This window comes from Pempheris klunzingeri, chromosome 6, assembly GCF_042242105.1.
Source record: "Pempheris klunzingeri isolate RE-2024b chromosome 6, fPemKlu1.hap1, whole genome shotgun sequence".
Classification (NCBI taxonomy): Eukaryota; Metazoa; Chordata; class Actinopteri; order Acropomatiformes; family Pempheridae; genus Pempheris; species Pempheris klunzingeri.
In genome coordinates this window covers 4,576,701-4,719,972 of record NC_092017.1, presented here as the reverse complement: position 1 = coordinate 4,719,972, position 143,272 = coordinate 4,576,701, and the positions used below count along the sequence as shown (strand labels likewise).

The 143,272-nt window shown below is 43.2% G+C and overlaps 3 protein-coding genes across 7 annotated transcripts; 1 reads left to right on the top strand and 2 right to left on the bottom strand.

Annotated features, from left to right (window-relative positions):
- The first annotated feature begins 47,883 nt into the window (after nt 1-47,883).
- Nucleotides 47,884-100,197, top strand: pbx1b (pre-B-cell leukemia homeobox 1b). Of its 3 annotated transcripts, XM_070831928.1 has the most exons (9): nt 47,884-48,200; nt 49,124-49,197; nt 88,044-88,288; nt 90,208-90,398; nt 92,519-92,654; nt 94,062-94,221; nt 95,674-95,786; nt 96,990-97,079; nt 99,354-100,197. In XM_070831928.1, exons 1-9 carry the CDS (start codon nt 48,013-48,015, stop codon nt 99,444-99,446), a joined length of 1,290 nt encoding a protein of 429 aa, XP_070688029.1. In that variant the 5' UTR covers nt 47,884-48,012; the 3' UTR covers nt 99,447-100,197. The 3 variants fall into 3 exon arrangements, with proteins under 3 accessions (XP_070688029.1, XP_070688031.1, XP_070688030.1); XM_070831930.1 differs by lacking the exon at nt 95,674-95,786 and having other exon boundaries at nt 94,062-94,110; XM_070831929.1 differs by lacking the exon at nt 95,674-95,786.
- A 9,637-nt stretch (nt 100,198-109,834) lies between these two features.
- On the bottom strand, nt 109,835-112,542 carry med8 (mediator complex subunit 8). Of its 3 annotated transcripts, none has more exons than XM_070832574.1 (7): nt 112,478-112,542; nt 112,032-112,153; nt 111,345-111,489; nt 111,107-111,247; nt 110,869-110,956; nt 110,526-110,786; nt 109,835-109,951 (listed from the first exon to the last, which is right to left on the bottom strand). In XM_070832574.1, the coding sequence occupies exons 1-7, from the start codon at nt 112,481-112,483 to the stop codon at nt 109,881-109,883; spliced, it is 834 nt and encodes a 277-aa protein (XP_070688675.1). In that variant the 5' UTR covers nt 112,484-112,542; the 3' UTR covers nt 109,835-109,880. The 3 variants fall into 3 exon arrangements, with proteins under 3 accessions (XP_070688675.1, XP_070688676.1, XP_070688677.1); XM_070832575.1 differs by having other exon boundaries at nt 109,841-109,951; nt 110,547-110,786; XM_070832576.1 differs by having other exon boundaries at nt 109,841-109,951; nt 110,589-110,786.
- Nucleotides 112,543-112,860: 318 nt separating this feature from the next.
- On the bottom strand, nt 112,861-117,168 carry LOC139203011 (4-trimethylaminobutyraldehyde dehydrogenase). Its single transcript, XM_070832642.1, has 12 exons — nt 117,036-117,168; nt 116,690-116,848; nt 116,245-116,390; nt 115,769-115,898; nt 115,539-115,673; nt 115,229-115,425; nt 114,825-114,965; nt 114,535-114,723; nt 114,256-114,343; nt 113,948-114,089; nt 113,540-113,652; nt 112,861-113,387 (listed from the first exon to the last, which is right to left on the bottom strand). The coding sequence occupies exons 2-12, from the start codon at nt 116,829-116,831 to the stop codon at nt 113,293-113,295; spliced, it is 1,518 nt and encodes a 505-aa protein (XP_070688743.1). The 5' UTR covers nt 116,832-116,848; nt 117,036-117,168; the 3' UTR covers nt 112,861-113,292.
- Between the last annotated feature and the right edge of the window lie 26,104 nt (nt 117,169-143,272).

The following is a 143,272-nucleotide window of genomic DNA, read 5'->3' as shown; positions in this document are numbered from 1 at the left end:
GCACATCGGCAGCTGCTGCGAGAAAGAGAGCAGACAGGGATGGAGGGTTACAGTGTGATGCCGAAAGGTGAGACAAAAACACAAAAGCAGTTCAGGGCAACAGCAGCGTTTCATGTGTGCTTTGTTTGTCCGATGTTGTTTTGGTTGATGGATTTCTCACTGCACCCTCTTGTTTTTTTTCTTAAATCATCATCTTTCCCTTTCACATATAGGGCAGTGCTCAGTATAATAATCTGGGGAGACTACTGCCTATTGTTTGATATTGTTAACTGTAAAATACAAGCCTGTTGAAGCGATTAAACAACAAAGACACTAGAAAAATATAATTTGATTGAATGAATTATTTTGATAAATTACATTTTCCTTCCACAACCCTGAAACTGGATCAATCAAAGCCAATATTTACTGCCATCTGCCCACTCTGGCCTCTTTCACGCCTGCTCTCGTCACCCATGGTGTCCCTCATAGATCAATCTAAGGTCCTCCTTAATTTTCCATTTATTGATACAAACTGTATGAGTTCCCTACAGTTCCTCTATAATCTAAACGTCTCTGTCTATCGTCTAATATAAAAGGAGTTTACTGGCAATTAGGCTGTTATATTTGACTCCAACCTATCACATGACAACCATGGACCTACAGTAATTCAATCAACCTTCTTTCAGCTGAGGACACAAAAATAAGACAATCTTTAATAGTTGCAAAACTAGAGAAAGTAGACCATGCCTTCATTTCCACTCATTTGGACTGCTGTAATTCTCTTTACAGCCTGTACATAATTCATGTGCTCGCCTGTAGCTCACTCAAAATGCTGTCACAAACTTTTACTAAATTCTTGGAAATCTCAAAACATCACTCCCATTCTTGTCTCTTTGTACTGGTTTCCTGGGAGATTTAGAATTAATTTCTAGATTTTGCTAATAGCTTTTAAGATTTTAGTTATACAATTCTCTTTTATCATAAAGTTTTTAGTCTACTCCTTTTTAGCCTCTCTCAATTTTCTGCTTTAAAATAATTCTCCTTCTTTTTCTTTTTCTTCTCACTGTTGTTATTATTATTATTATCAGTCCATATTCATTTAGGATGGGATTTCCCTTCATGTATTTGAGACCTCTGTCACTGAGTAAGTCTGGGCTCTTCATACTCAAAACTGATCTGATTATTTCTGCCTATAATCTTTTGATAAAATCAGACTTTAAGTGAAACCTACAATTGTTTTAGTGTATAAATATATTATAATGTAATTGGAGACTTACTGTTACATCTATTTTGCTACGATTAATAATTTAATGACAAGTTTGATGGGAATATTATTTTGTCAGATGCCAGTTTGCCAAAGGCACAAATATTCGGAAAGTGTTAGGTGTCAAAAAATGAATACAATTTGAGAAGCAGAGTGTCCTATATACAGTATATCTCATATAGTTTAATTAAATGACATCCAGAGATTGAAAAAGATATAGTTTCAATTAAAGAGCTTTAATTGAAAAAGGTCATTTCAAAAACTAAATGTTCTATTAGAAATTCAATTACCTCCCAGAGAAAAGGAATATAATATAATTCTTCATAATGGACTCTGGAATGTAATAAGTCGGCCAATTAACTATTTTTTATTTGATTTAGGTAGATTTTATGATCTTTGTTCACAATATCAATTACATGGAGAGCTTTGTGTAGGCAATGTTCATAATGGCTGCAAATGGCAGAGGAGGAAAGAACCCTTGACTAATTAATGCATCCCTAACCAGCTTTCAATTATAACACAAATCATGCACTAACACACATCTAGGTCAGGATTCTCAGCCTTTGTTCGACTTGGAGTTTTATTACAGAAAACTTGTCTTTTTCAAACTAAAGCTGACATTTATGTAGAAAGAGCACCATTATAAGAAAATATATTGTCAGAAGTTATAATATGCATGTGTTACTTGTGTTATGTTGAGTTAGTTTTCAGAGGCTGGGGGGGGGGGGATTTAAACATTGTCAGGTGAATCTTAGCTCCTTCTGGCTGCTTGTACATTTTTGACAGATATCAATCAATCCAACGCATGAGGTCAGCTGTTTTAATTTGCTCACGCTGCGTCCTGGGAAATGAATATTCAGCACTTTGATGATAAAGCTTTGCTGTTTATGCACACTGAAGACATTAATTTGCTGGCACCATTACTTTTCTTTCCTCAGCACGTTTACTACAGCACACTGTACAGACCCGAACGGGCTAAGTTTTGCTGGGAACATTTTTAAAAAAGCAGAAAATATGAATGTTTAGAGGTGCCTTCCCTATTTACCTGGAATGATCTGCTCTTTTTCAACAACGCTCTGTTCCATGCTCAGTCTGGTGGAAAAAAAAGAGAAGAATTCAATAATCTGACTGTCTCATTGTCTTTACATAAAAGACAATGAAACCCATATGAACAGGTCACACTGAAATAGATTTTTCTTAAAAACTGCTAATTTGCCAGAAAGAATGTATGAAAGAAATCTGCTGAAATAGTGTGTTAATGTGATGAAACATAACAAAGTACATTTACTTAGTAAGCATGCGACTTTAAACTTCTGCTCTGCCATATTTTACATTTCAGACGGAGATACTATCGTCAGTTTTATTTAACATCTGCAGTTACTGATTAATTTTCAGAATACATGAATTAAATTCTTAATATTGTATCATGTGTACAACTATGCCCAGCCCACCTCACAAGACACCATAAATTCATATAAGCCAGAACCAGTTCAAATGAACTCATACCTCAACCTAAACCAATACAATATACGTGATAATCAGGGTCAGGGATTTTAAAAGCACATGAAAACACCCCTTCCCCCAAGTTTGTAAATGTTTTCTTGCATTTTTTCTACAGTTTTTCCAAAGATTAAATTCTAAATGCATTTTCAAAGGACAGAATTCTGGTGGACAAATAATGAATATTCAAAAATCCCTACTGACCTCAGAGATTATAATTAAAACCTCCAGGACAACATGACCTGAGTGCTCTCTGTGGTTGCTTTGGATATTTTTCTGCATGGCTGCTTTTACTTTTGATGCATTCTACTCTTAATACTTCCATTGTATGCTCATTTTGAACGCAGGACTTCAACTTGAAAGCGAGAGTATTTTTATAGTGTGGTGTTACTACTCTGACTTAAGTAGGTAAATCAACTTCCACCACTGGTGTGTCATGACAAAAAAAAACCATTTTCACTATGAGGAAACAGGGCATGCTAAAGACATCCTCTGTGGCTGAGTTGATAAACGTGACATAAGAGCGATTAACAGCTTTTGCTTCAAGGCAACAGCATATCATCTGTAACGCTGCTGTCAGAAAATAATTAATTACAAGGATGGCAGAGAAAAATAGATTTTAAAATTCAAGAATTTGATCAGAGGCTTGCCTCTCCTTTTCCTCCTGTGTCTCTCATAAATTCAGTCCCAGAACAGTCAGTTATATGAAGGTGACAAGTTAATAATTAGAGCTGAAATGACCAGAAGATTTGTCGATCGAGAGAAAATGAACTGACTATTCTGATACTCAGGTTTTTTGAAGTCAGAATGTCAAAAGAAATCCCTTATTACAGCTTATCAAATGAAGATTTATTGCTGTTGGACATTTGTTTAACAATTTTCAGAAATTTTTGGGACTTAACGATTTGCTGGTTAATCCGCACATTAACTGATAATGTAAAATATGACCAAACTACAGTGTTGCAGTGAGAGGATGGCAACATCATTTGTTTTCCAGCAGGGGGCAATATTAACTAGGGAGGGAGGAGTTCAAATGAACAAACCAAAACAGTGGAATGGAATTATATGTTTGCATTATGGCAATTAAACACCAGCAAAGGGAAGAAATAAAGTATGACATGTTAAGTTGACAAATAGCCAACGAGCAGAACTGCCCCCTCTTTACAACACGCAGAAATGATAAACAGGATGCAATAAACTGCTGCTTAACGCTGAGGATCCATCTTAAATGTACGAGTGCTGCTGCGGAGGGAGGAGAGCTTTCCATCATCTTATTTGTGAAAATGCACAAAGTAAACACGAACCTGCTTCACAGGTGAGCGACACTTTGATACCAGATCAGCTGATAGATGCTGCACACTGACTAACTGTATTACACGTTTAGTTTCAAATCCACCATGTGAACATTTATGTTGGTTGGAAGACTTGTTCCACACACACACACACACACACACACACACACACACGTACAGTGTATCACTACAGGCTGCATAATTTCATAGCGCTTCCTTCCTGAGGCAAGGAGCAGTGAGACTACCACACGAGCTGCGGATTATTATCACTGCATAATGTATTTTCACCTTCGTAGGTGAAGCGAACGTGTCATGCAATTATCTGAATGATTTCCAAAACCAGGAATCCAAAACAGTACCTGCAAATCAGCACAGGCTGATCACACAGACATAACTGTGCTGTACAGAAAGTACACATATTTATCGGTGTAATGGTCTTTAGCTTTGCCTCTGATATACTGTAAATGCTGTCTAGACAGTTATGGAAGGTGAAAACTTATCAGATTTGCTGTACTGTACTACTGTACTTCAACACAATGTTGTGCTACTTCATACTTTCACTCTGCTACAACGCGGAGGAATATATTGCACTTTATATCCTGCTACATTTATTTGAGTGCAACAATTATTAGCAGTTATTTTAGGGGTAAAACTGTAACACAAAACACATCATCTATAAGTTACGATGTATTTTTTTTGGGAGGAAGATTTATGGCTCCAGTTTAACCAGCTACAAAATGAAAATGTTACTTAAACATTACCATTAATAATAATGGCAATCCATAACATAATATATAGAATAATAACATGCTATCCATTCTGCATAAAGAAGACTTCAATACCATGAGTGTATTTTGCTAATAATACCTCTTCATTTGTTTAAGTAAACATATTAAACACGGAACTTTTACTTGTAATAGTGTACTAGTGTATTTTTGAATGGTGATATTGCTACCTTTAGTTATGTAAAGGATAATTTCACTTTTTTCACAAACATATTGCGCGATACAAGTATACATAACATAAAAAGTGCAAATTGGACAAAAATGATTAATGAAATTGTAAAAAATCTTATAACATCTGTCATCAGAATCACATTTTATTTTTCCTTCTTCTCCTTTGTTCTGCCTCTGAAGCATCTATGTCTCAGCCAGGCCACGGGTGTCTATCAGAGTTAAGTTGTGGAGGGAGATTAAGCCTCCATGTGTCTGTCTGTGTGTGTGTGTCTGTGAACACTGTGTGTTTATGCAGCCCTATGTCTGTGTCTGTGTGTGTGTGTGTGTGTGTGTGTGTGTGTGCACGTGTGTGTGAGTGAAGGGTTGGGGCGGCAGCTGGCCGAGGCTTTTTTCAGTGCACCCGCCTTGGGGAGCCCCCACTCCAGCTGTGATTGATGCGCTCCTGTTGCTGACCGTGCAGAGGCCAGAGCACAGGGACCCGCTGAGGCTGATGTTTATTTGTGGTCAGAAACCGCCTCGGTCAGGGGGCCCTGGTCGTCAAACATCTTAATCCTCACAAACATAGCTCTGGGTCTGATTTTCTCCTCAGAAAGGACACATCAAGTCCCCTTTTTGTTGTTGACTGTAGCTCACCGCGCTAAATCTCTGCTGATTGTTCATGCTGTTTTTCACTACAATGTGAAATGAGAAAGATGTATAAGCCACACAAGAAGGCTTAGAACATTAGCACAACATTGAAATAATGAAACAAAGAAATGATCTGTACTTAATATTCTTATCACGAGAAAAAAGACTGTGTGAAGATGTTTTGAGAAAGCTTGTGTGTTTTTTCTCTGACACAGCCAAATATAGTAGTAGACAGAGGAGTCTAAACACTCAGGACTTATGTTTCTGTGGGAGAGTGGGAGAGTGCCAAGTACGCTCATGTCTCTTTGATCACAGTGGACACTGGGATCTCGGCACTGGATGAAGAATGCTTTTTGTATGTGACATTCTGGAGCACTTAAAGGAAATGATCGGTCAAAGTGCAATCAACAGGCGAGGCCAGAGCTTCATACCTAACTCCCTGCGGGGCTATAAGGGTAAAAGACGAGCTCGCCCGTTTGTTTTTCTTTGAGTCCAGTTGTGGTCAGATGGAGGGAACGGCTCTCACCATTATTACTGTGTTTGCATAGAGCTGATAGTTCACAATTGTAATTATTGAGCTTATAATGCAAAATGATTACATTTTAATCTCAGAGATTGAAAGACTTTATAGTTCAGAGCACATGAAGTTACATGAAGTAAGCACATTTACGCAATATTATAAAACTTTACTTGAGTATTTCCTTTTTATAATACGTCACATTGTTATATGCTTTATAATTCTACTCTACTAGTTTTAAAAGAGAAATAAAGAGAACAATTGAGAAACAGAAATTGTATTTATTTTTTACTCTTCTAGTCAGTGGCAGAGGAAGTATTCAGATCCTTTACTTTACTTCAGTAAAAGTATCAATTCTGCGATATAGAAATACTCCATTACAAAGTGCCACCATGCAGGACTAATGCAGACACTGTGGCCCCTGAGAGCGTTATGCCAATGATATCAGTGGATTCATATCAGTGATGCGTTAATGTGTACGTAGCATTATACTGATGGAGCTAAGTTTGAATATTTATATACCGTTGTTCAGAATATAACATTTATTTTGTCATTTTAATATGTACAGAAACTTATTAATAAAGCTGTTAAACAATGTTGTGCAGTAGGAGTATAAAGCATCAGGGAATGGACATCCAGTCTGAGTATCTCAGTAAATCTCAGAGTAAATTGAATTAGTTACATTTCATGCAAAATGTATGATAACAGATACATTGTTAGATTAAACTACCCAGCAGTAGACGGACAACATTCAAATGCATCTTATACTCAAAGACATTATTAGATAATAGAGAAAGACAAAGCATAATAAACACCTGGACTGCAGGATATTTTTAATTGTGGTATTTCTACTTTCACTTGAGTTTACCTTCCACCACTGCTGTGGGGCACGTAGAGCGCCTCTGTCTCCTTGCAGTGTGTCTGCATGGGGGTTTGTTTTTATAGAGACCTGCCCTACCTCCCTCATTCCACATTACACCACAGGTTAATGGTTGACTTTTAAAATTAACGACCCCTGAAGATATACAAGCCCCTGAGGTTAAAGGCATGATGTGTAATTTCTTGTCATCATTACTATTGGCCACAATGTTCAATCTAATCCCAAAGCCAAAGAGAAAAATGTTATCTGTTGTATTTTTGCTGGGTCAGTGTTATAGTGCAACACAGGGACTCTAATTATTGTGCACAGTTTGTGCTTAAAAGTGAAGATGAATCCACTTGCGTTTTGTCTTTGATTGCTACAAGTGTTATGTAAACTGACTAGATTCCTTAGAAATGAGGGTCCGGTGTGATGTAAAATAAATGCAAAGTGATTTCAGCAGTGTTTTATTGATTAAGATCACAGTGGGCCTCAATGCTGCTTGGTGACAGCAGATGCTATACATCCTTCCAGGTTCAAATTAAGCCTCCTCCACTTGGCATGCCAGAGTGTGACAGCGACGCTCTCGCTACAGAGTCTAAAACATTCAGTGGATTACCAGGAATAATAAAACCAACACCCGGCACTTTAAACTGGATGTGCCTATCTGATGCAAGGGGGGTGATTGATCTCCCATAATGCTTTGTCTTGATGAGACAATGAAAAATGGCCCTAGCTGGAGACATGTCAATATCAGGGCTGGAGATGCACCCACGGTCCTAGGTTCTTATTTAATCCGGTTTTCTTTAAGATGATAGCTCTTGTTACATTTTCACTGCCTGTCTGTCAGCTTGACATCGCAATATTCCCCCTCTCCTCACTTTCCTGCTCGGTTTCATTTATTTTAAAACACCATTTCACACACGGCTGACTTTAACAAGGCATTATACAGCACTGAGGGAAGGTCTGGGAGATAGAATTGTGACAGATACAACATTTTTTATGGTGCAAAGACAGAATATTGTAAACAGCGAAGTGTATAAACGTGGCAGAGTTCAGAGAGGAAAGCTGCTCGTGCATGTATAGATGTCATCCAGTCCCCTCTTTCCTGTGGAAATGATGTCCACTGTCAATACTCCATTCATTTGGAGTTTATAGGCAATAGCTCTATGAGTGGTTCAGGCTTCATTTATCAAAATGCAAATATTATAATTCAGATCTCATGGATTACTGTGTATTGATTATGTGTCTTTCTGTTACAATCTGTTATTGGAAAAATGTAAACTATGTCACACAGGCAAATATATGCAAATAGGCAATTTCACCGGCAAATCCTCTATGACATGCAGTATTTTTATAGCCAATATACAGCCCATGTGCTCTGATCAAAAAGATATTGAGACCTGGTGTGCGTGCGTGCAATCCTTTCCCAATGCAAGGTATTTCACATTGACCCTGCTAAGACAGGCCAATAATGTAGCAGGTCACGGTATGAAATTCCCAGGAGTGAGCTCCACCCTGGTATTAACGGTTTAGTATTTTCTCCTGTCTGGTCTGCATGTAACCACTATGGCGTTTTACTGTGAGAGTGCAGTGACAGTAGGGGTGCAGTTGCTCACTGCACCCTCCACGACGCAGCTGTGGGTGAAACATGCCGTAGCTGACATATCAGTGATGTTTATTAAGAGACGAGTCTATCAGGTCTCATAAGCCAGTTCTCGCAGGCGGCAGATCTTTTGTTTCTTCCGGAGGGTGTCATCAATCTTGCGCGGCTGCGCTCTCCTGAGCGCTTGATGGGAGATCACGGATTCCTCTCCCTCCCATTGCAATGGGTTCAGTGGTGGAGGCAGGTAGACTGCACACACACACACACACACACGCGCACACATACACACACACACACACACACACAGTGAAGCCTACATGCTCTGAAGAGCACCTCCATTCTGGGATGAAAAACACTGAGGGAGGCTCCATTGTAGACATGACACTATAATTCTCCCTGTGCTACGGAGAGGAATAACCTTGCCGATAACAAACAGTAAAGAAAAAAAGCGTACACACCGGTAGGACTTTCAATATCTGCTCTTATTATATATTCAAAAGGCATCCAGTATGTGTTTCACTGTCAGTGCTGTAAAATATATTAGACATTTTATACTAAATATATGACTTTCATTTTTGTTGGCTGCTGTCTATCTGCATGATTTCCCACAGCTACCTTTCCAAGCTCCTAGAATGTTTTTATGGTTGCCAGTTTAAACAAATATCTTCAACTGATCTCAATCCCTCTGGACCTGTGGAGCTCAGTTATAACTGTGGGAATTTTATCAGGTCCTAGCTCAAATGTTTTTGTCCTAAACACCTTTTATTAGCATTAGTAACACAGCTGTACATAACAGGAGTTGATTCTTGAAGAGCAACACTCAGCACATAATGAACACACCAGCACACATCACTGGACTGTGCAATTAAACAATTAAAAAAGGGGAATGTTGCAGAGCTGCAGAATTCATTCATGACCTTCTAAACATTACATCAACTCAATGTCCTCCATGCAGCTGTTCTGGAGCTCTCTACCATATGACATGATCTTCGTCATCTTCTGTTGTACAGTTGTTTAAAATGCCCTGAAAAAAATGGAAGTTTTAACGTCTATCATTTCCACGGCCACATGGAGGTGAGAGTGTTTAATCAGCCATTTGCTTGTGTAATGAACCAGCTTACAGGAGATTTAGTTAAGTTAAGCCATGAATTGAAAATAATTCTTGAAAATTTAAACATCACACAACTTCGTCAGGTCACACATGTTTGTTAGCACTGCAGAGATCCGGAGGAAACAGAAACTCTAAATATGAAAGCAAACAGCAGAGGATTCAGGCTAAAATAACCTCTGTAATGCTACGCTGTAAGTGTACTTAGGGATCTGATTGTATATTGATTACGCTTGGCTCGTGCTTTGAGAGAACAGTACCTAAACTAGGATACACTTCATGACTGGGGAATGAGATGAAAAATTATTTATTGATAAACGTTTTGGTGCAGCCCTCCTGGTCCAAGGCCATCACATCCTCGTCATGTGACCTGCAGGAGCACGTTTGAGCCTGCCCAGGACTGCAAACAAATGCATGTTAAACCACCTTTTGAAGCCTAAGGTAGGGATGCTCTTGTCTTCCTGATGGCTCTTACACTAATAGGAACAGATGGAACCCTAAAGTAGAGAGCCTGATAAAGGCTAATAAGATAATAATGTATAAATGTCATATATAATCCTGTGTATATTACAGCAATGAGAACTGAGCCCACAGCACATTAACAGGGGTACAGAACATGTTAAAATAAGAAGTATAATGTTTAAGTACCAGTAAAATAAAAGTACATCCGACCAAGGTAAGTACCAATGAAATGTTTTTATGTTGGGGCCCTGCAGCCGGGGGCCTCCCCTGTAATATGAAATTGATAGACTTGGAGTGTAAAAACTCGGATGCCCTGTGCACCAGCGAAAACCAAATGAAAGTAGATAACAGCATCGACTCTGAGCCGTCTGCAGTGTCATAGCTTGTATGTAAATCTCCGTGGCCGGGATGGTAGACCTTCATTAAGTGCGCTTTAGTAGATTTATGAAGTGATCTGTGCAGAAGTCGTTTGTAGACGCTGTTCGCTTTAGACCTGGACATGATGAATATACTCCACTTGGCTCTGGCTGGACTGCTGAATCTGAAATTGGTGCTGTCCTGAGAATGCTGCTTGTTTCCAGAGCTGGATGGAGCACTCCTGTTTATTCTCTGACTCTACTCTACCGTGTTGACCTTTAACAAAATATGCCACCATTCTCACAAAGGGCATTCATTCCTTTAAGTATTTTTTTGCCATTATGATTCTTTTACAGTCTCTGCTGCTACAACATGGTTACCTTTGTCAAGAACATCAACTGTGTAACATTAAGCAGCTCTCAGTGCTTCAGTTTGAATACAAATGGTATTCAAACCACATGGAAGGGTTAACGTGTTCACCCCTGATTCTCCTCTCTCCCAATACTGCTGAATTGAAGGGATCATTTCATACTAATTGCTTTTTCAGGATGATAATCCACGCAATAAACTGCAAAGAGGCATTGCTTGTCTACAGGGAAATATGCCCAAATGAAATAAACACCAGTTCACTTTTGATTTGAATCTGTTCAGGCTGAGAACAGACTACACGCCGGAGCCTGGACAGACGGAAGGCAAGGAAGTTTGAATCAATATTTCCTATTAGAGACGCTGATGCCTAAACCAACAATGACCTGCGCTGAATGAGGTCCAAAGCATTGTGTGTTCAGGTGTGTGGAGTAATTGAATTCTCTATTGAAAAGGCTCCTCTGATTAAACTAAAGAATAAAAGGAAAATGCAATCAAAGTCATGGTTGCTTGGGACAAAGAGTTACCTTCAAGGTTTGTCATCAAAGTTATTTTGATTAATGTGGGATTCAGTTCCTCCAGTGGAGCTATGAGAGGAACATATTATTTTTGCAGGCATGGTGCTTTTTTTTTTTTTTTTTCCACAAAATACATTTTTTTCCAAAAGTGTATTTTGCACAACACGCGTGCATGCGGTATGTTCTTAGTCATGTGTGTTTATAGCTGCCAGGTGGTGTATTGTGTTAATAGACGGATAAAAATCAGCGCGGAAATGGCCCTCCCTGCACTGACCCTTCCACCACCCCGGCTCTATCTGTCAAGCTGTCCTCCCTCTGACTTTTCACCCTCTGATCCCCATCTCCTGCTCTGGAGTAAGAGAAAACAGACCAGCACTCCCAGAGCACATTGCAAGCCAGTTTAAGAATCCTGCAGAAATGCCTTGAAATGTAGGCTCACTTGGAACACGTACTGTACAGCCTGCTCACGCACACGCAGAGGAATACTCTCATTCAGAAGCAGATAGATGATAGATGCTTTTTTTTGGTGAAAGACAAGGCTTTTGCATCTTTCAAAACGAGGCTGACCCTCTTCGGACATATTTGTGGAAATTGTATCTAAAATTCGAGCGTCTGGTTGTGCGTCTCCACACATCTGTGACTGATTGACATGTAAAAACCAACGTTGCTAGGGGACACGCTGTCAGCTACCACCACCTCATAGCCACGTGCAGCCCACAAACGTTATTACAAGACACTTAAACCCACAAAGAGTTGGTTATAGCTGCTGATTTAGGACGACTTTGCTTTTACAACATTCAGCATTTGGGAGTCTATCTTGCTAAAGTTAACACTGATTCACACTAGTTTTCAAACTATAGTGATATTAAGCGTGTCCTCGTGCTGAAAACAACAACAGTTGTTTTTTCAAGGGGGTTAAAACCACTAGTGTTCACGTCGCTGATCTCTAGTGTCCATATACACTACTCACAAAAAGTTTGGGATATTCGACTTTCAGGTGAAATATATAATATATATATAATATATGTTAAAAGTGAATGCTACAGTGATATTATATCATGAAAGTAGGGCATTTAAGTAGAAGCATGCAATGGTAGTTTTATTAATCTTAAGCAATTTATTGAAGAAAATCTAACAACAGTGGTAGGTATACCACAACAAAACATTTTCAGTGTCTCAATAAATTGGGATGTGGCCAAAGGACGTCCACTCCTCTCCTTTCTGTGACTCTTCCAGTCTCTGTATCACTGTTACAACCTCCTGATGACACTCTGTGACCCTCTAAGCTCAGTGAACACCTCCGTCTGAGGACTTCCTGTTTGAAGCCTCCAGTGTTGAGGTGCTGCTGATCAACTGTTAGGTGTCGTCTTGGTCTCGTGATGTCAGAATGTGAACAGCACGATGAGGAGGACTGTTTAAATACCAATTCTAACTGAACCAGGAAATGTATTGGTGGATTCATGGATCAAACCTGTTGTGAATGTTGCTGTTAAGCTTCTTGTTGTTAAGTACTGAAACACTGAACAGTTGGACATGTGCATTCAAAAGTTTAGAGAAGGTCACATTAAGTTCACCTGGACCTGAATTTCACCTGAAAGCCGAATATCCCTAACTTTTTGTGAGTAGTGTAAACGTGTATAAAGTGTATAAAGGACACAGAAGGACAACTCATATATGTTGTTTTTGGAGGCTGGAAATTGACCTATTCTGTCATTCTATTATGACGATATAAGTAATTTCCTGTGAAGGATTAATAAAGGAACTGTTCTATTACCACCTTATGTGGTGCCTGCCCACACATACTGCACCACTCCAATTTGTAGTGACATCGTCTGTTGGAGAAACAAATTCCCACCCACTGGAACACCAGTGAAGGGGGCGCTGCAGAGCACACTCATTTCAGTATTACTTTAAAGGAGCTGCAGTGTTGTCACTGGACTGGACAGAAGAATAACACAGCCAACATTATGTAGAAGACACTTGTTACTCATCTAGTGCATAATGTGTCCAATCTTCCTCGCTGTGTATTTTTGATAATCTCCTCCCATGTCCTCAGCTCTGTGGGTATCTCTGTATCAGGTGTAGATAACATTTGCTGTGATAAAATGCTGGTGCAGGAGAAAAGTAAGAATTGGATGCTGTGCTGATTGCTTTGCCCTGCCTGTGTGTCAGATAGTGGTCAGCAAGAAACTCTTTAGTGCGCTTCATCCCGTCTCCACCTGCCCATTGCTGTCTGTCTGTCCGCCTGCAGCCTCTCATTCTGTTGGCCTGGCAGAGCAGAGAGGGGAGAGGAACAGGACTGAATGGATGTCTTGAAGGCTGAGGGAGACCTCTCTTTTTAAACTCCCATCTGATAGGACAGGCACAAAGGAGCCAATCAGGGTTCTGCTGAAGTCAGTGTATTGGAGACACATATATTACAGGGTGAGCAGGTGAAAGAAAGTAAAGGTGAGAAACAGAGAAATTAGTCGTAACCCTTTCTAGTGATTTTGCTCCTGCAGTCCCTGTAAACTCAAACTGATAGGCAGTTAAAAATGAATTATTTTCTTCCTCACAGCTTCTCCTCCTGATGAGGAAGCGACAGTGATGAACAACTTGTATTTTCTTTGCCCCAAAGAAAAACACCGACATCTTCATTCACAGTCTCAGTTTCTTTTTGCAATATTGTTAGCAAAAGTGTGATCTTGTCTTTTTCATGTTATACAATTGCCTCTGGTGGCTCAGTGGGAATACTGTGTCTGGTATACAGGTGAATCAACTGTTACAATAGACAATACTTACTTAAATCTTCCTCTCCTTAATATCTCAAATAATTTAAGGCAAATATGTAGTCACTTTACATCTTAAAAATCAATAGTGCTTTTGGCTCTAATTCAGCAGTTTCATGGCTGCTAAGGGAGCTTCTAACCTTATTATTTGGATGTGAATCAATACCTTCTGAGTTCCCTACACTGTCAGATCCAAGCTCGTTTGTCACTAGATTTATACATCTCATTTAAAAATGGTCATAAAATTTCTTACAATGGCTGGATGCTGTAGGTTTTTTTTTTTTTAGAAGAAGAAACTTTATTATAACAGGAGTAACTAACAGAGTATTATAACAGAAAGTAACTATTTTCAATGGCAGATGAATACACATTTGACAGGCAGAAGGGTGCACATGGGATCGATTCAAAATAAACTCCAGTGCCCACGTTCGTCATATTACAGGAACGTGTCACCCAGTGCGACAGCACGACTCACTGATGTGGTTTTAATAGTTTTCGGACAATAATAGAGCTCTATGGCCACACAGAAATAAGATACACCAGGCTTTGGATACACAGACAATACTTGTTTTTAAGATCAGTTCTTATTTTGCTCTTTTTACGGGATTTGTTCCCAGCAGCAACCGTAAGAAATGGAATTGGTCTTGAAACAGGAATATTATATTGCTTTTGATCGGCAGCTTTTTGTAATTTTATGTAAGAAAGTTCTGAACAATGTACAGTGGGTATTATATAATTATGGTTGTTAAGGTTGTGTAATGTAAAAAGGTAACTCCAGCCAAATTACTAAATGATCCCTAGTAGTATTCAGCCATGCAGAAATAGTCTCTATAAAAATGGTTGTCAGTGTTTTTTCTGTGGATTTTTCATAGTTAGGATGACATCGTTTCTAGAAAATGTTACTGTTGAGTTACTATTTACCTCCATTGTATTGGAAATGAGGCAAAAATGTCATAATGGATATATATCAAAATGTGAGTGAATAAAACCATAACCATCGGCACCACTAGTGATCAATAAGCAAATGTGTTTTTATTAGTACTTAGAGTCACACCAGAATAGTAGTAGATAGTAGATAACAGTAGATACATGGTAAATGCACTGTAGACATGGTGGTACTGTCATTTCATTCGTTTATTTATTTGATGCTGCTAATATTTTAGATAAGATCAATAGTTCAGATTAATAAAATGATCATTTAAATAAAGTTAGAAATAGAAATAAAGAAAAAAAATTCAGCACACTGTCATGTGACTGCGCACTTCAACAGACAGTCGGCCAGTGTTCACTCGCAGCCACATCCACGCTGCCTCTGAGAGGAAATATTAGGCCGAAGCATCTCAGGCGTGATGTGCCTATTAGATTATTCCAGAGACCAAACAACGGAGCTCGGAGAGGAGGCAGCGGAGAGGGTGGCAGACTGGGAGCAAAGCCTCTCTGAGCGCTGGCAATCAGGTGGTATTAGGCTCTAGCAGTTAGAAGCATCAGTGAGGCAGACACGGCTCAGTGTTAGCCGTACATGTGTACATACTCTCAGCCATCATCCCAGACACAATAATGGAAAACCAGCTACCTTATCAAGCTCAACTGTCAGGCTTGAGGCCGAGCCGTAGAGATTAAGTGTGGGATATGTGTGACGGTGCGATGCATGTGGTTGGGAATTGTGGTGGGAGGAAGTGTATGTGAAAGTGAGTGGGGGGGATAGAGGGGTTAGTTGCAACTTCCAGAGGTTTGGTTGCAGAAGAGTCCCAACTGTATTATGTCTGCTTTGTTACTGAGACAGTGCAGCGTGGTTTTGTTCTCTTTATCCTACTGGGAGATCCTTAGAGTGTTTCTTGATTGACGCTGGAGATCCACCCACTCTGGGTTGCTAATGAATAAAGCCCAGAGGACAGAGAAATTCAGCAGACATTACTCCCTGACCTTTGTGAGGTTTGCTGGGGACGCCATGGCGAGGCGTTCATGCAGCCACAACGTCGTACGCGTGTCAGGCTGCTCGGGGCTCCGCTTGGGGATGGGGACTAACACTAGGGAGCCTCGTTATGTGCGCAACATCAAAACGAATCAGGCTCCGTCCGCCACCCCTCATCTCAGGCCCCCACTGCGGGCTGCAGGGTGAGTGTGTGGAGGTAATGAGACCATGGTGCTCCTCGGCCCCCACCGCCACCGCCACCTCCACTACGAGACACTAACAACTACTGGTGCCCCGGGGATGTCCGTGAGATAAGCAGTGAGAAAAAGAAAGAGTGAAATGGGGGGGAAAAAAGAGTGTGAGAGAGAAAGAGAGAGACCAGGCAGTCCACCTAACCAGCTGAAGTGGAAGTTATCCTTATGAAGTGTGTGTGCATGTGTGTGTGTGACTCATGCACTGCCAGGGGTTTTCAGAGGTCTTGAAGGAGCAGTGCCAAGTTGGGTGGAAGTTTCTCGTGTTGCCAACAGGCGCTGAGCAGTCAAGCCTCCTCTCTACAGTCACACAGAGAGCCTTTATAGGAACCTTTGTCAATTAGTGATTCATGTGGACATATAATCACTGACTATACTGTATTTGTGCTTTAAACTATGGTAAAAATTGCACAGACATCTTTAATGCCATGTCTCTTGTCACCTCTTTCATGTCAGCTCATGGAGGTCACGAATTGTCTGCAACCGGACAAAGAAAAGACGGAGGCTTTACTTATCGGAGCACAGACCCAGCACTCAGATAAAAAAAAAAAACAACAAAAAAAACATGAAGTCTCAAGGTTGTCTTTCTCCCAAACAGATAATGCAAGTTTGTGCCAGCAGCAGGCTTATTACTTCAAGGCTCTTCTCTCTGGTGTACCCAAGAAAGTCTCGGATAAGCGGCACATCAGCCAAAATGCCACGACCAAGACCAGAGAGAGAAGTGATGTTCAGAACAAATGTGATTATTCTGGGATTGGTTTTCAGGACATCTTGTGGACTAGGGCCAGCACTGTGCATGCTTTTAAGATATTTTGCCTTTTGTTTGTTTTTAAGTGGGATGAAGACCCAGGAGGTTTAAGGTCTCTGGAGAAGAAGAGCTGAGGACTTTGGGACACGTTTGCACTATTAATTGCTCATTTTCATTTTGTGAATATTATTGTTTACAACTAGATACTGTAACTAGTTGTAATACTATTTAAATCAAACACGCTCTTTTTGAAACCATATCACCAGACAAGAATATATCCAAACCCTGTGTTATAAATGCCAGTATTTTTGTTGTTGGTGTTACATGTCCATTGCCAACATTTTTATAATTATTTGTTAACAATATCTGCACCTGGGAACTATTGTATGATTAAGGTTAAAATAATGGTCACCATCAGCACGATGACATCATTTGTCTGTGCACTCCAAAATGGATACAAATCACAGTTGAAAATAAATCAGTTTTGTGATTTGACAACGTGATGGTTATGGTTTGGTTAGGTTTGGGTGCAAAAATGACTTAGGGACAGGGTTTGGGTTAAGATAAGTATTTTTTAAGGTTAAGGAAACATCATGGTTTATTTTACATTACTACCATGAAGATTAGGTGACTTTTGCCATCATGATGACAATTAAAAAAAAAAAAAAAAAAGGTAAAATTTCATGTTTTGTTGTCCCATCAATCAATCCGGACCTCCTCCCTACGTGAAATCTGTTGCAGCATAACAATGTGGCATTTTGGGACACTGGCTGTATCAACTGACACTTGACCAACTGTGTCTATCATAAAACCATAGCTCATCTTTAGGAAAATATTCATTCAGTTTGCAAACAACACTGGTAGTCACTATATTTAGTTGTCCAATAACATGAGTCATAACTGTGGGAATCTTTTCTATTACTAACTGCCATCCCACATGAAGTGAATGCAGCACTGGCACTCACATAATTAAAAGGTTGGTTCACCCGAAAAACAAAAAAACACATTTTCTCACTGCACCATGCAGAAAGTTTGGGTATTTTTGCTCAAGTTTAGAGATATCTGTCTCTGAAATTTCTGCCTAAACCCCTATGCTATTGAGGAGACTGGAATTATGTCTTTAGAGCTTAAATCACAAAAAAAAATTAATTGTTCTTATGAAAACTATTGTCAGCAATTGTGCCAATCAGGCCATCCCTGTAGTTAACTTCTGTTTGTGAAGGTCAGAAAGTTTCATTTGGCTCGATTCTTTTTTCTTATTCTTGCTTATTGTTCCTCTTCTCAGACAGCAAAAGCCGATCACACCCTTGTGAGTAAGTCTTGGCAAACCGTACAAATGGTGCTTTTGTTTATCTCATAATTAGTGGGCAACTGCCTGAGAGGCAGAGATGGTACTGAAAGCCATCTTTTTAAAAAATCTTCCCACACATGGTATGTCATGTGTTAATGCTAGGGTACGCCTCTGCTCATCGGACAAGTCATTAGACAGACAAACAGTCTAATGCAATTGCCATACCATTCAGAGCTATTATAGTCTATTCATTACAGTCAGATGATCATCTGTCCATGCGCCAGGATGGGTGAGGCATCGTGTTATGTAATTACTATCATGAAATGACATAATATGATCAGGTTGGAGCCTTTATTTCATCTCAAATATTAGCTACACATTGCAACTGATTTCAATACACTTCTGACCTCCAGGCAAAAGTCAAAAATTAGGCATAGAAAAATAGATTCTTGACTTATTCAGTGCAATATTACAATAAACCTGAATGTGTTATTTTTAAATTCATTTTGATGGCGTGTAGTAGTAATATGCTTATTTAACTAAACTCCCAGCTTTAGTTTTATTAGCTGTCTGAACTATACATCTGCAACCTTTGTTACTGGTTAAAATATTCATTAACAAAACTTGTGTCAGTCAGATATTAGTAACTGTTCTCCTAGCACTAGGCAAACGTCAGTGGGCTTAAATTTCAAACGATGTTAGCAAACCTAATACGTCAGCTGGTATTACTGGTATTAGCAGCAACGATCATTAATAATGAATGTTCACGTGTGATTTCATAGTGGGAAACACACTTAGAGGGGCAGTGGTGAGTGCAGGAAGTGAGGCAGTGCTGTGTGACTGACCTGACTGTGGCACCTGCATTCTTCAGAAGTTTATTCTAGGCCCATTGTTCGGGTTGTGTGGTAGCGGTTTCATCGCTTAAGTGCTCTTCCTGCCATAAAGGACAGTGACAGCTATTAAGCACTGTACGGTGGGACTCAAGAGGTCATCACGGTTATCGAATTTCATCTTCTACATGCTTTTTCTTTTCTTTTTCCCTTTAAATGAACCCTCCACTGAAACTTAAACAGAGAGGAAGTGTTGAACACATAGAATACATGTGACCAGTCAATTTATTGTCTGCAAATGAAGTCCAAGTCACTATCTTCAGCTGAACGTTACCGTTGAGATACCAGTGGGCCTCGGCACTCAAGTGGAATAAAACCACTATGTTGCCTTGGCAACAAAGTTTGATGCACCAATCCGATTCACGGTGGGTTTTACCGGCACACGTCAAGCTTGACACTGCTAGAGCTGTCCAGTCCAAGTCTGTTTAAACGGAAATATCTGTTGTGCAGACGGCACAGACTCCTGCCACATAACTGCTGATGTCAAACTGATTGACAGCTGTCATCTTCACATATACAGTCTTATGTTTATTATGGGGAAGGACGCACTAAGATTTCAGTAAAATGTGTCACAGCTAAATTCCACTACAAGTATGAGCGTCCGTGCACACTAGATAATATGCACCATACAACCATACGCACATAATGCCACTTGCTGATCTGTTTGAGTTAACTTCTGCTGTTTTGGGTTCGGTCAGTCATTTTGAACCTGGTAGATTTTGGCTGTTTTCTCTAATTTCAGCACAAATTAAACTGGTGAACAGGAGGAAGTGTCTCCGGCAGCATGTGGCACAGCAGCTCAAGCTGTTAGCAGCTGAACAGGCGCAGCTGAGGAGCAGTCTCCCCGGGTCTCAGGGGGCTACTGCAGCAGTCTGTCTGTCCTTACCTATTTCACTTCTTCTCTGCTCCCTTTGGGGACTTCTCCTGTTAGTGTAGTGTTTGCTGTAAGAGACGCGTCTGCCTTTCCATCTGTGCCCAGTTTGAGAGTGAGCTAAACTGCAGTCAATGTCACACAAGAAGTTGCTGAATTATTAAGAGTTCCAGATTTGCTGTGCACTGCACATCTTTGATCCATCTGTTGGAGGAGCATTCATATATGGCAAAGTGTACCTGCTGCAGTTGCCGGCAATCTGTCGTGGATCAAAATTTGATGGTTCATACATTTGTTGTCACCATAAAGACGTTTGGCTCTCATTGTCTGACTCCATGTTACCCAGCCTTCTTTGCTCCCATTTTCAATGCTCTATGATGGCTTTGCGGGTAAAATCCTCTTTAACTCTGAATATTTTAAAGTGTGCGAAGTAAAAGAGCATCGCGCCACCTGGGCCGGCCGTTATTGAGAGTTTGTTTCCTCAAAAAGATGGAAGAGAAAATAAGACGGACAGAGACAGAGGCAGAAGTGTAAAAATAGCAGCCCACTAACACTTTCCTAATCATCTGGCCTATTTCCTCAAGGTGACGTGGTATAAAGGTGTAAAGGCTGCATGTCCTCACTGAGAGCAGGGACACATTGTATCACCTCTGGTTTAACCATTGTAGCTTTAATCAACAGAGCTTTATTGGGTGGGCAGCATTTTCTGCAGTTCTCTTTTGGATCACTTTGTTTGTCTTCAAATTAATCGCAGCTCAAGGTCACTGACTAGATATTTCAGCAGATACAGGTGAAAGCTTCAAAAAGAAACTAATAAGTGGACCTCAAGCTGATATTACGTTTGTCAAAAAGACATGTTGAAGGATCCTCTGGTTCCAGCCATGTTCATGATCTACTCAACAGCAAATATAATCTGAAAAAAAACATAATGGAAGCCACTTTTTCTGTCATCGTAATGACAAAACGTTTTTAATTGGAAAAGCAAAAAAAAAGTCTTAACTTATAGCAGGAGACAGGATGTGTTTTATGTTCATGGAACACAAGGATAGGAACCACGGATTGTCCCATGATGCACACACACCATAGTGTGTGGCCAAATGTCTAAACACTCTTTTAATTAGCCTTTAAGCACTTTTGTTTTGCAGTTTTCCTGCCATCATCTGCTCCTTGGTGTGGACATGTATACACTGAAGACCAGTTGACTCCAAACAGATACATTTCGGCTAAAGGAGGGGGGGATTAACTTGATTCCATTCATCTGATTTGCTGTTTGGGTTTCCTATTGACAGCACTGCAATTCAGCTTCATCCAAAATAAAATATCAAACTGATTTCATTTGTCGTCGAGAAAAAAAAAAGAGAAACAAATTATTGTTACAACTGTACTAATGCCAGTACTGTTGTGGTATTGTGCTTCAGTGTGTTGTCATCGGTGCCTTCCAGCACAGAGGCTCTTCAATGTGTTCTGTGGCAGACTTTGTACTTGACATTTCCATGATTCATGCCTGGTGTGGCCTGGAGGCTCACAGAACCTTTACTGAGACAGAACCAGGCTGCATTTGTCTGCATGGCCAGAGAGCATCATCAAACCACAGTGTATGTGTGCCTGCACATATGACTGTGTCCGTGGTTAAAACCCCGGCTTTGGGTGCTTATCAATGTTTATAACCTAATTTTGTAGGATCTGGTTTGATCCACTGTGTTAAACTGTATTATTTACTGTAATTTATAGCTGTATACTGGCAGCATGTCACTGTTATAGTTGGAGTTCAGCAAATACATTTCACAGGGTACTTTTTTCCTTTTTCTTTACAGAACTTGTGCTCAGAGTGGTACTCACTACTTTAGAGAAACTCACACAGTGTATGCTCTCTTTTCATGTTTTAGAGAAATCATGAAGTCAGCTCCACATGCATATGTTTCAGTGCTTTGGGGAAATGATAGTGGCTATGAATAACAAATAGATGTGAGTCAGTGCCGTTGAAAAGCCTTGGCTTTGTTGCTGTTATTAAAGCCGTGGTAGCTGGAGAAATGGATCCAAAGTATGCTGTTGATCTTTCTGCGAGCAGATATCAAAGCCTGGACAGCAAACGAGTGGTAAGTACTGGGGGACAGGGGGGATCCCTGGAGCAAACTGAGGGTAAAGATGAAGGGATGTGGAGGAGATGAAAGGGGGAGAAGAGAGAAAGAGGCAGCGAGAAAGCTGGGGAAGAGAGAGAGAGAGAGAGAGAGCCTGTGTGCCTTTGTGTGTGTCTGTATACCAGTGTCTGCTGGAGGAAGCACTTCAAAGAAACAGCAGAGCAAAGGCTGCTTCGCTTTTTCACTTTTTTCTCTTTTTTTTTTCCACCAAAGCTCCTCTCGCGTTGGATCCCCCTCCTATCTTTTCTGATTATTCATCTGTCTCCCCTCAAAGGCAGCCAGGCCTATTGGCTTCTGTAGGGCACTACTGACATGAATATTTCTGCTGCATCAGAGACATTCACTGTCGTTGCCTTGCAGTGCTTCAGCTGTAATTGAGCGCATGATCCCCGAAGCTTCCCACAAAGTTTATTGACTGCAATATTGGCTGCATTATAGGCTGCAATGCTGCTGTCTGGTGTAGCTAGTAAAAGTGAAGTCTGTTCCAAAATGCTTCTTTTTGCAGTAGAAGTATTGTTTTTTCAAAAAAAAAAATGTGCCAAATCACAGTCATTTATGAAAATGTCATGGACATCTCATCAATAAGCCTTGGAATTTAGCGATATATAGCCACAGGGTTTGATCCAGAGCCCGCCATGATGAACAAAGACGAACATTAAGAGACAGTTACAGTGGCTTTGCTGCTGTGTTTTTGTTTGGCTCAGACATGATGCATTCTGGTCCAAATTTGTGCTTTATTTTCAAGCAGGCGCACCATGTTGCAGATTACATGCTGTAGTGTTTGTGAGGGGAAGAAATAACTTGTTTTGTTTTTGTTCTGCATTTGGCTGCATGAACATGTTTAGAGCCTCCAAATTAATAGCTATGTTTCTTTTTTTTTTTTTGCGTCAACTCTAATAAATGACAAGTTGAACCACAAGATACTGTTTAAGTCTCTTCAAATGCTAATTCAATCATCCTGGTACCACTCGGCTCACGCGTCACTTCAACTGGTAATGAGGTTCACTGACCATTGGACCAGTTAACAATGAATAACACCAATTGCTTTTTTCTAAATATGTAAATAATATATTCTTTTTTCAAAAACATAACGACAGTAATTTGATCAGTTGAGTAATAGGCTGAGTTACAGTTTACTGCACTAAACACACACAGACTGCAGCAGCAAACTCAATGAAAGTCTTGTGCAGCCTTTCCTTTGTAGTAAACCTGGCCCTACGGTACATGTCCTGTCAGTGGATCTGTGGACAGTGAGAGCTGAGCAGCAGCTTGTTCTGCATCTATCTAAATGATGATATGATATTCAATATCCTCAGCTTCAATTGTCAGATATGACTCTGACTGTCATTATTGTTTATGATCATCTATGTATATGTTGAAAACCACATGGCAGACACTTTTGAATGTAATGATTATAATAATGAAAATGAATCTGTGTTGTGTTGTATGTACTATTACAAATGTGAAGTACTACTGTAAAATGGTCTAATGCATTTTGAAGTTGACTTTAAGTCAAATGCTGATTAAATGGTTGTGAATGACAGATAAATACTAAAGAAAGGGGAGTACATTCTCATCCTCCATCCATATAATTTCTTAGAAAACACAATTCTTTATTATTATTGTTATATATGTCTAATATTTTATGTCAAACATCAATTGTTGTATTATTTTACTGTTATTTGATAGCTCTCACTAGTTACACTAGTTACACTACTGGACAAATGGGTTTTATGTTGCTTTAAATTCTAACCAAACAAAGTTTATCTCAAGTCCCTCTCATACACAGTATTGCATTTCTACATTCATACAGTAAGGATATGTACCGAGAAATGAGACAAACAAAAAGGCAAGCACAGGTGACATCCCATCCTGAATAACAGGACAGAATGCGTTCAAGTTTTTAGTGGCTTCCAGCCTTGCTGTGGGTTTTGACGTTCCTTTTACCCAGTGTGTCAGCCTTCAACTATGTGACTGATTTACTCTCCCCAGTCATGGAGAGTCTTTCAGATGCCATAATGCTGATCATGTCGCTCTTTGAAGAAGAAGGAGCTTCCCCGGAGGTACAGATGGCTACGCGCCTTCTCAGATTGTGTTAGAGGAGATGAGGGGCGGCGGGTGGAAGGTGTTGTCGTTGTTGTGGTACACATAGACAGTGTGTGTGTGTGTGTGTGTGGGGGGGCTTTTTGGAGAATTTGAGGAAATCAAAGCTTTGTTTGTGCTTAGAGGCATAGGTAAGTGGGTACAAGTGCGCCCGCTGCTGTCATATAAGGCTGTCAGGGCTCTGATGGAGCTCATGGTTGTCTAATTTTGACTGGTTCTCCTTTGCAACACACTAAAGTAGTATTTGTGTCTCCTTGTCTCAGAGCTTGGAGTAATTTTTTTAATGTCTCTTTACTCGAGTGTCAAAAGGGTCCGCAAGCCAGAAAAGTCCCAATGTAAGTGGGACATGAAGCGTTGTCGTAACCAATTAACTTTCCAGAATGATGAATTCGTATGTATGGGCGTTCAAAGTGTCTTTATTTGGCGCACTTGGTGGTTTTTGGGGTGAATTCTAAAGGAAGACATAGTTTGATTTTATGGAATTATCAGTTATTTCAAATAATTTCATGACTGTAGCATTGACTTAACAATGTTCTTTTGGATATTTTATGGTTGCATCAAAAGTCAGGTTTTACAGTCGTAGTCACGCTTCCCACAGCTTCTCCTTTCAACGAATTGTCAGCCATCCCAAGATGCAAAGTTGCAGAAGAGCAGCACAAACGATATATCAGAGCGCCTCTTGGGTGTCTCGATACTGGCCTTGTTCAAAGAGTTTGACAGATAGAACTTCTCCCATAAGTTTTTAGAGCACCCGAAGGACTTGACTGACTTGTGAGTGCAGTATATTGGCTCTATGAATTTACTTTGAAACACTGGTTGTCAAGGTGAAACACTCACACCTCATTACATCGTACAGACTGTTATCATATTGCAAAACCATGAAGCTGGGGCTCATCACCGTGGTGGATCAACAAAGGGGACGGGCCATATAGCATGAGTGCACAGTTGTTAACATTTAGACGGGGTGAAATAGTTACGAGCATATAAAATTTGATTGCACCCTTTAGAGAACTTAGCAGCAAGTGTAAAGTTTGCACTCTGTGGGATCAATGGCTCCCTTTTTCTATTGTACACTATATCTCAATATATGTCTGTTTCTTCTCTCTGGTGGGTTGTAGATCTGAGTTCATGCTGAAGTAATAGCTCCCTCTCAGAAATACTGTCTTTTGATGCTGCATGCTTTAGATCCACAGTATATTTATTATGGTGAGGATGGTGTAAAACATTTAATCTGAGAGAAGGACCTCTTCCTTGTTTCTAATACCAGTCCTACTCAAAACCTTAATATCAGTGTGTGAAATAACCATAATTTCCTCTCATTGTCTATAAAGTGATATCTATTGTGTTTTATGGCATGTACGTGCCACAGGCGTGAAGTACATCATTGTAGATTTGACAAATGAGGCCCTGGGGCTTTGTAAAACACACTACCACACACTCAACCTGGGTTTGCCTGATTCCACACTGTGTGTACATGCCCCCCCCTCCCCATGTGGGGCTTGTAAAGTTTTTATTTGGGAAGGTAGGACTGTAATTAGGAGTGAACACAAAGGCAGTTTGAGACGGGGACGACGTGTTAATGGGCTGATGTGCGGAGAGCTAATCACCGCTCGGCCGTTAACCACACGCCGGCACCACTGGGCTCATTCCAGGGGTTAACTAAACTGAGCCGTGACACATGGCTGGGCTTTATGGGGTCCAGGCAGGGAGAGGAGGCCCACGGATGACGCTAAAGAGCCCATAATAATGACAGCAATTACCACAATCCGCTTAAACAAATGGGAGCGCGCCGAAACCTCATCATACTCTGATCAGATTGGCCCTAATGAGATAAAGATGCCAATTAATCCTGTGTTAATTGCTGTGGCGCGTTCTCGGAAAACACTGAAATATGCACATGCAAATGCAAGACAGGGCCTGCTGTGCCATCTAGGATTCAAACTGCAAAATGTTGAGAGCATATTTACATAATGATTATGATGATGACGGTTGTGTGGATAATGATGATGATGATGATGATGATGATGCAGACGAGTGTTCATATATGGGTTGTATTTACTATAGATTTTGAGAATGATGACCTTCGCTAACTGATCACTACTGTAGCTGTTCGTGCTCCAATCTGAGCATCTCAGAGCGACGAGCTATCACAAGAGACATACTCAAAGTCAGACTGACATTTGCATTAAGGTAATGTTTGGTGACTGATGCCGTCTCCTAATGATTCAGAATGCCAGGGCAGGTAACCTCTCTCAATACTGCGTCTGAACCCCAAAGTGCTGAGATGACACTGTACAGTTGGTGACCTCATTATCGCTATTACTGCAGTCAGGAAATTTATAACATACATGCCTGCGATGACAAATTCTATAAATCACAGCATTAACTCCTGCTCAGAAGTCCTTTGCTGTAACGCTCTCCTCAGCGCTGATGCCACCACGATCCATTTTCTTTCATGTTCTCTAATTGCCGTCCTCATAGTTTTGCTCTTTTTCTTGCCTGTGTTGACACGCCGTAATAGTCAGTCCATCCAAAGTGGCTGCTTTGTCGCTTCTGCCATTATACAGGCCATTTTCATTTCATCTGCAGAGGTCCTGGCTCCTTACCATAGTGACAGCATCCCCTTAAATCATCCTCGTGTGTAATTGCTCCCTACTTACCCAAATGGCTATGGCCTTCTCTATTTGCCTAAGAGCATTTCCTCAGGCTTCTCAGGAATTCAGGCTCCTAGTTCAAGCCTCTTTGACTATTCCTTTATGCCGAACTCAGCTTCAATAGTATCATTCACTGTAATAAATGTCTTGTTTTACATATTGTGACTTTTGACATTTTACCTGTGAACATACAAGGTCCTTTATAAGTCAATAGGTTCAAAATTAAAATCCTTAGGGTAAAACTATGGTTACTTACAATTTTTGGTTTGATTTTCATAGGTAGTAGTTATGCAAAGCTACCGCAGGAATGTTGGTCACAGCTGAACCAGGGAGTGGCTGTAAGCTGTGGTGGATGTTTACAATGGACAGTTTGGGTTGTATTACCATATCACCATATATTACCATATATACCATACCATAGGAGATTTGTTTTTAACTCGTGTTATTGTGCGACTGTTCGTGTTCGTTGCTCTCTTAGACCTATCTGTAGTGATGGCTCCACATTCCAGGATTTCATTTTCAGTCACTTTGGTGCCTTCACTGTCATCATAACCGACAGAATCAATAGCAAGGGCTACAACAATAGAATCGAAACTGGACTGTAGTTTTCCTTTGCGGTTTCTTTGATTTTGCAAACCAAACTGAACTCTGTCGTACATGACTTGTCATACATGACTTGTCTAAGCCATATGACTTGTGTATCAGCCGCTGGGGGAAGTAAATACACCTTGAGTGGTTACTGTGTTAGAAATGGAGCAGATGAAAAAGAGCAATTTGTAGACTTTCCAGCACACCCGAACAAACTGTGCATCATTTCCTGTGGACCTTTGTGTTTTTGTGATCTGAAGTGAAAAAAAACTACTGTATAGAGATGGAACTAGAAAATATATATTTTTTACACCGACTTATGCAGGTGTTTTCTGATCTGATGCATGCATTGTTGTCAACTTTTGCCAGTGCCTCCAAAACTGTTCAAATCATTGTTAAAAAAATGATTCATACAAATGCTTTGTGCTATAGTTAAGGTTTGGTTAGGTGTAAACGCAAAAATGACTTGGTAAGGGTTCATGGTTTGGCCTAAAATAACTAGCTGGAATGTTGTCATGGTTGAAATAATAACCACTTGGTTAGAGTTGGGGAACAATCGCGGTCACAGCCAATGTTGCTTCACAGTAGGAAGCTGGGAAAGAACAGCAGTTCCTCATTCGACCCATTTTTCCACCAGGACCTTCTCCGTATGCAGACTTTTAATCTCACTATGCTGTCACTATGCTTCAACTGAAGTGTTCCTTGGATGGTTGGATAGTGTCTGAACTGGTATTTGGGGGACTTTTGTCTGAATATTACAAATCTGACAGTCCAACAAGCACATCCCCACACCGCAGCATATGGCCAGATGCCGAAGTTAGAGAACGAACAAAATGAAGCTTATCTCCCAAGCTCTTATACCAAATGTTTTTTTACACAATTACTTCTGTTTCCTTTTGTGTGTACAACCACGTGCAACACAACGAATGCCTTAAAGCAGGGGTGTCCAAACTACGGCCCGCGGGCCAACTGCGGCCCGTGCTCCAATTTTCATTGGCCTGCAGGAAATTCTAAAAATGTATTGTAATACGGCCCACACATGGAACCTGCCCTGGACTGTATTGTACTTCTTAGTCTCACCACTAGGGGGAGTAACTGTCTTGAACAGGCAGCTTCTCCATAAAATGAGTAATAGAAGAAGAAATGTGCTACAGGTGACCCAAAATGGCAGAATTAAGGAAACGTAAGAGAGCAAGTGAGTGTAGAAAGTTTCAGACGCGGTGTGCGATGAGAGCACAGCTAATAACTAATGAAGATCACTTCTGCATTACGGAGGAGCTGCTTGATGTTAGTAGTCTAAAGAGCACCACGACGGGTGAGGATGTTTTTGAAGCTGTGCCAGATGCAGTTGGCATGAAGGGAGTTAAATGGGAGGAGCTGTGTGGAGGTACGACGGATGGAGCTCCAGCTGGGACAGGAGCGCAAAGGAATCTATGTTGTCCGCCGAGGGGCAAGAAAGTTGAGGTAAGGCTGTTGATTCGAGCACCAGGGCTCTAGCACAGACTATTTCAAGCTTCCGTCTCTGATGCTGATGCTGGTGCTGTGGGGGGCGGGGGGGCTAAGTCGTGGCTCTGTGCTGCAGCGGTTTTATTCCCTGAGATCAGAAATGGACCAGTTTTGAAGAGAGAAGGACCTCTTCATGAGCTCAGTGACCCTCTCTGGTTGGCATGTTTAGTGGATCTCACTGATCACCTGAACACATTGAACAAGAGCCTACAAGGCAAAGACCAGCTTGTACCACAACTAATAAATGAAAGCCCACTAATGGAATGAATCATATTCAGTTATCAAGCAGAATTTACATTTGATTGATTTTCCAACTTTAATCCACTAGAGGTGAGGCTATATACATCACCTGTAGTGGATTAAAGTTAGCAGCATAGCTCACTTCTAGTGAGTGGCCCAGCCCTTTGGATGTTTTTCTGTATGTGGCCCTCAGTGAAAAAAGTTTGGACACCCCTGCCTTAAAGGAAAGACTGTACAAAAGTAAGCATCATTTGAGCGAACTGACACCTTCGCTCCTTCCATCTTTGCTCATGACAGACAACAGTCAGTGATTCACATGACCCGCAGCCGTGCTGTCGGTATTCTTGGGAGTGAGATTGCAGGGACACCCACAGAATGCACAAACACATTGAGTGGTTATTGAAATGCCAGCCATGAATGGGATCAACAAATGGATTTGATGTAATGAAAATCTTAAGGATTATAACTTAAAACCAAGTGACACTTCTTGTCGAGTTGGCATTTTGGAGATTTTTGCCTGACAGCAGTGATATTTGTCTTGTATTTCTTATTTATTCATTAGATAAAAGGTGACACGAGGGAAGGGACAAAGATGGCCCACATACACGTATACACACACACAGAACATGCACTTGCACACACATAGCAGCTGGCAGATTGTGGCTTGCCTATTACAATGATAATAGCTACGTCCATTGTGATGTCCCACTTTTTAATTTTGATTTTGGGAGGTGAGTGAAGTCATTATGTTGCAGCCCTCGCTTGGTTTTGTGAACAATCCAGTACCCTAGAGACTTTCTCCTCTGCACACACACCAACAATCAGCCACACACGGACAATAAGCACACGCACATTCATGCACACGTACACACTCACACACACATCACAGCGAGTCAGTCCCCTTCCCCCCAGTGATTTGCCCAGCCATTAGGCCCACGAGTTCCAGAGGGCTGCTGAGCGAATGGGGTGTCCCAGACCCACTCAGCGTCAGAAACACATCACTTAACCCTAACGCTCTCGCCCGCCTTCGCTCGGCATGAAAAGCCAAAAGCCTTTTCCAGTTAGGCCCTGCCTGTCTTGGCTTTATCGATTTTGTGACAATGGGAAAGTCCAGCGTCAAATCAAGTAGCAAATCATTGAGAGAAAGTTTCAATTAGGTTTTTTTTTTTCCTTTTCTCTCCTGAAATTAAAGGCTACAGCGGATTCTGCTCTGTCCTCCAGTGCTGTGCCCTATCATGGGTAATGGGCTGATGGCAGAGGCTACACAGGAAGACAAAGTAACAAGCTCACAGGCCTCTTGAAAAGCATGTGCGAATTGCTCTGTTGTTGAAAAATATTCACAGCAATCATTGCATTCATCAGTGAAGCATGTAGCCAATAGTCATTTGCACATAATCATAATTAGAGAGTGGTTCTGTATAATCTGTCACAAAACGAAGCAACCTAAAAATAAAAGCTATAAGAACTCATTGCTTATGAAAGAACAATCCATAACCAGTTAAGATATGATGTGGCTGAGATTCTAGACCTATTTGTACACACAGTTGCATTTGATTATTTGTCATCCTCACATGTAACGGCACATAATGACGAGTGTGGGTTCAGCAGTGATTGGATTAGTTGAGGTTCCACATCTTTTGACTTCTACGTACTTCTAATGGAGATGGAACTGGCTCTAAAGTGATTACTGTCTTATTTAATCATTTCAGGAAAAATTTGTTCTAATCAACTCTCCGAGTGTGCAGCCAGATGTTTGGAGTTTCTATAATTGAGTTATTTCAGTCAGACAAACAGAGACGTGTTTGGTCTAATTAGACTCCGTTGTCAGGGAAATCAAAAATTCTTCAAGCGGGAGCTGAATGCTTTTAATACGCCATTGAGTGATGTATCATTTTTAGAATTAATTTCTGATGCAATAAAAACTTGTCTGATCTTTGGATGTTCCTGTTCATCAAGAGCTGTCAGTTATTTCTGTCATAATTCTCTCAGAGCAAACTGTTTAGAAAGTACATTGTTTGTCTCCGTTTGATCTTCCCAGAGCAATCAGGCGGTCACAGATATTTATAGCGCTCTTCCTCAATCTTGGATGGAATTAATATTCGTGCAAATGAATGGGCTCTCTACTTCTGTCAGCCTATGTGGGGATGGAGATGATTTGTGTTGTTGTGATGTTAAAGCATATCTGAGCATCTTATGGCGTTCTCTCAGTTTATCCACATATACACACAAAGCTTTGAAGGGAAACCGTCTTTATTTGGATTGGAATAACGGCCTTATTTTCTTCCTGGCAGCTCGTAGCCTGCGTGACTTCATTACCCCCGTCAGGCCCGCCAAGCACATTGGCTAATTACTCAGTCAGTCCAGCATTGGCAGGTAGTTGCACACATATTGATCACAGTGCTTAAGGCTGGACTCTCAAGCAGAAATTAATCAGGCATTATTTTTGCTCAGGGAAAATATCAAACCTCAAAGTGTTCCATGTTTGATGCACTGTGTGCAAAGCAATATTTTTTTTACTGGATTAATGCCCAAATATAAGATGACATCAGGGAATATGAATCACTGTGCAATGATGTGGAGACATTCAGGGTGAAGGAGCCGCTTTAATCACAGTCCAGTCAGGAAGTCAGAAAGTCACAGATTTCTGGAAATCTACAATAATAACTGGGTCCAAAATATCCAATCACTGCCATAGAAACACCTCTCAGTACAACTGAAAACATCACAAACTGCTGCTTCTAGCATTAACATGGAGCCATGGCATGTTTTACTTTGTTAGATACTGACAACAAATCAAATGTAGTGATTTTTAAATGGTTAACGGTCTGTATTTTTGTAGCGACTTTCTAATCATTTCAACCAGTCAAAGCAGTTTTGCATCACGTCCTCATTCACCCATTCACACATCATTCATTCAGTTGGAATCTCAGTTGGAGGAGACTGTTCTTTCACACACATTCACACACAGGAGCAACACAGGGGTTCAGTGTCTTGCCCAAGGACACTTTGACATGCAGACTTAGAGGAGCCGGAGATCGAACCGCTGATCTTTCAATTGATGGACAACCCACTCTCCTCTGAGCCACAGCCGCCCCAGATTTGTACACAATAATTCACATTTTCAAGATCCATTATGCTGCCAGTTAGATGCACTCTGGGTGAAACAGGTCGTATCATGACAACTAAAACCTGATCAGAGCTCCTCAGACCATAAATAAGGGTTGAGGCTTTTGTTTCATTATGACGCTGATTAGGCCTAAAGAGTCTGATGAACACTGGAATATATTGCTGGACTGTTGTATTGGATTGTACTGGGTGTAGCTCAGTGTACCTGATAAACTGGCAACTCGTTTTATAGTGTACTGCCTCATCGCCTGAATTCATAGGAAAATACACAGGACAAACATATATGTAATCATCCATCCAGCCATCCATCCATTGTCTACGCACCGCTACACCACTCATCCATCCAAACTCCACACAGAGAGGTTCAAGGTTCAAACCACAAACCTGCTGGTCGGTGGGATTCAACCTGGAACCCTCTTGCTGCGAGGCTACATCTAATCATGACAAACAAATCTTAGTTGATAAAAGAATATGTAATATAATGTAATGCAAAAGCAAATAGTGTGATTTTTCTGTATCATTGTAGCCTGACGTGTGTACACGTGGAAAACTAACACTGGATTATTTTTACAGAAAACGTACAATTTTGTACTATTTACATGGAGGCATCTACAGAAGTTAAGCTCGGGGCAGAAAAAGCATCACAGCAGATGAGCTCTATTACTTTTTTCTATTTACATCGTTGTGGTTTGTACAGAGAGTGCTGCTGACCTTGCTCCCCCTCTGTTCACTGTGTTTAATAACACGCTCACATTGTGGTAATGTCTGTGGACACACACTGCGTACATCCTGAGAGAACACCAAATGTATGGGTGTACCACACTACATACTGTATACAAACACATCAGTTAAAAGCAGCCAACAAAACTAGCATCCAGAGCGTACACACTACTTTCTGTTAACATTCCCACAATGCAAAGGGCTGCTTTTTGTGGACGCAAATATTACAGGTAACCCTCCACGTGTCATTGTAATGACGCAAAATGTTGACGATTTGTAAGTGTGTACGTTTACTGCTCACTATTGGGAATCGGAGTGTGACATCATCAACAGCATGTCTCCTATTTAGGAGGATACCGTTCGGCGGTCGGAGTCAATGTGCGACTACAGCTTTAACCTTTTTTCACTTTTTATGAACGATGTACATTATAACATGTTATTACACTGCATTGTTGACAATTTGATCCTGATTGGTCAATCAGGGCCTTCTACAGTCAGTTATGTCTGTATAGTGGACCGTTGCCATGTTGACACTGTTCTGATAGCGGAAGCTGTAAAAAAACATTTTCAAATCAATAAAATTGTTTTGAAGTCAGTGTTTTGCCTCAAACTGATGACTTTGTTTGTGCAATGAAGGCAAGGCAAGTTTATTTGTATAGCACATTTCCGCAACAAGGCAACTCAAAGTGCTTTACATATTAGCAAAACGAGAACATAAAAGCAAATTTAAACATACATTATTTAAAAACAAACAAGAGCATTAAAACAGATATAAAAAGGAAGTAAAACAGAAAGGGAGATAAAACAGATTAAAAAGATAGAAAATAATGTTACAGGGCATAATAAGCAAGATAGCGCACAGCGAGCGGCGGTCATTATTGCTAAACAAACCCCTTCAGGATGACTGAAAACAGCTCAACCTGTCGGGGTTCATTTTGCAACAATGACCGGCTCGCTGTACATCATTCCTTACTTATGTAGTACACAGTGAGAGGCAGCATAGAATGATAGTTACTCAGGATTACTGTAATGTTACTCAATGTTACAACGGTAAGAGTGCCATTCGCTGGCTGTTTGCCATAGGAGTAAAAAAAAACAAAAAAAACTGATGAACACCAAACATTACACATTGTTTAAGGTGCAAAACAGGGAATGTCGAAATATACAGCCATTCACACACAAATGTAGGCTAATGTTACGTGTTTTATCTTGGTAGATTCCAGCAGATTAATGATGGGGATTAGCCGACGTTTCGTCAGCATCCAGTTAGCATCACGTTCGTAAGAATCAACACCATTAACTAGCTTAGGTTTAGTCATTTTGCTAATTTGCCTCTGTGGACCGCTTTATGTTTCTCGTATACTTTATAGATGTCTGATAATGAAGGACTAACAGATGACAAGTGACGTGACAAATGATTATAAAAATTCTTCCAAAAATGGCAGTGCTGAGCTAGAATTCTCTGCAATTCCCATTCCCCATACTAAACGACTATTTCTGTGTAATTTGTGCTCGCATTTCAGTTTTAGTTTAGGGTCAGCATCATAATTTATAGGCTTTGTGCATCTGTCCTGATAAGCAGGATGACAGGTTTTAGTGCGCAACTTTGGTTAGTGTGTGGAGTTGAGATGAAAGTATGTGCTGTGTTGCCCCGTGGATTTATCTGAGGTCATTTATGTAGCTTGGTGGGCTGCCAAGAAACCTGGATTGAAACGTACGTCAGCAGCATGATTAACGGATAATGACAGACCCAGGTGTCGATATGTTCTGCGCTCAGATTTGTAGTGTGGGCATTATCACAGGCTCAGGCCCACTATATCATCCAAAGGGAGTCCTGAGAGAAGTGTGGTGGGAGAGCTACAGAGGCCACAACTATTCTCAGGAAGAAAAAAAAAAAGGAGAGAGAAGATATTGAGGCTCCCCTGGTGCTGTGTGGAACTTATTTCTCATTTTCGTGCACAGACAGTAAATACCTTGCTTTTCCGCCCATGCTCCTGACCTGAACCTGTGACCTGCCCTTGGTCTCTGATGATACTCCCATGGTCCCCTGCTCAAGGCTGCCGAGCAGGCAGCACGGCCGGATCCAGGCCTTGTAATTCACAGGCTTCTAGATCGCCTGCCACAGTGTATTGATTTTTGTTTCCCCAATCTCCAGGAGAGAAGCAAAGAAAAGATTAAAAACACTGTCAGTTTGAAGTTGAATAAGAATCCTGCACAAGGGAGATACCTTGGAGAGCAAGGGGTCACAGCTGAGGTACGTATATCTCTTTATAGGTTTAACCCTTCCCTAGCCTGTAGTCCAATTATCAGCACACAGAAACAGCAAAGGGCCAAGAGTGTTGAACATAATTACTATTTTCATATATGCATTTTATCCTGTAACTATGATTGCCATTAATTTACTGTAATACCAAGGGTCACATTGCAAATCTAATCTAATCTAAATAAAATCTAATATTCTAATAATGTTTTCGTGAGTTAGTAGTTTCTATAGAAATTCTCATGACACCAGTAATAATGATTGTCATGTGGATATGTGAAAAAAATGTATTCGACAGTATTTAATATACATTGTGTTGAAACAAGCTGAACAAATATCAGTAACATTATCACTCGTAGAATTATGTAACTTGTTAACATATTAAGTGACTCCAGAGTTGACAATTTTTAAATATTTTAGTTTATTTGAATCTTTTTGCATTTTTTATTTTAATTATCCATCATTCGATGACATTGCCAATGATTATACACTGTATCACATTAATATAAACAGACTTTATGTCAGAGCCCTTACATATATTCCCTAGTCTCTAGTCTAAACTAATAGTAGGCTAATAATAAAGAATAGAAGATCAAAAATCTCATTGAACTAAATGCATTTGATGCAGAGTACTGACTGAGAAGTGGACAAGTCTGCAGGAGGGCCCTGAAGAGTCAGCCTTGCCTTTGTATGATTCCCGCTCTCCACATTATAACAAAACAGGCCATTGTTACGCCTGATCGTCTTGTCAGTCAACTTTCAACCTCTCTGTAGATACACATAGCTGAGTACACCCCCCCAGTCACTTTATGATAGATTGTATGATCATCAGTGAGTGCCGTTCTTTCTCCCACCCACCCTACATGTTTTACATTCTCAGGGCTGTGCAGAGTGTGTGTGTGTGTGTGTGTGTGTGTGTGTGTGTGTGTGTGTGTGTGTGTGTGTGTGTGTGTGTGTGTGTGTAGCTGGCATTTTGATCATGGCAGTCAGGCCCTATTCATCTCTGTGCTGTTGAAAAGGCTCCTTATTGGCACTGACCCCACACGAAATATTGTCTTATCAGCTGAGCATGAGTTGCCATAAGGCATTAGGGCTGGCACATTTCTCCCACTCCCCTCCCTAACAATCCCCATCCACTGGAAAGAGATCACAAATACAGTGCTGTCACTCCCTGTCCGCTCTGTTTACTTGATTTCTATCTATCTATGGTCAAAACAAGGATGTCAAATCACGTCAAGCTCTATGGACGTCTTTTGAATATTACAATCGTTTTTACTGTATTGAACAATTTTAAGGCGGGACGCTTCCTCTCTTGTCTTTACAGATATCATTCAAACACAAGTGACCGGATGAATTGTATATACACCCTGAGCTTCACGGTGACCGCAGACCTACTGTACTTGGGACATTGCAGATACAGACGGTAACTAATAAAAGATGACAGAAGACATAAGAAAACAAATTAGAGGGTGACAATTTCCTCAGATGCTGTCACCCAAGGTTCAAATGGCAGGCACTGTGTTCTATTATTTATTGAGTTAGTTGATGAAATGTCATCTTTGATGATGTGATGTTCACAGGGAAGGCTGACGTCTAAGAAGTTTAACTGACACGCATTGCCGTAGCCTTGCCAAAAACATGCACTCTTCTTTAAATATTGAAGGCCTACATAAGGATGAACATGGAGTCCTTTGTGCTGCCTGTCATTATCATGCACACATCGGCTGGTGTAAATTAATTGGCTGGATAGCGCTCTTTTTTAGTCGCTGATTAAAGGAAATGGAGAACCACTCAGGGATGGCTCCTGTGTAGCTTTTGAGTATACAAGTGTGAGACCAGAAACACTCTGACATTAATCAGATCACTATTGTACTGTGATGGTCACCGCATGTGTACTTTATTCTCATCACTATTAAACTCATGAATCTCCTAAATTTGTATCTGTTGAAAAAAAAAAAAAAGCAGATTATCTTACCTCTTACCTCTTGAGTGTTTCTGGCTAAATTATAAGCATTCAATATTTCAAACCAGCAAATCCTGGCATCATTGCATTATATTTCATGAAATTTTTAGTAAATGTTATAAAAGTAGACAGCAGAAGAGAGCAAACAGCAACTGACAGGATACGCAGCACCATAAAAATCTACAATTTACAGAGCATGATTGTATTTTACGATTGTATTTTATGTTATTCATAGGAATTTGCCTTCAGGCAACTTCACGAGCTTAAAGTCTTGCACAATATGCCGGGCCTCCTCAAAGGGCATATTGGTGTTTGCTGTTGCATATTAATTTAGCATCCAGAATGACTGACTGGATACAACCCACCAGGCTCCTTTACGCTATCTTCTCTCGCCCTGGAGGGGTAATATTGCGAGATTATGAGTCCTGTGTGTTATATTTATACATCCCCCTCTTTCTACTCCTTTTCATCTCGAGCAATTATGTCTTTCACCCCATCAATCTGTCATTCAGCATCTACTTATACCCACCACACTGTTTTGCCCTGAGACTCGTCTGTTCATTCACTAAACACTTGACTTTTTGATCAATCCTCCTCTACTTTCCTGCATGTAATCAGCTGTGGTTTGGAGAATGAAGAGAGAATTGTTGTACGTAAGTTGTTAAATTCAAATCACATGTTGTAGACATTTGAACTGACGTTTGCCGAAAAAGTAAAGAAACACATTTCCTTTGTTGCTATTAGCCAAATGTTACATTCAGCATTTGCATCCTGCTGAATGGTCTCATTGAAAAGTTATTTTTTGCCATGTTGACATGTCTCCATATGGCTGTACAGGTGTGAGGGGAGAATATGTGAGGAATCTATCACTACTGTACTGCAGCAGCGCCGGTTATTTTTGTTTGCCCCATCCTCTTTGGTAGAACACAGGGGGCTCAGGGAGCGCTGAGCAGAAAACGTGCGAGTGGAGGATCAATGGCAAGACGCATGAAATGTGCATGTGCATAAGAGAAGACAAAGCGCAAACAGAAACACATGCACTCCTACACATCACACAGACACACACACACACACACATGCAAACATTATAAATACACAGCATAAGCCCAGGTGGATTTGGTGCAAGCTGTTTTCACTGGCAGCACCCCCCACCCCTCCCCGGGCCCCCTCCCCTCCCTCTCCATCCCAGTCCTGTTCAGCAAAGCTGTCACAGCGGCAGCACTCATAATGAAGGGTAAAATATTTTATTCAGATTTATTAATTTGAAAATGAAGCATGCCTGTCGACAGAGGGACAGTTCTTCTCAATCTGTCAACGCGGAGCCACTCGGCGCTGACACCAGGATTCATTTGTCTTGTCGGCTCTGACAGTCGGATTCTCCCAGTGCTCTACGGAGAGGGATCGCCCAGGGATTTTTTGAGCTGGATAAAACACATTCCGACAAGGAACAGCCTCTTTATTAATGCAAATTAGGCCAGAAAAATTCCAGCTACAGCTACTTGGCTCCAGAGCCCTGGCTCCATTCTCTGTTATTTTTTTTTTTGGTGGTGGTGGTGGTGGGGGGTTGTTAATAAAAGCAGCCTTGGAGTGTTTGTGGGAATAGGGCCTGCAGGAGGACCTGTCACACTGCAGCTGTGACACTCTCCACACACAGGGGACCCAGACCAAATTTTGGAGGCTTTCCTGCACTCTTAGGTGTCCTCTCCAGGCGCGATGCCTCAAGAGTATTTCTTACATTCAAACTCTACTTTTAAAGAACAGTCTAGAACCAGAAGATTAAAATCCAAGCATTAATTAGGGTGAAGCTATTGAGCCCACATGAGTCCAGTCCTCTATTCTCTATTTTCATTTCTTCTTTGCATTTGGATTAATGCTTTGTTTTTTTTCTCAGCTGTGTCTCCATGTGTCTATTTAGACCAGAGGCCAGGAGACTCACGAACTGTGGCTGACTTGTGCTTGCCTGGATGAGTGCAGGCGAGTTGTTGTTTTATTTCGCCGAGAGTCCTTTGACATTTATCTCTCTTCACCTGCTCTGTGATGGTGATGCCAAGTGACAGGGTCTCCTCTCTCTCTTCCGTCTCTGTCTTTCTGTCTGTCCTTTCTCCATCTCTCCTTCTCCTGTTCCATCCCCCTCTAAGCTCGTCTTTCTTTCTCCTCCAAACCTCGCTGCAGCGTCCTAACCCTGGCCGCTCTTGGCGACGCACAAGGTAAATTGAACTTGGTGTGCCGTGGGACCCTTAAAGAGGAAACGCTGTCAGTCAGAGGCGTTTGACAAGAGACACCACAAGTTGGGACAGTGAGGGTGAAGACACGCATGATGGGATTGCTCCCTTGTAATGTTTAAAGTGGGACAGCCACTCCAATCCTTAAATTACTTAAATGGATGAGATAGGGAAGGAGCGCGTGCTGCCACTGTAGCTCCACTGTAGCGCTCAGATTAGTTAATTGCTTATCCCCTGGAACAAGGAAAGAGGTTGTATTTCACTCAAGCAGACAGGAGGCATCACTTATTTAGTGTCCTCCCACTGTCAATATACTGTAACAGAGAAGGGCTTCTCTCCAGGCCTCCCGCAGTGTGGGTTTACTCTGGCTGGAAGATAGATGTTGCCCGTGAGTAACACCACCACAGACTGTAGCTATTTCTGAGAGGCTCCATTGCGGCACACGCAGCTGCTGCAAAAATTGGAATAAAATGTCAGCAAGAGAGATGGCTGTTTCAATTTGTTTTTATCCTGTGTATTGACCAGCTCTTCTGGGAAAAGTCACCTTAATTGCAAAGGCTTCAATACTTGACCTCACCGTCAGTTCATTAACCTGGCAATAAAAGGAGCCCTCATTCTGCCAGAACTGCACCCGGTCTGCCCATTTGAAAACCATCTCACTTCTACAACCCCGTTTTCCCCCCAGAGTAAACGCCCATGCTTGCCACCCACTTTATCAATTGCCTTCATAATTTTAAAAGCCTTTTTTATGTTGTTGTTTTTCTCTCATATAGTAAATGGAGCCATAATTTAATATTTTAATGCATGTTAATGTGTTGTTTAACCTTCTAGCAACAATCAGGCGTCTCTAAAAGGTTAACCTTGAACGTGAGCCAGTGCAGACAGCAGCACAATAACGCGTCAATCTTTGAAAAACATCTCTGTCTAATGGATTAGTGGTTGATTGCACAGCCCCATCTCGAGGTAGATGCCGTATATATTGGATAGGCATTAAAACGAGCATTTCTCAATTTTCTCGCAGCCGGCCCTCAGGGTCAATGGATCGCTAGGGCAACAAAACGCTGAGTCAACGCTTGCCTCTTAATTTATCTTGGGGTTTGATTATAGCTTCATTTAAGTCTCCAGCAGCATACCAGCACAAACATTAAACAGGTTAGATTTAAAAGAAAAGAGGGCTCATTTCAAAGTTCACATGGGAGATCTTTTCCCTTTTCCAATACGAAAAGGGAAACAATCCCTGATTGGAGCATAAGGTTTAGTGAAAACATGCCAGACCTGCACTGACATGAGAGGTAAACAATATTGTAAAAAGAAAAAAGATAAGCAGCTAAAAAAAAGAGATGTCTTAAAATGAATGAGTGACAGGACATGCAGCTACTGGTGTGTGAAGGGTAACAAGCCTGTCAGTAACCTTTACGGTATGTGATGGGTTGTATCTATCACATTACGGCGTGGTCAGGTGGAAAAGCACTGATCAGGCACAGCTTAATGTCTTGCTCTAAAAAGAGGAATTCTATTTCAGGTTTTCCCTGATATCGGAGATGGCTCATATTAAATGTGGGAGTCACTCTACTGTATTTCTGATTATACAGTGTGAGACAGCTTAAGACCTTAGTATGCTTGAAAGGCATACTCTCTAGCTCTCTGAAACAGACAGTCCAACAGCCATCATATATATATTCACAGGGCTGGTTCACAACTATCAGCTTTACTATGAAGAAAAGCCAATTCAAACAAACTAATCATGATTCTCTAATTTTGATTATTTGCAAATTATGACTTGATCAACGCTAAAACCAGCAAGTGAGCAAGTCGGTTGAAAAATGTAATTACTCGTCATGATTACATTATTAGTCACAGATTCCATTGCTCAGCCCAGCTGAATAACAGAGACGTGTAGTGATTGAAAACTGGGGTTTAAAGGAATAGTGTGATATTTTGGGAAATACGCTTACTGACTTTATTTTTTAGTTAGACAAGAAGATCCATACCACTCTCATGTCTGTAGGGTAAATAAGAAGCTACTGCTAGCAGCCAGTTAGCTTCGCTTAGCACAAAGGCTGGAGAAAAAGCTAGCCTAGGTGTGTCCAAGGGTTACAAAGTCCACCTATCAGTACCTCTTCACAAACTCATTATATCTCATTTGTTTAATCTAACTTGTTTAAGTATAAAAACAACACATAGAGGTTTTACCAAGGGTTATGTGCTGAACTATTTCTTGTTTACAAAATGTCGAGCTATTCCTTAAAAAGCCTAGGGTTAAAAACATGCTTTCTTTCTAATACATTCTGAAGTGAATCTTTAAACAAAGAAGCTTTTTAACAAGGTGGCTGTGTTAGCCAGTGTAGCGCTGTTTGTCACAGGAGTAGTTTATCTGTCAATCTGCAGATTTGGTCCCAAGTTTCCTGAGTTTATCCACCCATCCTCGCCTCTGTCTTTATCCTTGTTCTGTAAGATGCATGTGAGATGTCTGTGATACACTGCCGTGACAGTGGTTGAGCAATGGGCCTGTCTTGTTCTGGGGCCCCTGCTGAAGCACATTTCCCCTTTGTTCTGTGATGTATTGATCCATTCAGACCTCCTCCTGAATGTACTCCACTGGTGCTCACTCTGCTCAAACCAGCTTGTGCCATGGATCTTCATGTAACGCTCACACACGTCAGCTAGAAACAAGAGCCTCAAAGTCTCTAGCTCACTTTTCTACTAAGCTGTAATAACTCAGTGACCAATTAAAAACCATTTATTTTTAAGCCATCTTATATGAAGCGTTCAAACTTTTGGTCTCATCTACATCTTTAAAAGTTTAATAGTTTATACCAAAGGACGAATGACTTTAGAGACACATCAGTCTCTCAATGGGAATGGATCATACTCTAATACTAGAAAAGTGACTGCAAATCTCTGCCAGGTGATCTCTGGTACACCGAGCTATAACCTTACCTAAACCTAATCTTAACTGCAGAGGGGCACTGTTACATGAAACACTGTCTAATGGGGGAACAAACTTTGACACAGCAGCTTTTAACAGCGGCTCACTTACAGTCAAGACGGAGGTAAGGATAACAGAAATGGGATTTATTCATATCATATCATGCGTATCTTTGGTGGATCATAACATGTTGGGTCTGGAATTAATCTGCAGAATTTCCAATTCAAAACAAGGACAAAATTTTCTTTGGACATCAGTTTCTGAGCCACAACAAAGGCCAGCTAGTCTGGCCTTCGACAGACTAGGTAAGGCTTGTTTTTGGCCTATCCGACTGCTGGAAATGCCTTTTGCTATCTGATTTCAAACTGAGGCAGTTGTTGATCACTTGCGGGCGCTACAGGCCAGTTGAGAGGAGAGAGCAGTCAGGAGTCTAGAAGTCTAGAAATATAACTGATACTAAGTTGGATTGTCATGAAGTGTTGGTTGGAAGAAAAAAAATCAAGTGTCAATTCCGTCCACAAAGAAATCAAGAAGGCAACAGTCAAAATGCCAAACGTGATGCTTCAAAATACTAGTCCACAAACCAGTGGGCGACTTCACAGTGGCTTTGTCCACTTTTTATATACACTCTATAATACAAACACACAAATGCACACACCCACGCAGCCAAATGCTGATCCCTCCAGGCTTACGCCTGGTGGAGATAATAAAAACCCTAAAGGGATTGTTAGGGTAGGGCTCATTTTTGATTTCACGTCACACTCTATATACTGACATAAAAGTGAAGCATCTAGTAAAGCAGCTACTGTCGCTTACTGCCACAGGTCACTCAGAGTATAATCTCACTTGCAGCCATGGTGACTCATTGGTAGTGTTATACTGAGGCAAAAGATTCTTTAATTCATATAAAACACAGGTCACACTGTAGTTGAAGAACCACCTCCTGCATCCTCCAGCTCTCTTTTCATCATTCCCTGCTGTACATATATGAAAACAGAGTGGACATGGAGCTCCCATGCATTAGTTTCTCAGTCCAAACATATTAGAGTCAAAGAAAGGGTTATGTGTATGAATCCGTTCCATTAGTGCTGCCTCGACACAGACCAAAAGCCGTGCAGGATGAAAGGGAGGATTTATCTGCACAACCTCATCACATGGTGTGACCCGGGGCCTGGAGTAGAGAGGTCTCTCTCTCAGGTGCCATGGAAACCAGCCCACCTCTGGCTGCTTGTCCTGTCGTCCTCCAGTCGCCCTCTGTGCTTTTCCTGTTGAACATCTGAATTAGTTTTCAGACAAATTATTCCAAACCTGTGAGAACTTGATTCTGTAGTGTTTTAAACTCATGCAGCTACTGATGTGATCAACTATTAAACATGATGTCGCTCAAGAAACAACTAGGGCACTGACCTACATGGGTTAAGTTACATCTGCAACACATTTGTAGACCTTGTGATTGCTCTCTCAGTCTTTTCTTCCTCACATACAGAATTTATTTCAGTGAAGCCACAGATTTTTTGGTTCTTCTGCTAAATGATGCATAGCTGCTATGGGGGACCAAACATGACTTATTAGGTAAATTGAGTGAGTAAATAAAGTTAAAATAAATGGAGAAATACATAAATATGTTTGTCTGCGCATAGTACCACACATTTAGCACTTAAGCCCGATTGCATCATCAGAATTTTGATGTGGCTAACACATGTAAACAAGTGTAAACAAAAGTCAAATCTGGATTCTAGCCATATATAAGACACTTAAAAAGACATGTGTACCTGGGGCCTTAATGGCCTGTGACAGACTGACCTCTTCCATGCATACAAGGATGCATTCAGGGACAGCCTCCAGACCCTGGCAATCCTGCAAGTTGTTAAGAAAATAGAAATGGAATACACGAAAAAACAAATGTACTTAAAAGATAAAATTTTTAAACAAACATAATTACTCCCTTCAGAAGGATTCATTTTCCTCATGTAGGCTTTTACCATGCCATGTGACACAGATCAGCCAATAATACATTTGGTACAACCCCTAGAAAGGGTATGACTGCATATATACGGTAAAAGAGAGAGACCCCTTAAATATAAATACATCTTTTATGTATGCGGTTTGTTTCCAGTCAGGTTTGGTTTGGTCCAAACCTCAGTCCCAGTGTCCTGAAGGATCTACACTGCTGAGGAGTGAGGGCTGGTGTTCTGTCCCACACCTGGGCGCTATATTTGCCACTGCTGTTAGAGTCTGCCTTTGTTACTTTTAATAACTGTGACAGTATCACATTATCCCACTAGAGTGGATGCTGCCCTGGCATGGGAAATTCATGTATTCAGCTCCATGCTCCATAATATATTGCTTACACCTCTGCTGCAAATGACACCTTTTACAGGACATCTATAAGCGCTTCCTGCGTTGTCTCTTATGAGTGGCTGATCTTGCAGCAGCCTGGCAATGAATGGATGAAGATCAATGCCAGCTTTGTGATTTGTTTGCATTGCAATGTAGCCTGAAAGTATCAGAATATATTTAGATTCCTAAATGCCCTGCTAACGTAAGTTAGCAGATGTTGGGGAGTCATATGGATGTTGGTGTAACAAAGACCCCCTCAGGTATTCTCATTATTCTACTACTGAGCAGATGGCAGGGAAACTTACCACACTTACCATTATCCATCATACATATTCTGCTCCCAATTTACATAGCTGCTGCTTCACAGGAGCTCCTACAGGGAGAGTACCTAGCTCCAGGATTGCACTGCAGCTCCACCTGAGGCTTAGGAAGACAGTCTGAGATGTCACTGCCACTACGCCTCAAACTCAAATATGCTAATAGTTGAACAGAGGAATTCCAATGGGTGCATCCCAGTTGTATATTTTGAATGGTGAGGGAGAAAATCCACAGCTTGTTGATTTTTAAATAGTTTAATATCAATCAGGAAAGGGTTTACTATGAAACGGGCTTAATAAGATGGTAAAATAATGGTTTTTATTATATTCCGGAGTGGTTGCATATACAAGCTGTCACATATCAGGACCTCAAGTTTCAAAATTGACACATTTACATGTGCTGGCATTTCTAAAATACCCTGCAAAATGGATGAGCCATTCAACCCCAAATTAGGAAATCCATTCTGTCATTTAAAGACCCTAAAAAACTATTTTCTCAGTCATATTGTTACTATGACACACAAGCACACAGCTCTCTGCCAGAGTTGGAACACTTTAGGTTAGTTTAAATGAGAATTTTCTGTAATTGTCTCCTTTCGGAGTGGGTGGGCCTCAGCTGGAACCAGATGATGTCATGCACCTCAATGGTTCACTGTTTCTGAATCAAACTATTTTATAATTACTTTTTCAGTGTTAAACTATAATAATATAATAAATAATAGCTGAGGTTGATTGTTGTTCATTTAGTCATACTTCTTAAAGGCACCTTGTGGATCTTTTCGCAGCTAGCAGCGCTATGGAGCAGTGTTTGTCCGAGTGGGTCCCTGCTTTTGTTTGTTCTGATGCATTCGCACAACCACGCAGGTGACCCGCTGCACATCGCTGCTGATGTTTTCAGGTTCTTTCACCGACCTACAGGTGGTGGAAACTTGCCAAGAAATCCAGAAATGCACCAACGAATGCAGAGAAGATGAAGCGTGCTCACAAGCACACATGGATGCAAACAAAGCAATTTTCAAAATGACCCAAAATATACTGTACAGGGGTTTAATGAGGAGGGAAATGCATTCAACACATTGGTTAGACCTTAAGGATCCACACAAAGGGTTTTGGTGCATTACACTGCATGTAAACAGAAAATCTGGTTTGTTTACAAGAACACTCCACAGTGCAACTTTAATGTTTTAGATTTGAAACCAAGTTTTCAGGGGCTTTAAATTCTTTTCTGTATTAATTGTGTTTGTCATTTCACTGGATTTCTGACCAGTGTATCGGTTGCAAAGTGAGATTTTTACGTCAGAATGAAATCACTGGAGGGATAAGGTGGCAGGTAACAGTCATTGCCGTTGCATGTAACTCTGGTTTGAGTTAAAGCTGCTCGAAATACAACACTGTGGCACTCGCAAGCATTTACACAAGTTCCTTATTATGTGTGTCACACATGTATACATCCAGGCTGCTGATTTGCACAGCACTGTTCATACTTTAGTTCCACACTGAAGCTTTTTTTTGCCCCTCCTCCTCCTCCTCCTCGCCTCCCTCTGAATTGCTCTCGGTGGTGGAGGGGAGCAGCGGCAGTGAGGCAGCACTGGGCCTGAAGGGCACTTTTCAGCCTGGCCAGACACACTCGGGCCTTGCTGCTTGGCTGCGCAACATGGGTCACCGCCTTACATTAGGAGGACCCTGCCAAAGTCAGCCAAGCGGAGCCCTGCAACATACCTGAAAATGAATGAACAAAGTCGATGTTCCACTGCACTGCTGCAGCAAAAGATGCATGTTCGACTGGAAGAGTCTGTTCAAAATATCATGTCACATCAAAATGAAATATTAATATCACAGAGGTGTTTTTCATACAGTGTCTCATCAGCGGATGGATTTTTCCAGCCATAAATCTTCAGTTACATTATGTGTCTCATGATTATAACAAATGAAGCGGCTGGCCAATAGTTTTGATTAGTGCACCTTCTATCTTGGCTCAGCATGGTAATGAAATGGTGTCCTGTGGAGCCAGTGGGGGCTCTTGTTGGGGTCAGAAGGGGAGACTAAAGCAGACCTCTTATGTCAGCCTCTGTTATTTATTTGGAGTTCCGCCTCTATTCATCACTCCGCTCCGTCTCCCTGCTGGTAAGGCAGCAGCCACATCTCCCAGCTTCTCCTCTGCATCCCACCTTTACAGTCCAATGATCGACGTTTCATGAGAGGCACCTCAAGGTGGGGCTAAATGGTCTTATATTCCCAATCATGTCGCGTAGGCGGAGTCTGGCTCTCGTGCTCTTTGCTGCTGCCTGCCCAGCTTGAACTGTACATGACAAAAGCGGGAGGATGGAGAGAGTGAAATAAATCCACACTTCTTATTTCTCACAGCCACTTTTTTTTTGATAATTTGGCTGGAAGAGAGGGTTTCGGATCACTGCGCCACATTCCAAGAAAACGTGTCCTAGTTCATGTTAGTAGTAGGCACCAGCAGCCTATCTCCTTTTACGCACACCCTACTCCAGTGAAGGCAGCAGCGGTTCAGATCAGATTTCACATTCAGCTCCGACCAGCTGAGAAAAAGAAACAGCCACAGAGCAGGAGGGCTCGTATCTCTGCTTTCCCCACACCGACACCCGCGTCTGTTCGGCGAGCGCCAAAGGAGAAACCGGGTGCGCAGCGCAAATATTAACGCACCGTCGGGATTTTCCCCCGCTTTTTTTCTTTTATGTATTTTTGCAGGATTTCAGCAGCGAGAGCGCCACAGAGAATTAGATAGAGAGAAGAAGAGATGGACGAGCAGCCGAGGTTGATGCACTCTCACACGGGGGTAGGCATGGCAGGGCACCCCGGCCTGCCGCAGCATATGCAGGAAGGCACCGGAGGAACGGACGGCGACGGAAGAAAACAGGACATTGGAGACATTTTACAGCAAATTATGACCATCACGGATCAAAGTCTGGACGAAGCCCAAGCCAGGTAAAGACATGCAGCCTGTTCTTCCACTGTCAGGGGGGAGGCGGCGGCGGCAAAGTAGATCCACAAATTAAAAAGAAGGAGAAAGAAAAATTAAAAAAAAATAAATATATCAACAACAAAAAGAAAAAGATTGGCATTTTTAAATGTACAATACAGTGCGGGCAGATGGAAGTAGAAATGGGGGGGCATTGCGCAGCCTTGTGCAAAAGCGGACAGAAACAGTGGAAAGGAACGATGGCATGCCTGCAGATCTCAGGGAAATAACCGCGCTCCCCGAACACAAGAGAAAAGTGGATGAATGTGCTGTTTATTACTGTGACATGCCAGCGTGTCGCCCACCCACACTATTTTAAAGCACTTCGCACCTTAACGCAGCCGGAGTGCGTCCGCCACACCAGCCAAAACACAGCCCAGGTCTTATTTTCTAAATATGAAATGTAATTACTGAGTAAGACTTCCGGCTGGCTTTTTTTTTCTTTCTTTAGTGGCTCACGGCTTGTTTACAGCGCAGTGAGAGAACCCAACTTTCTCACTTCTGATACACAATTCAGCTTTTCATCCATCTTGTGAATCCACATTAGAGTCAGAGGAGCTGCAAGTGACTGACAAAAGTTACACAGGTCAAATGTTTTCTTTTAGTTGGTCAGAAAAAAAAACACATTTATGTGTGAATTGTGTAATTTTATAATAATATAACCAGAGGTAAATATAAAGTACAAATGTGTGCAGGTAAATAGTTACAGGTTGCACCAATGAAGCACAAGTTCTCATACACAGGTGTTATTCATTTGAATCTGCAATTGTGCTGTAGTATTTCTCCAAGAAATAGACCTGATAACACGCAGCCCTTCTGTCCAATAATTAAGAGTTAGATATAAAATATGTTTCTGTGGTTTGTTTACGAAGCCACTTCTCTGTTTCAGGAAACACGCTCTGAACTGTCACAGAATGAAGCCAGCTCTTTTCAATGTCTTGTGTGAAATCAAAGAGAAAACAGGTATGTTCATGTTAATTCTGCCCTCTGATCGGAGGAGCTACACACTAAACCCTGCACTGTTGTTGTCTGCGCGCTCTCTGCAAGAAACCCTCTGCTCAAGCAGGTTAAACGAACACAATGCTGCACGCTATATTTTTCCACTAATGGGAGCATGCAGCTAAAAAAGAAAGAAAAAAAAAAACACAAAGAGGCACAGTACCAGCTCTGTGTGGGCTATTTTATCATCAAAGGGTAATTTGGTATTCACACTCAAAGTCACACAGGAGAACCTGATGTTGGATTTTCAGTCACAACACAATTCACCATATAAATTTCACTGACATGTAAGACATGTGTTTCCTCCTGTAGCTATGAAGTCTGCGTATTTCAACTCTTTCACAATAGGAACTGTGGACAATTACCTCGAGCAGTCCTTATCAATTATCGTGTCAAAATATGAATGAGGCTTTTTGATGCTATTGTGGAATAATAGAGAGTATTGAGCAAAATTGTCACAAGCACGTTGATGTCTCCCCTCGTGAGTTAACTGTCAAGTCTGGTGAATGCGTCTCTTTCTGTTCTGTATTGTGTCTCTCTATTAAAGCAGTTGTGAGAGAGCATGTCAGCAGAATAATTGCTAGGAGAGACATAACGTAACATAGGAGGCGTAAGTCATGTTTCCAAATCATTTTCCCGGTGACATTTTTGAAATTGGCACAGATAGAATCCAGTGCACTTCAGACTGATAGCGCGCATCTCGTCTTTTCTTCCCCTGTCTTTAGACTGATGTACTATAGGACTCTTCAGAACTTATACTGTTGAGATATTGAGTTGCCAAAGCATGCCAGTTTGCTGCGAGAGGCATCGCGTCCTGTGTGCTTCACACTCATTAGTGCATGAAATCCAATGGAATGGATGGAGGATGAAGAAGATATTGTTGTGCTTGTCCCCAAAGCTGCACTTGCTCATACTTGACCTTTGTGGCGGCGTTGACTGGCGCTGTTTATATTGTTTCTCATGTGTGATCCCACCCTCGCCTGGTGCTTTCATTGAGGTTTTCATTGAAGTTCACCTCCCTGCCGACCCCCAGGCCCGGCAGTTTATCTTGAATCGGCCATCGCCTCAGGAGAGAGCGGGGGGCCTTTTGAAGCCTGCTGGCTCACTCTTCTTTTTTGTTGTCTTGGTTGGTTTTTTTTTGGAGGGGGGGAGTGACACAGTTATGCATAGTGTTTTACTCCCTGGCGCTTCTCGGAGTTCATCCAAAGTTCGGCTCTGCTGAGAGTACAAAGTAACTTGGACCTCTTCCTGCCTGCACACCCATTCTTTTCTCTTTCAGCTGGCAACCTATAAATACAAGGTGCTTCACACAGGAGATCTGCTGCTTGTCGCGGCTTTCTTGGAAGTTTTAGTGAGAAACACTTCACGTGTAGCACCATTTACACTGTTTCTCTATTTCTGCCATCATTTTAAGATTGATTTTGTTTTATATCACTATGAATTTACAAGACACAAATTTGGAAGATTAATTCAACATATTTCTGTGCTGTTGCTGCAATACAAAAACCATCATTATCACCACAGTGAAGAGTAATTGTGCTTCAGTCACTGTTTCACCTTTGTCAGTCTCAGCACTTCAGCAGCGCTGTCAGGTTCAGTGTAAATAAAAGCCGGAGCGCTAAAAAGATCCCTTTCCCCACACCAAAGATGTTGAAAAAAACCTTCAACCAAAAAAGTTATGCTCGCAGGATGTTGTTCACTTCCACTGACGACAGAACTGATTTTGACTCAAACTTTTAGAAAAAGTCGCAGCTTGTTGCTCCCTCTAGTGGTTTGGTCTCCTTTTGAAACTGAATTAAAACATTTGTTGTAATTCAGTTTTTTTGATACTTTTTTCTAATTTTCACTTAAGTTTTTGTTCAGTTTTCTAAATGAATTGTAATTAAATTATAGTTGTGTTATTATTATTATTATTATTTTTTACCCTAAGAGTAGAGTAGTAAGAGAGTGAAGGAGGTCAGCCGACCTTCATGTTTTTTTCCTTCATCCTTAGAGCACATTAAGGAAGGCTGAAAACAAAAGAATAAATCATGCAAACTTGTTTGAATGCCTTATTCCTCATTGTTACATTTTACAGATTACAGATAACAATAGCTGTGATTTACTTTTCCATTTGACTTTTGCGTTATTGTCATAACGTCTGTGTTTTACTAATGAAACTGAGGAGGAAATAAACCTGAAACCTCTTTCCATGCCCTCCTTTGGTACCATCAGCCCAACTTTCCCCAGTTCCACCTTTAAATATTTCAGAGTGTGTGTGGCGGAGACCAAACAGCTTCAGCTACTCTCCAAAGCTGCAGTTGAGCCTCTGTAACTTTGTGCCAAGTACCATGTGAGCGCAGAGAGTGAATCCACAGAGCTGCTGTTTGCTTGTGTATATTTTCCATCCCTGGCTGTCCCCGGAGCAGCTGACAGCACCTGCAGGACACAATGCCAGTGCTGATCTAGGGCCTGAACTTGTGACCTAGTCTGTGTATTTTTACTGGGACGCAGTGAAGGATGGCCAACAGAATTATTGTGCAGTATAAACAAGCACAATGGCGCACAGCAACACCCGGGAGGAAAGGACAAGGAAGGAACACTTTATTTAAACCAATGCTTTTTTGTTTCGTTTTTTCTTCTCGACAGAATTGGCTTCATCCTCACCCACTTTCATTCCAGGCATATCTGTGTTGTCATTTATACTTAAAAGGAATGCTGTTTTTCATATGCTGTGCGTGAATCTGCGTGCGCTCGTTCCATAGTGCGCTCCTAAGAAGAGAGGAAAACACAAAATATTTAAAGCATAATAATGATTTTATTATTACTCCGTGCGTCCAAATTATGGAGCAAAGGTGGAAGCAGGTTTCGTCTGTGTTAGTGTTCGCCTCAGCAGCAGCGTGCTCTGTTAGGAGAAGCTCTCTCAGAGACTTTCCAAATATAAATCCAAACAGTTGGACTCTCCTGCTGTTGGCCCATGAAACCTTACCCATCCGCTAAGTGAATTCAAGTCAACAGGCTGGTAAAGATTGGGCTATGAGATAATATGAGACAACTTAATCCTGGTAGAAACACTGATTTTTTTTTTTGTTTGTTTTTAAAGTGGACTGCTTTCTCTTGGTCTTTTTTTTTTTTTTTTTTTTATGATTGATGAAAAGGCCTCTTTAGATAAGCAAATGCTTGACAAACTGATTTGGAAAATGAGCTGTCTTGACCCCTGTAAACACTTCACCAACATCATAAATCTCCAGCAGTGTCAAACAAAAGCGCTCCTTGACTGAGCTGCTCAGTAGATGTGCTGCTCTGACTTGCTGTTTAATTTTTTTTCTCTCAACCTCAACAAAAGGCCGGCTTTCTTACGGCCCGTGTTTGTGTAGTGTAAGGTTTCAAGCCTAAGGGATCCTCCATTTATAAAAATGACTAGCCGAGTGATGTAATGTTATTTTTTGAAGGGTGAAAATAGGGTGTTTTACAGAGGGCAGCCAAGTAGTGTTTGACAGGATGAAATGAGCCAGAGGTCTGATTATGGAAGGTGCATGGAAGCCTACACCACATTGACTTGTCAGTCCATTCAGATACTTGGCATCTGCCTATTTGTATTACAGAGGCTGATCTCAGCTCAGCCCTGCACGTCACTGGGTAAACACTTTGAAGCAGCTTTCGTGGTGGTCAGGTAAAAATAGGATCTGATCAAATGTTGTTCAGTCTGGTGTAGTGCTCAAATCATCAGGCAATTCATTGGTCCTCTCTATTAAAAGAAAATGAATCAGCCAACCATTTTGATGAGTGACCAATTAGCTCTAATGAGGATTTGGTGCTTTTCTGTTTTATATCATTACGAGCTGAATATGATTTGGACTGTTAGGCAGGCAAAAGTAGATCTAAAGCAACTAAGAATTATTTTCCTTAGCAAAATCAATCTGCCAAGTATTTTCTGGATGAATCATTTAATTCAACACATCTCTTCCTTTGTCCCACCAACTGTTCCAAACCCCAAATTTATAATCTCCTATCATCTCAGACCAAGAAAAGCAGCAAATTCCCACATTTGAAAACTTGGAACCAGCAGATTTTTGGCATTGTTGTTTTAAAAATCACTCCTAAAATACTCACCGGTTCATTTTCTGTCTATTGACTGATCGTTTCATCAAGTAATCGTTGTGGCACCTTAAAAAAAATTATCAACAAATTAATTAATAAATTGAAAATAAACATAAAAGGGCTTCAACTTGCCATTATTTCAATGATCCGCTATTATGGTATTGATCACTTAGTTACTTGTTTTGTCTGCATCAGGTCTAATAGTGGCAGCCCTAATGTGGTCATACAGAACAAAAGGAATGTATTAGCTAATGGAGGCATCTGGAGCTGACAGTTACTATCATCTGTGCTGAGGACTCATTGTAAGTGTAACCCAGCAGGTGGTAAAGGTGTATGGTAGCCCCTCTGTATCGCGTGGCGATGTGGATGTCTGCTCTGATAGCGAGCGCGGCGTCTCGGGGCTGCGCCTCCCCTCTCGTGCCCGTCTCTCGGCAGACGGAGAGGCGACTCTGATGCGTGCAGCAGCTTTTGTCTCCCTCTTATCCTTCCTCCTCGATGCTGATACAGCAGCATTCAGGGGGAGAGAAATGCCAAGCTCGCCGCCACAGCTGTTTCCCCAATCTCTCTGCTTAATCATCCACTGAGAGGGAGGAAGAGCCTGAGTCTAATTCTGCTCTGAGGACGTAGACAACTGTGGAAAAATGTGTTTTGATTAAGCAGCATAAGGCATGCATTGACGTTTTTTACTGTGTTTGCTGCAGAATCATAATCACAGAACCATCAGTGAGTGACAGCATTGTAAATGGTGTGTTAATACCATTACAGTATAGAACAATGTGGTTACATTATACATTATGCAAATTGTCAGTCGCCTAATTGATACATGTTAATCATATTAAGGAGCTTAATTATAGGAATCTTACTGTGCTGCGATTTGTTAATTAACACTGACATCACATGTAAAAGGAAAGTGATCTATTTTTGTTCAAGGAGAACTTTCTCTACCGTGATGCTCTCCTCTCAGGCACCAGCACTCTACTGTCTGTATTTTTAACTGATATATTTTCAGAATTTCCTGAACTGATGAATGATTTTTTCCCTCTCCTCCGAAGGCCACTGGAATGCAGTTTGTAGAAAAATTACATTTAGCTTGGAGCAGCCCTGCCAGTGTGGGGATTACAGAATGAATGCGAGATCCAAGTAGACTTGTAAAAGAGCACGGGCCTCAGTCTTTCACCTGAATGTCGACTCCGGTGCTCAACGCGTTGCTTAAATACCACTGTTCTGCCATTTACCTCCTTCATGGTTCTCTTTGCAATCTCAGTCCCTGCAGGTTTGGTCTGCCTTTTTTTACACCGGCCTCTTTAATATGTTACGAATTTAATCAAGTCTGCAAATTTGTTATGCACGTTAAATTGAACATGCAATGGCACATTTGAATGTGGTTGCCATACCAACCCCCCAGGAGTTCATTTTCCATAATGTAGTGTTTGGAATCTCATTTCCTCCACTTTCCCCTGCTGCTACTTGCAGACGCCACCTCCAGGCTTCCACTGTATGTTCACTATGAAAGAGGCTCGGCTGCCACAGCTTTCAAACACCGGAGGGAGGGAGAAAGAAAGGAGAGAGGGAGAGAGAGGCCTCTCTCCACGTAGTGGAAATGACACAAATTAATATACACTACTTAAACCAGACCAAGATTAATGGTTCCCTTTCGCTGCAGCTTAGTCCCACTGTCAGTTGCCGGGTGCTCGTTGGACAAAATCAACACTAATCAACATTTATTCCACTTTTGCCCTGGGCTCTCAGGAGTCTGGCAGGACTGCGTGCCCCCCCCCCCCTCCCTTCCCTCCCAGCAATCCACCCCTCCCTTCGTCCGTCTCGCTACGCTTTTCACCTCTCATCCAGCTCCTCCATACATCACCCTCCTCACACCGCTCGGCTCCTCAGAGGAGAGTGCGCCCCCTCCTATCAGGCCACATTAGAGTCATGATAGATTTTCTCTTTTCATTTGCATCTGATATTTAACACAGCAAAGCAGTTGCTCTGTCACTTTACAGTATAAGTGTGTGTGCGTGTGAGTGTGTGTGTGTGTGGGGGGGGAGTTATGTATGAGGCTTTGTTCAAGTGTGTTTTTGAAGCAGTCATTTCAGTCAGTAATCTTATCTGCACTCAGTTGCCACTGCATTATGGGAAACAGGATATACGTTCAGTGTTAACTTCTGAGTGTGTGTGTGTCAGGTAGTGTATTTATACGACTCTACTTTCTGGAAAGTAGCATTTTAAGATACCCACTACTGGGAAACTGAAGGTCCTGCTGTAAGACAAAGTTATCACAGTCCCAGTCCGAGTCATTTCTGCGTGTCATAAATATTCTTTTGGTTTCTGTGACCAGCGGTAGTGGCATCCACAGATCTGCTGACTCTTCTCTCTCCAGCAGCAGCATTAAGCATCCCACGAAAGGCTCATAATTGGCCGAGCTAATGCAGTCCGCAATTCCACTGCTGCTCCTCATCTCTTTGTCACCTCACAGCCTGCGATAAAAACACAATCAGAGGGGCGATTATGAAGAAATATGCCTAAGGTTAAACAGTGTCTGTACTCTCACTGTAAATGTACAGTAAATGTAGTTTACACTCTTCTTATGGAAAAGAACGACTGCATTACTCATTTATCTTAAATCTATAATTTTGCGCTGATAGACAAAGAATGCATGAACTACAGTGGAGTAGATAATTATGATGCACTTTGTCTACAAATGAAATTGCACATTTATTGGTGCGCAAAAAATCACCATCTGTACCAGAGTGAATGCTTCAAGTGTTACATCATTATGTACATTATGTATTTAATGTTCATGTGTGCTCTTGATTGTGATCTTACAGGACTGGCTTTTATTTGGAATTTCAACAATTATTCAGATGATGTGGTTAGTCTGTAATAGTTTGTTCAAAATCAAAAATCACAATGTATTTTGGATTATTCTGATTAATTTGCATGAATAATAGGTTCGCCTGCATTTTTTAAATGTATTTCAAAAAATCGTCATTTGATTTCTAATATTTTTCCTTTTTTCCTGCAAGAATCATAAATTGTTCAATTTTGTTTCACAAACGTTCAGACTTTCATTCACCCAGCTATTGTCTTACCCACTTGTTCTTATCAAGGCAGCTAGATGTGCTGGATCTGTTCCCAGCATGCACTGGGCGGGAGCCAGGGAAACACCCTGAACTGGTCCGTCACAACAGTTCAGATTTTATGCACGTCGCCCAGTAATCTGAGGCGGGATCCCATCCTACAGCAGGCCCAGATTTAGAGATTACGTGTTGCTGTTCTGCCCTGTGAAGATGAAATTGTGCAAACAGCTGATGCCTCTTTTCCTACTTCGCCAAGATACCCGGCGCAGTGTTGTCCATCTTGTAGCATTGCCATGGCCAGAGGCATTGTCATGGCACCGACTGGCCTCATTGAAGTGACACCGAGTGCTTTGTCAGCTTTGTGTCTCAGGTGCCAACCTGCGCTTCCCAAAATAAACTGTCATGCAATGTGGCAGGACAGAAAAATGTAGGAGCATGTGGGGGCCCAGCCCCCCCCCCCCAGTGAAAGGAAACAAATGTTCCATAGCAGAAATCTATTGTGGTTTTGGACGGCTTCCCAGTGCCGACACTAGCGACATGATGGGGAACTTAAAGCGTGGAGTGTGATCGTCTGTAGCAGCAGCAGGGGTCACAGCAGGTGGGATCACACACACTGAAGATGGAGTTTCTCTGCACTGACGTAGCCTTTTATTTATTTTTTTTAAGTGATTTTATTTCACTGTGGACCTGTTAGGCTGTGACAGCTCTTTGTTATTTGCAGACATCCTCCTCCAGAAATAGCTTATGCTTACTGTAGTTAGCTCCTTCCTGTTTTATAAATGGTCTGTCATTTTCTCTCGGCGGTGCAACATTACACCAGGAGAGTAAACGGAGGATGTGCACTTGGTTGAAGTCACTTTCAGGCTGGTGTCAGGAAGTTGGAAAGGGTGAGCATGTGGAAAGTCACATGCAGAGACTTTTTACCGCCCTCCAAACTGTAACCACTGGCCGTGTCTGCCCTGTTGGATTTGGTGCTGAGCGTGTGATTCCTATTAGATCTCAGTGTGGCCTGTGTGCTCTATAACTGCCATGACATTTTTATGACTAGTGGACTGAGGTAAAGGTGGGAGTCATAAAGGCATGAAATGGAAGTTCAGTCCTCACCTCCGTAATGAGGAACCAGGCGCTAATCATGCGGACAGAGAGGGAGGGATTCTGGAGCCTGACAGTGAGAGAGGTATAATGATGTTTCACTAAACATGGACCACAGAGCTGGATGGGCTGTGATCTCAGCAGTGTTTGAGCCAGGATTATCTAGGAGGGTGCAGTTCTATTTCTCTAAGGGTCACTGCTCCATCCAAGCAGGAAAATAAACAACATTATTGTGGGCTTCTGTCCAGCCCTTCTGCTTCTGTAGATGAATGGTTACAGCGCATGCCACATGACTTAGATTCCAGGCGGCGACCTTTGTTGCAAGTCTTACCACCCTGTCACACTTCCCCTCCTTTTAAAAATGTATAACCGAGTGATTCTGACTATTATTTCCTATCTGCTAATATTAGCTGGTGAACAGTAAACATCATATTCTTGAGTGGAGAAAAACAGGCTCAGGCTAGCCTCCAATTTCTAATTCTGAGTCTCCCGCTTGGTGAAAAGAGCTACAGGCGTGTCAACAAACTGTTGGCAGAATGGCTGCAAATGCACCACCGCTGGCAGTTCCATCAAAATAAAATTCTTTGTTAACACTAATACAATTGATTCAGCTAATGTTTTAGGAGTCGCACACTCTCTGTTTGGTTTCACCTGGTAACTAACTGCTAGAAATACATAACAGCTCATTTTGGCTGTGTACCTGGCGAGGCTCCGAGGTTAGCAGTGGGTCTGGAATAATGCGCCGGTTAAGTCGGAACGAGAAGTGTTTTTCCTCTTCTTCCAATTGTGCCAACAGTGTGTGAATGCAGCATAACTGAAAATGGTGATACTGCTGTTATTATCTAATACCTAGAAGGGCATTCAGAGAGTGCAGACCTCTGCCAGTACCAATAATGCAGTCTTTTACCATGTGCAAATCTGCAAGCACAACCACTGTCTGGACTGATTTCCCAAACTCTAAGAAATGTGTCAAAAAGGCATTCTGTTGTATGTTTAGTTGCTCGCTGTTGTAATTTGCTCAATATTATTGCTTGTCTGCGGGTGGGATCCAGATCTGCTCCAAAATGAGTTCTTCCCCTGTCCCGTGTTACACCTTTCCACCAACTTTCATGCACCAAAACCGTAACCCGAGAAGCCTGCTAACAACATTGATCCTGCCCCTTGCTTGCATGAACATTTTATATTGACAGGTATCATTGTCGCAGTGGCTCACTCTGATCGAAGCCTTAAATGCCCGTAGTGCTGGAACGAGTAGGCAATGAATTGATTTACTGATGGACGGAAAATTGATTCAATTTAAAAATTAAAAATCAGTAATTAGTCATTAATCACTTGTTCGAGCTTCTCGGATGTGAGGATTTGCTGCTTTTCTCTGTTTTCTATAAATGAAATAAATTAAAACATCTTTGTGTTTGAACCGTAGGTTGTACAAGATAAGCTTTTTTGAAATCATCACCATCAATCATCACGATTTTGGCTCTTTTTTAAAATGATTCTCTGTCTATTTTATAGACAAAAGATTAAATCAATAAAAAATAATAAGCTGGAGATGAATTGATAATCAAAATAATCATTAGTTGCAGTCCTATAAGCCAGCTGGCCACCCTGTCATTACTATTCCTGCTGATAAATTCACACGGCTCCTGCCTCTGCTGTAAAGAGATTGTGTTGATAAGTTAATATTCCGACAACAGAGATGAGATAAAGAGGTTTTAGGAGTTTGGAGGATAGCGTAACCTTGATAAAACGCTCATCTCAGTGACATTGATTTTCACCATCCATCTTCATCTGATATGAAGTATGCAAATGGTGGCATCGGCTGGGAGTGGAGTACAGTGCTGTTAAATGGGCCATTTCAAATGTTCTTTGTACTATGCTGACTTCCAAAAAATTCACTGTCAGCCAGCTCTGAGCATGCTGAAGTCTTTTTAGCGATACTTTCCCACCTTTATCCCACATCCTCCTCCATTTCTTCCCCCTGTTTTTCTTCCCTTTCCCATCTTCTCCCTTCCCCTCTGCTTGCATGCCATACAAATTAGGTATACACTGACAGTGTCAGAATGGCTACTCATGAAATATTAACAGCTTGTAGGGAATTTTACATCGCATAACATTTCACTTCATTTTTAACTATGTCAGCACAGGCTGTAGAACGTTTATTTGTGTGCGCTCAGGAAGGCTATTACCTTACCGACTTTTTTTATGTTGTAGATGGTATCTATCAAGCCTCTTTCCACATGCAGAGTCTATCTCACCTCTAATACCCTTCCTTTGCAAATGGAGGCAAGACCTCACTCCAGTGTGTGTACTTCTACCTAACACGTCCTGGGTACATGATCTGTGGATACAAAATGCTGAATGTAACAAGGTGTTTATTGCCATACGAAGCTGGTAATTATCCTCTCTGAGAAAGATAAGACCAAATACTTTGCATTAAACAACATATGGGTAGTTGTTAAAACGCCTGCATGGAGAGTAAAACCTGAACTGACAGTGATAAACTGTGAGTCCAATTAGAAGCTGCCTAGGATCGGTATCCCTGAACGTAAATGAGAATCTGTGTGTCTGAGAGGCGTCATTTTTTCCTCGTTTGTCTCTGAGATGGTTTATTTAGCTTTTTTTTTCCAACGCTTCACCGCTGGTCTCCAAATGCGTTCAGCTCAGTGGGCGGGGATGGCCTCTCTCTCTCTCTGCCTTTTTGTTGGATGGCCCCTATAAAGATGGAGCTGTCAATCATCTGCAGGCTTCCTGAGTCCTGAGAGGCAGCATCAGTTCCCAGTGAGGGACGGGAACAATGACTTTTGTTGTCACACATGTGCATTTCTGTTGAGCATTCTGTAGACAGTGTGTTACCCTTTAATTAAATTCAGGAGTGGGTGATTTAGATACAGTTCTCCACTATCAGTACATACTGTGTTGTGATGTAGCGATAAAATATCAGTTTAGAGCGTGTTAGCCACACAAAAAGCTCTCTTTTGGGCTAATCCACCAAATGACCTGAGAAATTACAGGATGTCGTTATGCTAATGTAAATATCACATAAGAGTTCACTGTTGCCATAGAGCAGCATTATTCACAGTGGTCTAATTCACTGTTTTTCCTACCTGAGGGTCAAGTCAATATATACTATAAGTTATAAGTCTGATGGGTCACAAGACGATAAATATAGCAGAAAGAAAATGATACTTATTTCTTCAGACTTGTCTCAGATGCTGAAGAGTTTGACCTCTTGAGGACTGCAAAGCTATCAAAATGAAAGAAGGAAACAATCTTTGTCTTTGACAACCTCTGATGAGGGGCCACGGGTACACATGACTGGGTTCAGTGGTCAGATACGCCCAGAAGTAATAATTCTATGTGTCCAATAGTATATATTATCCTATTATCCTATCATCCAACCCTGTCCTGACACACTTCTGTAAAACAAGGCAAAGCTGCTCACTCACACTTCTAAAGATGCAGGTGTAAAATATTCCTCCTGTGATTGCTTTGTTGCTGTAAAAAAAATAAATGGAGGGAAATGAGTTGATGAGGTGTATCCTCCTCTCTTATCATACGTAGCTGGGGCTTGCTCTCCTCTTGACTAATGATGATGTGTGGCACAGGTAGCTGTCAGCAAGGCGTGATTAATTAAAAGGGAAACTAGGCCAATTTGTCTTATTGTTCTAAGTGTGGTCAGAGAGCCAGGCGAGATGCACCGCCGATGCCTCCACAGCCTCCACTGTACCCAGACAGCCCTAACGTGTGGGGTTCTGCAGCTATTTGTGAGCAGTCTCATCAGCTCCTGGGGAGGTTTTATCAGCGTCTCCCTGCTCAGACTGACTCAACACAGACCTGATAACAATTAGGAGGCGTCTGCTTTGGAATGGGGCTCAGAAATATGAGCGTGCCAAGAGAGGTTGACATAATGAACAGACCCAGCACAGAGGAGAGCACTCCTGTGTCTGTTGAAGTCTGAGAGAAGCATGGCACCTTTTGCCACTAACGTACACTTACAGCTGCATTTGATTTTCTGCGTTTGTGTTTTGAAGGTCCAGTTGTGCAACAGTGATTAGCATTGTTGAGAAGCCAGTGGCTCACAGCGTCGCTTTGAGTGCACACTGACTGAGGGTTCTCAGCTGCCAGCTGAGGGTCTCTCTGCAGGCCCAGTGAAGAGAGCAGAAGTCTTGTTTGTGTTGGACTGCAGCGTTGCTCCCAGCGTGCAGCCTGGCCCTTGTCAGCGGCCCTGTCATATCTGTCTCGGGCCTGTCCCGACAGCCAACCCGGACTCCCACGTCACAAAGGCGGGCTCGTCCTTGGAGAGACAGGTGTCAACCCGCCGCCACCCCCCCCCCTTTGCTCGCGCTCGTCCAGGCAGATGCCTGCTGCGACGGAGCCACATATTTGAAGCTGAGCAACTCGGAAAGAAGGGTCATCTCTGCCACCCATTCACAGCCGCCATATCGCAAGAGCTCCATCAGCGTGTGAGAGTGCTCATGTCAGATATGGAGCATCCACCAGAGGAGACTGTCCCAGTCCGAGAGCATTACATACTGGGGCTGCGTCCTGACTGACTGACACACTGACTGACAGCTTTATTGTGTCCTTTGAGGAACGGGGATGAAAGGCTCTCGTGAAGAGGCCGTACAAACACAGACCAAACTCAGTCGTGCTCAGGAAGAATTACTTGTTCCTTTGTATGCATTGTTGTTTCTTTGTATAGAGTCCACGTCTTTTAGCTGACAACACTCTTTCTCTAATTGTACAAAGGCAGCCAGGGATGAATCTGACACATTATATTCTGACTACAAAGCTTCAGCCCCCAGGACTCAGGAATTTCATGAGGAATTCTTATTAGCTTGTTAGCTTCTTTTCCTGAGTATATCCTACTGAAAACTGTTCAGCTGTTATTAAAAATAAGAGCAATGGAACAGCGTCCTTTCTTCCATACGGGAGGGGACAAAGCTATATAGTGTGAACAACTTTGTGTAAAACGGGTCCACTATATGTGCACATCGTTGTGTAGACCTATTTTATTCAGCAGTTGCAAAGCTAATAAAGCAACACTAATCTCAGTTTCAAATACGTGGCATTTTCTAAAGCTTCTCCCAGCAGTTTGCTGGTGGAGAGCATTAAAAAACAGTCATATTTTGCTGAGCAGCAGCCTCTGTGGCCATAAGTGGCAGCTACAGGCGGATCGCTAAAGCATAGTGTAAAATGAACACAAGTCATTAGGTTAGACACAGCAACACTATCTAAAGCTATCTAACATCGGCCAAAGCGGTCAAACCAGACTAAGCAGACTGCAGCAGTAAAGCCTGTGAGCGGGTTAAGATGAGCACAGGTCTGCTTTGTTGCCGATTAATTACATTTTCATTTGCAAGAGGAAGAACGTGTTTATGTCTTCTTTCAAAAGTTACGACATTTCACTCAAATAAAACCAATCTTTTTTTTTCTTTTTTTTTATTAGCGTTACAAGTTCACTTTACAACTGGCTCATATATGGAAAGATAAAGAGAGGCAATGACACGGAGAAGTTCCGTCATTTCAGAGGCAAATTTGTCCATATTTTGCTGCTGTTCTACCTGCCAGTGCATGTCATTTTTATTCAAAGAAATGATGTGAAATAGTGAAAGCCAAATGACTAATGTACCCTTTTTCCCTCCCTGTGTCTTCATGCTCTGTGGCTAGCATCCCTATTTCCTCTCTGTGTGTTATTTTTGTAGTCATCTAAATTGATCCACGGTGAAGCTAGACAAAGATTGCTGTATATTTAATGTCTTTCAGCAGCCACAGTAAGTGTATGTATGGGGGGGGGGGGGGGGGGGGCTGGGGTGAGGGTGGGTGCTGTGACATTAATAATTTAATTGCAGCCGTGTATCTGAATGCTGCAGGAGCGCCATGTGATGGATATTTTTAATGATATGAAGAGTGAAGCCCGGAAAGATCAATGCCGGCGCACACACACACACACACACACACACGCATATAAACACACACAGTGTCTGTCAGTGTGAATCTAAGGGCCTGGTGAGGATGATTGTGCTCCCACACTAATATTGTTTTGGTCCATAACCCGTCTGGTTTGATCTTATGGGCTGAAGGTCTCCGGCCCACATGACTCTGTCCCCTTTGCTGGTGCTGTCAGAACTGACAGTCCTCATGTTTATTTCATTTTGCGTCTGGGCTGTCTCGTTTCCCTATCCTCCAATGTCATTAACGCTCCGAGCCAGGACCCTGCAGTGGCGCGCCTAATGAATTCCTCTGCGGCTCCTCACTCCCCACCTAGTTACCCCAGCTCAAGGTGTCAAATTAAAACAGCCTGGGAAAAGAGTGAGGAAAGCGCTCTTGTTTGTATGTGTGTATGTTTGTTTCTCTGCACGTATGCCCCGTATGTCCCTCGGTTGCATTACAGAATTAGTTTAGGGCAGCAATTTGTTTTAAGTGGTTCGGATTAAGAAAACATTGCTTTCGCCCCCCCAACCACCGAGAACAAGTAAGCAAAATGAACTTTTAATCTTTCAATTAGGAAATCAGACAACAACAATAGACAAAAACACCTCCCTGCTGTAGAAATGAGTTTGATCCTGTAAACACAAGAGCTGTCTGTGATGTCGACGCGCTGCTTTAACCTTCCTTTTGGTTTGTGATCGGTGTGATTAGTGTGTGTGATGAAGAATTGTTGCTTTCAACATGTGGAATCTCCGGGATAATTTGGGGAATGAAATTAACAGCAGCGAGGATGCCTGGGTGAATGCTAATTGTGCTTATTTAGTTGTCATTGTGATAAGCGTAACGAGGCCAGACGTGTTATTGAGCTGTGAGCCTGCAGTGGGAAAGCAGATTTCTTATATTCACCCCGCATTGATGGAGCCTTTATGACGAGCATTGTATGGCGAGACTGATGTGAATCGAACCGTTTTTACATTAAAACATTGGGTTGTTTTTGTCTCACTCTATGATTCTACAGGGTGCATATTAAGTTTGAAGTGAGGCCAGCGCTGTGTGGTTCAGTTCCCCGGTGGACAGCGTGTAGAAGTGACCACGGTGCTGCTACTGCAGAGTGTCAGAGGAGCAGGCCTCCCTGTGTGGCTCTCTCTCTTTCTCTGACAGCCCGGGAAGATGGAAAATGGTGTCAATCAATTCATCAGAGCAACACGGGTGGCTGTGCAGAGAGGAGAGCTGGGGGCGTGGTAATGGCAGCATGCAGGAGGAGCGCAGCACATGATTATGGCTCCCTGCTGCAACTATTTCCCTTCACCGCTGTAGCTGATGCTGCAGTGCCTTAATGGACTGGCTGTACAAACGCCGGTCCGCAGCTACAAGAGGTTCCCGTGGAGCGTCTTTAGTGGACCACAATGACAATCTTTTGTATTGTGGGAGTGTCTGAAGGGACTCCTTCCCAGCATCTCTGCTCCCCAGTCTCCTCCGTCTTTTGGACCACCTTGGCACTCAAAGTCCACGGCTTGTTAGACTAAAAGAATGTGCTGCGTTAATTAAAGATGTGTAAATATGCTTGAATGGGCTGCATCTTCACATTAAGAGAGATTTGCAGAATCTGTGCTGTAATATATTTTAATTAAGGATTAATTAAAAAATAATGGGGGTTTTATTTTGCCTGGCAGACTGGGTTTGGACATGATTCTGGCGTCTGCTGCGAGCTCATCAGTGGAATATTGAGCATCTCGCCTGCTTCTCAGGAGCACAGGGAGACTCTCAAGGTCTCTTGAAAACAAAAGCTCTGCCCTCTCCTCTTTGAAAAAAAAAAAAAAGAAAACAGACATTTACTGTGGGAGGGAGTGGCCAATGCGTTGGCTTAATTAAATTTTTTTCCACCCCCCCTTCCCCACCAACCCATCCTCACCCTCACCCATCTCTTCTCTCTTTTTCGGCTGGCAGAGCAGCAGAGTGGCTCTGAGACACGGAACACTAGTTGTGCTGGCAATTATGTTAATGGGATGCTATTAGGCCATGATTCCGTATGAGCGATCGGGGAGAAGAAGAGCCCCGGCGGCAGAAAATGATAACGGAGCGTGCGCCTCGTTGATACCGCTCCAGCAGGATCATTTGCATAATGAACCCTCCCCACTAACGAGGGGTGTGGCCTCGACACTGAGCTACTTAGAAAGCTCAGGAGTCGCAGCATGAGGCGAGCCGACAGTGAAAGCACAATGTGACAAAAAGATTCATGGACTTCACCAGTCGCTGCTAAAGCCATTTTGGCACAAATGTAACTGTAGCATGCAAATTCCTCACTTGGTTCCTTTGCAAACTGAGTTTACAGGCTCGGCTCAGTGTTTCCTTCTGCAGAGAGACATGACAATGCAATTTCTTTGTAGTGCACTCTTATGTTGAAAAATGAATGAGGATATCTCCATAATACTGGCTCTTTGGTCTAATTTAGTCGTGTACCTCGGACTGCCTAAAATCAAAGGTGTTTTGTTTCCTCTGTGTCGGCACATATAGCGTATTGTTACATCTGGCAGCTACATTCTAGAATGTCTTCGGCTTCCATAAATAGTTACAAATCAAATATTCATTATGCTGCCATTGCCAATTTATTCATTTTTAACTTTCAACCTTTCTGTTCAGAGTCAACATTTTGCATTCCATGAACAGCACAAACACGCACACACACATGCACATGCACATGCACACACACACACACACACACACACACACACACACACACACACGTACACACATACTGACACAGTGTAGAGGTTTTGGCTGTATGATTCACTAAGCATTAAGAAGGAAACTACCTTGGGGCACCAAAGCCCTGTGGATTCCCTCAGCAGCTAAAATAAAACAAGCTGAGCAGGGATTGCTCCACTTCATTCACACTGCTACATTTGCTGAACATTCTGCATCTACGGTAGCCTTGTTTGCCTTATTTCTACAGCTGACTTTATCTGCTGATGCTATTGATCCCACTCCTAACAATTTATTATTAATCCGACTGCACAGTGCAGCATCTTTATTTATGCATCTCTCCCCTCTCTTGATGTCTTGATGTATTATTTGTGTGTCCACGCAGCGTGCGTATTTTCCTGCAGCACGGCCTGTCGTCTTTAGACACAGCCTCAGGATTTGATCAGAATGATCTGGAGGCCCAGGGGAAGACATTAAACACCCAGAATGCCCCTCAGGCTGCTCTCCCCTCCTCTCTTTCTCAACCTTTCATTCTCCCTTAATGAGAACTCCTCCTAATTATTTCAGTGGCTGGAGCGTGGGGACACAGCCGGAGTTAGATCTCCTGCGCTCGGACGTGACTGCTATGCTGATGAAGGCAGGGGATCAATAATTTAGGCTCTAGCCTTAATGGCGGGGTGAGGAGAAAGCGATACATCTGAGTCAGAGATTACATTTTAAAGGCACAGCCTGAGCTCCAGCAGGGCTGTGCCAGAGTTAACTACAAGCCCTTGAATGTGTTTGCTGTAAACAGCTGACACATTTATGTTTACTGGAATCCTTATCGCTCTTCCTCTAAAGCTAAGTCTGTGTCTAAGTGCTTGTTTACCTAGCTTTGTATACCCCGCATTCAATTATTGCAGTCTGCAGAGTCACTCTGAAAATGTTTCACTTGCCAAATGATTTGCATTTGAAGTACATGGGGATATAATTGATTTAGAGGCATGAATATTGATAGTATCTTATCAGCTTGGTGCCCATCCCTCAACCGCTCTGTGGAGAATAATGGTCCTCTGAGCATTTTTCTGGTCATCTTGCCTTAGCGGATGCACACATAATCTTTAAGTGTACAGAGCCTCGGCTCCATGAAGCCCTTCCATCTCCCTCTGGGGAGGCATCCATGCATCTTTTAAGGACTCTTCACATCAAGAGGGCCTGGGCAGAGTACCCTGCAGTCTCTCCTTCAATTATTAAAGCTGGGATTTTGATGCTCTGTTTTAACTTAGCCTTGGAAGAGAAGAGGAGGGAAGGGAGCCACATGCAGGGGACAGTAGCCTAGCCAAGCCTCATATCCCTCCCCTGAAGGAAGAGAAAGATGGTGACAATTTTCTATGGCAATTTATTACAAGATTTTTTTATGGAAACTTGGAGGAGGTCTTGAAACATTCATATGGATTTCATATTGCAGACATTCCCTCTTCAAACAGAATGATTCACTGTGGGTTGCATTACAGTTTTCCAGCGCGGCATACACTGTCACCGTGTGACAGAGAAAAGGGCTGCATCCAATTATAACAGGGGACACATTTGCTCACAATGTTTCCTTTGATTGATGTGTGAGGACTGTGGTCGGAGCTCTAATGAAGTCCAAATGGCTTGGATTGAAACGTTACTTATTGACTCAGCCTGACAAACAATAACATCAACAACAGACATCAGCGTCCTCTCGGTGGTTGCCATAGAAGTGGGAGAAATGAGTGATGAATCAACTAAACACAAGACAGGATCTCACGTTATTCTCATCATCACTTGTAATGTAAGAAGATTTAGTTATTGCACACAGGCTCAGGCTACGGAATCCTACTTGGCCTTGATTTGATGTCATTGTTTATTTTTTCATTTAAGTGCCAAGGAAGTCATGCAACCCCACAAATTGTTTGGCTGAAGGCAATGGCACTCCTTATAAACTCCATCCATTGTCTCTGAGAATTGCAGCTGCCTTTAACTCTGATTAAATATTGATATCCATGTAAACACTCATGCCATATTGAGTACTTTATTCAGAGTCACAGTCTCCCTCCGCAGTGTAGAATGAGCTTCTGCTCGCTTGAGAAATAGGCCCATTGTTTCTTGGCTCACTGTTGATTTATGGTGACAAAATAAAGTGTTCTGACACCGAGCTGAAATGAAGGCCCACCCGATTTCCAGCCAAGGTGTGGGTGAATTTGAATAAATCGTTCTCCGAGCGTGAGCTAACATGTATGTCTGCGGTCTGCGACACACGTGAAGCCGCTGTGAACAGCGACGGCTGTCGCAGTAATTTAATATTGTCTTCCACAGGCATAAATATTCTCTGGTTGAGAAAAGGCAGAGGATTAGTATGTCCTAATTGATAATTGACAAGATTTACTCAGCTTCCACAATCAATCAACACAACACTCTTTAAAGTGGTTCGTTACATGAAAGCCAGCCCAGACTCTCATTATTTGATTTGCACAAGTGTGGGCCAAAGTGTGCTCCACATGCTTGTAAATAGAGATTGTTTTGAGGTTATGTAAATTCATTTGCGTGCCTTTTTATACTCAGCTCAAAGGTAAATAAAATACACACACACACACACACACACACACACTATCATCAATTCAGGATAATGTACATTCCAGATCACTAATTCCAACAGTAGGATGACTTACTTACAATGACTTACTTTCTGTCTGTAGTTTTCCTTCACTAATAAATTCCAGGTGCTTCTACTTTGCTGTCTTTTCAGATGGGGTTAGATATGGCCAATGAAATGCAACACTTGCTGCTGAGATGCTTCACATTAAAAGCTCAGGGGGCATAATGGTACCTATCCTAGCTCAGTCCTTAATGTGGAGGACAGTAGTAGTAGTGCAGATAGTATAGTGCAGGAACTGTTGAGTTCTTTGGCACAAGTGTAATAATGACCAGGAAAATAGTAACGCTGAAGCAATTGGAAATAATTGGTGAATGAAAAGTGTATATACAGTATGTTGAAATGTTGAGTTTACAGATAGTATTTTAACAGTGACTGAAAAAACGACAAAGTAGAATTAGAAATATTTAATGAATGAAGAGTGCTAGTGAAATAAGTGCTGTGGAAATAATTCACCATGTGAGGCATTACAGTGTGAGCCATTAGACAGGAATGATTCCACCCCCCACACACACACCTCAGTGTTTTTCACCTGGCCTGTCATAGCAACTAGTTTGTTTGTTGGTGTAATTTGAGACATGGGCATAATTTGAATCCCTGCGTTTATTTGATCATTTCCAGTACTTGACTAACAGGCAAATAGAGAGACAATCTGGGGACACCATCATCCTGGATTGCATCCACAGATTAGCTTGAGGCACAGTGGAGCCCAATACCACCTGCATCTTTCATCCTACACTGCAATAGTTGCCACATACTGAGATAATACTACTGCGAGGGGAGACATTTTCCTTCCTTCTCTCTTTCTGTTTTTCTCTCTTTGTCTTTTCTCTGAATAATAGATCTCCTGCCAGTAGAGTTTCTCTTTTTTTTTTTCCTTGGTGTTTGCCTGTTATCTCAGGGTCAACTCAATGGCTATGTGAAATAGAAACATTATAGACTCTTACTGTGAGACTGTACAAGTGCGTATGTGCATACAGTATACCATGAGCCGTGTCTGAAATGCCATGCTCTTGGGAGAGGGAAGCTATCCACATATAAGAAATGAATGAGGTAATGTGCCGGGAGGTAATGGGTTTATGCAACATACTGGAACAGTGAAGCTCATTAGGAGACTGGAGCCTTAACCCCAGTGCTGCTTGCCTTTACTCCCTTTGTCATAGCAGACTGGTGGAAGCCAGGGAATTTAGTGCTAGAGGGGGGAATCCATTTTGGGAGGTGGAATTCAATACTGGGAGTCTTTGCACAGAGGCACAGGTGAGTTACTTTATGTATGAAATGGCCTGTCTCCAAGCAGCAAACCAGCCATGTCACTTCCACTGGCAAGGAAGCACAATCAATATGAAAGCACTCAGTATTAATACTATATAAGTGACCTATATTTCATGTTAAATGTGTAGAAAAGTCGAAGTCAGTAGTGATTCAAATCTAAATCCTGAAAACAAGTGCTTATGAGGGCTTGGTATTGAACTTTAATACTTTTTTTGGTAGTGACTAAGGGCACCGACAGCTGGCCTCTCATGTCTGGCTAAATTCAGCCTCGTCTTTAGTAATTCATTGATCAAATATTTCCCGGTTTAAAGTTGTTGTTTTTTTCTAATTCCATACTATTTAGGGCAAAGCTATTGTTTATGCTTGTATTTATTCAGTCATCAGCAGCTTCATTGATCAGTTATATCCCCATGTACTTCAATTATAATATTTTTTCTGCTCCAATATTTTGGTATTGTTGATTTAACCAAGATTTTATGTTTATTTATGTTTTTAAAGAGGGAATTAAGTCTCCTCGTAGAATCATTGTTGCTGCCCCCTTTAATAAGATCAGTTTGTTTCCACAAAGTAAGGCAGTTAAAAAAGTATTGCTTTGGTATTGGAACCAAAACCCTGATGTCAGCATTAATATTGCTGAATTCCAATACACGGCCCTATTGCTCACTGGGTCCTTGGATTTAACATAATTGTTCACATCCTATTAGGGTTTTGTTAGCAAATTCATTTCTAACACAAATATCATAAGAGAAATATCTCTCGGCTTTGATGAGGATTTTATTATGCAGCGAATGTAGTGTTTGGTTTGTAGCTGCACACAACATGGACAGAAAATCCAAGGATGGGCTTTGTGCCATCTATAGTGTTATCACACATCAGTGGACAGCACGTCAGCTGACTGAAGCGTGCTGCAGTGTGTGCACACTTCACTCAGAGATGGTGTCAGCATTATATCTCAGTGAATAACATGCTTCGATCATGTTTGGTTTGTATGATTGAGACGTAGTCGGGGGTTTGTTTCTCTCTGCAGTGGCAGGATTTGTTTGGCAGGCAGGCAGGCAGGCATCACCAGGTTTCTGGCCTGTGTAGAGGCTGAGTTTCCGGTCTATTTCCAGCGCTGCATGTTCATTCTAGGTGACTGGGGGGACTGTGTGTCATTAAAGGCCCGTCCTCTGCCTCTACCCAAGTGTGAAATGCTGCGCCTTGGAGATGCTGGTCCGCTTTTGTTTGTTCGACCAGTTTGTCTCAACTCGGAAACCCTGGGCAGAAGGTAATGCTGTTTGTAGAGGTCAAGAACACGCTGTGTTGTTTGAATTCAAGATTTCTTTTGACTATTTTTCACTTTTCTTATACAAGTGGCAACCTGAGAGTATATCCTTATTATATGTCATCATTGGTTTTTTTTTTCTATTTTTCAACTAAGTATATATGAGTTGAGGGCAGCATGGTGGTGCAGTGGTTAGCACTGTTACCTCACAGCAAGAAGGTTCCAGGTGTGCCCCGCCGGGACACCTGGAGTAGTATGGATAATGGATGGATGGAATATATAAGTTTGATTCAATACAGCCTTATTGAAAGACTACATTGTATAGTATACAGTTTTCTCATTTACTGTCAGGAAAGAGAAATGAGCCTGTTGAGACGAATCACCATAACAATAAAGTCGACCAATTATCCCCTTGTTGACAGTTTCCAAACCATTTTATAGGCGATTCAAAGATATAAAACTTTATTGGATAAAAAGATAAGGGACAGAGGACTGTATGGTTTTCTTGGCTCTGGTTTATACTGTCTATATTATAGGTCCTTCATGACATTTAAAACTTTATTGGACAGGACTTAGAAATCTGGGGGCAGTATATAAAATGAGGAATTTATTAGACTTTGCACCCTTTTGTGTAGGTTGTGTTTGAAATATTGTATAGAGAGACAGATGAGCTCAGTCTGTGTGGTTTTAATGCTGCAGTCAGTTGGTAATGATGTGCAGTAAAGAGCAGGTAACAGATGCTGGAATAAAAGGAACATGATATATCAATATTTAGCATAACAGATGTGATGTGGCATTTTATAATGCCAATAATCCCCTACTGACCCCGTAAGACAGTAACAGCTGAGTGATTAGTGAATTTAACAATAAAATGGTTCACAACTGGCTCTTTGATTTTTATTATTCCAGTTTATCAGATACACAGGATTTGGTTTTTATTTTCAGGGTCAGCTGCTGATAATGCACTGAGATGAGGTATATATTTCCTGCACAGAGAATGATATGTTCATGGAAGGCTATAAAAGGGCTGTGTTAAAGCTGGAGACTTTTTCCTGAGGCAGGTGCGCATCCTCAGCCACGAGAGCAGAATTTAAAAGGAGCCAGGGAGGTAGGCGCTGTGGGGAAACCAAAGTAGGAAGTCAATAAGGCCTGAATCTTTTATGAAGGCAGAGGTATTCAGATCACAGCTCTGCCGTCAGAAAGAGCAGCCTGCTGCTTATATGAGGAGACAGAGAGTAGTAGAGGGTCTAAATCTCTCCCTGATTTACCTCAATCCTCATTAACGCAGGAGCTCCTGCTCGTTACAGCTCGTGTCTCGCAGTGGAAGGGGTGAATGTTGTGAATGTACAGTGTAGTCTCACACTGTGGTGGTATACAAGAAAATATGTACATAATGATAACCATTGAGCACATTCGTCCAATGTTAGTTTAAAGGATAATTCCAGTTTATTCCCACTTGGATTGTCATTTCGAGTGGCTGTTGTTTTCTATTCATCGAAAAGAAAATTGGAAATAAAATTTAGGAACAGGAGAAGTAAGTTTATTGAAAGAGCTAAGCGCTGAACATCCTCGCCCATAGATTTGACAAAAGGCACTATTACTTTTTTCTTAAAAACGTTATGCTTACAGTGGCTGTGTGTAATGTGTAAGGAGTCACTCGTAGTGACGAACCCACAGAGTATTATCTCCTTTTTAGGATTTACAATCCACTACCTTATTGTTTGGGTTCAATCTCACAGCTCTCATCAACCTTGTTTCCAGGTGAACGTAGCGCACCATTTGGCAGACATTTTTCTCAGGAGTTGGTGGAGACCCAAAACAGAGTTAAAAGGAGTATGAATATTGTCTCACATTCACCAGGTTGACACAAACATGACTCTAGTTGAATGCTAGTTTTACACGTTGTCTGACAGGTGTGTAAAATAAGGCACAGTTTGCTGGTGCAGTTACCATATTAACTGTATTAGATGATGATATGTCAGTGCTGTGTTCAGATCTTGTTCCACTGCCCTCATCTGGCCAAAAATCATTTAATGGGGCTTGAAAGATGTTGAAGATAATGTCCATTAAAACTAGCTTGAACGGGTAGTTGAGGTATTCCTTGGCCTAGACTGTAGCACTGACACATAAATGTAAATGTTCATATTTACAACAGTCTTTTCAACGCAGGCGCCACACAGTTCCTGCAGGGCCGACAGACTTGGTTCACCCCCCCATCATCAGACTCAGACTTTGTGTTTTGTGCTGAAAGATGGAGCATCTGAGTGGCTCTTGTTTACTAAGACCACGTCCGGGCAAGTTTAAGTTTGTTATTGATTAGGGAGACAGAGTGCGTCTGAGAACTGATGTTTTGTGAAGCATCAGCTGAATAATAGCTTGTGTTGTGTTGAGAACTGAAAATAGCCCATCAGCGCCTAATCAAATTAATGCGTACTTACTGCTGCCAAGATCTAATTAAGCATGCCGGCGAAATGCACAAAGACACCAAATGACATCGGATGAAAAGGGAAAATATTAATTTGAGAGTGAAACAAATATCCAGCAGGGTTTTAATAGATTCCTGGAAATGTAGCATTGACGCTGCCCTGCTCATTCATGCTATCGCCTGAGCGCACAGGAAGGAGCAGGTGCAGCATTGCAGAAAGGTCGAAGTTGGTCTTTGTGAATGTTGGCCAGCTACACCAGGGCTGGGAAACGTCCACAATAACAGACCTTTTTTATGTCCTTTTTCTCTCCCAGAGATGCTCCGCTGGCTCTCATTGCAATTAAAACCAAGTGTCCATCAGAGGCTATCTCTGCTCTGTGTGGCCCATATGTTTGGGTGCTGATAGAGCGTGGATTACTCTGTTTGGGACACAGATAACAGGCTGTTTATAACCTTGGCAGAGTCTGGGGCCTAATCTGGCAGGAGCATATTTCCCCTTGCTCCCCGATAAAGGCCTGTTAGCAGCTTTATCACACGGGCAGATAGAAGTCGAGCCAGAGCGAGATGAGCACAGCACTGAGCCCAATCTGGCACCACACACACGGTTCTGCTGCTTTATTTTTAGAAGCCTTGTCACACCTACCAACCACACACACACACACATACACACACCACGCACACACAGATACACACACTTTTACACACAACACCAGCCACACTCCTTGTCAGAAAGAGCAATTAATTTCTACATCTGCCTTCTTGGGCAACACAATTAAAGGGACAATGTCCTCATTCATCATTATAGCATTTGGAGTTGCATTATGCCTGCACATGAGAAAAGAAACAGGAGCAGGGAGATGGAGGCCATTCTCTCTTATACATGCCATTATGTTTGTTTGTAGTTTGTTATATATAATGTAGAACCTAGGGCTAATTAGCTTGAGCTGGAAAACACAATGTACCCAAGCAGTTACTAAGCTTTTCATGTTTTTTTGTAATCTACAGTACAAATGAGTATCTCAGTTTATTTTCAAAGACGTATTCCTGACTAAATAAAAGAAAGGTTTTATAGCTGTTTTCCTGTGTATACCTCTTTACTTGCCCTGGAATACATGCGCGCCTGCTCTGCTATTTTCTGTATCCCCATCTTGATGGCTCTGCATAGGCACAATTAGAGAGAGCGCTCCTTTCACAGCCAGAGAAAATTGTCGTCCTCTGTAAATTGCTTTTGCCGCAGCTTAAAGAAGATCTCTTGTTACCCTCTCATTCAGTCTTTCTCGCGGCCCGCTCTCCCCCTCTTTCAGGAAAATTGCTTTCTCGCAATCAACAGATTGCTTGCTGCACTTAGGGGTAAATACAGGTAGACTAGAGCATTAGCATAACATTATTCAGACAAGTGTCAACCTCTAGGCAGTTAGCGCTGCATCTAAGCTCAGCGCGAGGTGAAATGAAGTGCTTACAGAGTTGGAAGAGCCGTCGCTGCTGCCTCTGCTGAGATTTTCAGAGAGGAGCTGGAATTGGCCAAAAGTGCAAGAGTAAGAAAAGATGATGTATTTCAAAATTTTCTGCACTGCAAAAAAAGAAGAAAAAAAAAAGTCATCTTAAAGGAATTCATGTATGGGAATGTGACAGCATATAGCTTCAAGGTGAGTTAAGGTGTGCAGTTTACTCCCTTGCAGGCTGGTGGACGAGCTAGATCCTGGACTCTCTGGAGGTCTGCAGCATGTAGGTCAGAACGGCCTCATCATCCAACTGCACAACACGCAGGACGGGCTCGATGGGGGAACAGCTTTATTGGTGCTGTGGTGATATATGGTCCAGTGACAGGAGACTAAAAACAGAGCTTGATGTTGGATCTGTCCTGCTACAGAAACATTTTAATGCTTTTTCACTTGCGTCAGTTGGCTCAAATTAACCTCACATGCATGAGTCTAATTAAGTTTCCCCATTGAAGCTTGGCACCACTCCCCTCCTCTGCGTATGATTTGATACCGTCTGTCCTCGGGGATGGGCTGTGGAGACACTCTCTCTATCCTCCTCTGTTACTCCACCCTTTTCTCTCCTCTTTCTTGATTGACAACAGGGGTTCCTTCTGACCTACATTTGCATCTGCTCCCTGACCCAAATAGGACCCATGTAATTAGCCACTCAGCCATTTTTTTTGAATCCGAGCAGGAACTTGTTTGGTTTCCATCCTGGCTACAGGGGGGTGTTTAGCTGTGCCGCGGTAGCTGTGTCCCCGGGGCTTTGTGTCTGGAGCTGCGGGGCTGCACAAAGACACTGTCCCATCCAGACGCCTGCCTGCACGACCACCCAGGCCCCTTCTAGGTCATCTGATTACTCCTCACAGTGATTACGAATCAGCGACTTGTGTTAATGTGCTGTATCACCGAGGCACAGAGGCCAAATCGTCAGACAGATTTCAATCTCATTTGTCAGGCGCTGTGTCATCAGTTCTGCTGAAGTGTCTTCCCAGATATGGCAATAAAACCAAAATCCATTCCTAGCCGTGCAGAGCGCCGGGCTGTAATATCATCTGACTGAGCAATGAGGCTGTTATTGTTTCGTCCCAAACACCAGGAACAGTCAGCACTGGCAGCAGCTTGTACACAAATAGAGAAAGAGATCCCCTGGGATCCCACTGTGGATTCCACTAGCAAGCGTGAAAGCCTTTTGGTGCTCTCAAGGCATGTAGCTCGTGTTTGTGCGGCAGCCATCACAGCGAAGCCCGTCTGATTAACACAACCGTCACACCGGAAATATGAGCAGCTTCTTGATAAAGATGCTTTGTCAAAAAACAGAGTCTGCTCTCCAACACATTAAAGTGTGTTTAGTGAACAAATCGCTCCATCAGATCACATATGAGGGGCTTTAACAATGCTCCATACTGCTGGACAAGTCCCTAATGATGTAATATTCCTTTTGAGTACATTGCACTCATATACATATACATTCATCATACATGGATGCGGTGAGGAGATTGAATTTCGTACTGGCAGAAATATAAATTTAGACGCACAGGAACAACTCTGGAACTTGTTTCCTGGTTTCATTTCCTGTCTCTTCTCTCTGGGATTTTCTCTTATCAGCAAGCCTGATATTACGTGAATAATCTCATTTTCCTGCAGCTTTTTTTGCAGTTTTCATAATGACAATTTCCCACATTCCTGATTTTGATGAACATCCTCGCCGCCGTAAGTGTTCCAGTTGTGCTCGAAGATAAAAAAGCGTCCCTTTTGAATGAGAAGGGAATGAGACATATTCACCTAGAAATTGTCTTTCTTTTCATTCATTTCACTCCAGCTTTAGTCCACCTCATTTCAGATAATATTGCTCCCATCTGTGCTGAACAATCAGAAAGGAAACCTTATCCGGGGGCTGCATTAGATGGCCTTTCATTTTCCTTTGGCCTGCTATCATAATGACATAATGTTGTGCATGAGCCTCTTCTCTCTATCTCTCGCTGTGGGTTCATACTCAAGCAGCTACACTCTTCCCGATATGTAAAATACCAAATCCTATTATTTCTCCAGCTAAATAACACCGCTCCCAAAGGCGTTGTGTGATGTTTTAATGAGAGCCGCGATTCCCGATGCTCGACGCTGTCTTCTCTGCATTTCCTTAAACTGCCAAGTAAGAGCCCCATTAATAATTCAGCTCATTAAAGTGTGTAATTAATCTGGAGCTGTGTAACAGGGAGAGACTGGGGCGCAGGGAGAAATCTCTCCAGGGGGGCACAAGAGAAACATTGGGCTAAGAGAAACAGCACACCCGCTGCGATGGAACCAGTTCTCCGGCACACAACCAGTCCTCCTGCATCATTTATCTGGCAGGAAAAAGCTACAGAGAGGCGCCGCCGCCGCTGCTGCTGCTACACACCGAGACATCTTCAGGCAATTCAGCCAATCAGCAATCCAGCGCGGGTACACACAGTGGGCTGGGACTGTGTGTGTGTGTGTCCTTGTGAATGTGGGGTATCTGCTCTGGTGTCTATTTACTGTGGACGTTGAAGGTCAATTTCTGGGTTTCTTAGAAGGCTTTTTCGGTCACCACAGATTCCCTCAACACGTATACATGAAAATGGAAGTTGATACATGGACATCATCTTATTATTGTGTTGTGTTGTCAGCCATGGTCAAGATGCTGCAGAGATGGTGTAGTAAGCACTCAGTATTTCCCCAACATGTCAAATGATAGAAATAAATAGAAATGAACTCATCATAATGCCCTCTGTTTAACTGACACTTATCCAAAAATTGAAAAAGAAGAACTCATTATTCCTGTTTGTTGGGTTATTCCCAGGTTCAGTTCAAAATGATCACATTTACACACATATAAGAGCAAAGAAATACTGACTGTCTAATAAAGGGCATGTTGTTAACATTGGTTTTCTATTCAATGATCCACAACACACAGCAGGTTTTAAGAGGTTATAATTAGTTAATAATATGGGAGAAATAAATGGGTGAATAGAACATATCATCCCATAGTAGCTTATTACAGATATAGTGGTATCTCAGTCCAATAAGTGACCAAAGACTGTCGGGAGATGCTAAAGGTATGTTTGAGGTCATTTAGAAACAGCGTCTTTGTCACATAGTTTGACCCACTCTTATCAAAACCGTCAAATATCAGTATCAGCCTCAGAAATCCAGTATCGTCGGACTTGAATCCATTTGTTGCAACATCGTGTTCGGAGTTCTGTTATCAGGGACCAGTAGTAGCTCTAACAGCACTGCTTAACTTTGCACAGTGTGAATAGTAGCATAAATAATTATCAAGAAAAACAAACATGTAATTTGATTTTCTGCTTTTACGTACTTCTACAACTATAACAGGATGTTCCCTCTTCAGAGCTCTTCAGCCACTTGACAGCAAAAAGCCCAAACAAAGCACTGAGATGAGCCTTGTGCCTGTTTGCTTTCAGATGTTTCAGGTAGACCTCAGTAAACACTGGCATGCACACACAGCATGCCTGCTGCCACTCACAAGCCCTCAGCTGCTCCAGATGTGGCTTAATTTACTGCGACTTGGCTAATCATGGTGATTAAGGATTAATTACTGTTAATCACTTTTACATAAACTGGTTGGCAGTAGGAGAGCTGTGCTCTGTGAAAAATGCCACACAAGTGTGTGTAGTCAGTTAGATGGAATGGGGCAGAGCTGGAAGCCGCCAGGCCTCCCAGCCGGGTGTTTCTGTGGGTTCATGCTGTAGCTCTTTTACTCATGAGCACACCAGTCAAAGGAGGTTAACCTCTAATAATTCTCTGCATCGGTTAATACTGGCCCCATACTGCAAGGCCAAGTTTGTACTGAAGGTATATGTAGATTGGTGGAGTTTTGGCTTTGCTAAACAGAAGTCATTGTGAACATATTTTTTGCTGACAGGAGAGGCATTGTCAATATTCAACACAGCAGTTGTCTCCTGGTCAGCCGAGGCTAAACAGACACCACTGGGCTCTGTGACTGTCCTGCTACGGTAGATAAGAATGTGAAGGAGCATAACCACTGTGAGTTCCATTAACACAGACTGACAAGGGAATCACAGGGACATCAGGGGGTCCGGGATGAGGCTGACAACAAAGCCGCTGCACTGTGCTCGTACCCCCCCCACACCCACCCACTCACCCCCGCCCCCTGCGCAAGCTGAGGGTGGCAGTGTGGTCACCTTCCCTCCTTGGCCTGGTTTCACACTGACATGCTTGTCTGCTCTCCTGAAGGAATGGCTTTAATAAGGTAGAGCAGATCAAGGCGACTGTTAATGACATGGCAGGCCCAGTCAACACAATGCCTGAGGCCATGGATGGCCCCAGTCTGGTACATGCTGCTGGACGCTCACTATCTCATGTGGGACACACAGGACACTTGTCTCGATGCTCTTTAACTGCTACCCATCCTTTATGTGGGCTGAGAGGTTGCACAGTGGAATGAACCTGACCCGACTTCACTGAAAGACGAACTGGTTTCCTTCAGAATCCTGCATTTTTCTCTATTTTATCACACACATATGCATATATATATATATATATATATATATATATACACATATATACACACACCCATACACACACAAAATAGAGGCCTCTTGCCTAAATGTGAATAAACTTGGCTAAGTGATCCCCTTTGTTTTGAAACAGGGCATTATTGCATTCACAAATTTAGAATCCAAAAGGTATGTGAGGAATATTTTTATTCTGTGTATATTATTTTATATTTATTGTGTATGATTCCTTGAATGAAGGCTCGGTTGTATTGACAAGCATCTCCATAACCCCTTGTGGTACAGTAAAATACATGTGTGATGTTAGAAATATGTTCCTGGTAGGGCATACAGAATATTATACAAATATATAAACACAGACTAGCTATGACACTAGCTATTCTGAAAACCCGAAGACCTTCTGCAGTGTATCAGAAGAAGTTAAGACAAGTTAAACTTTTGCTGCTGGTGTTTGCGTCATCGTCACCATCCAGCCAGAGATTGCCATAGCCAATAAAACAGGAAAGACAATCTGACATTGACAGATGCTACTGGCTCCAGCTACAGACGTGTCCACAACACTGTAGACACATTCATAATTTAGCAGGATTCCAAATCTCAGTCTGACTGCATGACATTTATTCAATTTTGAGTTTTATTATTAGAGGGTTCACACCGTTTTGTGTCCTTAATTAGCCCATGACGCAAAAAATGCATTTGTTGATACTAACTAGCTTTCAGGGGCCACTGCTTGTGACCACATATGTTAATGGCAGGTTTGTGCTTTAGTGAAGTGGCTCCCAAACCCGACCTCAGGACCCCCAAAATAAATCTGAGGGGTCATGAGATGATGGCCAAGAGTAGATGGAAGTTGGAGAAGACCACAAAGAGACTATTCTTTTTTTTTTCAAACCATTTTTATCTTTCTTGTGAGATCCTGGATCATTTGTCGGGAAAGACGGGAAAATCACTCTTTGGCCAGCTCATAGACATCTGTGACGAGGGGTCGCAAGAAGGGAAGGGTCTCTAGCCGAAAGGCTCAAAAATACTGAAACTCTTTTTGAAAAGATTGTTTGCTCTCTTTATGGCCCTGCAGAGCAGAATGAGTTAAAGATGAGAGCCTGAGGCTGTTGGTGTATTAACTTCAATGAGATTAGACAGGGAGATTGGGTCAGGCCTTCCGTTCATCTAAAGGAAAATGTTTAATTTAAACAAGTGTGAGTGATAAGTAATAAAGGAAGGGTATGTCCACGGTACCACAGACTACATCATTACTAGTGGCCCTAAGGCCTTGGTGGAACTTAATCTAATTACCTTAATTAGTGGTATCTGCAGATGACAGGAGTGTGTGTGATCAGTGTTTCTTAACAAAGACTATGCTGCTCCTTTCTCCTCTGAACTGGTGGTTACAAAGCGGAGGGGCCACGTAGAGGATGAGAAGGCAGCAAAGCGCTTTAATGTGAAGGCTGTCAGCTTCACTCCTCTTGGTTTTCACCCTCTGAAGAGCACAAGGCCTTATCGGTTTAATTGACTCTTTATCTTTTTGTTAATTTCCCCTTTTGTGCAATAGCTCCCTTTCTACCTTTTGATATGTCCTTATACGTTGGCTTTTGTATGACTTACAGGAAGGGGTTGTATAGATTACCACATTTCATAAAAAGGTACATTTCTTTTCAACAACACTGTTAAGTAGCTCAGTTGCTTCTTAATTGTCTCCATTGTCCATTAACCTCCTTGATGTTGTCTGTTAACCTTTTCCCTTAAAATGAATGAATGATTTTGTGTCTACGCTTTGAAAGTAAATGCAATAAAATTATTTTATTCTTTACACAGCCCAGAGCCCCTTTTGCGCATATCTAATGAGTGAGGTATGATTTTATTTTGCTGGCAGGAGTTTAAAGACTTGAGTCTTTACAAAGGCAAACAGAGGGGACTTAAGGGGAGCAGGATTTAACAGTTTGATGCCTGTCGTCTTCCTCCTGGTGTATGTTGGTTCTCTTTCCATTCCAGTACACTTGCGACTGTATAATGAATTATGCCGATGTTGAATTAGCATGTAGCTGTCGCTTCGGCGCTGGTGCCTGCCTTGTGACAGGACCACCGTAGCACAGGCTGGCGTCGAGAGAGGGGGCTTCTACTGTGATTTATTAACTGCTGAAGCCACAATGAAGTGTGCCCACTGAAGCACCAATGCAAACAAATAGGGCCAGGGCTGTCAGTGTAAATTCAAGCAGACAGGCTGACCGCAGCCTGACCAGAAAGGGTTAATTATGCAAAAGCGTTTGGCTTCCAAGTCAAGTTTTTAAGCATGAAGTGATTATTTGAGGCAAGATTACATCACAACTGTTTCTTACTTCATGGTGAATATTATTGGGGAAAAAACACATTTCTTTTTATCATATGCTGCTTTTATTGGTCAGCTCCAAAATATATTATTCAGCAACAATTCAGATATCTTGTGATTTTTTTTTTATTTAAAAGGATGCCATGGAAGCAATGTTTGTTCAAATTTGCTGATACAGCATTTTATTATTATTATTAGCCTTTTATTTTAAGTGTCAGTTTACAATTTTATTTTTGCATATTCCAAATCTGCATCTAGAATGCAGAACTATTTGCATAATCCTTGCAAATTGATCAGTACAGCTAATGAAGATGATGATCGTGCTGCTGAGATATTTTTCCACCCAAATAAAATCATGAGTCTTATTCTAAGGGACCAAAGAAGTTGACTACAGAATAGCTGTCAAGCTTATCAAATGGCGATAATAATTTTAAAAAGCTAATATACCAGATACCCTCAGTTTTGAAAAACATCTTTGATATGATGGATATAAAATATTAGCGCTCATGGCCAATGCCAATTACTGTTTGTCTTTTTGCACAGCTCTTTCCACACAGTCTGTTTCAGACAGACGTGTCTCTGTTCAGCTGCTGTGACAAGCTAACGTTACTGCTAGACAGCAAACAGTGCTACCGTTAGCCACCTGTCTTCCATCTACATGGTTGGATCTGTAATGCTTCTTCACATTACTTCTCACATTTTTTGGTGTCATGATTATCTGTTCAGCACTGAGCTTTAGCAAACAGATCAACGATAGCTCAGTTTGCACCTGTGTAGTTTGAAGTCATATAGATGGATTTTTTTCTCAGGAAAGACAAACCTGACACAGCGAAAGTTCGAATAAGCTGTGTTGGAGCTGAGCTGGTACTGGGTGATACTGCTCGGCAACAGAACAGATATGAAAAGATCACAGGTTGTGACTTTGAAGTCTCGTGCCCTTTCTAATCAAAGTGCTCTTTAGAAATGTCAAGCCAGCCGGTTGTTGATCCGCCTGGACATGCCGTCACCTGACCGGCATCGCGTGTCACTTTTGGCCAGCTCCCCCTGTGCTGCTGTTGGTGATGTAACACTACGGATCGCATTTCAGCGTCTGGGTGCAGAACGGAGGGCCTCCAAAGGTGTCCACCAGTTTGAACCAAAGCACCCAATCTCTGTCAAAGGCCTTTATGTTTGGCCGTCCATCTCGCTAACTGTGACAGAACAGGCCAACATCATTAATTAAACATCAGGCTTTCCCACAATCACCCCATCGCCATGACAGGCTGCCATGCCAACAGTCCCTGTCGACATGCCTTCGAAATCTAGAAGGGGATTACATATGGTAATGGTTTCTGACAGCCTGCCATTTGCTTCCGTTAATCTGATAGGATAAGATATCTGGACTGCAGAGCATGGTGTGTTGTAACTCTTTGAGTCTGGCATTGTTATGCTATGAAAAAACAGAATCATTCTGAAGATGCAAGCAGTGTCCTGGAAGAAGTCTTAATCCCCTGACAAGCTTTTGATAGGATCCCAAATATTGTCACTGACTCAAAGGTGTATTTTTAGACCTGGACCTCGCTTGTATTTGCTGTCAATTTTAATATTTCTCACATTTATGAACCCCTGTCAAATACAGCGAGAGGATGTGACAATCTACAACAGACCTGCGTCCTTCTCCAGTGATAACATTTCTCCAAAGAAGCTAGTTATGATGCTAGCCTCAGGCTGCCAACCCACTTTTGTTTTGCCACGGTTCATTCCTCTGCAGAGAGAGTTTATTCTCTGGTCTTTGTTCAATTAAGATTCACCCCAAACTCAGAGTTGCTAGTAGTTTAATTAATATTTTAATACCCACACCCATCTTCATATGAGGCTATGAGCCAATCCTCTCCAGTGACTATTATATGGGGAACAGAGAATGTTACATATGTGCTTGCTGAATACAAGCAATTGGAGTGGGGGGTGGGGTTGTAGGCGAGCCGCTCTCCCCCAAATAGGGACGTAAATCATCTCTGAGCATGATATTCCAAGCTTATACTAAAAAACTAAAAGCCTTTTCCTTCAGCTGAATGGGAATGAAATAAATATTTCCAGATAAACAAGTTAAACATCCACCTCCCCAAAAGCCAGTTGCCCTGAGCTTTTATTAAATATCTATTTGATTTGCAAAAGGCCAGATACGGAGGGGTTAAATAAATGTCATGTTCCTCTGTTCCAGTTTACTTTCCTTGTCCTGTGACATTTTGTCTCGCTGTGTATACACACAGCAGTGAAACCAGCGACCAGTGCACACCCATCCTGACCCGGTCCGTCCTCGCAGAGATGCTTTTACGCCGTAAACACATGTAGCGGTTTCCTCCCAACATTATGCCACAGTCGTACATCCTGTATGTTGTTAGTAAATCCATCCACAGCCAGAGCCAGTGTAAGGATCTAACGTTTTTATTCGTATTAACGTACAAAATAAAGCGAAGCAATAAAGCCCCGCTCCTGCCTCTTTGGGAGAATTGCTTGTCAACAACAGCAGGGAGGAATAAGGCATCGACTGACAACAAGCCATCTTTGAAACGCCTCCAAGAGGGAAATGGCATCCATTAGAGACATACAGAAAATGTGTGTTCGCTGAGGGGGAGGGGGGTCCGAATCACACAGGCACACATACACAAATATGATTGTTTATCCCTGGGAGAACCTTCAGTGTTTGTCTGCGGGTGGCTAAGTAAGTTCACCAGCACTATTGGACAGGGAGTGCCCAGCAGACTCAAGGCTCGAAAAACATTAGGATGAATCAATTAGGCTGCCATTAGCCAATAAAGTGGCCCTCACTGAGTCGTGTAATTATGACCCACAGCAAAGCCAATTTTATGGAGGCACATTATCCCTTTCTTTTCTTTATTAATTTTATTTGTTTGAGATAATCCCTCCATGGTTTTAATTATGTGCTTTAGGTTCAGGGTGGAATAAATAAATCATCATTTGCTTCCATCACATTCCAAACACTGCAGGTCTGCAGTTTTCTCCATGTATCTACCCGATCGCAAGGCAAGTGATTGTTACCATTAAGTCTGTCATCGTTAGAGGGGATCACACTGATTAAATTAAAAATGAGCACCGTTGCATCCTTTCCGCAGAATCCACATTAACCCCACTCGGATCAGGTTCCCTTCAGATTGTATGATAAGAGGCAGCAGGAAGAGCTGATATTATAGGCAGCAGCTACTTAGCTTGTTCCCAGCTCAGAGGACACTGTGTAAGTGTGACAATGTGCTGTCAATGAGGGATGACAGTACACAGCCAACATGGCGTAATGCATTGTTCCTTCTTGGGTCCCTCCTGACAGATGCTCTCCAAGACAGCTGGATCAGCAGCAAGACTGGAGCTGGGATCTGGGCTGCGTACGAGCGGCGGATGTGATATGCGGCTGATTAGCGAGGGTGTACACATGTCAACAAGCAAGGCCTGGGGATCATGTTGCAGTTTGTGTTAATTGTCAGTTTAAGACACGTTTACCTATTTATTTTGAGGACAGTGCTCGGCTTTGAATAGCTTAGTCCTTTTGAGCGCAGTCATTTGCTTTCTATTTGTCCGTGACCTTTCTTATTCCATTCTTTCTAAAAAAAAAAAAGTCAGCCTACTAGTGTTTTTTCTCTTTGCCTTCCAAGAGATCTCCTAAGGAATGACCTTCTCTGCAACAGCTGTTCTTATAAGACTGATGTTGGAGGTGCTTCAAGCCAAGTAAAATAAACACTTCATGAATGTTAAGCTGGAACTTGGCAGACGTGAATCGAATCGTTTCTGTGGACACAGGGATTTTTATGTTCCATTTTCATTTGACAGTCGAAACGTTTTATGAGTTTGGGAAGAAATCTGGCCTCTCTTTTTCAGTAGAAGCATCTGAGAAGAGCTTCCTCCCCTTTATTTGCTGGCGCTCTTTGAGTTTTGCTTTTACTTTAGTATTTTGTGACATTTTTTTCTCCTACCCCTGTATTCAGTTTACAGGGTCAGGTGAGTTATCCAAAGCAAGAGGCTTAGACGTTCTGTGAATCTTCTGAAACTTGTAACCCATTTTCACTCCTCGCTTGAATACTAAATGCAGCTTCTTATGGTGCGCTTTCGTCAAAATTGTCAGTTTTCTGTCTTCCTCTTTGAGTATCTGCTGCTATGAGTTGTTTTCCCTCTGAAAATGACTTCCAGAAAGTGCAGCTCATTTTCCTGCATGGGATATTGTGGTGTGCTCTCATTTTAACACCCACTTCAGTCTGGTATTTATGAGGTGGTAACTATGGAGAAAAACTGCCTCTCCGTACTGGAGAGTTTAGGAGCCGGGGAGCAGTGGGGGCCTCTGCTGAAGTACGTTAACGAAAGCGGACAGGCGGGTTTAGAGTTTCTGATGGAGCAGGTTTGATCGGGTCATAACGCGGCTGCAGTCGCAGTGGTGCAGAGGTAAGGCGGCTGTGAAGCCATCCGAGATTATCCCCTCCGAGCTCATCCATACATTACAGGAGTGATGAAGGAGTCTGGGTAATGAGACAGGATGTTTGTACAGTCCCGCCATCCCAAGAGACACCCTACCCCACCCCCCACCTCCTCCTCCAACACTCCTCCCACACTCAATCTACCTCCCGCTGAGCCTGTGGCCTGAACCCCTGACCTCTTCCACTCGCCAACAGTTGCCATATTTGCATTTCCCTTCCACTTAAAGTCAGGAGGAAGGGGGGTTACTGAGGGAGCCCCCTCCTCTTCCTCCACCAGTACAGCAGGCGTCACTCTCATCCCAGTGACCCCCTGCCCAGGCCTACCAGCCCGGACAGCAGTCTGGGGTTAATGCACCAAGCACTCCCATTGTCTCTGAATTAATGAAGTGCTCCCTGCCTGTCCCTTCTCATTCAATGACAATGAGACAAATGACAAATGGTAACGTTTTAAATGGCTATCGACACACGCGGGGCGTAAAGTCACAGAGTCACAGCCTTTGTTAGCGCTGTGGCCAAGGCCCCGTGACGATGATGTCGGCTGCCGTCGATGTGCTTTCGATGTCCACTCTGGGATCAATTTGGATCCGAGCAGCGGCAGGATCACACAGGAGAAGGTGCTTTTATATAGAAATGGATGGTTCTCAGATGGAGGAGGAAGAGTCAGAGTCTGGGAGTGTTCTCACCTCAGAAAATGGAAGGTGGGACTTGAATCTTCTTAAGAATGGCAAGGGAGACCTCTAGTGGGAGGCAGAGGTATCCGTCCACACTGCTGAAGAGTCTCAAGATGACCATTTATTGCAGTGTGGAATACTTCAAATTGAAAGATGTCAATTGGAATTTAATATTAAAGGATGATTAATAATCCTCATTCTCTGCTCATTTTCTGTTGTTCTGCTATATGCCAGCCAGTATTATCTACACTTATATCTGAAAAATGTCTTGTTTTGTCCAAAACCCCAAATGACTGAGTTTACTGTCACATGAACAGTAGATTAAAGAATTGGTGAACAGACTAATTGTCGCAGCTCTAGTTAAATCAGCCATCTACTTAATATGGGCGAGCAGATGACTGGATTTTTACGGGCAAAAGTGAAAAGGGGTTCATACGTGAGCCCGATGCCACTGATAGGAAATTATTATTATTTGGCAGAAGTAAAGCATTTGGGTTACGTTTGAAGACACAGTTCCTTTGTTGTTAACATTGATTTGTAAAATGCTATCAAGCTGCATTTCTGGAGAAAGTTGTGTTTTTTACCCTAATTAATAAGGGTTAAACCAGTTTGGCTCTGCAGTGCTGTAGAGGTGCTTCATTGTTTAATCCTCTCCTTTACTGAGATGATTTGTCCACATACTCTTCACCAGCAGCCTGTGCGCTTCAACATACTGCACCAGTCTCACTGAGTGGGTGAATGTGCGGGTGCAGCTCAGCGGTGTCAGCCGTGCAGTCAGCTGACAGCTTGTTACGGTGCATCACGCCACTGTAGGTGTGACCTTTATGACTGACCTCTGACCTCGTCCTGTCATTGCAGTGCTGAGTATCCGCGGAGCCCAGGAGGAGGAACCCCCGGATCCCCAGCTCATGCGGCTGGACAACATGCTGCTGGCGGAGGGCGTCTCCGGTCCGGAGAAAGGCGGAGGTTCGGCGGCGGCGGCCGCTGCGGCGGCGGCCTCAGGGGCGGCGGGGGTGGACAATTCCGCAGAGCACTCTGACTACAGGGCCAAGCTGACCCAGATCAGACAGATCTACCACACAGAGCTGGAGAAGTACGAACAGGTGAGGAAAAGTACTGGAGGAAGGGTAACGCTCTGTACTGATGGTTGTCACATTTTATTTCACCATCTGAGGCTGTTTTCTGACACTGAAGCGTTCAGACAAGAAAACTGCCCTCAAATGTTTAGTAACAACAGCAAAAGAACCCAGAAACAAGTTGGGGAACGACATTTAAAAGAGAAACTGATGTGGCAAAGGCTGAGACATCTTAACCTTTAGGCCCTAGTGTGGGGTATGAGCCGACAGCTCTGCAGCCTACATTGCCCATGATCCCACTGGATTACATCTGTTTGTTAGACCCTCCTTGCCTGGTAAATGCCTCCACACCCCAGGTTTTAATTCAGGCTTTCCTTTAAAAGTTCATATTTTTTCAAGCCCAAGCCAAGAGAACCCTTGTGGCATCACAAGGGCTGGCTGAGGGCTGCAGCTCCATTATTTCCATTATCAGTTTCATCTGTATAAGAACCCTCCAGAATGTCTGTAACGGTCCAGACGATATTAAATGTACAATGAAACAGAGAAAAGCTGCAAATCCTCACAGTTGTTTTTGGTTTTCAATTGTTATATTTTCTGCCTAATGGTTGACTAATTGTTTCAGCTCTTCTCGGGTCACTTTCTCATTCTTGTCTCCTCCAGAGCTACAAAGGATGAACTACAGCTCCCACAGGTTGAGTGGCACTTGTCCTAATTACATTTTATACAAACAATACAGCTTTACTAGCAACCACAGAGGACGTGTGTCTTACAGAATACAGCATTAGGACACGGAGAGAGCTGAAACAGCCAGTCAATTCTAGACAAAGTGTTTCAAGTAAAAATATAGAAAGTTCCCTAATGTCACCTACTCACTTGTGAGGATTTGCTGCTATTTTCGCCCTATTTGATAGCAAACTGATTTGTTCTACTGATTGGACAAAACAAGACTTTTGATGAAGAGTGATGGTCATTTTTCCACTAAAGATTTATCCAATACTTCTAGTATCTGGACATCTCTGACCTGCAGAATAATACAAACCATACAGAGTCAATGAATGTCTGTGTTAACATAGATTTCACAGGCTGCTTATATCATCTGGTTCTCACCAAGCCAGGATCTGCCTTAAATCAGGTGGCAACCCTTGTAGCCTCAAATGTTTCCTCATTATACATCACTGTCAGTAAGAATTCACTTTAGATTGTGTTTTCACCCCAGAATAGTCCAGCATATGCAGTCTGTTGTGTGCCTCTGTGTGTATTCCAAGTATAGTCTTGAAAGTCTGTTGGAGGGGGGATGATTTGCTCTCATTGCCTTGATAACCGATGCATTCATGACAATAGTATCGCTTTCAGATGAATGTGAGTAAGACAGATGAACACGCAGATAGACAGACACAGACAAAGCCTGACACGGCTAAATCCAGAGAGAGATCGACAGGAGAAGAAGAAATAAAGAAGAGGAGACAGTAAGAGACACAGAGTCGGAGTGTAATATCGTGGCAGATTCACGCCTGGTGTCACACAGGGGGGATGAATGAAACGTTGTGGCATGTTCGTCTCTCAGGGTGGCTATGCTGTGAAAGTGTGCGTCTGAGAAGGGAACAGCTGTCATTGGTTCCTCTCAACACGCTGCCATCACCACTTCTGTTAAATATGAAATATATCAGTGCTTATATTCCCCCTTGGCTTTGTGAGATAGCTTTGCTCCAGAACTACATTAAGCTGGATTTTTGTTTTTTTTTAGATACCTCTCATCTGTGAATTTTAAACACTGTTTGTCATTGTGTGTGTGTGTGTGTGTGTGTGTGCGTGTGTGTGTGTGTGCAGATGTGCGCTTCTGCAATAGACAAATTAAAGTCTCATTCACAGTTTTTTTGACCTTAGGGGAAGTGTTTTTGTATACTTTTCGATTCATTCCTGTGTGAATGTGTGTGTCCTCATTACAGGCGTGTAACGAATTCACCACCCACGTGATGAACCTGTTGCGGGAGCAGTCTCGCACGCGGCCAATTTCGCCCAAAGAGATCGAGCGCATGGTGAACATCATTCACCGCAAGTTCAGCTCCATCCAGATGCAGCTTAAGCAGAGCACCTGCGAGGCCGTCATGATCCTGCGCTCCCGCTTCCTCGATGCCAGGTGTGTGTCCTTGTATACGGTGGGTGTGTTTGCACATTTCCATTCTGCGAACACCATGCTCCGCGCTGCAAATAACCTCCCAATTCAACTGCGCCGCAAATCATCACGCGCTTCCCTCTCAGCCTGATATCCATATGAATGGCAGATGTAGGAGGCCTATCATGCCATAAACATGCTGTAACACATGCTGTTTTGTTACTTGCCACACACACTGGGCCGGTTTGCATCTATAGATGCCATTTGGACCAGCATAGCCTGCAAAGCAACACTGGCCAATAAGAGTTCCCTGCGTGCTCCATAACGCTAACTGTTTCCCTTTTTTAATGTAATCGCTTGTTCCTTTTGATGCGTGTTTTGGATTTGCATACATTTCTCCAAGGATAAATGTCGCTCAAAGTCTGAGTTGGAGGCATAACATTTAAATGAGGCATGCGCTCCCTTACAAAGCTCCCTATCTATTCTCTTGCAAATGATTGTGGTGGTGCAGTAGCGAGGGGAAGGGGAAGGGAGAGGAAGAGCAAAGCTTTCACTGGTTGAGAGGCACTGCCATGCTCGGCTCCGCCGATTAATCTACTGGCTGCTGGAACCCATGCTGAGCACATTTACATATTCTCAAGCAGGCGTTTGGAGTGTGGGACAGAGATTTTAGCACAAATCTCCTCACCGGTGGATACATGCATAGAGATTTTACAGGGTTTCCCTGCAGCTTATGTAAAGCCCTCGTTAGATGTGGCACATGCAGACATGACCTGATAGGTGCAGGAGACAGAGGGTCAGTCAACGCATGGGCATCAGCGTATGACATCTGTCTGCTTTAAGGTGTTGTGTGTTTGTGTGTGTGCGGGGGGGGGGCTTGGAAAAAATTATGTTAGTATTTCATCTACATTTAGCATGCTGGGATACTAAGATTTTACTTGGATTATCTGTGTACTATTATCTCAGAGTCAGATTTCTTTTATAAGAAACTAGCAACATTTTTTTATGCTATTGTCAAATATGATGCCTGAATTTTGATTTAGACATCAAAGCTTTTTGATACATTCCTTAAAATGAAGGCAGCTCTGATTAATATGTTTATATTCGCAATGGATGAAATGGTAGTGGATAATGTGAAGGGGTTCACTCGTTAGTGACGAGCCCAGAGAGAATTACCCCCTGACTCAGCTGTGTGGGCCTTTTTAGGGTCTTTCAGCTCGCTGTTTTGGTTTTACAGGCCATAGTTTTACTGTGTTGGTTCAGTCTCACAGGCTCCATTAAGCTCTGTCTCCAGACACAGCAGGCAGCTGTTCTCAGCAAAAGCGCTCTGATAAACCCACTGAACACTAAGTTAGCAACTACCTGGTGAACATAGTGGAGCATTTAGCAGCTAAAGAGCCAGATAATTCCCTCAGGACTTAGTGGAGTGAATGTTGTGCTTTCATCAGGTGGCCAGAAACGCAATTTCAAGTAAATGCTTTTTAGATATCGGTTTTTTTTAAACTTAATTTTTTTATATATCTGATTATCGGCACATATTGCCATTAAACCTGTCTGTTTTCAAATGTTCACCCACAGACTTTGAATTGTTTTGGCTTTTCAACAGCTAAAACAAACTAAAGCAGGATTTTGAGTGGGTTGTAATGGCCCTCTGCGAGTTCTTATTGCTGCTGCTTATTCTATTTTTTTTTCCAGTGCTCATAAACAGTGAAGCAGTTCTGGGCCAAATTGTTCTCTTGACAAAATGTCTCAAAGCAAAACCGCTGCTGAATTCAAAGCTCCTAGTGAGGTAGAGGTTTTCACAAAGCAAGGACCAGGAAGGCAAACCATGTTATTAAAAGACCAGTACACTATCAATCCAACAGCTTGAGTTTACATGATTGAGAGTAGCATTGTGTCTAGCTGGGTCAAACTACCAGGATGTCATTTTTGGAGTCTGGAAGAAAGCCATGAAGTGAATAAAACTTGTGCAAAGACAAATTTGATCACTTCTTGTTTAAAGTATTTCAGTTTTAAAGCCCCTGTGGATTTTCTCTGATTTTTTGACTTTAGTGACTCCTAGTGGTGGCATCAAAAAAGACACTGGGATTGATGTTGTGATCAATGCAAACAAGCTTCTTGAACTTGTGATGCTCTTTTTGCAGACGGAAAAGACGAAACTTCAACAAGCAGGCAACAGAGATCCTGAACGAGTATTTCTACTCGCACCTCAGTAACCCCTACCCCAGTGAGGAGGCTAAAGAAGAGCTGGCAAAGAAGTGCGCCATCACGGTGGCCCAGGTACACCCCACACCACACCACCTGTAGGAAGGCTACTGTACACGGAACAGTGAGACAAGCACGATTTCTAATGTGACGCAGCTGTGAGCGTCTTGGCAAGTAACCTAATAATAAGTTCTCTGACTGTCATGAGTACAGACAGCTCCTCTAATCTTTTAGCAGTAGCTTTCAGTGAGACAACAAAGGACTCAGAGTATAAATATGCCATGTCGTAACTTTGTTGTCTTCTGATTCAAACCAGACAAAGCTATTTTTGACCAATGACTGTTTGTTTCTATTGAAGTAACACAAGCTAAAGAGACCACGGCTGTCACAGCTCTGACTGAGTCCCATCCTACAGTGGAACAAGTTTTCTTGTTACACAAAATACACAGTTGGTAAAAGTACCTCTGTGAACTCTGACACAAAATGGACACAACTGAATCCCCTCTTTTGATAATTCATGTAAAATTCTTTGTTTCATATTATAAAATGAATGTGTTTGGCTACAAGTAAAAAAATATAAAAAAAAATTGCCCAAACTATGAATTTGTTGGAAAAAAATCAGTAGGTGAATGAATTAGTTTTAGCCCTACTTTGTGTGGAAGTAAGCAACTGAGACCATTAGCACTGCAGTCATTTGAGGCATGTCCAGTGAATTGAGGATTTTCTATAAATCTCATTTACCAAACATCTAAAGACACTTGAGATGTTTGTGCCAGTGCTGCTGATGAGCAAAAAGACTCAAATATTTCGGCACCTTGTTTTTTTCCATCTTTGCATTCTAGTGCTCAAGTTGTTTCAATCCTGTGTGAATTGATAAAAAGGAAAGCAATGACAACACCAAGGTAAACAGCAGTTTGTGTTTTGAATCCATCATTTGGGAATGGATTGTTTTCTCAATTGGTTTCATTAATTTATACCAAGTGATTTGAGGATGCATCTGGGCCTGATTGTGGAAGCTGCTCAGTGGCTGAATGATTTGTAGAGTTTCCGTTTCCTGGCCATAATAAAGGAGAATGTTTACCTACTCTGTGTATTGGAAACTTTGCAGGATTGATTTGGTTTTCATTTTAATGTTGTTTATCATTAGCGCTGGGATTACCCCCCTGGCTTCATCTGGGAGTCCATTAGCAGTAATGGGTGTTAGCGGATGTTGACTGATTGGTGCTTGCGTGAGTTCTGATGATAGCTGCAGTCATGGTGACATAATGAGACTGTTATTGGCAATCATTCCATTCTGGCACTAATGCAGATTCACAGCACCAGTCTATGTAGCCCCTACCTCTGACAGAGGCTCTCTGCAGTGTTGCACATGCCAATAAGGCCAAGCAAGCTTAGGAATACCCTTATTTTGCGAATGTGGAGAGGCTCTGTATGTTGCGATTTCATGAGGACTAAACTATATTCTCTTGTTTGTCTGTTCAGGTTTCCAACTGGTTTGGGAATAAAAGAATCAGATACAAGAAAAACATTGGTAAGTTCCAAGAAGAAGCCAACATGTATGCTGCAAGAACTGCCGTCAATGCGGCTAATGCATCCTCACATGGAAGCCAAGCAAATTCACCCTCAACTCCAAACTCTGCAGGTGAGACAGGAAGTCCCTGGCTCTGCTCAGCTATTAGCCATGTACCTCCACTCTTTGCATCACTAGAACCAAGCAACTATTGCAGTATATCAGTTTGAGGCTATTTCAATGCTGGTGCTGGTGGTTAGTAAGGAATAAAAGAGTTAGGACAATCTAAAAGGCAGTTCTTGTACGACGACCATGTCTATCACCTGGTAATGCACCATTATTACATTAAACAGGTCAAACTTTTCCACTTGACAAACACAACTACCCCTGTAGAGAAAAGCTGTGTCAGAGATTAGCCAACCTGAGCCCCATGCCAAGTCTCCCTATGCTTACTATCCCTTTGTCTTCATCTCAATTAATCAGATTCTTCATGTATGACTGTTTAACTCTGTGTTAATCACGTTCTGCTGCACTGACATTCAAACGATAGGTCTGGTGGTGTTTTTTTTATTATCTTATTGTCAACAAATCACATAGAAAGACAAAACCAACAATGAATTGACTTTACTAACAAACACTGCCTGATGTATCTTCTTCCTCAGTGCCATAGAGCCCCATTGTTTCCCAAAACCTATTAAAGACACATCAGTACACATCTGTAGTTTCTATTCAGTCAGGGCATATAGAACAATAGACTAATGTATTGTTAATTTGGGGTCTTTTTATGATGTTTGTTGACAATACTAAATAAATAAATATAAACAGAATAAACCTACAGTCCGTTCTTTTCAGGAATGTGTGTACTTGCTGTCTTACCAGGGGTCAGAACCAGAAACAAGTCTAGTTTAGCATGGAACAAGCATGGGAAGCTAAAGCAAACAGCTAGCTGACAAATGAAAATAAAAATTGAAAACATGAAATATACAAACTTAAACCACCCCAAAAGCTGATTTATTTACATGTCGCATCCTGTTGTATACATTTGGAAATCCCCTAAATTGTGTCGGAAGGTTCATTTGGCCACATTTGCCTGAGCTAGGCTAGCAGTTTCCCCTTGCGTCGAGTGTTTGTGCTAAGCTAGGCTAAACACACTCCGAGCTCAGCTCTGAATTAAGCTTAACTTAAATGAAATGAGATTTAGAATATGGCCTTGAGTGAGACAGCAACCGAGGGCATTTGGACTGCTTTTTCCATTCTTCTTTTCTCCTGTTTGTAACGTAGCTATGAATAACACCTTAAGAGCGCTAACGTAGAAAATGACTTGCTTGTTTCTGTGTTTGGAGGTAGAGGCCTATACCTGACACAAACACCTCTTGTGTCGGGTGACGGCTTCATCCCTCCTGCCCTCCTCCTGTGTCCATTAGCTTTCTTCTCGACTCTGTTCCTCTCATCTAACGGAGCCTGTGCGGCTGCTAGCTAACCTCTGCATGGTGCTCCTCCAGGCCGCTGCCTGGACCGGCCGACTTGCTTAGCCCGCTTGCTCTCTGTCTCTCTGTGATTCGACTGCTCCCTCTCTCCTTTCAGGTTCTGGTGGCTCTTTTAGCATGTCAAACTCCGGGGACTTGTTCATGAGTGTGCAGTCTCTCAATGGGGACTCGTACCAGGGGGCTCAGGTGGGAGCCAACGTGCAGTCACAGGTAGGGCAGATAATCCACGGGCAGACCCACCTCACTCCCCCGTAGACCCGTCCCAGAGCAGACATGCTGACTTGTCATACGCAGGTGTAACTAGCATCATTTAAGTTCTGATCTCAAGGATTCACTGTCAAGTACAGTACAGCCGAGTCAGTTGACACAATGGCCGCATTGTATTACGTATTCCCAGGAAAAATCACAAGCGGCGTCTCTGCTGAGTTGCAAGTAAAAGGTTACTGTAGCCGAACAAACAAAGAAAAGACAGATGACCACAGACAGTGAAACTTCAAAAATAAGTGTTAATAAAAGCAAAAAGGAAGAAGTTTTAGGTTCACATGTAGACAAACAGTAAAAATCAGTCATCCAGTCATAGCTCATCACCTTAGGTACCGCCAAAGACAACGAAATGTTGATCCTGAGATTGCTACTTTAATTGGACTAATGTCATATCCAAGTTATATCATAAATCAGCTAGTTATAAAAGAGCTATACACCTTTTGTCAGCGTTGAGTTTACAAATGTAACACAATAATAATTTAGGCTGTTTACAGAATACGGTGTGACTGCCGTATATTCATCTCGGAGCTGTGTGTGAACGCTACTATGTCGGAATAAGGGAGGTTTTTCCTGTTTTGATCGATATACTTGGTTGATGATTGAATTTTACGCAAGGTTTCTTTTTGCTTGCTGACACTAACATAAATATCGCAAGACTTGCTAGCGTGAAGGTATTCCCACTGCTTCAGCTACATATTCTTTGGCCCGGACACGCACACCCACATTGCAGTACTTCTTTGTCTACCCAACTGCTAGCACTAAGCCATTCAAATGTTATTAAATATGTATATGTATACACACACACATATATATGCTTTTCATGCAATGACAAGTCAAAATGTCTGTCTGGAAAAAGGACTATACAGGCATGACTGGCTCCACTGTAGAGCTTCTTCACAGTCTCAAGGCCAGACTATTTGTTGCAATGTGATCACCATGTGAATAGTTTTTATTTCAACTAGTAAAAAGCAGAAGTTTGTAATCCTAAATTTCCTTTTTGTTTGATTGGACCTTGTTGTCTCCAAGGATATACTTGAAGCAGTGCACTCTTGTTGTCTCTCCTGTTGTCTTGTCATCCCTCTTATTTCTCTTGTGCTTCTCCTGCGTTGACTCTGACCTTGCTTTGTTTGTTGTTTCTGAATGTTTCAGGTGGATACCCTTCGCCATGTTATCAGTCAGACAGGCGGATACAGTGAAGGACTCACAGCCAACCAGATGTACAGTCCGCAGGGCATCAATGTAAGGATCTTTTTTTGTTCCTTTTTCTCTCCTTACCAATTATTTCAAAGCCATAGGGCTCAGAATGCCACTTAGTAGGACTTGTCTCTGCTCCATGGTCACCTAGTTGATTGCTTCTGTATCGTTCGCGCCACAGGCAGCACGCTGCCCTGCGTACGCAGGCGTGGGGCTGGCCACACACACGCAGAGCCGCCGTCTGAGCCTGTCATGTCCGATCAGGTCTGGCGTAGCACCTGCAGCCACGTACAGTCAGCCGTGAGCAAACTGCACAAACAGGTGACACCTCCTGCACTGGACTTCAGATCCCTCAGACCACCTGACCCGTGATTAGCAGCCCAGGGGCCTGAAGCTCCCATTAAAGCCTCCCAGGAGGCAACGCCACTGTCCCGCTAAAAATAAAACCTCACGCCACTGGAAACAACTCCTCGTGTGCCATAGGGGTGTGTTCCCCTCATGTTTGTCTTATTTTGCAGCAGAGTTCGGATGTAGAAGTGGGGGCTGTTGGGGGTTGGGGGTTTGCTTGCTGGCGGCTGCAAACAGTAGGGAAATTCACAGCGACAAGCCGTGTCGTAAAGGGGAAAATCGATAAGACAGACACAAGGAGAGCAGAGTGTGGACTTGGGACAGCAATCCAAGCGCATTGCTCAGATCATGTTCCTGCCACACTAATGGCCCTGACAGCAAGCCGCGCTGAGAGGACGAGGACGGTCACAGCCGCGGCTGGGTTCCTCCGCTGTCGTCGTCGTGCCTCAGTGGCCATATGATAATCAGATGAAATGTCTCCCGTATAAAAACATGTATGTGTATTCAAATAGGCTTCTCGGCTGCTCCGAGCGCATCCCACAGCCAGCTGTGCTAACCCTGAGAGGCCGCTAACGTATTCAGGCCCTGTTCTTTCTCAGTCCTTTGACCTCACAGATACGGTTCTCCTTGGACGCCTGCTTGCTCTACCACATCTTACACTGCCACAATATGCTGTGTTTTTCACTTTTATACCCTGTAAAGAAGCCCTGCAATGCATAATGTAAGAGCGGGATATCTGTCTGCCAGGCTGTTTGCCTGTGATTTATGGAGCTAAGGCTAGTAAGTTAGGAATTCAGGCTCTTTTCTTTTTGAACTACAACAGTGGTCCTCAGATTTGTTTGATATATTTCCAAATAGTGGTATTTTCTGTCAAAATTGATCATCTTATATGGTGTATGCAATGTCATCTGTTTTAGGTCACAAAATTCAGAGCGCAGAGGAGCTCCAAATGGGTTACACTATAAAAATGATGCTTTTTTTCATTTTTGTTTTTCAAACAAAAAAAAAAACAACATAAAAATGCCAATATATCTGCCTCAGAATCGAAGCAGAAGAAAATCCATTTACTATTCATTAAAAGTACGTATACCCTGTATCCAGGAAAACTGCTTTGAGAGTTTTTATGAATGAAGAGTGGACCAAACAATGAGAGACTTGGGGGAACCATCTTATCTGAAATAGAAAGACTGGATAATGACTGAGCAGATATATAATGCATGCTGTGGATGATTGCAGCCATAATTACAATTTTGAAACAGGCAGAGCATCACCAAAGTCAGACGTTCCACAGTCTGACCCCTCCGCTTTTGATTACACACTACTGGCTGCCGCCTTAAATAACAGCCTTTGAAATGAAAGGCTGTCGAGGGCCATTTCCAGTTTTTCTGATGGCTTTAAATTTACTATTAATATCCTAAATACTCAAGAGGATGTGGAAAGGCCCTCTGTAGCTCTTATTGTATGTTAATGCCTGCTGTCAGAGTCATAATTAGTGCATATGACGTTGATTGTACTTGTTTTCTTCCAGAGGTTTTTATTTTTAATTTAAATAGTATTCATATTATCCAAAATGACAGTGACAGGCATTTATTTCAAGATAAAAATTTGTACGTCTTCACTTTTCTTCCGTGTATTTTCTTCATCACATGAATTAGAGTGTGCGGCACATGATGGCTCGAAGCTGGAATTCACTCCGTTTCTGCCTGGCTGAAAACATGATTTTATTTTATTTTTCTATGTCAGTCTTATTCTGAAATTATAATTTGAACTAGGTTAGCGTTTCCTCCAATCCAGGAGGCAATTTGGCTCAAGGCTGTGTGCCGCTGCGTGGTGAATAGCTCAAAGTATCCCAGCATTACCTTGCCCTCAGGACTTCCATTCGTCGTACCTCAGCGTGTTTGACCCAGCTGCATTGAGTAATGAATATGAAAGTAATACCCCCCCCCTACTGTTTGTTTCTTTTGCTCTCAGGCAAACGGTGGCTGGCAGGATGCTCCGACCCCCTCATCAGTGACTTCACCCACAGAAGGACCCGGAAGCGTTCACTCCGACACCTCCAACTGATCCTCCACCCTCTCCCCCCAGCGCCTCCGTCTTCTACTTTCCCAACTTCCTTCACCACTGCACCCCCAGCCATATTTCCCAAAACTTAAAGCTCAAACCCCATCGGGACTGGACGTGACGTACTGTATGTAGTCACACGGCGGGACACGGGGTCTGGGACGACATTGTCACCATCACGGACAAATGTTCCACTTTTCCTATCTGGACCATGGCAGCACCATTAGCAGCCTGCTTAGGGGACTCATATCCACACCTCACAGTTTGTACAGTTTCCACTTGATGTCCATGTTGCCTCTTTGTATTTCTCTTACATTATATATTCACACAGTAGGCACAGATAGCAGCGTAAAGCCCCACGTCTTGTAAATTGAAATGCTCTCACACTACCTCTATTCGAAATAACAACAGAGAAAACAAAGTTTCAAATGCTTCGGTTATACAAATTTTTATAATTATTGGAATTTTACTGTACACCACGCCATGCCCTGTCATTACACCTCTGTCTTTATACTGTGTTCACACATTTTCTTCATCTATAGTGCCAAAGTTCAACCCTGGAGGTGAATTTTGATAATGTTTTTATGTCATGTCCTTACATCCATCATGCCATATTTGTGAAGTATTATTATGTAAGTCCAGTCATATTAGTCAGGTGATATCCAAGTATTCCGAATCCAATTATACAGTTTTTATTCAGAACTTCCGCAGCACACAGTGACATATGAGGCGTTTTATAATTTGGGGTTTTTCCGCTCACATGCAGTACAACAATGCAAAGAATTCACAACTTTCAAGCAAAGCAATTAAGAAAATGAGCGTGACATACAAAGAGAGTGGAAAATGTTCATGTCATGCATGTTGGCTGCATTAGCAAAAGTCAAAGAAAAATTGACCTGAAACACTAAACCTATGACAGCATTGGCAGCTCGTCAATATGTATTAAAGCACAATAACACCTCATGATTGAGCTTAAAGGGTAACATTTGTAAATGGTGAAGAGAAAACAATACAGAGGAGATTTTTAAGATTTAACTATAGTATTCATATATGGGAAAATGAGCGTGTACATGCAGTACATTATCAGACAGTAAGTGTGTATCAGTGAGATCAATATAGCCAAATACTGCTGGTAACCAAATCTGAAACAAAAAATTTTAATTCTGATTTCAAGGATTTAACACGTTGCATGTCTTTTCTCTGAATTCATGTCTACTTTTCATTTATGGAATTATGTTTGCGACATAATCCTGAGAACGCAATAGAAGATTTTTGTGTTTGCTCAAATTAAGTCAGTCTTTACGTGATGAGATTTTCTCTACACGTAAAAAGTCATTTTCTGGGCTCAAAATTTCCCATGACACGTTCAGGATTATGGCACAAATAGCAGTCCATGTGCACTCAGTGCTGAAAAAACCCTGAGATTACTCATCTGGTAACCCCTGTTCTCTGATAACACAGCGAGAATATTTAAAAGAGAGCTACGGCGTTTTGCATTCAGTCCCTTCACTTTTGGTTTTGTTTTAAAACTGACACTAAAGACGCCACGTCCATCGACACAAACCAATCCAAAATGTGAAATGAAATTTGTTGTATGTACAGTATAGTATGTGGTCTAACATGTATACATGATTACAGTAGTCCTCATGAGATATCAGCATTTACATACTTTGATACCAAAAAAAATGGCAGAATTTTTATCCTCTACATTGGGATCAGCTTTATCGACATTTTCTTTTTCCTCTTTTCGTAGGATTTTATTATCTCCGGCACTAGTCAGCACCTCATAATGCGCTAGTGCTCTGTATTCAAAGCCAAAAAAATGCAGTCGGAATACAGTAGTGTTTATATAAATTAAGATGGAAACAAACACCCTGATGGCACACAAATCCAGATAATGTTTGGATATATTTTTATGTCTCCATTTTGTGAATAACTCATTTTTTGTCTTCATTTAATATTATTTTGCTTTGCTACAGGACTATGTTTCTTTTTTTTAATGCTACCATTATATGTGAATTAGCCCAAGAATGCTCTATATACAGTATGTAGATATGCACCTTTACTTTTTTTTTTTTTTTTGCATCTTTGAATTTGGACAGCAGCCATTTTAACACAGGCTGATGCAGTTCCTGTTGGGTTTAAGGTTGAAAATCCTGATTATTATTTTGTGTTGAGACCACCAAGACAAGCCCGTCTTCAAAGATGGCCGCTGTCCGAACAAAGGTGACGTGAAAAGTTAGTGTTAACGTCGCCCTCTGGCATTGTTTTTAGCTCAACTGAATCCACACAGGAAACAAAATTCAATCCCGAGACCCCAGTCGGTCCCAACACAGCCTGGAAACTACTGGTACTTTTGAGCAGTTGTTAGTGTGTTTGTATTTATTACACATGTATGAAGTCACGGATGTTTCAGAGCTGCTGTCTGGGGGTCAACCACGGCACGATTACACCAAACTAACTCATTTGGATCATTGAGAGCAGCTCCCCCTCGGCCCTCCTGCTCAGTATTACAGGCGAGGGGCCGAGTGCCATTGAAGTGATACACAGAACCTGCCTCAGTCGTGTCTTCTGAAGTCATTGGAGTGAACTGACAGCACCGGCCATGCAAGGCAAACACAAGGATTGTTTTTGCACCCCTTAAAAAAAGGCGTAACTCTACTTTTCACATTGCCTGTCAAATATTATCGAAGCTTCATGTAATGATGCTTTTTAGTTTTTGAATATAAAAGGAAAAGAGACATGAAAAGAAAAATGAACAATTTGTAAAACATAAAATGTTTTATTTGTTGCATGTCTTTTTGTTCTTCAATAAAATAACGTACTGCAGTGTTTTGAATGTTAACTTCTTTTTTATAAGGATTTCAGAGTGAAATCGTGGAGCCTTTTTCTTGACAGGTTTTAACTTTTAAGATCTCTGCGTATGTAAAAAGGTATCAAATGGAAAACTATTGTCTTTTTAATTCCAATTCAAAACCTGTTTTCTGTGGAGAAAAAATAGCTGAAAGGTGTAGGTTTTATGGTCTCTTAATTTGTACTGGCAATGCGTATCCCAAATAAATAGTTTCTTTTGTTGCATAAATTGCAGTTTTGTCATTTTTCATGTCAAGTTTCGTGTCCTTCTGTCAAGTTTCCCCCAAATGTGCGGCTGCGTTTCACCTCAAACTTGCGCGAGGTTTCTCCTGCAGACTTTTCTAACAGGGTCAGGGTCAGGAGTCACTGTAGGACACAAGTTTACACGTTGTAGACTTGTCACTCCAACACCTCTGGATAACATTGCACGTCTCACTTCCAACTATGCTGCGGCACGCAGGCATTTTATCACCACTAACACAGCGCCGGAGCTCGGCCGTGCTGCCGAGGGTGTGAAGGGGACATTTTCACAGTTTTCGAAGTGAGTGAAAGCTGTGCGCTCCCGGCAGACAGACCCCCCCCATCCCCCAACTGCAATCCCCCCATCTCTTCCCCACACCCAGCGCTCCCTCCAAGGCATGGTTAATGTGCATTCCATGAAAGAGGCGGAATCCACACTTATCTCTCTCCTCCAGATAAAACCAGACAGGATGTCTGATTCTGCTCCTCCAATTCATCCGTCCCTGAGAAAGGGAAGAAAAAAAAAACAGGAGGAAGGGGTAGAAACATTAACTTGTGGATTAGGAAGAGGTTCCCAGGAGCATCCAAAATCAGAGAGCGTGACAGAGACTGTGGGAGTGACATATGCAAACATGATCAAGTGTAATTACATGGAGAAGCCTCCTTGTTTCTATCAAAGGGCTTCTTTTAGCCACTGTTTGAGGAATGAAAGGCAAGAACTGCTGGACGTGTATAATTTATTCATGTGCTCCTACAAACGAAAAGGCATTGTGAGGCTGATTCACTCATTACATGGTGAAAAGGTGTAAATCCCATTCTGAGCGAAATCACTGCACGTTCTTTTGAATTTCTGATTCCTTTAACAAATAGGCTACGCCGTGACAAATGCTACGCAGGTTTTTAAGAGGACTACACTGATCATTATCCAGTGTAACTGTGAAAAGATACAAATCCAATCTGAAACAGAATCGGGACGTTGTGATACCTCGGCTGGGGTATAGCTGAAATGAAATTGACCCTAAGAAAACCATAATATTATCTTCTCCTGACATTTTGTTAGAACTCATTCACTCTAAAGTTTAGCTGGCTTATATCCATTTTAAAAGGACTGAGAATCAGTTGGCAGGTGTTAATATTTTGATGTACTACAGGAAGTGCAAGCCATTCCCAGAAACCACTGCTGCGATGATTTGCAAGTCAAAATACGTCGTAACGTCTTGGTTTAAACCAGATTAAATTTGGTTGTAAAGTGAAGGTTTTTTTAAACACCTTCACCTGGATTTCTACAGCATTTTGTGCTGGTTTCAATGTGTACTGAAGAAGTGGTCCACATTGCTTTAATGCATTCGAATCAACTTTCACTTTTCAACCAAATCAGTGCTTACTGGGTAAAGACAACAGTTTACACCTGAGACAGTTTGTCTAGATTAAAAATCTGCAGTGGACTTTTTGTTCTTGCCTCATTGGTCTCTGAAGGAAATGATAAATAATAAAATAAATGAATAATCAGCTTTACTCATTTCATCTACGTGACAGAAGATTTTTCCCTTTTCACAGCAGACAAGTTGACATGTCACACCAGGAGAGGCACAGGTGTGCATAGAATTCAGCCACCAATATGGCTGAATTCCATTTAGCTGCTTCTTCTAGTTCCCGCTGCTTCAGTTTCAATGTCCTCGTTCGCTCACTGCTGGTCAACCAGGGCCAAAGCGACGGCTGAGAACACCAAAGTCATGTCGAGTTTCCATTCTTCACTTAAACACATAGTTCACATGCTGCTCATAAAACTGTGTCTTTATGTCTGTATTGAGAGAAGCAGTCTCTCCCATTGGGTGCAAATGTGTTTTGTAAAAGCACCACAAAAGCAACATATGAATTCCAAAGGAGAAGGTCTTAAGGTGGCTTCGATCCAGAGGCTCTGCCCTGTAGAGAGACTTTGTATCAGAATCCAGTTTAGTCGGGACTTTCTATGCAGCATGTCACGTGTTTCGCTTCATACGTTTGTTTTAGAGAACAATTTAAAATTGTTGTTTATTCTGTATTTGTGTTTTCCGCTGTCTCTAGTGAACACCACTTCCCATAAGCCCTACGGGTTTGCAGGTGTCCACGAGTGAGTCGAAGGGTCACAGCTAGCTCAGACATGTCTGCAATAACAGCTGGACAGATCTGCTGTTATTCAGTAAACAGGAAGATATTTGCATCCGGAGCTAGTTTAGACCAAAGCAGAGCTAAAAGGAGAACGACAAATGAATTCTATTGTTGCTTCATATTTGCTGATTGTGTTACGCAAAGATGATAAAATGCCATTGTTGTATTTCCAGCTTCTCCCCCCCCCCCCGAGAAAATGTATTCTTTTTTATTTAAACACATTTGAATGTAATCAGAATGACCACAAATGAGGGGTGCTGAGCATTGTAGGCCCATAGCTCACTTTTGGTGGCCACCTCATGGGTAAATCCAGCCCTGAGCGCACACAACAACAGGCTGCATTGGAACTGTTAAGAACAGCAGAACATAATCTGGGATGGAACTACATCAACTGCAAAATAACTTTTTGTGATGTGCTGAAGTATGGAGATAACATCATTTTTTATTTCAAAACCAAAAAAAACAGCTGAAATAAGCAAAGCACAAAGAATTCAGAGCTTTGTCTGGATTTTAAAAATGTAAAAATACCTTATTGCTCTTTTGAAAAGAGATAATTCACTTCTGGCAAACAATCAGAAGCAGACAGCAGGCCTGGCACTCAGCGGACAGGCGGACAGTCGTGCAAAGGAAGAGGCACTTCTGTCTCTTTGGTTTCATACGTGTGCGCCTGCTCATCACTGGAGCTTTGTGTCAATCATCCTCAACCAGACCGCAATGCATGTGGTGCTTACAGTGGGGCTCAGGACTCACATTATATCAATGACAATAACAGGGCTCATAAAAAGGCTGGCCTCGTGCACACAACGCATAATGTGCATCAGTTATGTCAACGCCTGCTAGCCTCACACACACACACACACACGCACACACACCCAGGCTACACACATGTGCCTGAGGGAAGGGCTACTGAAGCAGACGATGCAAGGTCTGAGGTCTGAGGGCAGGACATAATGGAGAGGCTTTGTCTCAAGGAACCTGAATTAATATGATGAAACAAGTCTTCTCCAGTGATAGATCTCATGTGAATCACGTCGCTGGCAAAATAACTCCAAAAGTTAGAAAAAAAAAATGCAGGAATAGGGTCGGGTAATTAGCGATTGTGGGTGTGTTCCAGTCAGTGTTGCAGATCTCAGATTTGGAAAGGGTTCAGTTTGGCAGAGACTTGCCTCTGGAAAGCCTCAGTCTGGTGTTGCCTATGCCACCCACAGATCTCTAATGAATTCCTCTGATCCCAACTTTCATAAAGAAGACATTTGGAAAAGATTTCACAGATGAGTGTGTGTCATCGCAGCCTTTCAAGTTATTTCAACCGTGGAACATTTGAATTAGAATCTGCAGTATATTTGAGCGTGTGGGGTGTGGGAGTTTATGGCTGTAAACTCTTTCTTTATATTTGCCTAAAGCTTCCATAATGAGCAAGATATGGACCTCATCATGTTCTTCAATTATAAAAGGGGGGGTGGGGGGGGACACCTCTAAAACTGTGCCAGGATTTACTCTTATTAAAGAAACGAGAAAGTTATCTCTCCAAAACACAAATCAAAAACGAGACAAAAAAATATATATATATTTATATATTGCGCTGATGATCAAGGACATTCAGATATAGTGCTGTTGCAATAATTATCGCATTCGCGTCAGACAACAAAAGTGGGATCACTCACGTCGATGTTGGTGCAGCTGTGAGCTAATTTGTTCTGAGTTTGTGTCTGTGTTTTCATCCTCTTAAATGTTTTCCCTGCATTTCTGGACATGAAGTCATTTGACACATTTGGTCACCTCAGTGTGTTGCTTTGGAGGGAAATCCTGTCTTTTCATAAGATAGCAGTGCTGATTATGTTGTCAGGATGGATTTATGTCAGGTACAAAAACACTGCCCAGTTCCCCCTGCTCTGTGTACCCTGTGATATACTGTATATTGTAATTTAGGAGGCAGCTGTCATATTGAGTTTTTCTATTATCCGGTATGTACAGTGGCTCAGAATCACACTGAATGTATTGGATGTGACTCTGCCATCTCTCTCTTTACGCGCACACACAAACAATGATTTATGAATTCAAACTAATAGCCAAAACAGAGGGCAGTTTAAGAAATGTGTTGTTACAGAATGAGCCTGTGGCAGTAAGGTGAAACACTGCTGACCCCTCATGGTCTGTGTGTCTGAGGGTGTCTCTCATGGAGGTTGAGGGAAAGGGTTCGATCAAAGGCTCAAAGGTTTGACAGCTCTTAACAGATATAGAAGTTGTAAAACCTTCATTCTACGCAGACTATTAATCACTGTCATAGAGCTTATATGAGACATTTAGATACTTGCACTCTATGGACAATCTAAGGATGCAGGAATACTGAATAAATAATGAATGAAATACATTTTAAAAAAGTGATTTAAATAGATTTTAACCAAACCATGAAATCATGTGCGTTCCACTAGAATGAGGCTTCTAGTTGCGGCTCTGCAAAACTATAGGATTAATCAGCATTTAGCAAAACTACTTGGTACTGTTACTTTCTTCACCATTACTATATAAGATTTAGCCACAGCCTTATTCATATGGAAGGCCTGTGACTTAAGTCAGCTTTAAAATAGACTTTTCTATTCTGGAACCAGGAAAAAAGTGAGAACCAGCTTATTTTACCAGGTTTTTTTTTGTTCTCTAGTTTTTATTTTGTAATTGCAGCTCATATTTCCAGTGATAATACACTTTCACACTTGTCTGGTCTTAAGAGCTAGACTAAAATGAGACTTTTAGGGTATTTTGATTCAGTATCAGGTCTGATAACATAATATTCATGTGAATATTATTATTATATGATAGTATATCATGTAATATCCATTTAGCATTAAATAGTTTATTCTAGTCTTTAGAAATAGAAGTTTAACAAAACTATTTCTCTCTGATTGTGAAATGTAATTGAAAACTGCAGAATAAGACAGTAAAGTTGTCTTTTTATACCAAAAAACATAATCATCTCACTTCCAACTACTTAAAAACAACAACATGCTCCAGAATAAATTGTGTACATGCACCGTATAATTAGTATGATTCCACCTTGTTTTGACATTTTTCACTCTGAAAAGAGTGAAAGACTGAAAAGAAAAATGCAACACTAGGCCAAATTTTCCACAGCAGACATTTTGACTTGTCATAGCAAGAAAGGCCCAGGTGTTACTAATAACATTAAGGATGGCTCTGCTCTATTCAAGGGTCCCAGTCAAACAGGACTGTGTGACAGTCAGCCAGCATGAACAATTACAGGGCCCTGGAACCAAAGCAGCTAAATGGAATTCAGCCATCATTCATTTGATTATTTACACCTGTGCTTTTCTCCCCTCTGTGAAAAACCCCTAATATATAAATTGTATCGTAACTAAAATACACACAGTGCCACTGTGGCTGTAAACCATCAATCATATCACGCTTCCATATTCTACCAAGAGTGTATTATTCACAATATGTACCATCACACGGTCACTTGTGGCCCTTGATGTCTAATTCCTGATCCAAAATGCTCTTCAGAGGCTCCAGATTTTCAGTGAAGGCTGCTGTGAGGTGCCTCAGGCCACACAGAGGACCTGCTGGAAAAGGGCTACAGCCACAGCCACAAATCCTCTGCAGCTCTGCCCCACTGTTAAAGAGCAAACACGTGAGAAAAAAAATGCATTCTGTTTGTTTTTGAGAGAATATTGTTTCATTAAATATCACCAACCCTCACAGGTTATTTTAATGTTTAAATTAAATGTCAGGTGATCCCTCTAGTAAAAGAGGTGCAACATCCTCCTAAGAGGGTCATCACTTCATACTCGATACTTCTTGTATCATGTGTCATTTACTGATCATTGAATGACGCAGACAATGGTTTTCTGACCTTCAGGGGCCCCACTAGTTCCCGTTCACTTTAATATGTTGTGAGAATCAACCTGTAAAGACTGGACTGTTATATGCTATATTTCATTATTAGTCTATTAACTACAGCAAGGCAGAGCAGCATAAAGAATAAAGGAATGAACATAAAGTCCAAGTCTTTGTGAGTGCGTTGTTTGGATGTGGAAATGTATGGATCAGAAATGTAACTCTTGTGCAGTTGAAAACAGCCAGTGCTAATGTAAAGTATACAGTGTGGTTTGGAGCAGATGGTAAAACATGCAAAAACTGCCCAAAGTTTGGCTGATAGTTTGTCAGAAAACTCAGTCCAGCCGTTGTGTTATCTGAGGTTTGCAGGATGTTTCCTGTTAGGTCTTTGTTTATAATTTAGACCTCATCTGTGGACGCAAGTGTGACCTTGTGCAGCTTTGAGCTGTCTCAGCAGAGCGTCTGACCATGGTGGCTGACACAGCGAGACGTCTGGCTGTTTGGGGACAGAGGGTGTATGTAGGTCAGCCATGGGCCTGCATGCTGTGACAGCAGCACGGTCACTGTGCTGTGCAGCAGGACAGGGATTGGAGTGGACAGAGAGAGCCGGCGTGGAGAGAGGCCCCCCTCACACGTCAGCACCGATACTTCCTCATTTGCCCCCTTAAACACTTTGACATTATCAGGCCACATGGAGCAACGTCCACCCTCATTATTCTCACCTTTGGAACTGCAGCAAAATGGGCAAAGAGAGGCAAGAGGAAGAAACCGGCAGAAACCCTGAACAGATGTCAAGATGGTCATTTGATGGGTACTGTTCCGTCTATGCAATTACAATGAAGCAGAAAGAAAAACAACTGTTTGTTTGGGATTTAAAAATATGAAAAAGTATTACTTTACATACCAAATCTTGATTGTATAAATACTTAAAGGTCAACTCTTTACTAATAATTATATTGTATTCATTTCTCGACTAAATGGTGCTTTTAACACAGATTTTATTGAATCATACAGACGCTATAACCCCAGATATGACGGCATACTGCCATCTTGTGGCTCAGATGTTCTATCAAAAATGAAAACATGTTCTCTGATGGTTGCAGACATTCACACTTTTTGTTTGAGATCATTTTACAGAAGGGTGTCAGTGAGACAGCTTTACAGTGAACAGGATAACAGCTTCGTGGAAGTTGGTTCATAAAAAGTAAAAGAGGTGAGCAGTACGTGTTGTAAATGCTGTCACACATGCTGTGTGTGTGTGTGTGTGTGTGTGGGGGGGGGGGGGGGGGGGGGGGGGGGGGGGGTCCTGAAATGTAGCAAATGAGGAAATAAGAAAGAGGGAAGTCATCGGTTGTACGGATGCATTGATCCAGAGGCAGATTTGATGTTTGTCTTGATGCTGCTTGGCATTTTTCCTGAGAAAGAAAAAAAAAATGAATCATTACACACACATATTAGAAAAAGCTCAAAGGGTACAATATGTGACTGAAATGTAAAGACAAGGGTAACATGGTATTAATACAACGGTTGAAACATTGACTCAGCTCCATCATACTGTATAAAAGAAATATTTCATTTGCAGTCAGTGTGTGTGTGTGTGTGTGTGTGTGTGTGTGTGTGTGTGTGTACTAAAGCTAAGCCTCAGTGTACTTTGTTGTGCACCGTCTCATCTGTTGTTAAAATCTGTGAAACCACAATGAATAATGTATAATAATAATGTATTGCAGATGAGTGTTGTATCTTACGATGTATCGAGTAGTAAAGAATAACTGATCATGTTACCATCATCATGACTGTGATAGTATCACATCATGAATGACTGTGTGATAACAACACAACACAACACAACAATGACCCACATGAGGAGCAGTAAGGGTTAAACATTCATATAGATTGTTGTTAACAGTCCTCCCAATAAGAATGTAAAGACATGCTGCTATGTAATGTAGTGCAAAACAAACACTCAGGGTGGTCAGGTGAAATACTAACCCAGCTCTCCAGGTCTCCTACCTGGCTGCCCTTGCTGCTGTGGAGCTACAGGTCCTCCCATACCTGCTTGCTGGCCCGAACCACCGCCGATGGTGACCTGCTGTAACGTTGGACCTCCGCTCATCATGGGCCCTTGTCCTGGATGCCCAGGCGCCACTGGACCTGGAGGCCTGCATTTGGAAAGCCCCTTTCCAAACGCAACAGCTCCAACCAATGCGTTAGTGTCAGCAGGGTTGAACGATGGTTTGTTCTGTCGGATTGCTGGAAAAAAAAAACATCATCATAAGTCAATATATTCAAATCAATTTGAATTTGATTGAATGGGTGTTAAATTGCAACATACCTGCACTTTCTGCATCCCTGTCATCACGAGGATTGTTTAGCTTCTCCAGCAGATTGGAACACAGTTTATTCAACGTCTGGATCTGTTTCTATTGATAGAAATGGAAGCAGTTGGTGTGAACGATGCAAAATACTCTACAGCTGTGAGCATTGAGACAATTTAGTATTTTTCTTTTTTTTCCCGCAGCAAACTTTCGTAATATTTGTGCCTGTGACGTGGACAGCATCGGCCGACTGACCTGTGCCACCTCTGGGCCAATTCGTGCCGCCTCTGTACTCAGCTGTTTCTCCTGTTCCTCCACCTCTGGATCAGGCTTGGTCCGCAAGTAGTCTGGAACAATCTCATGGCTGAACACTGGGACACGCTGCTCTGTGAGTTTCTGTTGGGGGGGGCAGAGGAGGTGAATGGACAGGTCAGAGAGATTGCTTTAAAAAAAAAAAAAAGGAGGCACATCAGTCAGTAGGTTTGATACTCACTGCTAAATCATCATCGCGGTCCGGAGACAGAAGCAGCGGTATTATGACCTGGTTGCGAAAGGATGGCGTCTTCTCGTTCTTGAGCAGCTTATTAATAGTGTTCAGCTGACCGGATAGAAGAGCAAAGTTGTCCAAAACAGAGGGCCTGGATGACACAAACACACATCACAGCGTCAGCAGCAGCAGCAGCAGCAGAGGGAAGAAAGCTCCACAAAGAAGATCTTTAAATCTCAAATACACTTCCACTGTGCACTGTGATGAGATTCCACCGCTCTCCATCGTACACAGACAGACACAACAGTTCTTTAAAAACATTGTCAGGGGAAATCCTTCACTCACATAGCAGTCAGATGTTTTTTTTTTTTTTAATGTAACACGATTCAACCTGAACCTGAGCTTGTGACCAGACAGACAGACTGAAGCTGGCCCATCTAATGTGAGCTCTGCCTGTATGAACACAGTGACCGGAGGTATGGGGACAGTTCAGAAGCCCTTCACTCAAATACATCTCACTTCCAGAGATATATGTCCAATAAAATGGCCCCAGATTTATTCAGTGCCAATCATCTGATCAGAATAATTCCTCATTCAGCCACAGGAACATCGTTGTCCACTACCAGACACTTGTATCTAGAGAGGATTTTCACAAACAAAGTACATCAGTCTTTAGTCAGATGCTTTACATACCATGTTAATCGCTCGTATTCGTTTTCCAGCTTGTAGATGAAACTGTGGAGAGCGTTTTTGACGTGTGCCACCCGAGAGATGAGAGACTCCACCGACGCCTCCAGCTGCTTCTCTTCTCGTTGCTACAGGAGAAAAGGGGGAAAAAAGAGCCCACTGAGCACAGGAACCGATCCTATAGACACCTGTGGAAAGCAGGAATTAACATTTGTTCAGCCTGACACTAAGGCTGACCTCACTGTTATTGTTAACGTTACTTTAGCACAGCTAACTTAGCTGCTGGTTACTTTAGCAAGCTAGCTAGCTACTGCTAGCTCTACAAAGAAAGTAAACAGGAAGGACCGAAAGAAATAAAGTGTCGATGAAAATAACCGCAAATAATAACAGCAAATGTTTAAACAAAGTATAATATTGAAAATGTGAATACATGAGCGTTAAAATAACATCACCTGCATCGTTTGGCTCTAAACTAGCGATGAAACGTCCAAAAGCAATCAAGCTGAAGTACTTCCGGTTCGCGATGTCAAAATAAAAGCACACTGCTTTTCAGCTACAACATTTGTGGTAAATCTATATCTTGGCCAGTTTATTGGTACTGATCAAAAACATGTTCAAAATCAGCTGATATTGAGATCATTATTACAAGTATTTTCATTTCAAGAACACAGATGTTTAAAAATGTTACGTCCGAATAAATGCTGAGCATGAACAGTTTCAACTTTTCAGAGATAGGACTTATTTGGTAAACTGGTTACAAATATGGTAATGAATAACCTAGTGTGCTGCATCACTGACTTCAACTCAGAAACAACAGGCAACAAGGAAAAGAGACTTTGTATCTAAAACATTTTATTTCAATAAAGTCAATCCCGTTGTCCGATAGTGTCTTAGTAAAGCTACAGTATAAACATTTTACACCAACTGTGTTAGGCCGTTGTTTTCTTTTACTGCTGATTAAGTTCACTACACACTCTATTTCTAATCAAGGCCCTCGGCTCCACTTCCTAACACACCAGCATGTGCTAGTTTGACATCAGGGTTTGTATTTATTCACTTGCTAAATACTAAAGTATGATCACTTGCTGGGTAGAGAAAGTAAAGACTGTGAAGAGCTAAACAGACAGTCCTGTCTGCTGGTGTTTTGCACTGAACACAGTGCAAAAAAAAAAGAGTGCAACATGTCTGGCTCATAGCATGTGACTGAGGGGAGAAGTGAAGGGATTCATTCCCAGCTCGTCACAGGAATGTAAGCTTGTGGAGGAGTTTAGAAGAGGCTCTCAACGTCGCCCATTTCCACAACCACGGTCTTCAGCTGGGAGTAGTACTCGATTGTCACCTGGCCGTTCTCTCTGCCAAAGCCTGGGGAAGCACGCAAGAGACCATGTCAGTGCCAGCTATTTATGGGACTCAACCACTCAAAATGAGAAAATGTTATGCTATTAATGTGTTTTCTTTGCATTTGCAATGACAAAGGTGGTCATTCTTGCCATTTTAACCTTGAAACATCGTACCTGAATTCTTGTATCCTCCAAATGGCACTTCCACAGGGCTGATGTTGTAGTTGTTAATGAAGCAGGTCCCTGCCTCCAGGTTCTCAGCCACACGATGGGCTCGAGAAATGTCCCTGCAGGCAGACGAAAGAAACGGATTTCAAATGTAAAAGAACAAAAAGGAGTCAATAGTCTGCATGCAACTAGATCAGGCATTATCTGCCCTTCAGCCACACAGACTACTATTTCGCAATGCATATCACTCAGTAATTGCCAAATTTTTATTGGCTGCTTTGTGGAAACCCTGAATCACAGCCAAGTGAACACAGTGACTTCTTTATCTTCAAGAGCAAACCGTCAGCATAGTGGTTGCAACAGACTGCTGAGCAAGGATAAAAATTAAGTGCTCTCTGGGAGTCCTCTGCTGACCTGGTGAAGACTCCAGAGGCCAATCCAAAAGTGGTGTTGTTGGCCCTCTGGATCACTTCTTCCTCCGTGTCGAAAGGCAGCACAGACATGACTGGTCCAAAAATCTCCTCCTTCACGCAGGTCATGTCATCTCTGCAGTTATCTGTGCCGGGACAAAGGACCGGATGTAACATGCGGTGCTTACTGTGACACAAAACGTGCAGATGGGGTAAAAACTGACTCAGATTATGTGATGTGTGGCACCAGTAGCTGCAGTGGGTGCAAACGAGCGTAACAGGAAATAAAGACGTACGAGAGAAGAGACTTACCAAGCACACAGGGAGACATGAAGTAGCCCCCTTTCAGTTTTGGGTCACTGGGGACATAAGGCTCTCCTCCACACAGCACTCTGGCTCCCTGGAAAAACAGACATATTCGTCAAATAACTGAGGACTGAGACAAGGATAATGAAACTATAGATCACTGCTTTGAGGTCTAGTGCAAGTGCTGTCACAGCTGATTCATTTGCAGATAAGTGCCTCTCCACCGTTGCTCAACTCCCGACCATTAAAAGCTTCCTCTAATCTAATGATCAAAAGATTATAAACCTCTTTCTTGGCCTGACTGACAAATCCCAGCACTTTCTCCAGTTGTGGCTTGCTGATCAGCGCTCCCATTCGGGTGCCGTCCAGCAGGGGGTCACCCACAGGGATGACCTTAGTCCTCTTCACCACCTCTTCCAGGAACTGGGGCATGATCTCTCTGTGGACATACACTCTGGTCCCATTGCAGCAAACCTATACGATGCAGAGAGACATTTTAACCTGTCAGAGCTGACAAAGATCAGTTTTGGATCAGGACTATATAACAAAACGCAGAAGTGACACAACTGTCTCACCTGTCCCTGAGTCAGGAAGTTCGCCATGAGAGCTCCCTTCACTGCGTTTTCTAGCTCACAGTCTTTGAAGATAATTAGGGGAGATTTCCCCCCAAGCTCCAGAGTCACCTGCTTCACAGTCTTTGCAGACATTTCCATGACCTGTTGGCAAGGGGAACACTCAGGGCGTTAGCTACAGGGATGACTCAGGCCTTGTAGAGCAGTTACAGAAAGTGTGTTGCATGTTTTAAAAGAGAAAACACTGGTATGGTCCTTTAACTAGAAGGATAAGTTTGTTTAGGGGTCAGTGGGGATGCTGGAGACTGGCGGCATGGGTTGGCTGGGGTTGTATCACACCTTTGTTTTCTTCTGTTAAGTTTAATAACATTAGATTAAAAGTCAAAGCACTATACTGGGCCCTGTACCTTTTTGCCTGTAGGCACGCTGCCAGTGAAGGAGACTTTGGCAACCATCGGGTGATGGCAGAGCAAGGTGCCAGTCTCTGCCCCACCTTGTACCACACAGAAGAGACCATCGGGTACCCCCGCCTCTTTGTAAATCTCAGCCAGAATGACAGCAGTCACAGGAGTCATCGGAGAGGGTTTGAAGACCATGGCGTTACCTAGACACAACCACATTTTAACACTGCAAGTTACGGTCTCCATACAGCAGCTGGCAGAAATAAGGACCTCACATCTTAGAGTCATGTGGAAATACACACTTTTACAAACTCACCACATGCCAGAGCAGGAGCAGACTTCCATGATGCGATCTGGAAGGGGTAATTCCACGCACCGATTCCTGCGCACACACCGAGGGGCTCCCTCCTGGTGTATGCAAATGCTCCGCCAGGAAGCTGGATGTGCTGGCCTTCATGTAAGGAAACAATGTTAAAACAACTCTACACTAGCTCTCTGAGAAAATCACACTTTTTGGGACTAAAAGAAAGGTGTTGGTGCTCCCACCTGCAAGCGTCCCGGCCAGACCGGCGTAGTACTCGATGCACTGCCAGGCAATATCAATATCCACCAGTGCTTCAGTGATGGACTTGCCATTGTTGATCACTTCCAGCTTTGCAATCTTCTCCCTTCTTTCCTGATTTGATCAGAATAACAAGAAAAATTGTAAATACAAATCTTTGACATAACTATTCCAAAGGATACTTAATTTAGTGTTATTAAATGTATCTAGCTCTAAAATTATGTGACGGCAGTGATCACTTTAAGCTGAAATCCTCAAACCGAGGCACAATAGGTTTATTTTGTGCGAATGTAGGTCAGCGAGGGTGGGAGGGGGATGAGTTTGTGCTTTTAATGAGTAACTAGTGTCTTATTGCATGTGTGCAACAGTCGGGTCCAATTTATGTTGAGCAACAATGAAATCAGACTGGCTCGCTTGCAGGCAGGCAGATGATAATGACACAGCATATCGATTGTCTTACCCGGATAATGCGGGCGGCCTCTAGCATCACCCGAGCCCTCTCCATGCCTGCCATCTTCCTCCACTGTAGGTAGGCAGCGTGGGCGCTCTTTATGGCCTCGTCCACCTCCTCAGCCCCACAGGGGACCATCTGACACAGGACACGGCCTGCACACACACAACAAGAGCAACAGGTTAACAGGTTCCCACAGGGCCTGGCACAGAACTTTATTTTTCACCTCTGTTCAACAAATGCAACAGGAAAAAAAACTTGGAAGGTTTTCCCTTTGAATCACATTCAGGTTTCTTCACCCACCAAATAGACAGGACTAAGGGAGGGGCTGTGTTATGTAAGAGTGTGTCCTCAGGGCGACCCCAGATGTGCAGCCAGCTCTGGCTCTGGCTCATGTCAGAAATACTTGTGCACCACTGAGTACTGAAGCGGACTTTATGGCTGCTATGCTCACCAGTCGCGGGTTCAAACACGGGCTCTGCGTTCTTCTCCTGCCTGGGTTTCACGCGCTTCCCTCCCCAGAAATTCAGATGATCCGTGACCACCACGGTCCCGGTGGAGGCTCCGGGCATGCTGTCGAGGATCGGCGGGGCCATTTCCAGAGGGAGGAGACCTGCAGGGACACGGAGACACACAGCAGAGGTCCCGGGAGTGACTACGCAGCACAACATTTAGGACAATAAGTGAGTTAGCCATGCTGACGGGTCACACTACAAGCTAGCTGCTAGCTTGTAGCTAGCACAGCAGCTAGAGCAGCTGGGCAGGTCGCGGTGAAGCAGCTCCTGAACCGTCACACTCACCGTCACTGCTGCTGCAGACACGCTGGGGTCAGCTGTGCGCCTCGGTACATATCAGTATCATTTCACTCCCCCAGGACCAGGCAGGACCCGCCTCCCCCGTGTCCTCCTCCTCCTCCTCCCCTTTTCCTTTACTCGCTAGTGATGTGTCGGTCGCGAACGATCCGGTTCTTAGAGTCTTAGAGTTCTTAGAGATATGTTTTTTTTCGTCTTTTTTCTGTTAAAGCCGCATGTGATTGGTCAAGATGAGTGGTGGTGTCTGTGTGTCCACACCGGGGGGGCAACAGACACAGTGCAGTGAGCACTAGTGATGGGAATTTCGGCTCTTTTTAGAGAGCCGGCTCTTTTGGCTCGGCTCCCTAAAAAGAGCCGGCTCTTTCGGCTCCCAAGTGGCTCCTCAGATTTTTTGTTGCTTCAATAAATGTATTACCAAATTATGTGTAAAATGAATTACTAATGTAAAAAACACATATACACATATAGAATATTTATTGTTTATATTGCTTTATTAATTTTAAATTATTTAGTTTTACTGGGGTCATAGAGCTCTGGGCTGTAGGTCTTGGTGGCTGTGGTGTTGTCCTGGATGATACTGTAGACATTGTAGGAGCAGTAGACACACTGGCACCTTCATTCATCACAGCAGGGTCCCTTGCTTGTCTTTCCTCCTCTAAGTGAATTGATGGTGAACAGTAGGTACACACTTTGTGGAGCCTGCCTGATATGTAATTTTAATTTTGCAAAGTCTGCACTCTGCCCTCAAACTATCAATTGTATTAAAATTTTAATACATTTTCTGTCGCTCATGTCTGTTTGTCTGTGTCTCTCTGTTTGTTTTTCTGTCTGTCTGTCTGTTTGTCTGTGTCTGTCTGTTTGTTTTTCTGTGTCCGTGTCTGTCTGTCTGTCTGTCTGTCGGTCTGTCTGTGTCTGTCAGTCTGTGTCTTTACATCTCTCAGCTGACCAGAGGCACCACGTCTTAAAGCCCCCGAGGTCTGCAGAGGTGGTCAGCTGTAAAAAAAAACAATTATGAGTTATGAGTTACAACACAGGTTTGTTATTGTTGTGCTTCACTATACAGAGAATAGCACATAGTGAAACCGCATGTTTCTTTGTCTGTGGAACTCCTGTGGACTCCTTTCCCCAATGTCCCCCAGTTTCACGGATAGGTGTGAAATCACCCCCGCACCCAGCTCCACTGTCACCATTGGCCGGGGGGGACACCTCAGGCCAACAAAACCAGTTCACCCCCACTGAACCTCCTCTCTTTTCTGCTCCCTCTTTCCCGGACGTCTCTCCTGAAGAGGAGAGACCACCAACTCTCTCTTTCTGATGCCTCTCCTGCAGAGGAGAGATCAGCTCTCCTGATCTCTCCTGAAGAGGAGAGAAGCTCAACTCAGCTAAGCTCTGCCTCAGTGTGGTCTGTACCAGAACAGCCACCTCCTTCATGGTAGCGACACAAGGTCCTGCCTGAAGTAAGCCGATCAGCGCCAGCAGGCACGACCCAGAGTCTGCCAGCTGATAACCAGAACCAACAACAGGAGCACACCAGCAGCTGCTAGAGCTGCTAACTAACAGGAACAAAGCAGCAACCGGATTCCTCCAGCCTGCAACCACACAGCAACGGACAAGAACCACACCTTTCCTCCAGCAACAGGCTGAGAAAGCAGCATCCTCAAGGACACTTCGTCTCCCCTTTTAAGGACTGGTAACAAACTCTAACTGGGCATAATTAGCATAGCATTACTGCATACATGGTTTACCCCTGTTAATGTATTGACTTGCTTTAATGTTCATTGAGTTTGATTATTGTGATGTGTTGTAGTTACTGTGCAGCCATTAAGTTTAGTTGATGTTAGTTTGTTCACACAGACACAGGGTCTACACGCAACTAACCATCCTTTCTTAACCTGGCGCCTTTATCTCTCACACACATACAGTCTGCAACAGGCCACTGAGGGACAAAGCTAACCTAACAGCACTTAGCTTCCTTTGTCTCCTTTGCCCCACACCCCAGGGGGTCTGGCCATCACCATTTGGTCTCTCTCCCCCACCTTTGTGGGAGCCATCTCACATTCCTCAGCCTTATCACACACACACACACACACACACACACACACACACACACACACACACACACACACACACACACACACTCTTCCTATTATTTGTTAGTTTAGTCATAGAGACATAGTTAGATTGTTTGATTGATTTTGTTTCTGTAACAGCAGATGTCTTTAATACCTACTCTGCTTCAGCTATACTTACAACCAAAGTACAAGTCCTTCACCTTAATGAATAACAAATGATGTCCCTGAATTTTGCTCTGTTTTAATAAATGTTTTAATACCTGCTGTCTCCTGTAATGTTGTACAAGGGTGAACACTGCGAACCTCTACACTGTCAAGAACTCCAAAATCCTATCAATGTGATGTGTGTGTAATTTTGGTAGTAATTATTAAGTTAATTATAAAACATAATTCCAAATTGATAGTTTAGTATTTTTATGAGACTAAATCAATTAAAATGGCTGTCTTTTCCTCGTTTTTTTCGAGGTGGTGCCCCAATCGAGGTGGACTTTAATCAAAGTTCATTTATTTTAATAATTATTAATTATCTTTGATAATTATTAATTATATCTGATAGCCCAATTGAACATTACCACTTGTTAAAGCACAACATTATGTTTTTGTACTTGTACACTTATAATAATGACGTCGTGTGTATGAATTGGTTTTATAAGTAATATTCTCAACAATGTTGTCTGTTCTATTGTGTTTTAGGTTCTGAAGAAGTGCTTTGTCCTCGTATGTCCTCTTCGCATTACTTCAACAGGTGAACTTCTACCTTCAGTGTGCAGTTCCAAGAAGTCAGTGAAGTTGCAGCAGACGTTCCAACACCCACCTGACATGGACCTGGTGAGCATCTAGGTCTGGAGAGAAAATCAAAATATCATCAAGATAGACAAAAACAAAATCGTTCAAAAAGTCCCTCAAGACCTCGTTGACGAAGGCCTGGAATACTGCCGGAGCGTTTGTTAGTCCAAATGGCATCACCAGGTATTCGTAGTGTCCTGTAGGAGTGTTAAACCCTGTTTTCCACTCATCCCCCTCCCGTATCCTTATCAGGTGGTAAGCAGTTCTAAGGTCCAATTTAGTGAACACCTTTCCCTGTTGTAATAGTTCGAATGCAGAGGATATCAAGGGGAGGGGGTACCGGTTCTTGACGGTAATGTTGTTCAGTGGACTGTAGTCAATACATGGCCTAAGGGAGCCATCCTTCTTCCCCACGAAGAAGAATCCCGCTCCAGCAGGGGAAGAGGATGGCCGAATAATCCCAGCCTTCAGGGACGAGGAAATGTAGTCCTCCATGGCTTTTCTTTCTGGCCCAGAAATAGAATACAATCTCCCCTTGGGGCAACAAATCAATGGCGCAATCAAATGTCCTGTGGGGAGGCAGGGATGTGGCCCGCGTCCGGTTAAACACCTCCTTTAGGTCCCTGTAGCACTCAGGGACCCTAGAGACCCTGAGTGGGGAGTGCGGCTGCTGCCCCTGCTCACAGGGGAATCCCAGACGGCAGCTCTCAGCTTGCCGGCGGCGGACCGGGGGCGCTATGACGCCGTCAGGAAGGCAGTACTGGACCGGACAGGCTGTTCACCGGAGGACCACCGGCGCCGCTTCCGAGGGTCTCGGCTGGACCCGGGGGGTCGGCCCTTCGCGTATGCGCTGCAGCTCCGAGAGGCGGCGACCAGGTGGCTGCAGCCGGGGGAGACCACCGAAGAGGGGCGGCTGGTGGAGGCCGTCGCGTTGGAGCAGTTTGTGGAGGGGCTCCCAGCGAGGACTGCTGCGTCGGTCCGCTACCACCGTCCCGCCGATCTGGGGACGGCCATCACACTCCCCCGGGTCAGGTGAGACATACCGCGTTTCGGCAAGGATCCAAGGGGGTATACATCAGGCTATGGTGGATTCGGGCTGCACGCAGTCCATGATTCACCAGAACCTGGTTCGGCCCGGGGCTTTGGTGGAGGCAAGGTGGGTGGATATTAGGTGTGTGCATGGGGATATTCACCGCTATCCCATTGTGCCGGTGGAGATTAGATACCGGGGAAAAAAGCGTAACGTGAAGGCAGCTGTAAGCAGCCGCCTGGCGCACCCCCTGATTCTGGGGACTGATTGGCCGGGTTTTCATGGTTTAGTGGGGCAGTGTGCGGGGGTGCGTTCACAACCGGTAGGGACATGTAGTGTCTGTGCTGTGCTCAGCGGTGATGCAGGGTCGTCCGACGCTGCCGAGGGGGAGCGGGCACCCACGTTCCCGAAATCCACCCCACGGAAGATTTTCCACTCGAGCAGTCTTGTGCCGACACCTTACGCTCAGCCTTTGACCAAGTGATAAGTATTGATGGTCACTTGGTGCGCCCTGACGCAGCGCAGACCTACCCGCACTTTTCCTTGCGGAGGGACAGACTGTACAGAGTGAGTCGTGGCACTCGGACAGGACTTATAAACACCCAATTGCTGGTGCCGAAAAGCCGCCGGGAAACAGTTTTCCAGGCGGCTCATTATAACCCGATGGCCGGTCACATGGGGTATGATAAAACACTAGACCGGATAATGGCCCGATTCTATTGGCCGGGCATTCGGGGGGATGTACGCCGCTGGTGTGCATCCTGCCCTGAATGCCAGTTGGTTAACCAACCGGCTATCCCAAGAGCGCCATTGCGCCCATTACCACTCATGGAGGTCCCTTTTGAGCGCATTGGCATGGACCGCATCGGGCCATTCAACCGGAGTGCACGCGGCTATCGCTTTGTGTTGGTCCTGATGGATTACGCAACGCGATACCCGGAAGCAGTGCCGCTGCGCACCATCTCTGCAAAGAGTGTGGCGCAGGCACTGTTTCAGGTAATCTCCCGAGTGGGGATCCCACAAGAGATCCTTACTGACCAGGGCACTTCGTTCATGTCACGTACACTGAGAGAACTTTACGGATTACTGGGCATTAAGTCTGTTCGTACCAGCGTCTACCACCCTCAGACCGACGGGCTGGTAGAGCGGATGAACAAGACCTTAAAGTCCATGATCCGTAAATTTATTCACGTTGATGAACGCAATTGGGACAAATGGCTAGACCCTCTGTTGTTTGCAGTGCGGGAGGTGCCCCAGGCCTCCACGGGATTTTCTCCCTTTGAACTGTTATTCGGCAGGAAACCAAGAGGGGTGCTGGACCTTATTAAGGAAAACTGGGAGGATGGTCCAAGCCCCAGTAAAAATGAGATTCAATACGTCCTGGACCTGAGAGCAAAACTCCACACTTTGGGAAGGTTGTCACGTGAGAATTTGCTCCAGGCCCAGGAACGTCAGCAGCGCCTGTACAACAGAGGGTCGCGGCTGAGACAATTTTCACCGGGAGATAAAGTACTTGTATTACTCCCATCTTCTAGCTCCAAATTACTCGCCAAGTGGCAAGGACCCTTTGTGGTCACACGACGAGTGTGAGGTGGAGCGTACTGACAGGGGAGGAGCCACACAGATCTACCACCTCAACCTCCTCAAAATATGGAGAGAGGCGGAGCCTGTTTCTCTGGTGACGGTAGTTGGAGAGAGAGATGAGTTGGGGCCGGAGGTACCAAATTCCACCAAATCCACTCCGCTCCATTGTGATGACCATCTCTCGCCATCCCAGAGAGCAGATGTGGCCCAGTTGCAACAGCGTTTTGTTGATGTGTTCTCCCCCCTGCCAGGACGTACCGACCTCATACAGCACCACATTGAGTCTCACCCAGGGGTGACGGTGCGTTCACGGCCCTATCGGTTACCTGAACACAAGAGAAAAGTGGTTCAGAGAGAGCTGGCAGCCATGTTAGCGATGGGGGTAATAGAGGAGTCCCACAGTGCCTGGTCCAGCCCCATTGTTCTTGTGGTCAAGAAGGATGGGTCTATCCGGTTCTGTGTGGACTATTGCAAGGTGAATGACGTGTCACGGTTTGATGCCTACCCGATGCCTCGGGTCGACGAGCTTCTGGACCGGCTGGGCACTGCGCAGTTTTTCACCACGCTGGATCTGACCAAGGGCTACTGGCAGATTCCTTTGTCTCCAGAGTCCAGGGAGAAAACGGCCTTCTCCACTCCGTACGGTTTGTACCAATTTGTCACACTTCCGTTCGGGTTGTTCGGGGCCCCAGCCACATTTCAACGCCTCATGGACCGGGTGCTGCGTCCGCACGCTGCATATGCTGCCGCCTACCTGGATGATGTCATCATCCACAGTAACACCTGGGTGGAGCATGTGCAGCGGGTGGCCGCGGTGCTCGAGTCTCTGAGGCAGGCGGGGCTCACGGCCAACCCGAAGAAGTGTGCAGTTGGACGGAGGGAGGTACGGTATCTGGGGTACCTCTTGGGCGGCAGGCAGGTGCGGCCACAGGTAGACAAGACCGCGGCGATTGCGGCCTGTCCGCGGCCCAAGTTCAAAAAAGAGGTCAGACGGTTTTTGGGACTGGCGGGGTACTACCGCCGGTTCATACCGGACTTCGCGGACCTCACCAGTCCCCTGACCGATCTGACCCGAAAAGGTGCCTCAGAGCCGATCCAGTGGACGGAGCAGTGCCAGCGGGCGTTTGAGAGGGTGAAACAGGCTCTCTGTGGGGGGCCACTTCTGCACACGCCTAACTTCTCTCTCCCTTTCATGTTGCAGACTGATGCCTCAGACAGAGGGCTGGGGGCCGTTTTGTCCCAGCAGGTACGGGGAGTCGACCGCCCCGTGCTGTACCTGAGCAGGAAACTCTCTGAGCGAGAGAGCAGGTACAGCACGGTGGAAAAAGAGTGCCTCGCCATCTGGTCGGGCGGTCGGCACCCTGCGCTACTACCTCCTGGGACGCCCATTCACCCTCTGTTCGGACCATGCTCCCCTCCAGTGGCTCCACCACATGAAGGATACCAACGCCCGGATCACCCGGTGGTATCTGGCTCTTCAGCCTTTTAAGTTCACGGTGATCCATAGACCAGGGGCACAGATGGCTGTGGCCGACTTCCTCTCCCGTCCCTTGGGGGGTGGGGGGGGAGTGGGTTAGGCCGGATGGTCCCCGGCCTAAGTCGGGCGGTGGAGGTATGTGGGGGTGTGGGCTGGTTTTGCGCTCAGCTGCAACGGAGAGAGGTGCAGGACTGGCCCAGGAGATGGCGCAGGAGAGAGGTAAGTAGCACAAGCGCACCTGGAAACAGGTGCAGTAAATTACCTCTCTCCCTATTTAAGGAGTAGCACGCCGGAACCCGAGAAGAAGGAGAAGACATGTGGCCAGAGCCGGAGCTAGCGGCCATAGAGGGTGTTGTAGTGTGCGCTAAAAATAAAAGCGTTGACCGAAAAACCGTGTCCGGGCCTTGGTGTTCGTGCTGGGAGAACCCACAGAGACAGTCTCTTGTTACAGTGTCTTACCTGTTCCAAGTGTCACTGTGATCAGCTTGCGAGGAGAATAGTCACTTACCATATGGCTCACCAGTGACCTCCTCAATCCTGGTGAGCCTGAACTTTTACTGGACAAGACATAACCAGGTGGCCCTGTTGACCACAGTAAAAACAGGCCCCCTCAGTGCATCGACGTTGTCTTTCTCCAGGATCTAGCTTGGCTCTTCCAAGCTGCATGGGCTCCTCCCCATCTCCTGACGAAGCCACCCTCCTGGAAGACTGCTCGTCTTCTGGTAACTGGGACCCTAGAGGCTTAGAAGAGAGCCCCGGGTAGCCAGTAGGTCGGCTGAAAACCCGGCGTCGCTCTCCCGCCCGGTCCCTTAAACGATTGTCCACTCGGGCGGCCATGTCAATGAGGTCCTCTAGCTTAGTGGGGAGCTCGAATGGAGCCAGCTGGTCCTTTATTGGCTCGATGAGTCCGTTTAACTCTCGTGTTGTCCTTTGGGTCACAGTGACCCGGTAGCCTACAATGTGCCTTTGCGCATGTGCGTGCATGTGCGTGTGTGCGCATGCGTGCAACAAAAGAATAACCCTCGTGTTGTCCTTTGGGTCACAGTGACCAGGTGGCCTACAATGTGCCTTTGCGCATGTGTGTGCAACAAAAGAATAACCCTCGTGTTGTCCTTTGGGTCACAGTGACCCGGTGGCCTACAATGTGCGAATGCGCGTGTGCGTGCAACAAAAGAATAAAGGACAAGATGACACAAACACTTCATATCGCAAGAGCCTCTTTATTGTAGTTATCCTTTCTTTGTTTACATCGTAACAAAAGGTCAAGCGAGGAAACGAAAAAAAAAAAAAGAATTAAGTACAAGATGACACAAACACTTCATATCGCAAGAGCCTCTTTATTGTAGTTATCCTTTCTTTGGTTATATCGTAACAAAAGGTCACAAAAGGCACACATCACTTTACTGAGTTTTGTACGTTTCGTCAGATCTATTTCTCTCGAGCTGACGAGGTCTTCGCCGTCGTAGTCCTCTGAGGAGGGATAGAACGCTTCAGTACACGAGATGAGGCCGAGAACATCGGAACGGCTCAGAGGCGGAGGATGAGTCCGGGCTGTTCTGTCCCCGTGGCCTTCCCAACCGCGCTCACGGCCGTCTTCGTCGTCGTTTCGTTCCTACACTCCCCGGGACATTCCCATGGTCTCCAGGCACGTGCAGGCTGCTGCTGACGCCGCTGTCACTGCCTGTGCCGCAACCGCCACCGCCTCCGCTGCAACTACCACTGCATCTGTCGCATGTGCACACTCATTCTCGTGCTTCTTCTCGGGGTCCCCGTCCACATCGTAGCAGTTCGCGTCGTGTGGCTCAAAGTCATCGAGCGCGGAGAATGCGCTTGCGCACAGCGCTTTTATCTTGCTGTGCAATTTGCCGTACTTGACGACAAACTCGGTCCCGTACGGCCGGCACTGATCCAGAGACATGCGGATGAACTGGGTAAAGTTGTCAAATTCGTCGACGAAATGGTCCTATGGCTACCAGGCACTTGCAGAGCAGAGGGTCGCGCTTTTTACTTTTACACTCTGGGCGACATTCCCATGATCTCCAAGCACTTGCAGGCTGCTGCTGCTGCCGCCTCTTCATCCTCATCACCAGCCTCATCCTCGTCCTAACCATCTCTTCCTCCTGCTTGTGCTGCTGCTGCAGCGGCCGCCTCCGCCGCTGGCAGTTGCGCTCGCTCTCCTGAGTTGCGGTCTGCGTCCTCCTCTCCTGAGTCGTAATCTCCCTCTCTCCCTTCTCCTCCACTCGCGGTGGCTGACAGCCGCAAGACCAGGAAACCGCGCTTGTAGTGGTGGTGGTGGTGGTGGCAGCGGGGGTCCTCTCTCCATCTCTCTTTCTACCACACACGCACCCACGTTTCTCCTCATCGGACATCGGCTCTCGTCAACTCGGCACAATTATGCCGCTTGTCCTTTCCTCGCTCTTTGTCGTCATGCTCGTGTCTGTCTGTGTCCTCTCTCTCTCTCTCTCTCTCTCTCTCTCTCTCTCATAAATGAAAAGGTTCGGTCGGATAAATGACAGTTTGGTCGGATATATGAAGAAACTGTATCTGTGTGCGTTGGACATTTCTCTGCTAGACGGGATTGTGTGACCCCTCTTCCTTCTCCATCGAGAAAGCGCTGGCGCACATCGCCTCTATCCTGCCGTGCAATTCGGCGTACTCTGCCACTGCCTCTGCTACTGCTGCCTCTGCCTCTGCCTCAGTTGCACAAACACTTCGTATCGCAGAGCCGCGTTACTGTAGTTATCCTTTACTTTGTTTACATCGTAACAAAAGGTCAAGAAAGGAAAGGAAAGGAAAGGAAAAAAAGGACAGGATGACACAAACACGTCATATCACAAAGCCACTTTATTTCAGTACTACTTTACTTTGTTTACATTGTAACAAAAGGTTACAAAAGGCACACACGGCTTTAGCGAGTTTTGTAGGTTCCGTCAGATCCGTTTCTCGTGCGCGTGGCACGAGCCGACGAGGTTTGAGCAGCCCGATCGTAGCCATCTCCTTCGTCGTCGCTGTCGGAGGATCGCGCGTTTCGTTCCTACACTCCCCGGGACATTCCCATGGTCTCCAGGCACGTGCAGGCTGCTGCTGACACCGCTGTCACTGCCTGTGCCGCAACCGCCACCGCCTCCGCTGCAACTACCACTGCATCTGTCGCATGTGCACACTCATTCTCGTGCTTCTTCTCTATGTCCTCGGGTCTATCTGACCCTTCCCTTCTCGTTCCTCTTCTCGTTCTCGTGCTTCTTCTCTATGTCCTCGGGTCTATCTGACCCTTCCCTTCTCGTTCCTCCTCTCGTTCTTGTGCTTCCTCTCTATGTCCTCGGGTCTATCTGACCCTTCCCTTCTCGTTCCTCTTCTCATTCTTGTGCTGCTTCTCTATGTCCTCTCTGTCTCTTTCACACACACACACACACACACACACACACACACACACACACACACACATTCCTCCTCCACGGCATCGGGTGTCTTCAACTCTCTCTCAGTCATTTCCCAACAGGCTCTTTCAGTCATCCAACCCAGCTCCGTCTATCCAGCCAGGCTCTCTGGCTCTCTCTCTCTCAGTCATTTCCCAACAGGCTCTCTCATTCATCCAACCCAGCTCCGTCTATCCAACCCAGCTCCGCCTATCCAGCCAGGCTCTCTGTCTCTCTCTCTCAGTCATTTCCCAACAGGCTCTCTCATTCATCCAACCCAGCTCCGTCTATCCAGCCAGGCTCTCTGTCTCTCTCTCTCTCTCAGTCATTTCCCAACAGGCTCTCTCATTCATCCAACCCAGCTCCGTGTATCCAGCCAGGCTCTTTCCATATGACCAGGCTCTCTCTCTTTCTCTCTCTATCTCTCTCTCTCAGTCATTCCACCAGGATTAGTCATTCCCCACCAGTATCTCATTCATCCGACAACACTCTGTTCATCCGATCAGATTTACCCAACCCTTAACTATGTCCCCGCCCACTGGACAAAACTCAACAGCTCACACAGCAGCAAGACAGAGAAGAGTCCGGGGCATTAGGAAGTGTGTGTGTGAGTACGAAGAGACGGCAGTGGGAGGAGGACACAAGGAGGCAACGGCAGCAGCTAGAGCAGGGGGAGCAGGGGGGGGGGGGGGGGGGGGATTACGAGGGAGAGTTTGTTCTTTTTCTTTTTCTCTGTGTACTTTCTTGCTCTCTCTCTCTCTCTCTCCGAGCACATTTCCAGCAACGGCAATGAGAGCTAAGTTCGAAGCAAGAAGAAGAGGATGAGGATGAGCAGGACGAGGAGAGCACACAAAGCAGGCAGCGGCCGCGAACGTGTCCCGATTTGACTACGAGGAAGAGGAGGATGCAAAGACAAACGAACGGCAGCAGGAGGCGACAAGTTTTTATTTTTGTTTAGAGGTTTTTGTCTTCCTTTTCTTCAATCTGTTCTCGCAGCACATTGGAAAAGGAAGAAATGGAGGATAAAAGAACAAAGGGACAGCAGCGGTAGTAGGACAACACATTTTGTTGTGATTTTCCTCCAAGCACATTTCCAATTAGCTCTTGTGGAAAGGATGGTCTGAGGAAATGGGAGAATGGAAAAAAAGGAATGTACTAATCTTTCATACCGCCGTTACCCGTTCCAACGCCACGTTACCTGTCTCCGCCATCGCACGGCAAGCATAAATACAGCACACGAGCATGGCAGCGAAACGGTTCACCGCTCAAAGGTTCCTACAACAGCTGTTTTCCAGCTCGCCGTGCAAAGAAGAAGAACAAGAAGAATGGGAAGACAATGTAGAAGACGAAGAAGAAGAGGAGGATGAGAAAACCGGTAAGTAGGTAGGTAGGTAATGTGTCAATAATAATACGATTACAATTACAGCATTAATCGACATTGTGAACCATCCTCATCATCACCGTCCTCATCATCAACACCTTCAGAAGAAGAACGAGAAAGCAAAAAGGAGCATCCCGCAAATAAACAATGGCAGCGCAAGCAGCAGCAGCAGCAGGAGGACATGAAGAATAAGCTGAAGCGTGAGCGAGAGGAGAGGAGGATACAGCAGCGGCAGCGCGAGGAGCAGATGTATCGGGAGCGAGAGAATGAGTGTGCGGTGCAACGGTGGGAGCTGCAGCAAAAAGAAAGGAGGATGAGACTGCTGCAACGGCAGCTGGAAAAGAGCAATCGGGAGCAAGAGGAGGAGGAAAGCGCTTCGCCGCGGCGAGAGCAAGAGGATGGTAGGACGAGGCAACGGCAAAGGAAGGGAGACGAGAAGAGGAATCGGGAGCGAGAGGAGGAGGAGGAACGCTCTACGCAACGGCGTGAGCAAGAGCGACAGGACAGGAGTCTGAGGCAGCTGCGACGGCAGATGGAAAGGAGCAATCGGGAGCAAGAGGAGGACGAGGAGGACAGTGCTTCGCCGCGGCGAGAGCTAGAGGATGACGCGATGATGCAACGGCAAAGGAAGGGAGACGAGAAGAGGAATAGGGAGCACGAGGAGCGAGAGGAGGACGAGGAACGGGAGAACACGAAGTGGCTGACAGCGGCGGCGGCAGCCGCAGCAGAAGCAAACAGCACCACCGCCGCAACGCGCGCCGCTGCCAAAAAGAGCTCTACGCAACGGTGTGAGCGAGAGCAAGAGGACAGGAGGATGAGGTACCTGCGACGGCAGCAGGAAAGGAGCAATCGGGAGCAAGAGGAGCAAAACGGGTATGAGGAACGAGAGAACATAAAGACGACCTCTCCGCCACAACGCGTGTCGCAACCGAAAATGTCCTAGGAGAGACCTGGTCTCTGAGCAAACCTCGCTCTGACTCCGAGGAGGAGGAGGAGGAGGGGGAGCACGAGCCTGAAAGGACAAAGCGAGAGGAGGATGAGGAACGGGAGAACACGAGGCGGCCGGCAGCAGCAGCAGCAGCAGCGACAGCCGCCGCCTCCGCAAACAACCTCTTCGCCGCAACGCGTGTCGCTACCAAAAAGGCCCTAGGAGAGATCTGGTCTTTGAGCGAACTCCGCTCTGACTCCGAGGAGGAGGAGGAGGAGCTAATGCGAATGCGCTGTGAAGAGCGAGAGGAGGATGAGGAACGGAAGAACACGGGGCGGCCGGCAGCAGCAGCAGCAGCCGCAGCAGCAGCAGCCATGTACGCAAACAACCTCTCCGCCACAACGCGTGTCACTACCAAAAAGGGCCTAGGAGAGACCCGGTCTCTGGGTGAACCTCGCTCTGACTCTGAGGAAGAGAATGATGAGAGGACAGGGCGAAGGCTGCACGATGAACGAGAGGTGAGTACAAAGCACAAAGAGGATGATGTTGCGGAGGATAATGGGGATGATATTGCGGAGGATAACGGGGATGAGGAGGAGGAGGAGGAGAGCACGAAGCGGCCAGCAGCTGCAAACGCGAGGCGTTTTGCTATAAGGTCCTAGAAGAGATCTGGTCCGGCGAACCTCACTCTGACTCCGATGAAGAGGAGGATGTATCAGAAGAAGAGGAAGAGGAAGAAGAAGAAGATGAAGAAGGGGAAGGATACACCTCATCAGAGCAGGAAAATGTAACATCATCCTCAGAAGGAGAGGAAGAAGAAGTAGAAATAGAAGAAGAAGTAGGAGAAGGGGAAGAATGCACCCCACCGGAGCAGGAAAATGTAGCACTATCCTCAAAAGGAGAACAACAAGTATACGTAGAAGAGGTAGGAGGAGGAGGGGAGGAAATCCCTCTTGTTGCCCAGGCCCAGGACCGGGCCCACGTCGCCACTTCCGCAAGCCCTGCTACCAAACCCCTCCCCGCGAGTAAGAGGAAGAGGTGTCAGGTCTGCCCCTCCAAGAAGGACAGTAAAACGCACAACGTCTGCCGAAGCTGCGAGAAATACATATGCAGAGGCTGCGCACTCCTGTGTGCAAACTCCTCATCGTCATCCTCCTCCTCGGAGTGTGGGACAGTTTGACCCGGTGCGAGGACACTGTGTGTACACGGAATACGAAGGGCGACGGGAGGGTTAACATGATGAAAGGACACAATGAAGAAATTTCACCTTGGCAGCTGAGGCAGAGTAGTTTTCAAGTCAAATGTCACAAACGGCCTTAGTTTAGCGAGAGAACAGGAGAACCACCATTTGCTGTCTGGGCAGCTCATACTTGGTGAAGCGTGCTTCAAACTGCCCTGAGGTGTTTGTTTTAACATGATGAAAGGACACAATGATGAAATTTCAACTTGGCAGCTGAGGCAGAGTAGTTTTCAAGTCAAATGTCACAAACGGCCTTAGTTTAGCGAGAGAACAGGAGAACCACCATTTGCTGTCTGGGCAGCTCATACTTGGTGAAGCGTGCTTCAAACTGCCCTGAGGTGTTTGTTTTAACATGATGAAAGGACACAATGATGAAATTTCAACTTGGCAGCTGAGGCAGAGTAGTTTTCAAGTCAAATGTCACAAATGGCCTTAGTTTAGTGAGAAAAGCAAGAAAACCACCATTTCAGTATTTGCTGTTTGGGAAGAAATACTTGGTGAAGTGTGCTTCAAAGTGCCCTGAGGTGTTTGTTTTAACATGATGAAAGGACACAATGAAGAAATTTCAACTTGGCAGCTGAGGCAGAGTAGTTTTCAAGTCAAATGTCACAAACGGCCTTAGTTTAGCGAGAGAACAGGAGAACCACCATTTGCTGTCTGGGCAGCTCATACTTGGTGAAGCGTGCTTCAAACTGCCCTGAGGTGTTTGTTTTAACATGATGAAAGGACACAATGAAGAAATTTCAACTTGGCAGCTGAGGCAGAGTAGTTTTCAAGTCAAATGTCACAAACGGCCTTAGTTTAGTGAGAAAAGCAAGAAAACCACCATTTCAGTATTTGCTGTTTGGGAAGAAATACTTGGTGAAGCGTGCTTCAAAGTGTCCAGAAACTGGACGTTAGCGAGCAGGATACTGGACAGCGGAATGTTGTATGCTCTGAGCCTCTGCCTGTTCTTGATGCCTGCTCGCTTTCCCCAGGGCCTCTTATGTGGAGTGTAGCCGGCGCGTCCTTTGTTGTTGTCGTTGCTGCTGCTGCTGCTGTGGGCCCCTCGCAGGATCTCGCTGGGCCAGGACGTGTCGGGAGTCAAAGTGGATGAAATTGGAAGTAGACCAATGTTCACCAGTGTGTCTCTGTCATATTTGATACGACGAGGGCACGACATGGTGAAGTATATACAAAAAGTTAAAGAAAAAGTTGAATAAAACTAAACCTGTCAATCTTTGTGGCAGGGAGGCAACTGCTGTGATCAAGCTCTTCTCCAGGCACAGTCTGTTTCTTGGCTTTGTTTTGATCACAGCCATTGCAGAGAAGGAGGCCTCACGTACATATGTGAAGGCAAATGTCAGATGACACTTCCAAGAGTTTTTCCTTATCAGTGACAGGTAGCTTGCTTCTGTTTGCTTCAGACAAGAGAAATGGATTTCTCACCCAATCCAACTGTGCAGATTTCTCCTCCATGTCAGGAAAGTAGGAATGAAAATCTTGAATCAAGTTGGTCAAATGTCCCACTATGACCGACTTGACTAGAGCTCTGTCCACATCCTCACTAGAGAGAAAATCATCCACCTGAGGAAAGCAGGTGAAATTTCCTTGTGCACAGACCCTTTTCCACAGCTCAGCTTTCTTCTGGAAACCACCCACCTTGCCATACAGGTTTAAAATGCTGGTTTCCTTGCCCTGTAGGGACATTTTCAGTTTGTTCAGTTTGCTGACTATATCTGCCAGATAGCACAGCTTAGTAAACCAGTCTGTGTCCTGGAACAAGGTGGCGTGGGGGATTTTGTGCTCAATCAGAAAGGTGTGTACCTCGGATCTTAATTCCAACAGCCAGTTGAGTATTCTCCCTTTGCACTTCAGTGTGCAGCAGTAGTTGTGTGTTCAGCTCCCATATTTTCACAGAGGTGACATTAAGTGGCCTTGACTTTATGAAGTTGATCACTTTGATGCTGTTGTTCACGTCCTGTAACACAGGGCTAATTTTCTTGGACGCCAACGCTTCTCTGTGTATGACAGTGAGTCCACTTCACGTCAGGGTTTTCTTTTTTAACACGCGATATGAAGCCTCTTGCGCTGCCCGTCATTGATGCAGCTGCATCCGTGCAGATGCATTTCCACTAACATCTGTGAATTCATTCAGCTGGAGGGAAAAAGAGTCGCTAAGTTTCTGCATCCGTGCAGATGCCTTTCCACTGACATCTGTGGATTCATCCAGCTGGAGGGAAAAAGAGTCGCTAAGTTCTCCCACAACTTGCTGGACAATGTCTGTTCCCATTTTAGCGACTCTGCGACAAATGGAGTCATTTGCCAAAGGCACAGTCTTTAATTTCTCCACTGCGTTTTTGTCCAGCACCACAGTGGCTGCAAGGAGCAATGACTTCAGCTATAGTGAATGGTTTCTTTGCTTTAACAACGAGCAAAGACACCACTTAAAAGGCCTCCAGGGCTTTGTCTGATGTTGTGGTTGCTTTCCGCATCGTGTCTTGAGTTGACTGGGTTGAGGGTAATGAAATTGAATAGCCTACTTGATGTAAAATTCAGTTTATGAACTTACACTTATATTTTATTGAAATATGTATTGAATATCATCAATTTCCTGAGGGAACCCTCCCAAGGGATTAATAAAGTGCTATCCTATCCTATCCTATCCTATTCTAATAAATATATTCTATAAAGGATTTTTTAATTGATGTTATTTTTAAAATATTTTTGAAAAGTTTCATGTACCCCTGGAGTGCCTTCAAGTACCCCCAGGGGTACGCGTACCCACATTTGAGAACCACTGTTTTAACAGGTAACCCCTTTTCTCTGATACAAACTCACAATACTTCCACTTCCACTGCATCTTCACAAGAACCTGTGAAACAGAAAGTGAGGAAACTTTTAGCTCAAGAGCTAAAACTATTAGCAGGGCTACCATGGTACCATGTTACGTTAACAGTATTGATATAAATGCAAGAATTACCTGTTTGATACTGAACACGTTAGCCACGTTAGCCCGCTAGCTTGTGGTTAACATAAGTGTGGTGTATTTTAAAAGCTGAACCGACAGATAACTTTCTTCTTAACACATAGTTTACATTAGCGTTTAGCTAAGTCATTATCTGGACTGGTCTTATGGGTCAATCCAGAAAGATATCAATTTTAACACTCACCAGCTGTCTTCAAATACACATCCGGGCAAACTCCTCACAGTGCGGTTGAACACAGGACTCCAGATACATTGAGTTTTGAAAAGAGCCCCACCCACCCCCTCTGACAGAAACATAACATGTTCAGTTATCTTTGCTAATCATGATTATTGCACTGCACAATGTTGAAAAGTATTACAAACAACTTATTTCGTTTGGTAATGAGACACTGTTTATACAAAACACGAAAGAACTACTAAACAGTTTATGTTCAAACAAAATCTGGGTTTACCGTGTCGCTGAAGACAGTAAATTACAAGCGAAAGCAATATTCCTATTCAGATACCTTTATGATAAATCTGTTTGTTTTTGTGGGGACAGTTTTCACTAACGCACCACCAAACAGTCTTGTCATGATGAAGTTGCAGGGCAGCTGAACAAAAGCTCAGGGACACAGGGTTGCCCAATAAACTTTGTAAAAACATGTATGGAATGTTAAGTGATAGTATCCTTGACTTGACATCATAAACTGTGTCACCTGTTGTCTGTGCAACATGTATGTTTAAATATTTGCTGATAGTGATTTATATTTATAGATTCCAAACTCATAGACTGCAATGAGTGCTGTTATCACAATAACATGTGTCTTGACTAAACTGTCACATCTTTCTCACTACTATGATTGAATTGTCTGGGTTGTGTGTTTTTTTTTTATGGAAGCATACATTATACTGCCACTGTGACTGTGCCATGACAATGTAATACTAATACAGTATAAGCAGGGGAAGACTAAAAATATTTTGTATCTACACCCTATCACCTCAAAGGATCTTTATACAACATTCAGTACTTTAATAAGGCTTTAAACAACTATTTGCTATGTGAAGATTTAGTGGAGTAATGGCAACCTGGACTGAGAATAAAGTCACATAGTCGAGCAGGGATCAATGTAGGAGGGAGCAATATAGTGTTAAATAATATCAACAGTATTTACCTGTGGCATAGTTAATATGATTGAATGATAGTAAATAATGAATAATAGTAAAAGAAATTGCAGGGGGTCGCACAAGTTTTGGACATATCAATCCATTAACCCTCATTATTTACCATTCTGAGCATGTCACAAAAAAAAGTCACTGAAACTTAATTCATCCTTTAACGTTCTCAGTGCAGTGCAGGGATTTGTAAGTGACAGCTTGTGGCACAACCGTTTCCACCACAAAAAGAAACAATTTCAGCGAGAGAAGCTCACAATGCACATGTGCTATTGGGACACACCAGTATTTTTCAATTCAATTCAATTCAATTCAATTCAATTGTATTTGTATAGCCCAATATCACAACAGAGTGTCTCATAGTGCTTTACAAAGTTCACTGAAATAAACAAGTGTAAGCGAACAAACAATCTAATAAAGAGTCCAGCAGTCGATGAGGCCAATGGATCAGTCCGAGGCATCACCTGCCCTTTATGACCCTCCTTCTTCGGGAAGGAAAAACTCAAAAAACCCAGTGGGAAAAGAGAAACCTCCGGGAGCACCACAGTGAAGGAGAGATCCAGCTCCCAAGGACGGACAGGCTGTAGCCTTGGACAGACGCACATCCATTGGCTGGTGGAGAACCACATCAGCGGGGCCAGGACCAGGATCCATAGGAGCCAGGGAACCACATCAGCAGAACCAGGACCAGGATCCACAGGAACCAGAGAACCACATCAGCGGGACCGGGACCAGGACCCACAGGAACCAGAGAACCACATCAGCAGGGCCAGGACCAGGATCCACAGGATCCACAGGAACCTGAGAGATGAGAAAGCACAGAAACGCTCCGGGGAAGATAGCAAGTTAGAGGCAGACATTTGGCTGACATGAGACATAACGATGGAGAGGAAGAGGAGGATAGAGAATAGAGGAGCTCAGTGCACCATAGGAGTCCCCCGGCAGTCTGAGCCTATAGCAGCATAACTAGGGGCTGGTCTAAGGCCTGATCCAGCCCTTAAATATGTGCTTTGTCAAAAAGGAAGGTTTTTAGTCTACTCTTAAATGTAGAGAGGGTGTCTGCCCCCCGAACCCAAACTGGAAGGAGATTCCACAGGAGAGGAGCCTGATAGCTGAAAGCTCTGCCTCCTGAACTACTTTTGGAGACTTTGTTCACTGAAATAAACAAGTGTAAGCGAACAAACAATCTAATAAAGAGTCCAGCAGTCGATGAGGCCAATGGATCAGTCCGAGGCATCACCTGCCCTTTATGACCCTCCTTCTTCGGGAAGGAAAAACTCAAAAAACCCAGTGGGAAAAGAGAAACCTCCGGGAGCGCCACAGTGAAGGAGAGATCCAGCTCCCAAGGACGGACAGGCTGTAGCCTTGGACAGACGCACATCCATTGGCTGTTGGAGAACCACATCAGCGGGGCCAGGACCAGGATCCATAGGAACCAGGGAACCACATCAGCAGAACCAGGACCAGGATCCACAGGAACCAGAGAACCACATCAGCGGGACCGGGACCAGGACCCACAGGAACCAGAGAACCACATCAGCAGGGCCAGGACCAGGATCCACAGGATCCACAGGAACCTGAGAGATGGAAGGAGATTCCACAGGAGAGGAGCCTGATAGCTGAAAGCTCTGCCTCCTGAACTACTTTTGGAGACTTTGGGAACCACCAGTAGGCCTGCATTCTGGGAGCGCAGTGCTCTAGTGGGGTAGTACGGTACTATAAGCTCTTTAAGATATGATGGGGCCTGACCCGTAAGAGCCTTGTAGGTGAGGAGAAGGATTTTAAACTCTATTCTAGATTTTACTGGAAGCCAATGAAGAGAAGCCAGTACAGGAGAAATGTGGTCTCTTCTTTTAGTTCTCGTCAGAACACGAGCAGCAGCGTTCTGGACCAACTGGAGAGTCTTTAACGACTTATTGGGGCAGCCTGATAATAAAGAGTTACAATAGTCCAACCTAGAAGTGACAAATGCATGGACCAATTTTTCTGCATCATCAGTGGATATGATGGGCCTGATTTTGGCAATATTACGTAGATGGAAAAAGGCAGTTCTAGAAATCTGTTTAATGTGGGAGTTAAAGGACAAATCCTGATCAAATAAGACTCCCAGATTCCTCACAGTGGAGCTGGAGGCCAGATTAATGCCGTCCAGAGCAGTTAAGGTAGTGGAAAAGCTGTCTCTGAGGTGTCTGGGGCCAAGCAAAATAACTTCAGTTTTATCTGAATTTAGCAGCAGAAAGTTGCTGCTCATCCAGGACTTTATGTCCTTAAGGCAGATTTGAAGTTTAACCAACTGATTGGGTTCATCTGGCTTTATTGATAAATATAATTGTGTATCATCTGCATAACAGTGGAAATGAATGGAGTGCTTCCTGATAATATTACCAAGAGGAAGCATATATAAGATAAAGAGTATTGGTCCAAGCACTGAGCCTTGTGGAACTCCATGTCTAACCTTAGTGTGGACAGAGGATTCGTTATTAATATGTACAAACTGAAATCGATCAAATAAATAGGACTTAAACCAGCTAAATGCAGTTCCTTTTATACCAATGAACTGTTCCAGTCTCTGTAACAGGATGTGATGGTCGATGGTGTCGAAAGCAGCACTCAGGTCTAACAAGACCAGGACAGAGAGAAGTCCTCTGTCTGATGCCATAAGGAGGTCGTTTGTAACCTTCACCAGTGCTGTCTCTGTGCTGTGGTTCGCTCTAAAACCTGACTGAAAATCCTCAAATAGACTATTACAGTTTAAAAAATTACACAGCTGATTAGCTACAACTTTCTCCAGGATCTTGGAGAGAAAGGGAAGGTTGGATATACAGTCGTATGAAAAAGTTTAGGCACCCCTCTGAGGCTGCATAATAATTTACTCTGTCTGCACAGAAAACGATCACAGTGGCATGCCATTCATTTTCTAATAAAAGCTAAGTAATGGGGTATTTTCCAGACAAAGATTTTTAGTGTAGCAATATTAAGTTGTATGAAATTGTATCAGATGTGAAAAATAGGCTGTGCAAAAATTTGGGCACCCTTGTCATTTTGCTGATTTGAATACCTGTAACTACTTAGCACTGATAAATTGGAACATAAAATTCGTTTGGTGAGCTCATTAAGCCTTGAACTTCATGGACAGGTGCATCCAATCATGAGAAAAAGGTATTTAAGGTGGCCAATTGCAAGATGTTCTTCTCTTTGAATCTCCTCTGAAGAGTGGCAACATGGGGGCCTCAAAACAACTCTCAAATGACCTGAAAACAAAGATTGTTCAATGTTAAGGTTTAGGGGAAGGCTACAAAAAGCTATCTCAGCGATTTCAGCTGTCAGTTTCCACTGTGAGGAACATAGTGAGGAAATGGAAGACCACAGGCACAGTTGTTGTTAAGGCCAGAAGTGGCAGGCCAAGAAAAATATCAGAGAGGCAAAGGCGAAGGATGGTGAGAATGGTCAAAGACAACCCACAGACCACCTCCAAAGACCTACAACATCATCTTGCTGCAGATGGTGTCACTATGCATCGTTCAACAATTCAACGCACTTTGCACAAGGAGAAGCTGTATGGGAGAGTGATGCGGAAGAAGCCTTTTCTGCACACACGCCACAAACAGAGTCGCTTGAGGTATGCAAAAGCACATTTGAACAAGCCAGCTTCATTTTGGAATAAGGTGCTGTGGACTGATGAAACAAAGATTGAGTTATTTGGTCATAACAAGGGGCGTTATGCATGGTGGCAAAAGAAGACAGCATTCCAAGAAAAACACTTGCTACCCACAGTAAAATTTGGTGGAGGTTCCATCATGCTGTGGGGTTGTGTGGCCAGTGCTGGTACTGGGAATCTTGTTAAAGTTGAGGATCGCATGAATTCCACTCAATATCAGCAGATTCTTGAGAATAATGTTCAAGAATCAGTCACAAAGTTGAAGTTACACCGGGGCTGGATATTTCAACAAGACAACGACCCAAAACACTGCTCAAAATCTACTCAGGAATTCATGCAGAGGAACAAGTACAATGCTCTGGAATGGCCATCCCAGTCCCCAGACCTGAATATTATTGAAAATCTGTGGGATGATTTGAAGCGGGCTGTCCATGCTCGGCAACCATCAAACCGAACTGAACTGGAGATGTTTTGTAAGGAGGAATGGTCGAAAATACCTTCATCCAGAATCCAGACACTGATTAGGGGCTATAGGAACCGTCTAGAGGCTGTTATTTTGGCAAAAGGAGGCTCTATCAAATATTGATGTGATTTTTCTGTTGGGGTGCCCAAATTTATGCACCTGTCTAATTTTGTTTTGATGCATATTGCACATTTTCTGTTAATCCAATAAAACTCATTTCACTACTGAAATATTACTGTGTCCATCAGTTATTTGATAAATCAAAATGAAATTGCTGATCCAAACACCTCATGATTTAGAAATGAAAATAATGGAAATTGTCAGGGGTGCCCAAACTTTTTCATACGACTGTAGGTCTATACTTAGCTAACACACCTGAATCAAGAGTAGGCTTTTTCAGGAGAGGTTTAATTACTGCTACTTTAAAGGACTGCGGTACATAGCCTGTTAGTAAAGACTGATTTGTCATATCCAGTAAGGACGTGTTAATTAGGGGCAGGACCTCTTTAAGGAGTCCAGCAGGAATGGGGTCTAGGAGACATGTTGACGATCTAGATGAGGAGATTATTGAGGTCAATTCAGCAAGATCAATTGGAGAAAAACAGTCCAAGTACACATCAGGTCTAACAGCTGTTTCTATGGTTCCTAGGTTTGAGGTTGGACCAGACCCTGTTAAGGGCAGGAGGTGTTGAATTTTGTCCCTAATAGTTAGGATTTTATCATTAAAGAAGCTCATGAAGTCGTTACTGCTGAGCTCTAAAGGAACACAAGGATCAATAGAGTTCTGGCTCCTTGTCAGCCTAGCTATTGTGCTAAAAAGGAATCTAGGGTTGCTTTTATTTTCTTCTATTAATGAGGAGTAGTAGGCGGCTCTGGCATTACAGAGGGCCTTTCTATAGGTTTTAAGACTATCTTGCCAGATTAAACGGGATTCTTCCACTTTGGTGGCCCGCCATGTCCTTTCTAGCCTTCGTGAGTGTTGCTTAAGCTCACGTGTCTGGGAGTTATACCAGGGAGCTTGTCTCTTTTCTTTAATTCTCTTCTTTTTTAGAGGGGCAATAGAGTCTAGTGCCATTCGCAGTGAACCTGCAGCACTATCGACCAGATAATCAATTTGGGAGGGGCTAAGATTAGCATGGGGGTCATCCACAGCACAGGGACACACAGGGTGAAATACTGAAGGAATCACCTCCTTAAATTTGGCAACAGCACTATCAGATAAGGATCTAGTGAGGACCTCTCTGTCATATAGAGCATAGTCCAGTAGGAAGAAATCAAATGTTAACAGGTAATGGTCTGATAAAATAGAGTTATGTGGGAAGACTGTTAACTGTTCAATTTCAACACCATAAGCCAAAACAAGGTCAAGAGTGTGGTTGAAACAGTGAGTTGGTTCATTTACACTCTGGGAGAAGCCAATTGAGTCCAGTAGTGAGACAAAAGCAGTGCTGAGACTATCATTATCATTATCCACATGAATATTAAAGTCACCTACTATAATCACTTTGTCCACACTAAGGACTAAATCTGATAAAAACTCTGAAAACTCAGTTAAGAATTCAGAGTATGGACCAGGAGGGCGGTGTTAGATTCTCCCGGTTCTTTTATTGACAGTCCGAGGATTTCAGCCGGAGAGTTCTGCAGTTCCCAATAGCAGTTTTATTCCAGTCACAGAAGTCACAGGTAAAGTACATACAGCGCTGGGCTCGGAGTGACAGAGGCCTCATGGACCTCTGGCAGTGAGCCCCGACTCTTTCATGCATATGCTTTTTAAAGGGTTGGCTGGACCGAGTACTATACGTGACTGTCTCTAACTGGCCATTTCGGTGTGTGCGTCACAGATAGTGCATCCCTGGTGTGATCATATAATATTCAAACACTTGTGGATGTTGTTTGCGTAGGCGTGTATCTCTAATCATGACTTTAGAATATGATTAGCACAACAAAATTATTACAATCAAGGTCCGTCTGGTACATTCTGTCTATCTTCTTAACAAAACGATACAGGAGAAGCCACGTCTGTGGAGGTCAGATTGACATATTCTGTTCACTCTCATGAGGAGAGAGTAACTTTATTTGAGAAGGCCTGAAACATTCTATGGTCATATTAAATTCTAATTCAAAAGCGGTACACTGTGACAACCAACAGTTTTCCAGGTTGGGTGTGAAAAACTAAGAGTAAGACTTTCAAAGGAGTTATAATTAAGTTTGGGTCTAGGTTGGACTATTAAACTAGAGTTAAAGATTGCTGCAACTCCACCTCCACGTCCAGAATCTCTGGGAATATGAGTATTAGTATGACTGGGAGGAGTGGCCTCATTAAGGCTAACATACTCCTCAGGACGTAGCCAGGTTTCAGTCAGACACAATAAATCAATTTCATGGTCAGATATCAGATCATTTACTAAAACAGCTTTGGATGGCAGAGATCTGATGTTTAAAAGTCCACATTTAACTCTCCTGTCCTGTTTCATAGTGCCAATGGTGGTATTAACTCTGATTAAATGTTGATGCTGAACTCCTCTCCTGTTGGACTTAATAGATCTAAATGGTCTGAGTGGTCGGGGGACAGACATAGTCTCTATAGGATGTTGGGTGGGTGACTGTACTAATGGAGGAGCAGAGAAGTGTGTAAGACTGCAGCTCTGCCTCCTGGTCTCGACTCTGGATTGTCAAGTTTTAGGACTAATAAACTTCGCCATATTTCTAGATAAGAGCGCAGCTCCGTCCAAAGTGGGATGGATGCCGTCTCTTCTAATGAGACCAGGTTTCAGTACACCTTCATCTAAACTATGTGACCCTCCTTCCTTTACCAGTCTCATAGTATATAATTCTGCCATTTATATCTGACTGCTTGTTTGTTTCACATCAACTGTCAAAAACTTATCTCACCAAGAGAGGCTCGAAATGAACATTTGCTATTCAGAGAAAAATTATGCAGTAAAAGTTGATCATAAAACTATGTTAACATTAAGTATTTACACTATTTACCATTCTTAGAGTGAACAGTGCAAAATTTTATATCTGAAAGATTGTGGCAAGCAGTCTCAAATCTGCTGAAAATTAGCTTATTTCACACGCTCAAGCTCATGAGTCAACTCTTAACGCATAATCAATGTTCAATGTTGGCTTACATCTTAGATATGTAAATTAGACCTCATGTAAAGATGTTTTATAAAGAAGTGCAAGATTTCAACATCCTTCTAATGACCCACTGTCTAATTAGCAATTGCAGACATCGGAAAATATCTTAATTTTTAACAATTTATTATGAGATTTAGTAATTAAATTCCCAAATGTTATTAGGCTTGACATGCCAAGTGTTCAAATTCAAACTTAAACATCTAGCACTTGACATGGGGAAAAAGTATCTCAAAACAGACAACCACAAGCGAAAAGAATTGAGAAAATAAATAATCCATCCATACATCCACTGTCTATATAATTTATCCTTAAGGGATAATTCATTCTTAATTCAAAGAGAGGAGATCAAACTGCATTTAAGCTATCAGCACACAAACTCATCAGTAAAACTTGATCCAAATTATTAGTAAATGTTATTTTCCATGATTTAAAGCACTTTTACATTACATCCTCGTTCAGGAGGAATCTAAATTGGAAGAGACTATTCTGTCTCATTCACAGGTTCAGTGTCTTGCCTAAGGACACTTCGACATGCAGACTCATAGGGCCGGGGATCGAACCAGTGACCTTCCGATTGATGGATGACCCACTCTACCTCTGAGCCACAGCCGCCCTAACTAACAATAGGGAGAGTACATGTTTGAGAGGGGGTGTGTACAAGTGAATATGCAAAGGAATGTAGCATGGAAGACTACAAAAGGTGGGAGAACCAAATGGTGACCCCCTACAAAATGGCCATGAAACTCCTTGGTGTGTGGGTGGGAGGCAGACAAAGGAATGCTATGTGCTGTAGCTGTAAGCTTAACTCTCTCTCTTGGTTGAAGCCTATTTGTAAAACTGCAAGACCCGGTGTCAGTGTGAGCAAACTCAGCTTAATCTTAGGGCTGCACAGTTAACTACAACACATCACAATAATCAAACTC

What these genes read in the sequence shown, in the direction of transcription:
- pbx1b (XM_070831928.1), top strand. Translation starts at nt 48,013, where the DNA reads ATGGACGAGCAGCCGAGGTTGATGCACTCTCACACGGGGGTAGGCATG. An exon ending in CTGGACGAAGCCCAAGCCAG is followed by an intron (nt 48,201 to 49,123) that starts GTAAAGACATGC and finishes TCTCTGTTTCAG; the next exon opens with GAAACACGCTCTGAACTGTC. An exon ending in GCGCCATCACGGTGGCCCAG is followed by an intron (nt 92,655 to 94,061) that starts GTACACCCCACA and finishes TTGTCTGTTCAG; the next exon opens with GTTTCCAACTGGTTTGGGAA.
- med8 (XM_070832574.1), bottom strand. An exon ending in GAATACGAGCGATTAACATG is followed by an intron (nt 111,490 to 112,031) that starts GTATGTAAAGCA and finishes TGTGTCATCCAG; the next exon opens with GCCCTCTGTTTTGGACAACT. An exon ending in CAGGGATGCAGAAAGTGCAG is followed by an intron (nt 110,787 to 110,868) that starts GTATGTTGCAAT and finishes TTTTTTTTCCAG; the next exon opens with CAATCCGACAGAACAAACCA.
- LOC139203011 (XM_070832642.1), bottom strand. Translation starts at nt 116,831, where the DNA reads ATGGCCCCGCCGATCCTCGACAGCATGCCCGGAGCCTCCACCGGGACC. An exon ending in CGTGTTTGAACCCGCGACTG is followed by an intron (nt 116,391 to 116,689) that starts GTGAGCATAGCA and finishes GTGTGTGTGCAG; the next exon opens with GCCGTGTCCTGTGTCAGATG. An exon ending in TCAGTCAGGCCAAGAAAGAG is followed by an intron (nt 114,344 to 114,534) that starts GTTTATAATCTT and finishes CTGTTTTTCCAG; the next exon opens with GGAGCCAGAGTGCTGTGTGG.